Below are 144179 nucleotides of genomic sequence, written 5' to 3'. Positions count from 1 at the left end.
CGCTCACTGTAACACATCAGTAAGCTAAATGACACACCCACGGGCGCCATGACAGTTCCAAGGATCCATAAGGATCAAAAAGTGGTCAGTGGTCAATTCTTGGAAATCCCCGCCCCTTCTTGAAATAGCTGGAATACTCCTCTCACTCATTAGCCATGAAATTACCCGCCCCTATAAAAACTGACAACCCCCATATCCTGGTGACTTTCTCGCCTTCTGAGATGGCCCACAATCTGTCTGTGGAGTGTGTTTCTCTCTAAATAAATCCACTTTTACCTATCGCTTTTTCTCTCACTGAATTCTTTCTGCGATGAGACATCAAGAACTTGAGCTTCATTAAGTCCTGAAACCAGGTGTGTGATCTCAGTTGAAAGACTGTGGGTTTTGGCTGGGTTTGAGTCCCAGCCACATGGGTTCAAGTCCCAATCTGGGTTTTGGCCAGGTTTGAACCCCAGCATGTAGGTTCAAGTCCCAATCTGAGGTGCACGGTTTCAGTTTAAAGGTGCTTTATTTGTTACCAATTACTCAGATTTTACTATATTTTCCTTGGGGTGGGGGGAATCTTCCTTTTTTGGCTTTTTGAAAATAACGTAGATTTCTTCATTTGTCAAAAGTATTAATGACCAGTCCAACAGCTTTTCTTTAGCCCTAAGACTAGAAGAATAGTGATTAACTCCCATCTACTGTTTAGTAGTTTCATTCCCTGCATTCATAAAATTTCCGTTATATTCTTTTTTTTGTTTTGTTTTGTTTTGTTTTGTTTTTAATTTTTATTTATTATTTATTTATCTATTCATGGCTGTGTTGGGTCTTTGTTTCTGTGCGAGGGCTTTCTCTAGTTGCGGCAAGCGGGGGCCACTCTTCATCGCGGTGCGTGGGCCTCTCACTATCGCAGCCTCTCTCGTTGCGGAGCACAGGCTCCAGACGCGCATGCTCAGTAATTGTGGCTCACGGGCCTAGTTGCTCCGCAGCATGTGGGATCCTCCCAGACCAGGGCTCGAACCCGTGTCCCCTGCATTGGCAGGCAGATTCTCAACCACTGCGCCACCAGGGAAGCCCTCCGTTATATTCTTGCTGGAACTGTTCAGATTCTGTCTAAAACCAAAGGCTCTAGTAATACTGACAGTTTTGTTTGTTTGTTTTTTGTTTTTGTTTTTTTTGGCCGCACCTAGGCCCTTGGCAGTGAAATCTATCATAAGTATCAATGTTCTACACATTTTTACTCTCTTTACAATGGCAACAGTGCTTTACAGAGATATGTGCTGCTGTTAATCAAGGCCCAGAAAGGCTGGCCGTTTTTTTCCCATGTTATGGACAAGGAAATTAGCACCTTCTGAAATCAACACAACAGCACAGGCCCATTTCTAAAAGTTGAAAAGCCACCTAACAGAAAAAGATACTTCATGTTTTACTGCATGGAACAAATATACAGAAATGTAACACTTCTACGAAGTCAAATTATTGTTTCTAAATTTAAGGTTTATACCTTTCGGCATCAGACTAGGGGGCACTATCCATCCCAAGATAATGCAAATATTCAACTAGTTTTTTTTGGTATTTATTGTATTATTACAAGTGTTTCGACATTTCATTTTGCTCCTCTATATTTTTGTATTTTAACTTGAAAGATAATTAAAAATGAATAAGAAAAATAAAAATACATATAGGAGGTACACCGTGTCAAATAAATAATAAAGTAGACTATAAGGGCAGAAAGAGGGAAAAAAGGATGAAAACTAAAGGGTGCTAGATACAAAGTCCTTGCAATCTTGAGAAGATAAATATTTAGTGTTTTCCAGTAATGCAGATTTGTTTTAGGCATTATTATCTTAAAATAAGGCTTCTGAAGGAGGTAGGATTGATATAGGTCTTAGAGAATGGAAGTAATGTAAGTTAAGAGGAGAGGAAAAGGAGAGCAGAAAGATCAGGGGAAGGAAAAATGCAACAAAGAATTGAGATTATCTTAAGAGGGAAATAAGTCAGTTTGTCTCAAGTATAATAGTTAGGCAAGGAGAAAACTAGGGTCATAGGGTCCACATTAGAACTTGGAATTAGGATTTAAGGACTTTTACACTTTAATCTGCAAAACTCAGAGACAAATTGAAGAACTGACTAGAGTTTTAACTTGCATTTGCCAAGGAGGCACCTAATCAAGAAAATAAGATGCATTTGCGTAGAAAACCACAAGGTCAGGCGATAACTCAGATTGTTACATGGTAGTGGACAATTCTGATTGGGTAACATTTGGCTCCATTTTGATAAAAAAAGGAACAAAATGTTTCTGTCTTTTGAATAAAAAACAACTTTATGGCTTATCTTGGAATTCAAGGCTTTTAGAATATTCCTGTTTTTCATGGCTTATCTTAAGGTGCAAGGCTTTCAGGAATGTCAGCCTTTTCCAGGCTGTGGTACAGGATGGGCTTGATTAGCTGTTATGGTGGACAGGGTTAGACAAGATATCAGTTTTCTTTCTCATGTTGTTTAGACTAGAGTGTAGAACCTCAAACGCCCATAGGCTTTAGCAAGACCACCAGGTAGAGCGGTGCTGACTGTACACGTTGTGCACAACTCTAGGGAGTGCTATGCGCACAGTCCCCCTGGAGTTATACAGTGCAGTCTGCTCAGCCATACTTGGAAACCTGGAGGCCAGGGAGGTAACACAAATCAGTGAAGCATCTAAAGGAGTCCAACTAATTAAAAAACAATGTTCAGAACACTGATCACAGAACACAGAGCACAATTTGCAGACTATGTCCAGCCTTGGAGCTCCAGTTTGGGACCTCTGCTACAGAATGTAGAGTCAGTCAATATTTTTGAGCAGGGTAATGATACATTAAAGAGGTTTATAAAATAGATTATAAAGAAAAGAGACTAGAAAGAAGGAGACCAGTCAAAAACCTACTTCAGTGATTTAGTGTTGAGGAAACAGGGACCACCTGGGCCAGGGCCATGGTAATAGGAATAGAAAGGAAAGAATTACTAGGATAGAATTCAGATTTGATTCAGAATCAAGTCAATTCAGATGATTTCCCATAAGAAAAAAAGAGAAGTGGTTCAGAGTAGTGCAAGGTTTTGAACTTGAGTCCTTAGAAATATACTTGGAGGGAAAATATTTAACTTTGAAACAAATTCAGATATTTTCTTAAAAGGTTTTTAGATTTTAGATCTAAAATAAATTAAATTTTACAAAAAAAAATTGAGTTTTGAAAGATTATGTAGGACTTCCCTGTTGGCACAGTGGTTAAGAATACGCCTGCCAGGGCTTCCCTGGTGGTGCAGTGGTTAAGAATCTGCCTGTCAATGCAGGGGACACGGGTTTGAGCCCTGGTCCGAGAAGATCCCACATGCCGCGGGGCAACTAAGCCTGTGCACCGCAACTACTGAGCCTGCGTTCTAGACCCTGCGAGCCACAACTACTGAGCCCATGTGCCACAATTACTGAAGCCCGCGCACCTAGAGCCCATGCTCTGCAACAAGAGAGACCACCACAGTGAGAAGCGCCATGCACCACAACGAAGATTAGCCCCCGCTTGCTGCAACTAGAGAAAGCCCGTGTGCAGCAATGAAGACCCAACGCAGCCAAAAATAAATAAATAATTAATTTAAAAAAATTATGTAATGTTATGGTACTGCTTACAATTAAATATGTGGAGGGAATTCCCTGGCGGTCCAGTGGTTAGGACTCTGCCCTGTCACTGCCGAGGGCCAGGGTTCAGTACCTGGTCCAGGAACTAAAATTCCTCAAGCTGAGCGGTGCTGCCAAAAAAAAAAAAAAAAAAAAGTGGAGAAAAAAAAAAAAGCAGATGAGGGCTTCCCTGGTGGCGCAGTGGTTAAGAATACACCTGCCAGTGCAGGGAACACGGGTTCAAGCCCTGGTCCGGGAAGATACCACATGCCGCGGAGCAACTAAGCCCGTGCACCACAACTACTGAGCCTGCACTCTAGAGCCCGCGAGCCACAACTACTGAAGCCCACGCGCCTGGAGCCCATGCTCTGCAACAAGAGAAGCCACCGCAATGAGAAGCCCGCGCACCGCAACGAAGAGTAGCCTCCCTTCCACGCAACTAGAGAAAGCCCACGCGCAGCAACAAAGACCCAACACAGCCAAAGATAAATAAAGTTCATAAAAAAAAAAAAAAAGCAGATGAGAGGGAGAAGGAAATTGGAAAAACTATGCAGAAATGTTAACGGGGACTATCTATGCAAAATGTGATTACAAGTTATAATAATTCTCTTCTTTATGCATATATGGAGTGTCCAAAATTTCTACAATGAATGTGTTATATTTATAATCAGAAAAAATATTTGTAAATATCCTAAGGGATTTGCCTTTCACATAGTCCATAAATTAAATCTCCACTATTTGTTTTGGTGGCAACCATTTGCAATAGCAAATGCTAATAGGTCAGCTTTTTGGTGCTGGGAAAATAGGTCCTATTCTAGGGTGCTAGATACAAAGTCCTTGCAATCTCAAGGAGATAAATATTTAATGTTTTGCTGTAATGTAGATTTGCATTAGGCATTACCTTCTGATTCAAAAATTAATTTCAAATGTGTTAATATTTTCAAAGACATAGTTTTTCTTTTTTTCAGCATTAGCTATTAGCTATTAGCCTTTCTCAAGCTGTATTCAAGACTTAAAGCCTATCATAGCTTTTGCCAAGAACATAAAGATTCAAGGTAATAAGGAATGATAATAGTATCAAAAATAAAAATAATAATATGTTTATAATACTGTAAAGTTTTTAAAAAATGGCTTCACATATATTTGATGTGAGGCTCATATGACCTTTAAGAAAAAAATCAGGATGTGGTAATAGCAGGGTTTTTTTATCTCTGTTTTGTGGAAGAGACATTGAGACCCAGGTAAAGACTCTTGTTCAGTATCACTACTAAATAGTAAAACCAGAATTCAGGGAATTCCCCAGTGGTCCAGTGGTTAGGACTCTGCAATTTCACTGCTGAGAGCTTGGGTTCAATCCCTGGTTAGGGAACTAAGATCCTGCAAGCTGTGTAGCTTGGCCAAAAAAAAAAAAAAAAAACAATTAAAATCAAGGTCTTCCATTTTCAAGCACTGTAACTTTTCCTACAGATTATGAATGGGAAACCATGAAAACCATGCCTTGCCCACTGGGTTAGACGTTTCTCTGAAATGACAGTGGAGCCTGTTAATCTTGCCCCCTTTGCCCAGCCCCATGACCTGGTCAAGCTCCAGGCTCTCACAATGGTCCAGCCTGTTCCAACCTAGCGAAATCCAAAATACAATAAAGGAAAATAGAAATTGGTTAAAAACTCTTTCATTAAGGAAAAAACCCACTTTCTTTAAAATTTTTAAGGCATATTTGTCATTTTAAAAATTTTACAATGGTTTGTACATAAGTCCTTACTAAAATGAATAAAAGAGTAAAGGTCTGAGATAAATAGTGGAAATGATTGAAAAATTTGCAAGTTTAGTACTGTAGTAAGTCACATCCACCAGCAAAATAATTTTTTATGCTTGACTCTTTTACTTATCATAAATGGTTAAAAGGGGAGGACAACTCTCTTGGATAATCTGAAGCAGAACTTCAAGAATCAGTTTCAGTTCCACCTGGTTATACCCTCAAAATTAGTTTTCCCTTCATACCTTTTTTATATGATCCCTTTTGGCAGTCACACCCTCTTGCTGGAAGAGTTTCTCATTGTTCTGTGATCAAGGGTATTCATTTGTCTTAACTGGTACTCTACTGTTCGTCATGCAAACATGATTTTTGCTTTGAACACAATTTTGATTTGATACATTCTTAGATTGTTCTTCACGCATGTGTGGGTTTTTAGTATATATCATTTTTCTCTGCCTGGATAATTCTCACGTATGCTATCTGGTTATTTGTTCGTGCTTTTATGCTAACACCCATACTGCTTTGTTCAGTAAAGGCTTATTGCTGGATAATTTGAATATAGTAGCAAACAGTTCACCTATCAATCACTCTACTAACCACTTTAAAAGCAAAATTGCTTTCTCTAAAGTTTATAATAATGTCACATAACACATCTTTATCAAATGAATGATTAAATGGATATCAGCTAAGAGAAGAAGTATTATGGCCAACTTTGAGTGGGATGTTACAAAACGTAGGAGATTCTAATGTTTTAAATATTTTTTGAAGAGCAATAAAAATGGTTTAAGTCTAGTCATAGGTTAGAATTTGAAACATTTTAAGAAATCATGCCTAAGCAATAAAGGGTGAGCAGGAGGCTCGCCCTAATAATTAGTTTCTGCAGAGAATGGTAAAAGTAAGAGCTGCGCCCAACTTCATGTCAATTCCTATGTGCCAGCACCTCCTTCAGATGCTTCCTGGTGGCTGTCCCAAGACTCCAAGAACCTTGCTGCGTTCTGTCCTCCTAGACAAAATCGCTCAACTAAGACCAAGTTCTCCCTGGAATGCTCAGGGTTTCCTACGTAAACTTCTCCTCAATCACGGTCATGAGACCAAATTCTAAGAGTTATGTCCCACAGTGTGTTGTTAGCATAGACACTGAGTCCACATCCTGCAGCTGTTACCACTACAGCTACTCCTGCTGTCCCTACATTTCTATCTATAAATGTGCTGCACACAAGGGTTCATCATGCTCAATATTACCGTAATGCCCAATCGCAGGGTACCAGGGAGCAGCCCGCTGTTCATAGGCATACAAGATCAGATATTTTAACATTTCCATGTTGGTATGTGCCCTTCCTCAAGAGCAAAACCAGATGTCAGGTGGACAGGTGTTTTCTCTTATTCAAGACTTGATCCTTATTTTTGCCAGTGTAATCACTGGCATTGAGACTGAGCAGTCAGAACTTCTTATGCTGCCCTCTCCAGAGCCTCCATTCTAAGAATGATGAAACCATCTCTGTACTTCAAGCCCATCTAGTCAAAAAGACTGCCCAGAAGCCAGTCAGCAGTGCTACTGCAGTCCTGAGGGTTAAAACTGATCGGGGGAGGGACTTCCCTGGTGGCGCAGTGGTTAAGAATCTGTCTGCCAATTCAAGGGACATGGGTTCTAGCCCTGGTCCGGAAAGATCCCACATGCTGCAGAGCAACTAAGCCCGTGCGCCACAACTACTGAGCGTGCACTCTACAGCCCGTGAGCCACAACTACTGAGCCAAAGTGCCACAACTACTGAAGCCCGCGTGCCTAGAGCCCATGCTCCGTGACAAGAGGGGTCACTGCAATGAGAAACCCGCGCACCGCAGCGAAGAGTAGCCCCTGCTCACCGCAACTAGAGAAAGCCCGCGTGCAGCAATGAAGACCCAACGCAGCCAAAAATAAATAAATAAAATAAAAAATTAAAAAAAAACTGATCAGAGGTAACAAGAAGAAACTCATGTTTCATCCAAGAAAAATATCTAAACACTGAAAAACTTCAATAGTGTGTGTGTGGGGGGGTGATTACAAAATAAAATGAAATTTTAAGTAGAAAAAAAATTGGAACACATAGACTGAGAAAATGCCATGTCTAACAAACAGTGCTGGTCCTAGATTATTTATGTAGCTTTTAAAAAGCAGAGAGGAAGGAAGGAAGGAGGGAGGGAAAGGAAAAATATAAAAAGGGAGCCTCTTTATCCAGAAATCAATGAGAAAGGTACAAGCCTTGGTTCTATATACCCTGAAACTACCTTTCCAAGTTAGTTAACGTTCCTTCATAGCATAGTGCTACTTCTTTATTTATCATTGGTATTGCATAAATTTACGGCTGATGTGCTTTATACTGATATATTTGTATTTTTGTTGAGAATGCTTTATAGACTCTTTTGTAACTAAGACATAATTCACATCCTTTACTACATAAATTATTTGTAGCCATATGTAATCTTGATGTTCTGATGATTGACTGGGAAAAAGGCACAAAAAATTTCAAATAGTATCTCTGGTGCCAGGACAAACCAGGAGCATTCTGATCCTAACAGTTGTTCAAAGACTGAATAGTACTGACTTCCACAGCATACCAGAAGCCCACAGTAAGAAGATAAGCTACCAGATATGACCTTCACGTTTGACATCATCAAATTAGGAGGAAGAATTTCAGCAGCAAAGTAAATTACAACCTCACTCCATTGATCTACCCAGTTAACACTGCATATTACAGAGTGGTGCATATGTGCAAAAGGAACCACTTCGAGTATCACAAACACTACAGGATGCAGATAATGGTAAGGAGACTCTGATTAATGTTGTAAATTTGGGATGGCTTTAATTATATAAGTTATTTCATAAAGTTCTTCTTACGAGCAGGGCTTAAGAAATCATGATACCGACGTGAATCACAAGATCAATAAAACCTTCCAAGATTCTGCAAACCTCGCACCTCTGTCTCCTTGACATTCTCCTGTTACACTTGAGGCAGGCTGTTGAGATTGAGGGGGAGGCTGAATGGACAGCTTGAAGAAAATTGTAAATGTTTGTTAAAACCTGATTGAGGGAATTTTGGAGAAGCAGATGGCTCAGAACAAATAAAAAGATTGCTAAGCTCTGTTGGAGGTTCACCTGAGTTTAGAGGTCACAGATTTATTGTGGTGTTTGCATGCCAGACCCCTTAAGTTTGTTTTCACATTTAATCCTCATGACATCCATATATGTAAATATAATTTTCTTGATTATACAGAATTTACGTTACTAATATAAGCTTCCACTGCTAGTTAGTTAGGGTTTTATGGTTGTAGACAACAGAAAATTACTCTGGCTAATATAAGATAAAAGGAATTTCTTTTAAAGGATGTGTGCAAGCTGACAAAACAAAGAGGAGGCTAGTGAACCAATATGTAAAGGATGAAACTAAAGCATTTTCACAGGTCTCACTAGTAGAAATGGATAGACTGATTCTTTAGGTCATAGCTGCCTGTGTAAATCACTTAATGTCTTTGGATCACTCCACTCCAGAGTCCAATTCCAGAGAGAGAGAGAGAGACTGTTTGCCCTAGCAAAGGTCATATGCTTACTTAGCAGGGTGCCTCCAAGATTGGAACACAGTGTTGGAGAGTTAATTCACCAAAGGAGAATTGGGATGCTGTCACCAAAAGAAAAGGGGCTGCGATCTCTTACCATACTAAGATATTACATAGTTATTGACTAAATTCCCAAGCTGTACATTTTATCCCTGTGACTCATTTATTTTGTAATTGGAAGTTTGTAACTCTTAATCTCCTTCATCTATTTCTCTTCTCCTACACCATACCCTTGCCCTCTGGCGTCCACCTCTTTCTTCTCTGTTCTATGATTCTGTTTCTGTTTTGTTACGTTATGATAATTTTGAAATGTATAGAAATATTGAATCACTATGTTGTACAATAGGAACTAACATAGTGTTGTAGGTTAATTACACTTTGAAAACAAACAAAAAACCAAACAAACTCATAGAAAAAGAGATCAGATCTGTTACCAGAGGTAGGGGGTGGGGGAGGGGGAATTGAATGAAGGTGGTCAAAAGGTAAAAACTTCCAGTTATAATATACATAAGCACTAGGGGTGTAATGTACAACATGATAAATACAATTAACATTGCTGTATGTTATACACAAAAGCTGTTAGGACACACACCTGTGGTCCATTCATCTGTGACAAAGGAGGCAAGAATATACAATGGAGGAAAGACAGTCTCTTCAATAAGTGGTGCTAGGAAAACTGGACAGCTACATGTAAAAGAATAAAATTAGAACATTCTCTAACACCATACACAAAAATAAACTCAAAATGGATCAAAGACCTAAATGTAAGGCTGGACACTATAAAACTCTTAGAGGAAAACATAGAACACTCTTTGACATAAATTGCAGCAGTAACTTCTTTGATCCACCTCCTAGAGTAATGAAAATAAAAATAAAAATAAACAAATGGGACCTAACTAAACTTAAAATCTTCTTCACATGGGGCTTCCCTGGTGGCGCAGTGGTTGAGAATACGCCTGCCGATGCAGGGGACACGGGTTCGAGCCCTGGTCTGGGAAGATCCCACATGCCGCGGAGCAACTAGGCCCGTGCGCCACAACTACTGAGCCTGCGCGTCTGGAGCCCGTGCTCCGCAACAAGAGAGGCCGCGATAGTGAGAGGCCCGCGCACCGCGATGAAGAGTGGCCCCCGCTCGCCACAACTAGAGAAAGCCCTCGCACAGAAACGAAGACCCAACACACCCAAAAATCAATCAATTAATAAATAAATTTATAAAAAAAAAAAAAAAAAAATCTTCTTCACAGCAAAGGAAACCATAAATAAAATGAAAAGACAACCCAGAGAATGGGAAAAAATATTTGCAAACAAAGCGACTGACAGGGATTAATCTCCAAAATATACAAACAACTAATGCAGCTCTATATCAAAAAATAAGCCAAACAATCCAATCAAAAAATGGGCAGAAGATCTAAATAGACATTTCTCCAAAGACATACCAATGGCCAACAAACACATGAAAAGATGCTCAACATCACTAACTATTAGAGAAATTCAAATCAAAACTACTGTGAGATATCACCTCACACTGGTCAGAATGGCTGTCATCAAAAAATCTACAAACAGTAAATACTGGAGAGGGCATGGAGAAAAGGGAACCTTCTTGCACTGTTGCTGGGAGTGTAATTTGATACAGCCACTATGGAAAACAGTATGGAGGTTCCTTAAAAAGCTAAAAATAGAACTACCATATGACTCAGCAATCCCACTCCTGGGCATATACCTGGAGATTCAAAAAATATATGCACCCCAATGTTCATTGCAGCACTATTTACAATAACCAAGACATGGAAGCAAGCTAAATGTCCATTGACAGAAGAATGGATAAAGAAGATGTGGTACATATATACAATGGAATATTACTCAGCCATAAAAAAGAATGAAATAATGCCCTATGCAGCCACATGGATGGACCTAGAGATTATCATACTAAGTGAAGTAAGTCAGACAGAGAAAGACAAATATACGATATCACTCATATATGGAATCTAATTTTTAAAAAATGACAAAAATGAACTATTTACAAAATAGAAACAGACTTACAGATATCGAAAACAAACTTATGGTTACCAAAGGGGAAACGTCGGGGGCAGGGAGGGAATAAATCAGGAGCTTGCGATTAACATACACACACGGACTTCCCTGGTGGCGCAGTGGTTAAGAATCCGCCTGCCAATGCAGGGGACACGGGTTCGAACCCTGATCCGGGAAGATTCCACATGCCGCGGAGCAACTAAGCCCGTGCGCCACGACTACTGAGCCTGTGCTCTAGAGCCGCGAGCCGCAACTACTAAGCCCGCGTGCCACAACTACTGAAGCCCGCGCGCCTAGAGCCTGTGCTCTGCAACGAGAAGCCACGACAATGAGAAGCCCACGCACTACAACGAAGAGTAGCCCCCGCTCGCCACAACTAGAGAAAGCCCGCGTGCAGCAACGAAGACCCAACACAGCCATAAAAAATAAATTTAAAAAAAAAAAAAAAAAAAAAAAAACATACACACACTACTATATGCAAGATAGATAACCAACAAGGACCCACTGTATTGCACAGAGAACTCTACTCAATATTCTGTGATAAACTCTATGAGGAAAGAATCTGAAAAAGAATGAATATATGCATATGTATAACTGAATCACTTTGCTGTACACCTGAAACTAACACAACATTGTAAATCAACAATACTCCAATAAAATTAAAAAAAGAAAGAAAGAACGTTGTTAGGAGAGTACATTCTAAGACTTCTCATCACGAGGAAAAAGTTTTTTTTCTATTTCTTTAACTTTGTATGAAATGATTGATGTACTTAGTGTGGTAATCATTTCATGATGTATATAAGTCATATCATTATGCTGTACACCTTAAATTTACAGAGTGCTGTATGCCAATTATATCTCAACAGAACTGGAAGAAAAGAAACAAAGAAAAGGGGTTGGATGATGGTGAGCAAAAGTTAGTAAATGTCCACGGCAGATAAAATAGCAAAATTAAGATGTGAATTTGTCAGATGTAAAACCTAATGTTGTATGTTCTTTACCAAGTTGCTTCCTGATAGGAATGGAGAAGGTAGATTGCCATTGTGAGGTTAGAGCACAAGTGAAACAGAAGAGTAAGAATGTGCAAACTTTGAGAATGCAGGAAATGATGATGGCTGATGGGGTCTCTGAGTGAGGGAAGAGAGTGAGGCCAGGAGGGGACTGGAAAACCAGGAGAAGTGGAGGGACAAGGCAGTAAGACATGCGAAGTGAGGACATTTCTGAGAATGTTCTGAAATGATGCCAGAAATTCTATTATGTAAACCAAGCTAGAGATGTCCTGAGAAGTTGAGTATGTCATGAAGGGTCATCAAAGAACAAATACATTTCTCATTGTGTTTTAGTTTCTGATATGATCAAAAGCACACTAGTTATTTGGTTTATTGAAAAGTTCAGCAGGAGGGAGACAGTTAATGGCCATAGACATCTTAAAAATAAAAGCTGCCCCAGAAATATTAAATATTATGGCTTTGTGTTAAACAAAAAATGAAAACTATATTGATCATGATATATATATATATATATATATATATATACATTTATTTATTTATTTATTTATTTATTGACTGTGTTGGGTCTTTGTTGCTGTGCACAGGCTTTCTCTAGCTGTGGCGAGCGGGGGCTACTCTTCGTTGCGGTGCATGGGCTTCTCATTGCAGTGGCTTCTCTTGTTGCGGAGCACGGGCTCTAGGCGTGTGGGCTTCAGTAGTTGTGGCATGTGGGCTCAGTAGTTGTGGCTCACGGGCTCTAGAGCACAGGCTCAGTAGTTGTGGCACGTGGGCCTAGTTGCCCTGCGACATGTGGGATCTTCCTGGACCAGGGCTCAAACCAGTGTCCCCTGCATTGGCAGGAGGATTCTTAACAGCTGCACCACGAGGGAAGTCCTTGATCATGATATTTAAAAAGTAAAGAATGTCTGAAGAATATTTTATGAATGAACTTATTTTTCTACCCACCCCCTTTCCCAAAGAACTGTGCTATGATTCTAGGTAATCCTCTCAAACAACAGAAGTGTTAACAGAAACCTAGAGGCAATAGGTTTTAGGTGCCTAAAGGTAGTCTTACTGGTTGGGAAAAAAAAATGTAAAAAGGTGTCTTCATTTGCTTTGTATGAAAGAAAGGAAAATACATCAGTGGAAACCTGCCATTTATGAAAAGAGCGGAGAATACTTAAAATGAACCTTCCTAGAGAGTAGAGAAACGGCTGTGGCTATAAAAAGGCAACATGAAGGATCCTTGTGGGGATGGAAACACTGAATCTTGCCTGTATCAATGTCAATATCCTGGTTGTGATATTGTGCTATTGTTTTGCAAGATATTCTTATTGGGGAAAACTAGATAAAGACTATATGGGTTCTTCTCTCTGTATTATTTCTTATAACTGCATGTGAATCTATAATTATCTCAAAAGAAAAAGTTTAATTAAAAAGGAAAACTACACACACACACACACACACACACACAGAGTGAACTTTCTCTCTGGCTGCACATTTGTTGCCTGGGTGACTTCAAATTGCCAGGAGGGCTGAGAATCACTCAGCCTCTCCCCACCACTCCTTTACTCCTCTCCAGGGGAATAGGAACAACTAGTTGGGCACATGAGTTGGGGAGAACAAGCAACTCGGCCCTTCCTCCCCACTTTCTAGACCTATGTCTTGGAGACAGTGGGTCTGCTCTCCTAACATGAGCCTCTATTGTTCTACCGAGAAGCCTGTGTTTTTCAACTGTGCCAGTGAGTAGTGCATAAGTCTGGGGAAAGTGTGAGTGTGCCCACTTGGCCACGTCTTACAGTCAGCTTTATTAAGACGATATTTTGACCTTCATCTGTCTGACTCATATCTCAATTGATTCTGAATTCAGGAGGAAGAATGGGACAATATTTATTAGGTACCTGGTGCTTGCAAGGAAAGTTTTTTTCAGCTGGTCTGAATTCTTAGATCAGACCCAGCGACCCTGTGGATATAACCTTAGATTTGCCTTCTTGCCACTCTGCTCTCCAGAATGTCGTGATGTAAGATAACTGTGGAATGTTAGTGGGTCAGATTACACCTGGTTTACAGAAGCACTCACTGTGAAATTTCTGACTGATGGGTTGCAGCTGCACTGGGAGGCATGTGCCTTGGCACTCACTCCTAGAGAGACCATGCAGCAAGCATAGGACACACACAGGCAGGTGAGAGGAAGGGTGGCTGCCCTAAGGTGAAGTTGCCTGCACCGGGCTCTCCCTCATTCTTGGGACTGAGCCCTGAGGTGTGGAGGAGAGTAGAAGCTGCACCTAACCTGTTGCCAGATGTCAGAAGGCCTCTGCTATTTGGCTTTGCGCATTGTTACTGTGTATCTTTCAAAGCTAAGTAAACTGGTGTAGGTGTGGGGAACATGTCTTGATCTGTGAGTCTTTTTATCAATTTTGAACATAGGACCAACCAGTATTGAGTAACACTTGTAGCAAATAGTCCATGAAAATTCCAATACCTGCTACCTGCTCTTCAACAACGAGATAAAGTTCTTTTTTAAGTTCACTTGGTTGTTGCAGTCCTTCTGTAGGTTAGCACATATATCACTCATTTCAACCTTTATTTCAATTTTCCTCCTTTTTTTTTAGAGAAGCAGGAAAATAAAAAACTCACCTTCTCAGATTTCCTTTCCGTTAGAGGTGATCACATGATTCAGTTCTGGCTAATACGATATAAACTGAATTTTTCTGGTACTGCCCCTTCTACTTCATTATTCTTCCCCGGAATACATGTGTGATGCTTGAGGCTTGGCAATCATTGCTAAGTATGGTAAAGTGCAAGACAAAAGGGGATGGTTTCCTTGATGGCATTATTGAGCTACCATACCAGTCTTGGACCTCCCCTTTCCCAGACTTCCTGGTACATGAGACAAAGAGATCCTTTACTGTTTTAAGCAGTCAAGTGCAGTCTTAACTGATATATTCATCAGTTCCATGTGTCGTAGGCAAAATAGCGGTCCCCCAAAATGTCTATGTCCTAATCTCTTGAATTTATGAATATATCACCTTACATGGCAAAAGGGACTTTGCAGCCAGGATTAAGGAGCACCAGGTGAGAAAAGTATCCTGGATTCTCTGGGTGGACCCAATATGATCATAAAATTCCTTATAAGTGAAAGAGAGATGTGACAACAGAAACAAGGTCAGAGGAATGCTATGTTGCTGGCTTTATAGGAGGAAGGGAGCCATAAGCCAAGGAATGTGGTCATCCCCTAGAAGCTGAAAAAAGAAAGGAAATATTTATTTTTCCCCAGAGCCTCCAGAAGAAACTCAGCCTTTCCAAAACCCTGATCTTAGCCTAGTAAGGCCTGTGTCAGACTTCTAACCTTTTATTTTTGGCTGCGTTGGGTCTTCGTTGCTGCACGGGCTTTCTCTAGTTGCAGTGAGCGGGGGCTACTCTTCATTGCGGTGCACAGGCTTCTCATTACGGTGGCTTCTCTTGTTGCAGAGCATGGGCTCTAGGTGTGAGGGCTTCAGTAGTTGCAGCACGCGGGCCCAGTAGCTGTGGTGTGTAGGCTCAGTAGTTGTGGCGCACGGACATGTCCTCATTTAATTTTTTCCTGTATAAACTTTTTTTTTTTTTTGGCTGCATCAGGTCTTGGTTCCAGCATGCAGGATCTTTTTGTTACTATGAGCGGGCTTCTCTCTAGTCGTGACGCACAGGCTCCAGAGTGCACGGGCTCAGTAGTTGCGGCACACAGGCTTAGTTGCCCTGCAGCATGTGGGATCTTAGTTCCCCAACCAGGGATCGAACCCACGTACCCTGCATTGGAAGGCAGATTCTTAACCACTGGACCACCAGGGAAGTCCCTGTGTATAAACTTTAGAATTAGTCTGTCTCTTAAAATTTTTTTCTTAAAATAGGGGTGGGTTTTATAGATTAATTTAGAAAGAATTTTAAGTTTTATGATGTGAAGTTATCCTATCCTATGCCTTTGCATTTATTCAAATATTCTTTTGTTTCCCTTGGTAGTTAGTTAAAAGTTTTCTTTGTTTATTGCACATTTTCTGTTAGATTATTCCCAGGAATTCAATCTTACTTTTGCTATTGTAAGTAGAGCTTTTTGAACGGCTTGTTGTTTATATGTATGAAAATGAGTGATTTCTGAATATTAATTTCATACTAACCCACCTCAATTGTCTGATGATCTGTAAGATTTTGTGTTTTCCTCTTAGATTTTCTGGGTATATAATCATATCATCTGCAAATAATTTATAAATTTACCACTTCCTTTCCCTCAAAATTATTTTTTTCCTTTTTTGAAAAGTTGGCTACCATACAATAACTTAAAGCTTGGCAATGTTTTCGAGATATAATTAAAATACAATAAAATTTATGATTTTAAAGTGTGTAAGTTAGTGATTTTTAGGATATGCACAAAGTTATACAACTATCACCACTATCTAATTCCAGAAGATTTTGTCACCCCAAAATAAACCCCATAGCCATTAACAGGCATTTCCCATTCCTCCCTCCCGCTGACCTCTGGCAACCACTAATCTACTTTCTGTCTCTATGAATTTGCCTATTCTGGACATTTCATATAAATGGAATCATAAAATATGTGCCTGTTTGGCTTCTTTTACTTAGCATAATATTTTCAAGACTCATCCACATTAGCAAGGTTCATTACTTTTTTTTTTTAATTTTTATTTTTGGCTGCACTGGGTCTTTGTTGCTGCGTGCAGGACTTCTCTAGTTGCAGCGAGCTGGGACTACTCTTCATTGTGGTGGGTAGGCTTCTCATTGCAGTGGCTTCTCTTGTTGTGGAGCATGGGCTTTAGGTGTGCGGGCTTCAGTAGTTGCAGCATGTGGGCTCAGTAGTTGTGGCTCATGGGCTCTAGAGTGCAGGCTCAGTAGTCGTGGCACACGGGTTTAGTTGCTCTGCAGCATGTGGGATCTTCCTGGGCCAAGGATCAAACCCGTGTCCCCTGCTTTGGCAGGTGAATTCTTAACCACTGCACCACCAGGGAAGTCCCAGTTTCATTATTTTTATGGCTAAATAACACTCCATTTTTTGGATATGCCACTTTTTTATCCATTCATCAGTTGATAGACGTTTGGGTTGTTTCCACTTTTTGACTGCTATGGATAATGCTGCTGTGAACATTTGTGTACAAGAGCTTGTATGACTATATGTCTTCATTTCCCTAAGGTACGTACCTAGAAGAATTCCTTGGTTATGTAATAACACAAGGTTTTACTTTTTAAGGAACTGCTAAACTATTTTCTATAGGTGCTGAACCATTTTTCATTCCCACCACAATGTATGAGGGTTCCTATTTCTCCACCTCTTTGCCAACACTTGTTATTGTCCTTTTTTAAAATGACTATAGCCATCATTGTGGGTGTGAGGTGGTATCTCATTTTATTTTATTTTATAAATTTATTTATTTATTTAATTATTTTTGGCTACATTGGGTCTTTGTTGCTGCGCATGGGCTTTCTCTAGTTGCGGCAAGTGGGTGCTGTTCTTTCTTGTGGTGTGCAGGCGGCTTCTCTTGTTGTGGAGCACAAGCTCTAGGCACACGGGCTTCAGTAGTTGTGGCACACAGGCTCGGTAGTTTTGGCTCATGGGCTCTAGAGCACAAGCTCAGTAGTTGTGGCACATGGGCTTAGTTGCTCTGCGGCATATGGCATCTTCCCAGACCAGGGCTCAAACCCGTGTCCCCTGTGTTGGCAGGAGGATTCTTAACCACTGTGCCAACAGGGAAGCCCCCTCATTTTAGTTTTGATTTGCATCTCCCTGATGATTAGTGGTGATGAGCATATCTTCATGTGCTTATTGCCCCTTTGTATTTGGAGAAATGCCTATTCAAATACTTTGCCCATTTTTTAAGTTGCGTTGTCCTTTATTGTTAGGTTGTTAGAGTTCTTTATATATTCAAGATACTTATCCCTTACCAGACATATGACTTGGAAATACTTTATCCCATTCCGTAGGTTGTCTTTTCAGTTTCTGGATAGTGACCTTTGAAGCACAAAAAATTTTAATTTTAATGAAGTCCAGTCTATCTTTTTTGTGTGTGTGTGGCTTGTGCTCCTGGTGTCATATCTAAGAAACCATTGCTTAAAGCAAGGTCACAGAGATTTATATCTATGTTTTCTTATAAGAGTTTTATATATATATATATTTTTTTTTTTTTGACTGTCCCTTTGGCTTGGAGGATCTTAGTTCCTTGACCCAGGCCCATAGCAGTGAAAGTGCCAAGTCCTAACCACTGGACCACCAGGGAATTCCCAAGAGTTTTACCTCATATTTAGGTCTTGATCCATTTTGAGTTAATTTTTGTATATAACGTGTGGTACTTGGGTTCCAAATCGTTCTTTTGTTTGTAGATAATCCAGTTGTCCCAGAACTGTTTGCTAAAGACTATTCTTTCCCCTATTGAATTGTCTTGACACTTTTATCGAAAATGAATTTATCATAAGTGTGTGGGTTATTTCTCAATTCATTCCATTTATGCCAGTACCACACAGTTTGATTACAGCAGCTTTGAAATAAGCTTTGAAATGTGGAACTGTGAGTCCTCCAACTTTTAACTTCTTTTCCAAGATTGTTTTGGTCATTCAGGGCCCCCTGCAGTTCTATTCAAATTTAAGGGCCAGATTTTCCATTTCTGCAAAAAAGACTATTGGAATTTTCGTAGATTAATTTGGGTGAATATCATCAATATTAGGTCTTCCAATCCATGAACACAGATATCTTTTCAATTTCAAGTTTTCTTTAATTTCTTTCAGTGGTGTTTTGTTTTTTGAGTATAAGCCATACACTTTTTTTTGGTTAAATTTAAGTATCTTATTCTTTTTTATGTTATTGTAAATGAAATTGTTTCCTTAATTTCATTTTTGGATTGTTATTACTAGTGTATGGAAATACAACTATTTTAGGGACTTCCCTGGTGGCACAGTGGTTAAGAATCCTCCTGCCAGTGCAGGGGACACGGGTTTGAGCCCTGGTCCAGGAAGATCCCACATGTCGTGGAGCAACTAAGCCCATGTGCCACAATTACTGAGCCTGCACTCTAGAGCCCGTGAGCCACAACCACTGAGCTCACACGCCTAGAGCCCCTGCTCCACAACGAGAGAAGCCACTGCAATGAGAAGACTGTGCACCACAACGAAGAGTTGTCCCTGCTCACTGCTACTAGAGAAAGCCCGCACGCAGCAACGAAGACCCAATGCAGCCAAAAATAAATAAAGTAATAAAAAAAAGAATTAAAAAAAAAAGAAATACAACTATTTTTGTATATTGATATTATATCTCCACAACATTGCTAAACTCATTTATTAGCCCTAATGGATTTCTAAATTTTTCAGAATTTTCTTTAAATAAGATTGTTATCTGCAAAAAGAGATAATTTTACTAGTTCTTTTCCAATCCAGATGTCATTTATTTCATTTTCTTGCCTAATTGCCCTGGCTAGAACCTTCAGTGCAATGCTGAATAGAAGTGAAAAGAGCAGGTGTCCTTGTGTCCAGTATTGTTATACTTCTAATTTTTCTTCAAATTATAAAGATAATCACATTAGCTAGAAAATGTTAGTGGAAATAGTAGTCATCATTTTTTAAAACTTTTGTTAATGAGAGTGGCTCTAATATTTTCCTATTGAACATAAGCTGGCTTGGGGGTTAAAATAGATTCATGTTAAGGAAGTGGTCTATATTGTTATTCTTCTTTTTCTAAAACATCTTTATTGGAGTATAATTGCTTTACAATGGTGTGTTAGTTTCTGCTTTATAACAAAGTGAATCAGCTATACATATACATATATCCCCATATCTCCTCCCTCTTGCATCTCCCTCCCACCCTCCGTATCCCACCCCCCTAGGTGGGCACAAAGCATGGAGCTGATCTCCCTGTGCTATGTGGCTGCTTCCCACTAGCTATCTATTTTACATTTGGTAGTGTATATATGTCCATGCCACTCTCTCACTTCGTCCCAGCTTACCCTTCCCCCTCCCCGTGTCCTCAAGTCCATCTTCTACGTCTGCATCTTTATTCCTGTCCTGCCTCTAGGTTCTTCAGAACCTTTTTTTTTTTTTTCAGATTCCATATATATGTGTTAGCATATAGTATTTGTTTTTCTCTTTCTGACTTACTTCACTCTGTATGACAGACTCTAGGTCCATCCACCTCACTGGACAGCTACATGTAAAAGAATGAAATTAGAACACTCCTTAACACCATACACAAAAATAAACTCAAAATGGATTAAAGACCTAAATGTAAGGGCTGACACTATAAAACTCTTAGAGGAAAACATAGGCAGAACACTCTATGACATAAATCACAGCAAGGTCCTTTTTGACCCCTCTCCTAGAGAAATGGAAATAAAAACAAAAATAAACAAATGGGACCTAATGAAACTTCAAAGCTTTTGCACAGCAAAGGAAACCATAAACAAGACGAAAAGACAGCCCTCAGAATGGGAGAAAATATTTGCAAATGAAGCAACTGACAAAGGATTAATCTCCAAAATATACAAGCAGCTCATGCAGCTCAATATCAAAAAAACAAACAACCCAATCCAAAAATGGGCAGAAGACCTAAATAGACATTTCTCCAAAAAAGATATACAGATTGCCAGCAAACACATGAAAGGATGCTCAACATCACTAATCATTAGAAAAATGCAAACCAAAACTACAATGATGTATCACCTCACAGCAGTCAGAATGGCCATCATCAAAAAATCTACAAACAATAAATGCTGGAGAGGGTGTGGAGAAAAGGGAACCCTCTTGCACTGTTGGTGGGAATGTAAATTGATACAGCCACTATGGAGAACAGTATGGAGGTTCCTTAAAAACTAAAAATAGAACTACCATATGACCCACCAATCCCACTACTGGGCATATACCCTGAGAAAACCATAATTAAGAAAGAGTCATGTACTGCAATGTTCACTGCAGCTCTATTTACAATAACCAGGACATGGAAGCAAGTTAAGTGTCCATTGACAGATGAATGGATAAAGAAGATGTGGCACGTATATACAGTGGAATATTACTCAGCCATATTCTTATTCTTTTAATGACATTTTTTATTCAAAAGTAGATGTTAAATGTTTTTATCAAATTCTTTTCAAAGTCTGTAGAACTGATCTTTCTCAGATCTATTCATAAAATATATGTCCTAATATTTAATCATCCTTGTACTCCTGAAATAAACCCAATTTTGTCATGTTATTTCTTTAAGATATTGCAGGATTCCCTTTCCTAATATTTTATTTAGTATTATTTCATCAGTATTTACAAGTGAGATTAATGACCAGGTTTTTTTCCCTATAGTCTTTGTCAGATTTAGTATTGAAATTATTCTTGCTTTGTATAAAGAATTTGGAAGGTTTCTTTCTTTATATGATGGGATAGCTTAAATAATCTTGGCATTATGTGTTCCTGAAAGGTGCAGCATAACCACCTATGAAAAGCACCTGGTGCTTTTTTTGTGCTTTCTTTTATGGTGATTAATTCATTTAGACTTTCTTTTGAGATCAGTTTTGGTAAATGATAGGTCCTTTAAAAAGAATCCATTTTGGGACTTCCCTGGTGGCCCAGAGGCTAAAACTCCATGCTCCCAATGCCAGGGGCCTGGGTTCGATCCTTAAGTCAGGAAACTAGATCCCACATGCCGCAACTAAGAGTTTGCATGCCGCAACTAAAGATCCCGCATACCTCAACTAAAGATCCTGTGTGCCACAACTAAGACCTGGAGCAACCAAATAAATAAATGAAATAAATAAATATTAATTCATTAATTAATTAAAAAATAAAAAATATCCATTTTATCTAGAATTTCCAAATTTTTGCACCAAGTATATTTTTGCTTTTTTTCTTAACTTAGCCAAAAGTTTACTTTTTCAAGCAACCAGCTCTTGGGTTATTTAATTCTACCATTTTTGTTTGTTTGCTTTCTAATTAAGTAATTTCTACTTTTATCTTTTTAATCTCCTCTTTCTGTTTTCTTAATTTTTCTGATCTTTGTTCAACTTCATTTGGATACCTCATTTGTTTTCATTCTTTCTTATTAGTTGATATAGTGAAATTTTCTAGATGCTGTGTGATTTATTCACCTGTGAATAAGACCTAGTTTGGAATATTTGTAGAGCAAGATTCTAGGATATGTTTGTGTCAGCATAACTTGGAATATATGCAATTTATATCTGCTTAAAAACCAAAATCATTTAAGAAGGCACTGACAGCCAGTGAAAAGGCTGGTCAAACTTAGCTTGATATAACTTTAGTCTGTTAAAGGAAGGTTAGGCCCTGAACTTTATGCAAACTTTCTACACTGTAATTTGTTTGCTCTATCTAAGACCCAAACTCCACCCCATGTGCCTAACCACTGACTAATATTTCCTGCCTTGATCTTCCTGTTTTTGCAATATTTGACATAGTTCATTAAGTTCAGGACTTTCCTTACCAATTTTAATACACCACTTCTTCTTTCCACAGCCACCTGTCCCATGGTCTCTTCATATAAAGCTATGCTTGGGCACTCCTTCTCAGAGATGTTTCTGACTTCAGTTTTGAGTATCTCCCTATTGCAATAGTCTCCCTTAACGAAATGTTGCTTTGCAGGCTCACAGTTTTGCCTTGATACCAGAAGAGTTTGAAAGACACTTTGATTCCTAGAATTACATTGACTTTTCTCTAAGTTGAAGTATAGTTGGTTTACTATATTATTTATATTAGTTTCAGGTGTACAGCATAGTGATTCAGTATTTTTCCAGATTATACTCCATTAAAAGTTATTACAAGATAATGGCTCTAATTCCCTGTGCTATTCTTGTTCCTTACCATTTTATACATAGTAGTTTGTATCTCTTAATCCCATTCCCCTAATTTGCCCCTCTCCACTTCCTTCTCCCCTTTGGTAACCACTAGTTTGTTTTCTATATCTGTGAGTCTGTTTCCATTTTGCATATACATTCATTTGTATTATTTTTTTAGATTCCACACATAAGTGATATCACATAGTATATGTCTTTCTCTGTCTGAGTTATTTCACTTAGCATAATACCCTCCAATTCCATCCATATTGCAAATGGCAAAATTTCATTCTTTTTTATGGCTGAGTAATATTCCATTGTATACATATATACATAGCATGTCTTCTTAATCCAATAGTCTATTGATGGGCATTTGGTTTGCTTCCATATCTTGGCTATTATAAATAGTGCTGCTATGAACATTGAGGTGCATATATCTTTTCAAATTAGTGATTTTGTATATTTGCTGGATCATATAGTGGTTCTATTTTTAGGTTGTTTTTTCTTTTTTTTGGCTGCACCATGTGGCTTGTGGGATCCTAGTTCCCCAACCACAGATTGAACCTGGGCCCCAGCAATGAAAGTGCTGAGTCCTAACCACTGGACTGCCAGGGAATTCCCTATTTTTAGTTTTTTGAGGAACCTCCATACTGTTTTCCATAGAGGCTGCACCAATTTCATTCCTAGCAGGTACAACGGTTTCCTTTTCTCCATATCCTCTCCAACATTTGTTATTTGTAGACTTTTTGACAGGTGTGAAGTATTACCTCATCATTGTTTTGACTTGCATTTCTCTAATAATTAGTGGATTGAGCATCTTTTCATGTGCCTCCTGACCATCTGTCTGTCTTCTTTGGAAAAATATTTATTCAGTTCTTCTGCTCACTTTTTGATTGTGTTGTTTGGTTTTTTGATATTGAGTAGTATGAGCTGTTTATGTATTTTGAATATTAACCCCTTATCAGTCATATCATTTGCAAATATTTTCTCCCACTCCATAGGTTGTCTTTTTGTTATGTCAATGGTTTCCTTTGCTGTTGCATAAGCTTTTAAATTAATTAGGTCCCATTTGTTTATTTTTGCTTTTATTTCTTTTGCCTTAGGAGACAGATCCTCCATTGATTCTTGGATTATAATTTTGCTGCTGGTGATTTTTGCATTAACTAGTATGTTTATATATGTAGTAGGTTTTTGGAATCCCCTAGTACAATCCCTAGCTATTCTGAACAAATCCAGGTCAATATATCTGCTAGTATGGCATACTATAAAAGTACTTAAAGTATGTTTCCTCTCACATATGTTTTGATATGTAATGTTTTCATTGTCACTATTTTCTAAATAGTTGTAATTCTATGAGGATTTTTCTCTTGGGCTCAAGAACTGTTTAACCTAAGATATTTTACTTCCAGATGGATGGAGGATTTTGTTTTCTTGTTACGCCTTCTAGTTTTATTGCATTGCTACTAGAGAAAGTTGTCTGTACTGTTTTATCTTTTTTAGAATTTATTGAGGTTTCCTTTTTAATTGGGAATATAAATAGGAGGTATATTCTCTATTTTCAGAATCACAGAATTTGATATCTATCAATTAATTTTACCTTATTAATTATGTTATTTAAGCCCACTATATCCTTCTTTTTTTTTTAATATGCTTTGTCTGTCATGGACTGAGGGGATGAATTAAAGTATCTTGCCACTAATGTGTTTCTGTTCATTTCTCTGTGTAGACTTTAACTTTTACTTTAAGGGGTATGTTTAAATTGATGCTATGTTATTTGTACATAGATATCTGTAAACACTCTCTCTCTAAATTGGGCCCTTTAGCATATGAAGTGCCCTTCTTCTTATTTAATGCTTTTTGTCCCAAACTCAGCCATATTTGAAATGAAGAGCATGACCACTTTTTTTTGCATTAGCCTATTCAGGTTTGCCCACTTATCATTTTTTTCTTTTCATTTTCTATTCTTTTGATGGTTTTAAGTTTCTCATTCTTTACAGTGTTGAATTATTTTTGTTTTGTATCTAAATTTGACTTTTCCCCTTTTACTGGATGAGTTTAACTCATTTATAATTATCATAATTATTGATATGAAAGATATATTTAGTCATGGTTATGTCATGTTATTTTGTGTTATGATTCATGTTTTCAAGGTTAAAAAGTAATTTCCTGTGTGAGATTTTGCATGGTTTTATGTTCAGTCTTCTGATGATTATGAATGTTTGTATTTTTATGTAATGTTTAATCTTCTTTCTTTAGACATTATAAATGCCCTATTCTGAACAATAATTAAATTAGTAGCTTTCCTCTTCCTTCTCCCCTTTCTCTCCACAACTTCCCAATTTTAGTTAATTATATTATCTTTCTTAATATTATCTTTCTGTTTAATAACAATTATCCCCACATTTGTTTTAGTTTTAGTCTTATTTATCTGCAGTCCTTATGCTATCTACCTTATACTTTCTAGTCATCTCTTTGATAAAATGTGTCCACTGGCAGATTATTCAAATGAGTTCATGGAAACAATACCCCTAAAATCTTGTGTTTTCAAAATTGTTTGCCTTTATACCTAAGCAACAGTTTGACTGGGTATAGAATTCCTGGGTCACACCTCTTTCCTTGAGGATTTTGTCTGTATTGCTATATCTACAATGTCTTCTAGGAGTGAATATTGTGATGAAATACAAAGTCAGCCTAAGTTTTCCTAATTATAAGTAATTTATTTTCTTTAACTTTCAAAGAATACTTTATTTTTGAAATCTAATAATGTTATGAGGACATATATTGGTGTTGACCATGTGGGATCATTTTTTAAATTAATATTTGTCCTTTTACATTTTCAGACTCAAGTCTCCTTTCATTTCTGCAGTTTTTTCTTGAATTATTTTTTTCCTATTCCATTATTTTTTTCTTCTTTGCTTTCAAGATCTGGATTTATGTTTCTCATCAGTTCTGGAAAGTTCACAGTCATTATCTCTTTATATATTACTTCTATTCCTTTCTCATTTTTCTTTCTATTTGGAACTCTAACAATTGTTAGATCATATCATTCTATCTTCCATGTCCTTTAATCTTTCTTTCATATTTTCCTTTTTTGTTGTTGTTTCTCTTTCCTGCAGTTCTTCAGATATATCTTTTGGTTCACAAATTCTCACTTGAGTTATCTAATCTAGTAAATCTCTCCACTGAGGGTTTTTTTTTTTTTTCTGCCAACAATTATATTTTTTATTTCTGATTTCTTTTGAATTGTTTCCAAAATATTTCTGTTTATTCCTGAGTGTTTTCAGTTGAATGTTCACTTTTTAAATTGCATGCTTTATTTAACACACTTCCCATATATGTGTTTTATGTTATATGTATGTAATTATAACTCCAATACTTGAAATCTTTGGGAAATTTAAATCTGTTGTTTCTTGTTTCTGCTGACTCTCACTCATGGTTATTGCCTTCTTGTGTGTTTGGTAGTCCTGTTTGTGAGTTCATTGCTTGATCATAATATGTGGGAGTCTCTGAACCAAACTTGGAGAGCTCTCCTTCAGACAAGGTTTGTTTCTGTTTCTGTCAGTAACCAAGACCACTCAATCCTTCTTGGAGTTTGGGCTTAGAGTGTTCCAGGTTCAGTTTGCCCATACAGCTGCCATTCCAAGGTTTGATACCCACTACAATTGTATTGCTATAGGAATACTTCCTCAGGCCAACACTGTACTTTCTGGCTTCCTGCCCACCCAGGCAGCTTCCTGCTACTCTGGCTCTCTACTGTTTTTCAAGCCATCAGGAATTTGGATTATGACCCAGCATTCTGTGTGTGAGTTTGTTTGACCTTGACTTCTCCCCAGCCAATGGAGATAGGCCATTACAGGGATGTTTGCAATGTAAAGTCTCTCTTCTCCCTGACTGTCACAGATGCAGACTGTTTTCTGCAAAAACAACTTGTCCGTGTGATACGTATGTTGCTACACTTTCTCTGCTTCTTGGAACTGTATGGGGTCTAGAGAAGCTCCTCCAAACAGCCTGTGAATCTCATTCCTGCCTCTGAAATGAAAGATTTAGGCTCTAACAAGAGATTTAAGTTATGTCCTTACCCTTCATGCAGTATATTTAGCTACTTAATCCTAACCCTGACCCATATCCAATCCCAAACCCTAAATCTAGCAAGATCTTTCTAAAATATGCACTCTTAACATCCTCCCATACTCAGCCCTTCTACTTTTTGTAATTTAGGGATTTGTCTCATAGTTTCTTCTGCTCATTCTTGTCACTTCTGAGTGATACTCCCCCCAAAAGGAAAAATTCTAACTTTACACCGCTGTCTTCAAATCTTAAGTCCCACTATATCTTTTGTGATAATTTCATTTTTGAAGGTACAAGATGCACTTTAAAAACTGTGTTTGGCAGTTTGTCTCCACTAACATTCAATTACCAGGTGCAACTCATCTTGGTTTAAAATATTTTCACAAGACTTTAACTGTTCGTGTGATTACTGTTGTGTGGACTTCAGTGTTTAAAAAAAAATGTTATCAAGGATTTTGAAAGTGTTTTACTAAAGCAAAAGCATCATGATAAAAATAGTAATGTAAACATTAAAGTTCAGAATGTCATAAATGTAAAAAAATGAACAGGACTTCCATTTTTAGGTAAATCAAGAGGCAAATATAATAATTTCATACAAACAAGTGAAAAAGAAAAAATATAAACACAAGTATGAGAGTGGATATCTAAAAACTCACAATCCAGCTATTTTTTTCCTCACTGTATTATCTTCTGAGAAAGTTGGTCAAATTTTGGCATGAAGTTAATGCTTTCATCTCAATTTCTAACAAAACACTGTGGCTTCTGGTAACCCAATTAAATTTTTCATTACTAAAACAAAAAATATGGTACAAAATTAAATAATTATTTTGCTAAAGTCAGAAAGAGGTCCAAACTGCAGATATTTTATACAAAGTTGCACTCCTTATACACTAAAACAGGTAGTTCTTACTGTTCTTGAAAGGTTTGTAAAAATCAGCTGCAAAGTTATTGAAAATACACTCAGAGAGAAAGCAAAACAAGCTATTGGCAAAATGCCATTGTCGTATTATTTATCATTGTGTAATGTCAATGCCATACAATGTGAAAGAGGAATTATCGTCCTGTGTGTATCCTACCAAGTATTGTTTAGAGCTGGATGAAGCCACTAACCACTAGAAAATGAATCAGTTCTTGGCATATATGTGGTATATGAAGGAGAAGTGCTAAAGTAATTTTTGTTCTGCTCATTACTAAAATCCATTGCTTCAGGAGAAAATATTTTTATTTAGATTATCAGTATTTTGTAGGCTATAACATAGACTGGAGTAGTATGCTGGATTCAGTTCTGATGCTACACCAGCTAAATACATGTAACAATGCAAGGTGCACTTTAATGCCAATACATGCGTTGCTTTATAAAGAAGAACAGGTGGTCAATAATATGCCTACAGATCTTATTTAAAAGAAACTGTAAAAAACGTGAATAAACCAAAGGTTGGCCACTTGTCCAACTCCCCAGTGTGTCATGTAAAGCCAGTCAGGCTTTTATCTGCATCACCAATGAAATATCTCTTATCAAAGTCGCCAAACATTTTTATCTTGTCAAATCTAATGATTAGTTCTCTGTCCAAATCATAGTTAATCTCTTAGCAATATTTGACCATTCTTTTTTCTTTGAAACATTTTTCTCTCTATGCCACATTTTTTTCTCTAAGCCACAGTCTCCAAAATTCTTCATCACTGGCTGTTCCTTCTTAGTCTCCTTTCTAGTACCTACCTCTTTCTCTGCCTATCCTCTAAATATTAGCACACTCTAGAGCTGGGTTCATGATACTCTCCTCTTCTTTGTCTATACTCTTTCTCTATGTAATCTCAACCAGTCCCATGGCTTTAGGACAACAATACGGTATAGATTCCTATAGCCCTGCTTCCCTCACTAAACTCCAGATTCATTTATCCAATTGTTTGTCTTTTTTTTTTTTTTTAAGAGCTTTTATTTATTTACTTATTTGGCCACATCATGTGGCATGCAGAATCTTAGTTCCCCGACCAGAGATCGAACCCATGCCCCCCTGCAGTGGAAGCATGGAGTCTTAACCACTGGACGGCCAGGGAAGTCCCTCCAATTGCTTTTTTGACTTCTCTGCTTGGGTATTGAAAAAGCTACTCAAAATTAACATATCCTAAAGATAATTTTGTTTCTCCCCCCCAAACCTTGCTCTTTCTGCATTCATTGCTGTCTCAGTTATGGCACCACCATCCACCCTTTTGCTTCATCCAAAAACCCATGAGACATTCCAAATGGTGTTCCTGATTTGTCTCTTGTTCCACTACAACTTGCTCTCCACACACAGTATCCAAAGTGATCATTTCTTATTTATACTTTTAAATCTATGAAATATAGCCTACATACAGAAGAGTATATACAATACGTTATAAAGTAAATGTCCATGTATCTACACACAGCTTTAGAAATTGAACACTATATTCAAAAGAATTATGTTGAACTCTCTACCTCCCACTATATACAAAAATTAACTTAAGATGTACCAAAGATCTGAATGTATGAGCTAAAACTGTAAAACTCTTTGAAGAAAATATAGGGATAAATCTTTGTGTCTGTGGATTAAAATATGACACCCAAAGTATTAGCAACCAAAGGAAAAATATATATAAATTGAACTTCATCATAATTAAAAACTTTTGTGCTTCATAGAAATGGAACTTCTATGCTTCATAAGGCTACTTCCTACTCATATCTCCTCCCTCTTGTTGAGATAACCACAGTACTTATTTATTTGTGTTTTGGATCATTCTGTTGCTTTACTTCAGTTTTACTATATATATATGTACAATATAGTTTAGTTTTATCAATCTTGAAATTACATAAATGGAATCCAACTGTATATGTTCTTTTGTGACTTGCTTCTTTTTTCTCAATATTATGTTCGTAAGCTCCATCCATCCTGATGGATATAGCTGTAGCTCTGTATAAAATTTTATAATATAACATACCATAATTAATACCATTAGATTATACTAGTCATGGACTTTGGGATGTTTTCAGTTATTAACAGTGCTACAATGAACATTCTGATACATGTCTCCTGGTACTTATGTGCAAGTTTCTCTAAGATCTTTATCTACGAGACTGTAGATATTGCACTGTCTAATAAACATGAAGGTATGCATCCTCATTTTTCCAAAATAGTTACACCAATTTAATACTCTGACAACTAGTAGAGGGTGAGTTTGCATTGATATTGTCAATGTTTTGGTAATGTCACATTTTTTCCCACTTTTACCAAGCTAGTGGCTTTTACAGGTATGTTATTGCAATTTTTGGGGGGGGGGGTGGCTAATAAAGAGCTGGCCTTTATTTGCCTCAGAGATCTCCAGGCATAAGTCTCCTCACATAAATTAGGTCTGAACCATTGGACCAAAGGTTAAGGTAAGAGGGGGCTTATAATTAGACACAGAACGGGCCAAGCATCTGAGTAACTGAATGTGCGTGTTTCTGAAAGAAGCAGTCTCCAAACTAACCAGAAATGACTATCAAGTCTTCTCTTGTTTGGAGTTTTTGCCTTACTATTTCTCTCTTCCTTTGTTATAGACAATCAGTAGCTTAATGCGCAGGGAGAATTGCAGGCATGGAAGCTTTGTATGCTTTTATGACGGAGCCCAGAGCTCTACTGGGAGTCTATTTGAGCTGATTCCAGAGCAACTAGCTGAATGGAGCAGATTTGATTGTTATAATGAGTAGAGCAGAACTATCCAGAAAACTGTCCTTTACATCACATCTCCCCCTTTGGAGTTTTCTCAGTGTTAGTGGAGGTTGTTGTCTTTGAGACTCAGCTTCTTGAAATCTTGAAGAGCATACATCCCACCCCGGATTTGATAGACTCTTCTCCTTTACCCTGCTCCAGTATTGAGCTCTAGGCCCTGGGCAAGATCTCAGAAGGAGAAGAGCTGACCATGTCCTATATCGACTTCCTTAACGTCAGCTAAGAATGCAAGAAGCAACTGAAGAAGCAGTACTACTTTGACTGCACGTGTGAGCGCTGCCAGAAAGGGCTGAAGGACAACCTCTTCCTGGGTGTGAAAGACGACCCGAAGGTACAGGCAGCCCCACTACTGGGGTGCTTCTGGACATCTTCCCCAAGAGCCAGGCAAAGGCAGATTCCACAGCTAACCAAGGTACCGCCGCCCTTATGGGTGGTGGACAGAGCACTGCAGATGGGTCCCAGCTAGCGTCCTGGTACCACTGCTTGCCAGGTGTTTGAGTTTGGGGAAGTTACTCTGTTTTCTCATTTGTAGAATAGGAATGATGGCCCCCACTACAAGGGGTTGTTATGAGGATTAAACAAGATGATATATGTAAAAGGAGTGGCATAGAGAGTAGACACTCAGTAAATTTAAGTTCCTCTTCTTGCCCCTTTGCAGGTTAAGTGATGCTGAGAATTTCATATAAAGAGACAAGATGGGCAAAGAGATTTGTTGTCTGGTTATCACAAAGATAGTCCTAGTCCCGTGGAAATGGGCAATGTGGAGATCGGGCAATGTTTAGATTGCTTAATATGCTTAACTCCTGAGTAGCTGTTGCTTAATTGATGGTGAGGCCACTGAGCATTGGAAGTCTTACCAAGGGGGATGTCAGGGGCTCTGCTGAGTTGGGAGAGAGCTAGGCTGCCAGGTGTCAGATTAGTCGATTAAAGCAGCAAGGCTTTAATCACTTCCTATGATGGTAAAGCAGGAGGCTGAGACTAGAGCAGGTGCCAACTACCCGTGGTCCATTTTTCCCCCATGGGAAGGCACACAGGTAGAGGGTCAGATGGATCAGCACAGATGTGAGGGTCAGCTCACTGCGGAGGGACCCAGAACAAAAGGCTCCAGTAGTTTTAGGGACCCTGAGGAGCATGTGTTGGGGAGGAAGGTGGGGGAAGGGTGAGGAGTGGAAAAGTACTGGGTACAGAGTCAGAGTGGGGAAAAGTGTCTTCAAATCTCTCCCAACCCTCCCTTCACAATAAGCAGGCCTTAGTAGAGCCTCCTGAAAAAGACCTCAAGACCTCAGATAATCAACTATATTTCAATTTAAAAAAGAGAGAGAGAGAGAGAGAGACTTAGGAATGAAGGCACCTGGGCCAGGAATGCAAATATGCAAAGAGCATGACCTGCCAGGGGGACCTGAGTCCTTGGCTGCATCTCCCTTCACAGACTGCGGTGCACTGGCCCTGCACCAAATCCCTTGTGGGGAGGGCAGCTTTCCCCCCACCCATGAGGCCTGCCAGGTAGAGCCTTTGTAATTGCCTATGGCCAGGTCTGAAAAATCACACATAGGTTTTTAACCGGGAGCCATTCTCCTCGGGGAGGCTAGCCCTGCACTTCTATATAATTCACAGTTCACCAGAGCATTTAAGATACAAATATACTTCTGAATTAACTTCTGCATCCTAAGTGTGGGCAGAAACTTGTCTCTGGTTAGAGCAAAGGCTACAAGCAAAACTGACTTCTAGGTTCAGATGGTGGGACCCCTCTCAATAACTTCATTACCCAGTAGTGTCAGTGCTACTGTCCAGATAACTAACTCTATTCCCCCACTTGATTCACCTCTCTTTCATTTTCTGGCTATTCGAGGCTTCTTTTGCCACTAACTTATTTTTATTCTTAATATATAATATTTTTTACCCTTTGGCCAAGCAGTTCTAAGAATTTACCCTGCAGATATACTTGCATATGTGCACAAAGATATATGTATAAAGAGAGTACATTATGGCATTGTAGGGAACAACAAAATATTGAAAAAAAAACTAAATAACCACCAATAGGGAAATATTTAAGTTAAGAAAATAAACTAATGAGGTAGATCTTTGTGTAGAGACATGGAATGAGCTCTATTTCTTTTTTTCCATTTATATTATTTTTTTAAATTGAAGTATAGTTGATTTACAGTGTTGTGTTAGTTTCTGGTATACAGCAAAGTGACTCAGTTATAAGTAAATATATATATTCTTCTTCATATTCTTTTCTATGATGATTTATTACAGAATATTGAATATAGTTCCCTGTGCTATACAGTAGGACCTTGTTGTTTATCATTCTACATGTAATAATTTGCATCTGCTAGTCTCAAACTCCCAATACCTCCTTCCCCCTTGGCAACCATAAGTCTCTTCTCTATGTCTGTGAGTCTGTTTCTGTTTTGTAGATAAGTTCATTTGTGTCATATTTTAGATTCCACATATAAGTGGTATCATACCGTATTTGTCTTTCTCTTTCTGACTTACTTTGCTTAGTATGATAATCTCTAGGTCCATCCATGTAGCTGCAAATGGCATTATTTCATTCTTTTTTATGGCTAATATTCCATTGTATATATGTACCACATCTTCTTTATCCATTCCTCTGTCAATGGACATTTAGATTGTTTCCATGTCTTGGCTAATATAAATAGTTGAGTTCTATTTATTAAGGGAAAAGAGTTAAGGGGCTGAACATTGACATATGAATACGTTTCCTAGGGCTGCCATAACACAGTACCCCAAACTGAGTGGCTTACAATAGAAATGTATTGTTTTTCAGTTCTGGAGGCTAAAATCTGAAATCAAGGTCTTGGCAGGGCTGGTTCCTTTTGAGGGCTGTGAAAGAAGGATCTGTTCTAGGCCTCTTTCTTTGGCTTGTAGCTGGCCCTGGGCCTTTTCACATGGTCTTCCCCTCATGTGTGTAGCTTTCTCTTCACCTGGCATTCTTTTTTTTTTTTTTAACATCTTTATTGGAGTATAATTGCTTTACAATGGTGTGTTAGTTTCTGCTGTATAACAAAGTGAGTCAGCTATACACATACGTATATCCTGATATCCCTTCCCTCTTGCGTCTCCCTCCCACCCTCCTTATCCCACCCCTCTAGGTGGTCACAAAGCACCGAGCTGATCTCCCTGTGCCATGCAGCTGCTTCCCACTAGCTATCTATTTTACATTTGGTAGTGTATATATGTCAATGCTACTCTCTCAGTTCATCCCAGCTTAGCCTTCCCCCTCCCTGTGTCCTCAACTCCATTCTCTACATCTGTGTCTTTATTGCTGTCCTGCCTCTAGGTTCATGAGAACCTTTTTTTTTTTTTAGATTCCATATATATGTGTTAGCATATGGCATTTGTTTTTCTCTTTCTGACTTCACTCTATATGACAGACTCTAGGTCCATCCACCTCACTACAAATAACTCAATTTCGTTTCTTTTTATGGCTGAGTAATATTCCATTGTATATATGTGTCACATCTTCTTTATCCATTCATCTGTCAATCGACACTTAGGTTGCTTCCATGTCCTGTTACTGTAAATAGTGCTGCAGTGAACATTGTGGTACATGACTCTTTTTCAATTACGGTTTTTTCAGGATATATGCCCAGTAGTGGGATTGCTAGGTTGTATGGTAGTTCTATTTTTAGTTTTTTAAGGAACCTCCATACTGTTCTCCATAGTGGCTGTATCAATTTACATTCCCACCAACAGTGCAAGAGTGTTTCCTTTCCTCCACAACTTCTCCAGCATTTATTGTTTCTAGATTTTTTGATGAAGGTCATTCAGACTGGTGTGAGGTGATACCTCATTGTAGTTTTGATTTGCATTTCTCTAACGATTAGTGATGTTGAGCATCCTTCATGTGTTTGTTGGCAATCTGTATATCTTCTTTGGAGAAATGTCTATTTTGGTCTTCTGCCCATTCTTGGATTGGGTTGTTTGTTTTTTTGATATTGAGCTGCATGAGCTGCTTGTATATTTTGGAGATTAATCCTTTGTCCATTGTTTCGTTTGCAAATATTTTCTCCCATCCTGAGGGTTGTCTTTTCATCTTCTTTATGGTTTCCTTTGCTGTGCAAAAGCTTTTAAGTTTCATTAGGTCTCATTTGTTTATTTTTGTTTTTATTTCCATTTCTCTAGGAGGTGGGTCAAAAGGATCTTGCTGTGATTTATGCCAAAGAGTGTTCTTCCTATGTTTTCCTCCAAGAGTTTTATAGTGCCTAGATTTACATTTAGGTTTTTAATCCATTTTGAATTTATTTTTGTGTATAGTGTTAGGGAGTGTTCTAATTTCATTCTTTTACATGTAGCTGTCCAGTTTTCCCAGCACCACTTATTGAAGAGGCTGTCTTGTCTCCATTGTATACTCTTGCCTCCTTTATCAAAGATAAGATGACCATAGGTGCGTGGGTTTATCTCTGGGCTATCTATCCTTTTCCATTGGTCTATATTTCTGTTTTTGTGCCAGTACCATACTGTCTTGATTACTGTAGCTTTGTAGTATAGTCTGAAGTCTGGGAGCCTGATTCCTCCAGCTCCGTTTTTCTTTCTCCAGATTTTTTTGGCTATTCAGGGTCTTTCGTGTTTCCATACAAATTGTGCAATTTTTTCTTCTAGTTCTGTGAAAAATGCCATTGGTAGTTTGATAGGGATTGCATTGAATCTGTAGATTGCTTTGGGTAGAATAGTCTTTTTCACAATGTTGTTTCTTCCAGTCCAAGAACATGGTATTCTTCCAGTCCAAGAACAAACATCTGTTTGTTTCGTCTTTAATTTCTTTCATCAGCGTCTTATAGTTTTCTGCATACAGGTCTTTTGTCTCCTTAGGTAGGTTTATTCCTAGGTATTTTATTCTTTTTGTTGCAGTGGTAAATGGGAGTGTTTCCTTAATTTCTCTTACAGATTTTTCACCATTAGTGTATAGGAATGCAAGAGGTTTCTGTGCATTAATTTTGTATTCTGCTACTATACCAGATTCATTGATTAGCTCTAGTAGTTTTCTGGTAGCCTCTTTAGGATTCTCTATGTATAGTATCATGTCATCTGCAAATAGTGACAGTTTTACTTCTTTTCCAATTTTGATTCCTTTTATTTCTTTTTCTTCTCTGATTGCTGTGGCTAAAACTTCCAAAACTATGTTGAATAATAGTGGTAAGAGTGGGCAACCTTGTCTTGTTCCTGATCCTAGAGGAAATGGTTTCAGTTTTTCACCATTGAAAACAATGTTGGCTGTGGGTTTCTCATATATGGCCTTTATTATGTTGAGGTAAGTGTCCTCTATGCCTACTTTCTGGAGAGTTTTTATCACTAATGGGTGTTGAATTTTGTCAAAAGCTTTTTCTGCATCTACTGAGATTATCATATGGTTCTTATCCTTCAATTTGTTAATATGGTGTATCACATTGATTTGTGTATATTGAAGAATCCTTGCATTCCTGGGATAAACCCCACTTGATCATGGTGTATGATTCTTTTAATGTGCTGTTGGATTCTGTTTGTTAGTATTTTGTTGAGGATTTTTGCATCTATGTTCATCAGAGATATTGGCCTGTAGTTTTCTTTTTTTGTAGTATCTTTGTCTGGTTTGGGTATCAGGGTGATGGTGGCCTCATAGAATGAATTTGGGAGTGTTCCTTCCTCTGCAATATTTTGGAAGAGTTTGAGAATGATGGGTGTTAGCTCTTCTCTAAATATTTGATAGAATTCACCTGTGACACCATCTGGTCCTGGACTTTTGTTTGTTGGAAGATTTTTAATCACAGTTTCAATTTCATTACTTGTGATTGGTCTGTTCATATTTTCTATTTCTTCCAGGTTCAGTCTTGGAAGGTTATACCTTTCTAAGAATTTGTCCATTTCTTCCAGGTTGTCCATTTTATTGGCATATAGTTGCTTGTAGTAATCTCTCATGATCCTTTGTATTTCTGCAGTGTCAGTTGTTACTTCTCCTTTTTCATTTCCAATTCTATTGATTTGAGTCTTCTCCCTTTTTTTCTTGGTGAGTCTGGCTAATTGTTTATCAATTTTGTTTATCTTCTCAAAGAACCAGCATTTAGTTTTATTGATCTTTGTTATTGTTTCCTTCATTTCTTTTTCATTTATTTCTGATCTGATCTTTATGATTTCTTTCCTTCTGCTAACTTTGGGGTTTTCTTGTTCTTCTTTCTCTAATTGCTTTAGGTATAAGTTTAGGTTGTTTATTTGAGTTTTTTCTTGTTTCTTGAGGTAGGATTGTATTGCTATAAACCTCCCTCTTAGAACTGCTTTCGCTGCATCCCATAGGTCTTGGGTCATCATGTTTTCATTGTCATTTGTTTCTAGGTATTTTTTGATTTCCTCTTTGATTTCTTCAGTGATCTCCTTGTTTTTTAGTAGCATATTGTTTAGCCTCCATGTGTTTGTATTTTTAACAGTTTTTTTTTCCTGTAATTGATATCTAGTCTCATAGCATTGTGGTCGGAAAAATACTTGAGATGATTTCAAGTTTCTTGAATTTACCAGGGCTTGATTTGTGACCCAAGATATGATCTATCCTGGAGAATGTTCCATGAACACTTGAGAAGAAAGTGTATTCTGTTGTTTTTGGATGGAATGTCCTATAAATATCAATTAAGTCCATCTTGTTTAATGTGTCATTTAAAGCTTGTGTTTCCTTATTTATTTTCATCTTGGATGATCTGTCCATTGGTGAAAGTTGGGTGTTAAAGTCCCCTACTATGATTGTGTTACTGTCGATTTCCCCTTTTATGGCTGTTAGCAATTGCCTTATGTATTGAGGTGCTCCTATGTTGGGTGCATAAATATTTACCATTGTTATATCTTATTCTTGGATTGATCCCTTGATCATTATTAGTGTCCTTCTTTATCTCTTGTAATAGTCTTTATTTTAAAGTCTATTTTGTCTGATATGAGAATTGCTACTCCAGCTTTTTTCTGATTTCTATTTGCATGGAATATCTTTTTCCATCCCCTCACTATCAGTCTGTATGTGTCCCTAGGTCTGAAGTGGGTCTCTTGTAGACAGCATATGTACGGGTCTTATTTAATTAATTTATTTATTTTTGGCTGTGTTCGGTGTTTGTTGCTGTGCACAGGCTTTCTCTAGTTGCAGCGAGTGGTGGCTACTCTTTGTTGTGGTGCGTGAGCTTCTCATTGTGGTGGCTTCTCTTGTTGTGGAACACGGGCTCTAGGCGTGCGGGCTTCACTAGTTGTGGCACACGGGTTTAGTTGCTCCACAGCATGTGGGATCTTCCCGGACCAGGGCCGAACCTGTGTCCCCTGCGTTGGCAGGCAGACTCTTAACCACTGTGCCACCAGGGAGTCCCCATGTCTTGTTTTTGTATCCATTCAGCCAGTCTATGTCTTTTGGTTGGAACATTTAATCCATTTACATTTAAGGTAATTATCGATATGTATGTTCCTATTACCATTTTCTTAATTGTTTTGGGTTTGTTATTGTAGGTCTTTTCCTTCTCTTGTGTTTCCTGCCTAGAGAAGTTCCTCTAGCATTCGTTGTATAGCTGGTTTGGTGGTGCTGAATTCTCTTAACTTTTGCTTCTCTGTAAAGGTTTTAATTTCTCTGTGGAATCTGAATGAGATCCTTACTGGGTAGAGTAATCTTGGTTGTAGGTTTTTCCCTTTCATCACTTTAAATATGCCCTGCCACTCTCTTCTGGCTCTCAGAGTTTCTGCTGAAAAATCAGCTGTTAACCTTGTGGATATTCTGTTGTATGTTATTTGTTGCTTTTCCCTTCCTGCTTTTAATATTTTTTCTTTGTATTTAATTTTTGATAGTTTGATTAATATGTGTATTGGCGTGTTTCTCTTTGGGTTTATCCTATATGGTACTCTCTGTGTCACTTGAGTGACTATTTCCTTTCCCATGTTAGGGAAGTTTTCGATTATAATGTCTTCAAATATTTTCTCAGACCCTTTCTTTTTCTCTTCTTCTTCTGGGACCCCTATAATTCGAATGTTGGTATGTTTAATGTTGTTCCAGAGGTCTCTGATACTGTCCTCAATTCTTTTCATTCTTCTTTCTTTATTCTGTTCCCTGGCATTTATTTCCACCATTTTATCTTCCAGCTCACTTATCCGTTTTTCTGCCTCAGTTATTCTGTTATTGATTCCTTCTAGAGTATTTTTAATTTGAGTAATTGTGTTGTTCATCACTGTTTGTTTGCTCTTTAGTTCTTCTAGATCCTTCTTAAATGTTTCTTGTATTTTCTTCTTTCTGTTTCCGAGATTTTGGATCATCTTTACTATCATTACTCTGAATTCATTTTCAGGTAGTTTGCCTATTTTGTCTTCATTTATTTGGTTTGTAGGTTTTTACCTTGCTTCTTCGTCAGTAAGATATTTTTTGTCATTTCTTTTATTTATTTATTTATTTTTGATGGGTGGTGCTGTATTCCTGTCTTACTGGTTGTTTGGCCTGAGTCGTCCAGCCCTGGAGTTTGCAGGCAGTTAGATAGAGCTGGGTCTTGGTGCTGAGATGAGGACCTCTGGGAGGCCTCACTCTGATTAATATTCCCTGGGGTTTGAGGTTCTCTGTTAGTCCAGTGGTTTGGATTTGGAGGTCCCACCACAGGAGCTCAGGCCTTACCTCCAGCCTGGGAACCAAGATCCCACAAGCTTTGTGGCATGGTAAAAAAATAAAAAAATAAAAAGGGCTTCCCTGGTGGCTCAGTGGTTAAAAATCCACCTGCCAATGAAGGGGACACAGGTTCGAGCCCTGGTCAGGGAAGATCCCACATGCCATGGAGTAACTAAGCCTGTGTGCCACAATTACTGAGCCTGTGCTCTAGAGTCTGTGAGCCACAACTACTGAGCCCACGTGCCACAATTACTGAAGCCCACGTGCCACAACTACTGAAGCCCACGTGCCTAGAGCCTGTGCTCCACAACAAGAGAAGCCACCTCAATGAGAAGCCTGTGCACTGCAATGAAGAGTAGCCCCTGCTCACTGCAACTAGAGGAAGCCTATGCACAGCAACAAAGACCCAATGCAGCCAAAAATAGATAAGTAAATAAATTTTAAAAATTATTTGAATAAAAATGGTTAAGATGGTCAATTTAATGTTATAAAAAAAGGAAGAAAGAAAGAAAAAAAGGAGCAGTACAATATCAAATAACAAAATTAAATTAGAAAGGTAAAAAAATTTTTGGAAAAATAAAAGCATAATTGAAACAAGTGCAACAAGGTAAAATAAAACCACAGCAGAAAAAAGAAAAAAAAAGGGTGGGGGGCAACAAGCCAAAAGGAGAGATCACTAACAAAGTATAAACAATAAAATAAAATTAGAAAAATAAAAGCTTCCTTTGGAAAAATAGAAATATAAAAGAATCAACAACAATGAATCAACAAGGTAAAACAGAACCCCGATCTAACAGAGGAAGAAAGAAGAAAAAAAAAAAGCCTTGGCTATAGGGGCGGAGTTTAGTTGGGTGGTGGAACTTAGGCAGGGGCGGGGTTTAGGTGGGGCGGGACCTAGGCGGGTGGGGGGGTGATGTTTGAGCGTGGGGCGGGGCCTAGGCAGGGCAACGTTCAAGCATGGGGTGGGGCCTCTGCTTAGGACCTGTGCAGAAGGGGAGAGGCAGCATGTGGAAAGGAGGGCTTCTGGAGTGTGGAGTTCCGGAGTTTGGAGGTAGGGCCCTGCGTGAGGGTGTGTGGGTGGGGTTTAGGCCCAGCTCTGTTGGAGGGGCTCTCCGAGTGTAGAGGTAGAGCCCTGGGTGGGGGTGTATGGGGGGGCTTGGGCTCTGTGCGGCAGAAGGGAGGCTCTGAGGGCAGAGGATTAGGCCTGGGAGCTCAACAGGCTCCCCGGTGCCTAAGTGGACAGGGAAGGCGCTGGCCCCGCTCTGTTCTGTTCCTTCGCACCCCTCCCCCACCGTCTCCCCCAGGGTCTCCCCCTTCCCCACTGGACCTCTAACCGTGGGTGGATCCCTCTGGGTGTAGGAACTCCTCCCCTCCCCCAGCTGCCCCTCAGGGGTGCCGTCCCAGAGGCCCAGCCTTTACTTTTTTTTTTTTTTAATTTTATTTATTTATTTATTTATTTTTGGCTGTGTTGGGTCTTCGTTTCTGCGCGAGGGCTTTCTCTAGTTGTGGCAAGCGGGGGCCACTCTTCATCGCGGTGCGCAGGCCTCTCACTGTCGTGGCCTCTCGTTGCGGAGCACAGGCTCCAGACGCGCAGGCTCAGTAGTTGTGGCTCATGGGCCCAGTTGCTCCACGGCATGTGGGATCTTCCCAGACCAGGCCTCGAACCCGTGTCCCCTGCATCGGCAGGCGGATTCTCAACCACTGCGCCACCAGGGAAGCCCAGGCCCAGCCTTTACTTTTGCTCCCCCTTCCCTCCCTCAGGACCCACCTGGCTGGAGGGGGCCTAGGTGGGCAGAGGATCAGGCCCAGGATCTCAGCAGGTTTCTGGGGATCCAAGTGGTCAGGGGAAACCTGACCACGCTCCCTTTTGATCCTCTGTCCTCCCAATGGTTCCCCATTTTCCCGCCTTCTGGGGTGGGATCCCTTCCCCTCCCCAAGCTGCCCCTCAGGGGTGCCAGTCCCGTCCCACCTCCAGTTCTCCTCCCCTTTCACTCCCCCCACACCTCACATCCTACCCGGTCGCTGGGGTTTCCTCCCGTCCCCTTAGGTGTCTATGGTCCCCCACAGGTGCCTGATAGATGCCCTAGTTGTGAGGAGATGCTAATTCCATGTCCTCCTACTACACCATCTTGACTCTGCCCCCATTATTGCAGTTTTAATACGTATTTCCCTGGTTAATTAATAAGATTGAACATTTTCATGTCTTTATTGACTATCTGCATTTCCTCTTCTGGAGAACTGCTTACTCAAGTACTTTGCAAATTTTCTAATTGTGTTCTTTTTCTTTTATCATACTGATTTGTAGGAGTACTTTTAATACTCTAGGTACTAGTCTTCTTCAGTTATTTGTTTTGCAGATACTCTTCCCAAATTTATGGCTCCAAATTGATCTGTTACAAATGCCTATCAGATCTAGTCATATCCTTGTAAAGTATATAATTTAATAGATTTTAACATATTCAGAGTTGTGCAAGCATCACCGCAGTCAATTTTGGAACATCTTTATCCCCCTCAAAAGAAACCCTGTACCCATAAGCAGAGCATTTGCTCTTTACACGTGAATGCTAGTCTCCAGGTTTCATAAGACTGACAACTTCTTGACAAGTCTCAAGTAAAACATTACCATCTCTAGGGAGACCAACTTACTGCCCCTTTTAATTATTCCCTGACTCTCTGTGGATGACAGGGTTTGTTGCTTACACTAATTCCCTGTGCCCTCCTCTTCTCTTTTAACAGAACCCTGATTTTGTTCAAGTGGCCATATGCTACAGGGGCAGTCAGGCCCATCCCCAACCCAAGAGATAAAGCACGACTGATCTAAGCCAAAGGTGATGTCTCATTTCCCTTGGCAATAATTAGTTTAGTCATGGTATGTGCTATAATACAAGGGTACTGCTGGGGGTTCTTCTAGGCAAATATTTTGTGCTCTTAGAAAGGGAGATGTGAGAAAACACAGTTCCATTTTCCCTGCCTCCAGACACCTTAGCTTGAGAATATATTGCTTAGACCCACAGAACCATCTTACAAGCATGAGAGGAAAACTCAAGAGAATCACAGAGATGCTGAGCTGGAGTCACAATGCCATTGAGCCACTGAGTAACCAGCCCTGGAACCATCCTCCTTTGACTTTTCATGTGAGATAAAAACCTTAAAGTTAAAGCATTTTGCATTGGGTTTTCAGCCACATCTATCCTACCTCATAATCTGTTGCATCGCCCTCTTTTGTTTTCCTCTTAGCACTTAGTTTCTGTAATATTTTGTTTATTGCTTGTCTCCATCAATTAGAATGAAAGCTCCTTGAGATCAGGGTCCTTCTCTTGTTTGCCACTGTACCTGAAGCATCTTAGGTAGTACCTGGTATCTAGTCAATAACCAGTAATTATTAGTTGAAAATGAATGAATGAACAACACCTTTATTTCTCTCTTTCCCTTACTTCCAGTCCTTCAGCAACTCTATTGGTTCAATCTTCAAAATATAACCAACTTTGACTACTCTGACCATCCCTGGGGCTGTCATCAGTGCATGTCCAGGTGGGAAGTGTTGTCTCACCCTCCTGTTCACCTGGTAAACTCCCCACTCTTCCTATTTTCACTGAGTCTACTTTTGCCAAGGTACATGCAGGGCATTGGGCTGCCTGTATGAACCCACAGTCTAGTGGGGGAAGTGGGAGAGGGGTACTGACACAGATCTTTTCTGTGTGAGATATGAGGAATGCAGAGGTGGGTATGGTGTTCTGGGCGGGTGGAGAACTGCAGTCCCCACTCCAGTTGCACAGAAGACTAGGCAAGAAGAAAGGAGCCCCTCCTCTGTGCTCTGTGTGGGGGTAGGGGTGGGGCTTAGGATTAGGGTCAGGAACATTTCTGTTTCCTTTGTGTATATGAGGAGAGGCCAGGCAAACCCTTGCACCTGTTCTTCCCCTCAAATAATATTCAAGACAAAAATAATCCCTCAGTCCAGAGTGAGTATATCTTGTCATACAAATAATTAAGTGGGAAGGCCCAACCAGCTCCATTTGACAGACAGAAAAACTGAGATTCATCAAGAGGCCATTTCCCCAGGGTTGTGCATCTCTTCTGCAGTAAGGCCACAAGCAGACCATAGGCCTTTTCATTCAAGAGCAATTCACATTACAGCTCGCTGAGCACCCAGCCCAGAGGCTCCCCAGAGCAGGGGCTCAACACCTAGGTGTTTCTGACCCTTTCTGGACTCTTCTGAGAGGCCCTCCTGTTAGAGATGGGGAACCTGAGAGGAAAAGTGACTTGGCAAGGAATAAAAGAGCAGACAGGCTGACCTGCCCCAGGATCTCTGATTCTAATCATAAGAGTGGCCAATATTTATGGAGTACTCCTGGGTGGTAAATCCTATTCCAAGCGCATTACACATGATATCTTTTTTCATCCAACAGCAACCCCGCAAATTTATACACCTCAAGCTCACAATCCCTAATCTGTAATTCGGAAACAAAAAACCTCTGAAAACCAACAGACTTTTCCTATATTTGCTGCCCAAACTCTTCTGGTGGCAAGATTTGTCTCAAACAGATGTGAGGCTATTTCAATTATTTATAATTTTTTATATCTTTTATTTATTAATTTTAAAGATCAGGGAAAAGCATGAATAGCCATACCTTTATTCGTTTTCTATTGCTGTGTAATGATATTACTACAAAGTTAGTGATTTAAACCAACACATGTTAACTGTCTCTAAGTTTCTGTTGGTCAGGAGTCTGAGTGTGGCTTAGCTGGGTCCTCTGCTTAGGGTCTCACCAGGCTTCAATCAAGGTGCCAGCTGGGACTGCAGTCTCTTCTGAATTCAGACGGGGAAGGATCCACTTCCAAGCTCACTTGTGTTACTGGCAGAATGCATACCTTGAGTTAAGTTAGTAGAACTGAGGGCTTCAGTTCAGGTGTTTTTGTTTTTGTTTTTGTTTTTTTCTGCCTGTCAGCCAGAGATTGCCTACATCCTGATTGTGTGGGGTCCCCTAATGTCATCACATGCTTCCTCAAAGCCGGGAAGAAGTGGGGCGAGGGGAGGCGGAGACTGAGACTCCAGCAAGATGAGTGCTGCAATCCTACATAACATAATCACATAATCACATATGTCTAATCATATACATCCTATTACCTTTGCCTTATTCTTTCAGTCAGAAGAAAGTTACAGGTCCTGTCCAACACTTGAAGGGACAAGATCACATACCACCAGGAGGTGGGGATTGTGGGGCCATCTTAAGAGTCTGTCCACCATAATTTTGATATCTTTCAATGCAGAAACGTTAATGTTTTGATTATGCCCTAGACCCCCATGGGGGTGTCTCATAATATCTGGTATATGTACCATGACATCTTTCTAAAATCCTGAAAGTTTTGAATTCTGAGACATACTTGTCCTCATGGGTTTTAGGTATGGTACTATATTACTATTGCCATTTTACAAGTGAAGAAATTGAATTACTTAGGAGTCAAGTGACTCAGTCTAAGGAAAACTCACTTCTGTGTTTTTCTCCTCTACTCTCAATACTATGGTACTCCAAGGACAAAGAACAAGATAAACTCAAAGGCCAACATCGCAGGGACAGAGAGTTACCAGACTCTTATCACTCTGTCACATAGTGACCATTACAATATCCCTGAGCCCTCCCAAGCAGCATGCCCTGCTCCTTTCCCATCCCATATAAGGAAAGGTATTTGTCCTGTTCTTCTCCCGCTCTGCACACTGGAAGTATGCATACCATGCCCAATCAGCAGGTGAGTCGCATGTTCCTTTGTTCCCTGGCTATAAAAACAGACCAGTAACCGTTGCTTGGGGTCGGCTCTCCTGGATTATCAGGAAGTCGGCCCGCTGTTCTGGCAGTGACCCTTCCCTTTAATAAATTCTATCTTCTTTATATTCTGCCTTGTGTCTGGAAATTCTTTTCCAACCCACATTTGGACCATGACAAATACTACACTACTACACTACTTCACTTCTGACCCCAGCTGTGTAGGTTTTCCACACATCAAGCAGTTCTGCAATTCCAGCTGGGTGTCCTATAATTAAACTGAATTCTGACACTATTTACCTGGAGACAGCATCAGATCCCATAGGTTAAGGATTCAGTCCCACAAGACTGCCTTCCCACCAGATGCCAATTGCAAGTCCAGGTTGTCACCTGGGCTTCTGACCTTCTAGCTATAAATTGGAGGTTCCCCTCCCTGGGTTCAATTATACTTGCTAAAGTGGCTCATAGAACTCTGGAAAATATTTTACGTACTACCTGTTTATTATGAAAGGATATAACTCAGGAACAGCCAATGGAAGAGATATATAGAGCAAGTTTTAGGGGAAGAGGCATTGATCTTCCATGCTCTCTCTGGATGTGCCACCCTCCCCAAATCTCCATGTGTTCACCAACCTGGAAGCTTTCTGAACCTCTTCCTTTGGATCTGTATGAACGCTTCACTACACAAGCACAATTGATTAAATCATTGGTCATTGGTGATTGATTCAGTCCCAGGCCACTCTCCCCTCCCCAGAGGTTGGGGGGGCAGGGGCTGAAAGTTCCAACCATCTAATCACTAGCTGGTTCCCTTGGCAACCAGCCCCCATCCTTAGGAGCTTTCCAAAAGTCAACTCATTAACATAAACTCAGGTGTAGTTGAAACGGGCTTTTTATCAATAACAATGTTACCGAACTCAGGTCCCTGTGCCTAACTCACAGTGAGGCCAAACAATACTGAAGTTCGGAGTTTGGAGCAGAGAAAGGTTTATTGCAGGGCCATGCAAGGAGATGGGTGGCTCACGCCTTAAAAAGCCCAAACTCCCCGAAGGCTTTCAGCAAAGCCCTTCTAAAGGCAAGTTGAGAGAGGGCCATGGTTAGTTGTTGCAAACTTCTTGGTGTTGGACCCTTTGTTCTTGAAACTGCCCATGTTGGTCAGGTCACCATGTTCCTGTAAACCTCGAACAAGACAGATGTTATTCTCTGTTCAGGTCAAGTCACAGGTTATCCTGTACATTTCAAGCTATAGGCAACATTGTTTTACAAAAGGTGCAGAGCCAGCATGACTAAGCACAGGCAACAGAGCACAAAGGTTAAAGTAAGGTTAAAGCAAAAGGAACAGATCTAATATGGTGTCAGTTTAAAGTAAGGTTAAAGCAAAAGGAACAGATCTAATATGGTGTCAGTTTAAAGTAAGGTTAAAGCAAAAGGAACAGATCTAATATGGTGTCAGATTTGTTCTTCCCTATTAGAACAAGATGTTCCTCTGAAGCTGTTTCAGGAACAAAGACCAAATACTATAACAAAAGATGCTTCCCTTGCTCTTATTGCTTAGGAAAGTACAAGGGTTTTAGGAGCTCTTTGCCAGAAACAGGACAAAGAACAAATATATATTTCTTGTTATAAATCACAATATCACACTAATCTTGGGCCAAAATAAGGGTTCAGACTCTGAGGTCAGAGCCCAGCCATGCAGGTTCCATGTTTCTGAGATTTAGGGGTCTATGATGAAGAGATTACAAGTGTTATCACTGCCATGACAGCAACCCAGGGTCAAAGGCTTCAGAGCCCCAGGCACTGAGGTCCTGTAGATACACAGGCTTCCTGATGCCATTGTAATAAGGAAGAACAAATCTGACTCCATATTAGATCTGTTCCATTTTACTTTAAACTTTGTGCTTTGTTGCCTGTGCTTAGTCATGCTCGCTCTGCACCTTTTGTAAAAGAATGTTGCCTATAGCCTGAAATATACAGGATAGCTTATTCTCAAGGCTCTGACTTTTAAGAGTTCATTCATATAGAGATAAAAAGTTGCAGAACAGAGATTAACATTTATCTCGTTGGAGGTTTACAGGAACATCATGACTTGCCCTACGTGGACAGCTGCCAGAACAAAGGCTCCAACACAAAGAAGTCTGCAACAACTAACCATGCCCCTCCCTCGCCTGGCCTTTAAATAGGCTTTGCTGAAAGCCTTTGGGGAGTTCAAGGTTTTTCTAATGCATGAGCTGCCGGTCTCCTTGTGTGGCCTTGCAATAAACTTTTCTCTGCTCTAAACTCTGTCATTTCAGTATTATTTGGCCTCACTGTGTGTCAGGCACATGGACTTGTGTTCGGTAACACCATCACCACTACCACCATCTCCAGCAGCACCACTGACACCACCACCACCACCACTGTTCTTTTTCCCTGGACGGCACCTTCCACCTGCTTGTAAGGGTGTTGAGGATTCTAGGTGGGGGCTCTGGAGAGGTGTAGCCTTTGGGGAAACCACCACCAGGCTCAGCTCTGTTCAAGACATGCTGTGATTCACTCCCCACAGCTTCCTCCATTCTTCACACTGCAGCCCAAATGGTAACAATACCCTTCTTTAAACCTTTAGTGGTTTTCATTGCATCTTTTTTCTTGGACAGTTTTTAGTTGTACCTTTATTCACCTTAGTTCATTAAAAATGTACTTGTTTTAAAGATCCTATAGGGACTTCCCTGGTGGTGCAGTGGTTAAGAATCCACCTGCCAATGCAGGGGACACGGGTTCGAGCCCTTGTCCAGGAATATCCCACATGCCGTGGAGCAACTAAGCCCGTGCGCCACAACTACTGAGCCTGGGCTCTAGAGCCCACGAGCCACAACTACTGAGCCCACGTGCCACAACTACTGAAACCCCCGCACCTAGAACCTGTGCTCTGCAACAAGAGAAGCCACCACAATGAGAAGACTGCGCACTGCAACAAAGCGTAACCCCCGCTCGCCACAACTAGAGAAAGCCTGCACGCAGCAATGAAGACCCAATGCAGCCAAAAATAAATAAATAAATAAATAATAAAGATCCTATAAATAGTGTCTACCCACTAATGTGGGGTATAAGTCACCCCTCTCAGCATGGTATTTTTGTCTTTAGAAAGCAGAATTCTTATAGGAATCTTATTGATCACACAGTGGTTACAAGAATGTCAGATATAATGATGTATACAATCTAAACAGGACAGGCTGATTAAAAATGTACATAATGCAAAAATATACTTATTAAAAGTTAGCCATGGGGGCTTCCCTTGTGGCGCAGTGGATAAGACTCTGCACTCCCAATGCAGGGGGCCCGGGTTCGATCCCTGGTCAGGGAACTAGATCCCACATGCATGCCGTAACTAAGAGTTCGCATGCCACAACTAAGGAGCCCGTGTGCCACAACTAAGACCCAGCACAACCAAATAAATAAATATATATGTATATATTAAAAAAAAATTAGCCATGAGGACAGATTAATGCAGTGGGAAGAGTAGTTGATTGGGGTTGATGGTCCATATACAGTGATACTGCTTTTTCTTCCTCCATTATAGTAAAAAACTGCCACTAATAGATACAGGTATTCCACACACATCTAACTACACAAGGGTAAGTGGTGACCTGCTACGTGTATATTCTAAGGTGGGTCTGTGATCCTTCTGTGATAAGTCTCACAAAAATAGTACATAGTGAACCCCATGCAGGTAGTAGGAAACACTGGTTATTTATTCTAGTTAGACTTTGAAAATGTTTAACTTTTGACATTAATATCTGTAAAGAACATGTTTCCTTTTGCTGTTTTCAAAATTAACAGGCACATAGAGTGGAGGAATTTTGACGGTTGCTTTTCCTAATAGTGATAACTGAAATACTCTTTTTAAATTTGTTTGAATTTATTTATTTATTTATTTTTCACTGCATTGGGTCTTCACTGCTGCACACAGGCTTTCTGTAGTTGCAGCAAGCAGGGGCTTCTCTTTGTTGCAGTGCACGTGCTTCTCATTGTGGTGGCTTCTCTTATTGTGGAGCATGGGCTCTAGGCGCAGGGGTTTCAGTAGTTGTGGCACATGGGCTCAGTAGTTGTGGCACATGGGCTTAGTTGCTCTGCAGCATGTGGGATCTTCCCAGACCAGGGCTCAAACCCGTGTCCCCTGATTTGGCAGGCAGATTCTTAACCACTACGCCGCCAGGGAAGTCCCTAAAATACTCTTTAAAATACTTTTTAATAACATATTTCAGTCATATACAACATAAAACATGGATCATCTACAGCTTTAAGCTGAAAGGTAGAGGACATGCATCTGAATTTTAATGCTTTTACTTTCAGTATTCTGCAGTTTTCTACCTTTGCCCTGAAGAATGAAACTGATGTAACTGCTTGTTTATTTTCCATTTCATTTTGAATAACATTCAAATTCAGTTCTTTGGTCATCAAGGTTTTACCTGGTCTGGCTTCTGACTTTTCCAATCTTATCTCCTACTATTCCCCGCTCCACACTGACCTCTTTCAGTCCTTCAAACTTTACTAAGTGCATTTTTTGCGTCAGAGTGTCAACCAAAAAAATAATGCAGGAGGCTGCAAATAAGAAAGGAGTTTATTTGGGGTCTTAAGAACTGCAATTCGAGAGACACAGATTCAGGTGAACCTAAAGGAGAGTTCTGAGGAAGAGAAAGAGTCAGGAGCTTATAAAGACAAAAAGACAAGGCTGTTAAAAGTTGCCTGGCAAGAACTGTGATTGACTCTGATATGAGTCAGAAATTATTTGTCCTTAGGAATTACAAGTTGTTTTAGGGTAGAGGTCCAGTAATTAGATAGACTATCACGAGTTATTTTAGGGTCCAATAAGTATCTTGGGTTTCTGGCAGGTGTTCTGGATTACTTCATCAGGTCAAAAGGTCAGATTCCATCCAGGCTGAGATGTGCATAAACCATACTTCCTTAATGGTCTCCTGGCTCCATTTTAGAGAGCTCTCTTAGCAATGCTGACTCCATTTTTATTTTCCTTTCACGAGAGTCTTTCTCTTCCCTCTGTCCCCAGATCTCTGCATGGTTAGCTCCTTTTTATAGTTCAGGTCTGAAGTATAAAACAATTAAATAGGGAAACAATTAGATTGGGGTTGGCTTTAATGCCATGGCATCCTATGTAAGCAAACCAAAATCTAAGCCTGTAAACGCCTCAAAGTTATGATATCAAAACACTTAACCAATCACAAAGAGCCAACTAAGCTTTAAGCTATAGCCAACCAAATAATTTCCTTCTTTGCTTTTTCTGTGTAAGTCTTTCCTCCCAAATCCTATTAGCAGAGCACTCCTAACCACTTCTAGTTTGGCACTACCCAATTCTAAGCAGTTTTGCTCAAATAAACTCTCAAAATTTTTAATAAGCTTCAGGTTATCTTTTAATAGGTTTCAGCAAAAATGTCACAGCCTCAGAGATGCCTCCCTTGACCATCCGAGCAAAAGTAATCCTTCTCTCATCTCTCTGCCTCTCCCGACACCCTCTCTCTCCCTGATCCTATCTTGTTCTTTATAGTCCTTATCTTATCTCCACATATTGTTTGTTTGTGTGCTTGTTTTCTATCTCTCACACTAAAATCTATACTCCAAGAGGACATGTTTGTTTACTGATACATGCTCCCTGGCACATAGTAGGTATTAAATATCTGTTTGAATGAATGTAATTAATGGATTTTAAAAGTATGACTGTCTGACAGAAGTACCAAGCATTTGCTCCCATTTAAATGAACAATAAATGTGAGTTGGGAATCATATAATTTTGTAAAAATAAAAATAACTGGTGACGCTAACTAGAAAAAGACAAGGTTATCTTTGCAGTGGGTCAGCATCCTGATGAAGGACAACAATTGCCATCCCTCTCATTGTTACAAAACTGATCATTATTATGTTGGCTTTACTAAGCTATTATTCTTAATTTTTAAAATGTTAATGATATTTAATTACTTTATCTAAAAATCAGTGGTCTGTTTATGAACTGGTTACTTTCCACTCTATCCTTCTCTACTCTGGGCTCTAACAAGCTGACCTTTATAGATTGCATAAACTAGGATCCCTTGACCTCTGATTTCTGGTTGGGTTGAGGACATGACCGCATCAGCAGATCAAAAGGAGAGATAGAGAATGGGTTAGAGTATTTATTCTTCCAGCTCCCTCCTGGCTGGGTTGCCACAGGCTGTTTTCCCTTTCTGACCCAAAGGCCATAGCTCCTTTTAGGTGGGTATGGCCATTCTCTCCAGGTTTTGGTGACTTTCCCTCCCTGCCCTTTCAGGACTAGGAGAGGTAAGGGCTTCCTGCTATTGCTAGTCCTAAGGTATTGAAACATTATTACCCCTGCTTTCCCTTAACTGTGCGCAAACCTTTGTAAGCAGCCCCTTTATTAACACCTCCTTGCTTATCCTGTTTGAATTTGCCCAGCTGTTTCCTGCCTTGGATCTGGAGTCACACACTGTATGCCTCAAACTCATGAGAATTTGAAAGACATGGATCTATAGCCTAGAAACAAATTAAATCTAGGTCGAGCTAATGGAAAATTTTAACAGTGCACAAGAACTCATGATCATGGGCACTATTGTTTCCAATTTGGAGTAAGACATAAGATGAGATATAAAAAGAAATTAAATAAAAAGAACACATGTTATTTTCACATTACCTTGAATTAAGGACACTCCTACTGGGAAATAACCTGCACATGGTAGGATAATAAAGTAGTGACTCATTTGGCTTATCTTTATTCTATTTGCCCTTAGCCCCCTTCAAAGTTATAACCTAAAGATCAGGTTTTAAAAAGGTACCAGACAAGGGATTGGCTACTTTTACTCCCATCTTTGCCATTTTCCTGCTCGGAAATCATAGATGTGGTCAAGATAGCAGAGTAGGGAGACCCTGAGCTCACCTCCTCCCATGGGCATACAAAAATTAAAACTATTTATAGAGCAACTATCTATGAGAATGACCTGAAGACTAGCAGAAATGATTTTCCACAACTAAAATATAAACAAGCAACTACAGTGAGATGGGTAGGAGGAGTGGAGACACAGTATAGTCCAGACTCATACCCCTAGGTAGGCAACTCACAAACAGGAGGATAATCACAATTTCAGAGATTCTCCCCAGGGAGTGAGGGGTCTGAGTTCCACATTAGGCTTCCCAGGCCAGGGGTCTTATACCAGGAAGATGAGCCCCCAGAACATGTGGCTTTGAAGTCCAGTGGGGCTTGCTTATGGAAGAGCCAGAGGGCTGTAGGAAACAGAGACTACACTCTTAAAGGGAGGATGCAAAATATCACATGCTCTAATATCTAGCACAGAGGCAGTAATTTGAAAGGAGCCTGGGTCAGACCCACTTGCTGATCTTGGAGAGCCTCTGGGAGAGGCAGGAGGCAACTGGGAATCACCCCTGGAGACAGAAACTGGTGGAAGCCATTCTTCTAAGTTCATTCTACCATGAAGACAATGGTGTTGACAAGCACCAATTTAGAACCTTCCCTCTAGCCTATTAGCACCAGGGGTTACCTGCCCACCAGTGGGAAGGCATCAGTCAGTCCTGGACCCCCTCACCCCAAGACCCAGCCTCTCTCATCAGTGGGCCAAGGGCACTCCCATAAGACTGTCAGCTGACTTTTCAAGCAGAAACTTTGCTGGCCAGAAGGGAGTAGCATGATATTCAAAGTGAATTAAAGGAAAAAAACCTATAACCAAGAATACTCTACCTGGCAAGGCTATCATTCAGATTTGAAGGAGAGATAAAGAGTTTACAGACAAGCAAAAGCTAAAAGTTCAGCATCAATAAATTGGCTTTATAAGAAATGCTAAAGGGACTTCTCTAAGCAGAAAATAAAAGACCACAGCAAGACATGTGAAAACTACAAAAAGGAAAAATCTCATTGGTAAAGGCAAACATACAGTAAAGTTAACAGATCAACCACTTGTAAAGCTGGTAGGAAGGTTAAAAAACAAAAGTAGTAAAAGCATCTATACCCGCACTAAGTATTTAAGGGATATACAAAACAAAAAGATGTAAAATATGATGTCAAAAGTATTAAACGTTGGTTGAAAAGACAAAAGAAAAAGAAAAAAGGAAGGAAAAAAGAAAAAGAAAAAAAGAAGAAAAAAAGTTAAACATTGGGGGCAGAGTAAAACTGCAAGGTTGTTAGAATGCATTCAAACTTGAGATCATCAACTTAAAATAATCAAGTATATGTATATAGGTAATTATATATAAACCTCATGGTAACCAAAAACCAAAAACCTACAATAGATACACACTCATGAAAAGAGAAAAGAATCCAAACATAACACTAAGGATAATCATCAAATCACAAAGGAAGAGTGCAAAAGAAGAAAGGGAAAAAAAAGAACTATAAAAACAACCAGAAAACAAGAAACAAAATGGCAATGAGTACATACCTATCAATAATTACTTTAAATGTTAATGGACTAAATGCTCCAACCAAAAGACATAGAGTGCCTGAATGGATACAATACCAAGACCTATATATATGCTACTGTCAAGAGACTCACTTCAGATCTAAATATACACACAGACTGACAGTGAGGGAATGGAAAAGATATTCCATGCAAATGGAAATGAAAAGAAGGCCTGGGTTAAAAATACTTATATCAGACAAAATAGACTTTAAAAAAAGACTGTAGGACTTCCCTGGTGGCACAGTGGTTAAGAATCCACCTACCAATGCAGGGGACAAGGGTTCAATCCCGGTTTAGGATGCCACGGAGCAACTAAGCCCATGCGCCACAACTACTGAACCTGTGCTGTAGAGCCCACAAGCCACAACTACTGAGCCTGCGCACCACAACTACTGAAGCCCATGTGCCTAGAGCCCGTGTTCCACAACAAGAGAAGCCGCTGCAAAGAGAAGCCCGTGCACCGCAACAAAGAGTAGCCCCTGCTTGCGGCAACTAGAGAAAGCCCGCGCACAGCAACAAAGATCCAATGCAGCCAAAAATAATGTTTATAATAAATAAATAAATAAATTTATTTATTTTTTAAAAAAAGACTAACAAGAGACAAAGAAGGATATTACATAATGATAAAGCAATCAATCCAGCAATAAATATAACTTATTATATTTATAATAATTGTAAATATTTTTGCACCCAACATAGGAGCACCTAAATACATAAAGCAAATATTAACAAACATAAAGGGAGAACTTGACAATAACACAATAGTAAGGGACTTTATTATTTTTCTTCCAATTTTATTGAGATATAATTGACATACAGCACGTATAAGTTTAAGGTATACAGCAAAACAATTTGACTTACATCATGAAATGATTACCACAAAAAGTTTAGTGAACATCCATCATCTCATGAGATATGAAACTAAACAGAAAAAATGTTTTTCCTTGTGATGAAAAATATCTTAGAATTTACTCACTTAGCTTTCTTTTTCTCTTTTTCTGCAAAATGCTTTACTGTTTTCATTTGGTCCAAGGCTTGGGAGAGGGTTCCAGGGTGGTTAAAAAGCTGCCTAGAGGCTGCAGAGAGGGGCTTCAGGTAGAAGCCCTGACACCAGAGGGGCTCCTCAAATGTTTCTGGGCTTCAGAGGCTCCTAGTCATGCTTGCGGTTAAGCTTTTTAAGACTTTCGAAGAGATACTCACCCAGCCCAGCCTGGGGACCAGCCAGCCTGCAGATGTTGGTCAGGTGGTTGCCCAATTTCTAGATGAGTTTCACCTCCTCATCTAGGAAGTGACTCTTCAGGAAGTCACAGAGGTAGGGGTCTGCACGGGCAGAACCCAGGGCATGCAGATCCAAAAGGGCCTGGTTCAGGTTGTTTGCCATGAGTATAGCAGCTTCCATAACATCCTGGGTTTTACCCCTCTCATCTTGAGGTGGCTTCTGCACATCCTGGAAGAGGGCGTGGCTGCCAGGATAGTTTTGCATTTTCAAGAGACGGTCCCTCAGTGCCCTTGCGATTCTCCTTGGCCAGTTCGTGGAAATAGTGGCCCACGACCTCCAGGGCCACATAGTCATGGAGGAAATAGAAGCCCAGAGAGAGGTAGGTGTGAGAGGCCCACACATGCATGTTAATTCTGACGAATCTGGGAGGTCATGTTTGTAAGGAGTTGAGGTCAAAAAATGGTGTTGGCTGGTGCCAGTGGCTGATTCTGAAGGTTGCAACTGGAAAAAAGGTTGGAGGATGGTCGCAGAGGCTGGAGCAAGGGGGCGTCCCTGGGTCTGTTCAGTCCAGACACTGTTGAAGCAAGAGACAGATCCATGGGACCCCAAGCGCACTGCGACTTAACTTTCATATATAATATTCAGCAGTGATAATTATATTTATCAAGTTGTACATTACACCCCTAGTACTTATTTATCTCATAACTGGAAGACTGCCTTCATCCACTTTCCCCTCCACACTCACTGCCTCTGGTAACCACAAATCTGATCTCTTTTTCTATGAGTTTGCTTGTTTATGAAATATAATTGACCCAAAATGATATGTTAGTTGCTGTTACACAACATAGTGATTAGATATTTCTATACATTTCAAAATGATCGCTATGATAAATATAGATACCATCTGTCACCATACAAAGATATTACACAATTATTGACTATATTCCCCACAGTGTACGACTCATACCCATGACTCATTTATTTTATAACCAGAAACTTGCACCTCTTAATCTCCCTCACCTATTTCTCTCTTCTCCTCCCCACAAGTCCTCCCCTCTGGCAACCACCTGTTTGTTCTCTGTATCTATGACTCTGTTTCTGTTTTGTTATGTTTGCTCACTTGTTTTGGTTTTCAGGTTCCATATGTAAGTGAAATTATATAGTATTTGTCTTTCTCTGCCTGATTTAATTAATTTCACTTAGCACAATATCCTCTAAGTCCATCTATGTTGCAAATTACAAGATTTCATTATTTTTTATACCACATCTTCTTTATCCATTCATCTATTGATAAGCACCTAGGTTGCTTCCATATCCTGGCTATTGTAAATAACACTGCAGTGAACATAGTGGTGTATACTTTTTTGAATTAGTGTTTTTGTTTTCTATGGATAAATATCCAGGAGTGGAATTGTTGGATCATACGCTAATTCTATTTTTAATTCTTTGAGGAATCTCCATACTGTTTTCCATAGTGGCTGCACTAATCTACATTCCCAACAGCACTGCGTGAGGGTTCCCTTTTCTCCACATCCTCGCCAACACTTGTTACTTGTCTTTTTGATAATAGCCATTCTGACATGTGTCAGGTGATAGCTCACTGTGATTTTGATTTGTATTTCCCTCATGATTAGTGATGTTGAGCATCTTTTCATGTATCTGTTGGCTATCTGTGTGTCTTCTTTGGATAAATATCTATTCAGGTCCTCTGCTCATTTTTTAATCTGACTGTTTTTTTTGTTGTTGAGTTGTATGAGTTCTTTGGATATTTTGGATATTAACCCCTTATCAGATATACTGTTTGCAAATATCTTTATATTCAGTAGATGGTCTTTTTGTTTTGTTGATAGTTTCCTTTGCTGTGAAAAGCTTTTTAGCTTGATGTATATAGTCCCACTTGTTTATTTTGCTTTTGTTTCCCTTGCCTGAGGAGACATACCCCCCCCCAAATATTGCTAACACCAATGTCAAAGAGCATACTGCCTATGTTTTCTTCCAGGATTATTATGGTTTAGGACTACATTTAAGTCTTTAATCCATTTTGAGTTATTCAAATATATGGTGTGAGAAAGCAGTCCAGTTTGATTCTTTTGCACGTAGCTCATGACTACATGCTTAAGAATCCAGCTGTACAGCCTGATTGCTTGGCTTCAAATACCAGCTTTATCACTGATAAGCCATGTGGACTTGTGCATGTTTCTTAATCTCTTTCGACCTCTGTTTCCTCATTTGGAAAATGGGTGATAATGATAACAATACCTACCAATCAGGGTTACTTTGAGGATTATATGAGTTAGAACTTGTAAAATGCTTACTGTGTGCAAGGAATTATTGTAACCACTCAATAAATATTCATAGTTGTCATCGATACTGTTAAAATTTTCCAGAGATAATTTACTGATCAAGTAGGCTTTTATTCAGCAATCCATAAATGGGGCAGCATCTAACCTAGCAGACAGAAAGGAGCTCAAAAGAGCCATACAAGGCAAGAAATGTTTACAGACCAAAGCAAGGAGGTATAAGGAAGTGAAACTGGGCATTTGCTGATTGGTTTTAACCAATGGCAGTGTTACTTCCATTATATGGAGCAAAGGGAAATCTTGGAGCCAGGTCAGGTTAACTTCTACTGAGCAGGCAAGTGTTGACTGGTTGGCCTAGGTCTTCCGTTGGGAGAGCAGAGGATAGAAACTAAGTTAAACCCTGGTTTGCAAACGTGGGAGCTTTACATAAATGATTCTATCTTGGGCCTAACTTGGTCACTTTAACAATAGCCAACTGAAATGACTTGGGGTTAGTAATAGATGATGATGTACATGTTATACTGAATTGAAAATTAATATTAGAGGAGCAATTGCTGTTTTTTTTTAAATTAATTAATTAATTAATTTATGGCTGTGGTGGGTCTTCGTTGCTGCGTGTGGGCTTTCTCTAGTTGCGGTGAGTGGGAGCTACCCTTCATTGTGGTGCGTGGGCTTCTCCTTACAGTGGCTTCTCTTGTTGCAGAGCACAGGCTCTAGGCATGCAGGCTTCAGTAGTTGTGGCACATGGGCTCAGTAGTTGTGGCTCACGGGCTCTAGAGCACAGGCTCAGTAGCTGTGGCGCATGGGCTTAGTTGCTCCGCGGCATGTGGGATCTTCCTGGACCAGGGCTCGAACCCATGTCCCCTGCCTTGGCAGGCGGATTCTTAACCACTGCGCCACCAGGGAAGTCCACAATTGCTGTTTTGAATCCAGATATAATCAGTATGGCTTAAGAGTGAAGAACCTAACTCATGGCCTATTCTTATATTTTGAGATATGACATGTAAAGATGATTTAAACAATTTACTGCCATCTGCTTGTGTGCATACATGTTCTTATTATTGACCCAATATTCACTTATATATAGCATAAGAGATATACTTAATCATTTTATATATATACTTATTATATATTTGTATACACACACTAGGAATGAATAACATGATTTAAGGAAAGTAATATTGTTTATTATTCTTATATAACCTACCCAGAGGAACAAACTATAATAAGGTTTTCTTTATATGGTATCTAGGGAAGGAAATGGAGAGGGTTCTGAGCTACAGGTAACTACAGTAAAGTGGACACGGCAAGCAAAGAGGCGAGAAAGGAAAAATGACGTCTTACCCTTTGCCCAGCTTGTCCACAAATCACTGACCACGCACCAGAAAAGACTTCCATTCCTAATAACCTTGCATTCCAAGATAAACAATGAATAATAGGAACCTCCTAAAAGCCTTGACTAACAGGAAATCCTAAAAGCTTTGCCTCCTGAGATAAGCCACAAAAACAAGAACATCCTGTTTTCCTTACCAAAGGACAGGAACATCTTGTTCTTATCCAATCTGAATTGTCAACTGCGGTATCTGAACTATAAATATCTGCCATATCATCTGAGCTACAATTTCCTCTTATTCTATTTGATGAGCCACTATTTCTGAAGGCCCAGTTCCCTTGCACTGCTAGTAAAAATGTTTCCCTGTGTTCACATTCGTCTCTGAATTTTATTTTGACAGAGTTCTTGAATAGTCAGCAGTCGTAACTGATTCTCTTGGGAAGTCCTGAGGTCGGATGCACCAAGAGCCAGCTTCATGGGCGGGCCACTTGTGCAGCTGCACAGGCCCCACCCCTGGTTTAATGCTCTGCTATCACCGTCTTGAAATTCTTAATCACTTTTATATTGCTGGTCCTGGATGTACCATAAACCTCTCTCCTGAGCGCCCGAAGAGAGTAGAAAGAGCATGGTCTTTAGAGTCTGACACACCTTTTTATTTGGGAAAGTTCTCACTTTATAAAATAGCATGATACCTCAGACTGATGATTACGTGAACTCATGTAAGTATTTATCATGTTTGACATCTGGGTAAATAGGTCCATAAATAATAGTTCTGAATTGCCCCATTTTACCTTCTTTGAAGTAGAGCTATATAGCCTTATACAATCTACTTTTCTTCTCAGCATGAGTCTACATAGAAGCAGCAATTCATTTGAACAAGTATTTATTTGAGTGAGAGTTGGGCTACAGTACTCAAAACTTCAAGTTGCGAGCTTTTAAAGATACAAACGTTCGTTCACACGTCCAATCACGCAAGTTAGTTCACGCGTCTGGCGTACATTGTCACATGCGTGCATCCTCTACAACTGGTTGTGGTTTTGTGTACTTTACTGTACAGTACTGTATAGCGTACAGTAGTACAGTATCTTTATTTCAAGCCCACGATGTCTGGAAGCAAGAGTAAAAGCAGCAGTGATATAACTGGTACTACTGTACTTTTCAAGGTACCGTACGGTAAGATTAAAAATGTTTTATTTTTTGTGTTTGTTTGTTTTTTATGTATTATTTGTGCAAAAAGTATTATAAACCTATTACAATACAGTACTATATAGCTGATTGTGTTAGTTGGGTACCTAGGCTAACTGTTGGACTTACAAATTGGACTTACGAACACACTCTTGGAATGGAACTCATTCATATGTAGGGGATTTACTGTACTTACGTGTTCATTCCCTCACCTCCCATTCATTCCTCTCATTACAATCAGGCTACATCCTCCACCACCACCTCAGTGACCCTCAGTGACCTCCTTGCTGCTAAATCATCTTCAAGTGTTATCTTAGTTGACCTCTCTGTAGCATGTGACAATTTTGATGATGTTTATCTTCTGTAGCACCCCACTATTTTTTCCCTTCCTCTTTGGCTATTCCTTCTCAGTGTCAATTGCCAGCCAATTGCTATTCCTCAGCTATCTCTCCAAGGACTGATTGTTCTCACTCTATATACACCTGTTGAGTGAGCTCATCTATTCCTATACCTTCAATTTCTGTCTATATGCTGGTGACTCCTGCCATGAATATGTAACTGTTAGGCTGTTTGAGGCAGCAAGAAGCAGAAAACTCAAGTTTTCTTGAGTTTCTCAATTTTATCAACAACAAAGGGGATTAACTGAATTATATAACAGAAAGTAGTGTTGAAATAAATTTCTAGGTCCAAGATGAGGCTGCTCCTGACCAGGATGCCATGTCAACAAACCCAAACTGAGATAATTTTCATGTTCCTATAAATGCTCTGCTTGATCAGAAGCACAGTATACTCAGTCAGCCAATCCCCAACTGCCAAGAAACTGTGATGATTTCCTTATTTTCAGATATGCAACCCCAGCCAATCAACTTAAGCCAAATACTCTTTCCTTATTCCCTGATTGATTGACCTGCTAGCCTTATAAGGAAATCCCTGACCTCCTAGCCAATCATGCCATTTCCTCATTGCTGCTTCAAACACTGTGTAAAATGCACTGTTGCCCAAACATCCCTCAGGAAGAGTGCTCCACTGTTTGTGAAGTACTGTATTCCCCCAATCCATAGATTGTTTCCCCTTGAATAAAGGATATCAAACTCCTTGCGAAATTGTTTTATTTTTGTCATCTGATAGTAAAGAGGAGGGGTGGTGTTCATGCATGTTTCATTCAGGTCTCTGGCTGTTTTCCTGTGATTCTCTTACTCTGTTTTCCTGTTTAACTTCATTCAAAATGACAGTGATGAGAGAACAGAGTGTTGCTTCACAAAGCATCATACAAATAAATTTGAGGAAACTTCTTACCCAGAAATCTCCAGAAAAACTTTTCCTGCTTCTTATTGGCCACGAATGAGTCACATGCCCACGTGCCCATTCTTGAACCCATCTTGGTGGCTGAGGGAATATTGTGGTTTCTTGATTAATCTAGGCCTGCTAACCTTTGAATCAATTACTATAGTAATCACTGATTAGCCTTAATCTGGACCCACCACTGAAGATGAAGTCAGTCCCCAAACCACATCGCTGCCAAAAGATAAGGTAGGAATGAGATGGGTACGTTAGGGCAACCACAACATACATCAGACCTATATTATTCAGTGGCAAGAAACTCAAATTCTTGACATAGTTATGCTAAGTACCTGAGAGGCTAGTTTGTAAATTGTAGGCCCTAAAATCTGCAGGAAATCATTGTAAAAACACTTCTAAGAATTGTGGTATCATGAGGGTTTACACATCTTTGACCTTTAAAATAATTGGCTAGAAATAACTAGGACTTTGTTATCTTACCTTTTTATATAATTGACATTTTCTTAAAAAGAAAAAAAAATTAAAAAGCAGCTGTGACATTTTCTTTTGACTATCTAGAAGAATGCAGGCACCCAAAGTTTAACACCTCATAATACTGGGGCAGTGACCTGCACTTTTCTGGTGTTGAAGAATCAAGTAATCAGCAGGAAGACCTAGATGGATAGGTGTGTAGCATTCAAGCTGGGCAGCACTCAACAAACAGATAGGAAGGACCATGAAGTCTGCCCTTAACTGATCTGACAAGGTCTTGCAAGGTCCAAATGACTCCCAGAGCAGCAGATGATTGTTCCCCCAAAGTACTGAATTCATAAGTAAATACATGTACTATTGCTGCTATTCAATCTCACCTTTAAAAGCAAACCAGCATAATTTCCAGATCTATAGCCCCAAGGCTATATCTTCCATAGATACTGCAAAATTCATATGTCCAAAACTTAATCTCCCCTTCTCTTCAAAAAACCCCTGTAATCCTCTCAGCGCATTAAAATGGCATCACCATATGTCACCCAATTCTCCAAACCCAAAGCCTAGAAATTAGCCTTGACTCTTCTCTTTTCCCTCAACTCCAACCAATCTCTAAATCCTATTGGCTCTATTTCCATTACCTCTTGAATCTGTCTATCCAGTCTGCTGCTATTACTTTAGTTTAGGCTATTAGCAAAAGACAGCTTTCTGGTCTCCAAGTCTACATCTGTGACCGCTACAATTCGTTTACTACTTAACAGCTAGAGTTCTTTCAAAAACTCATCCTTCCTATGCATGTACTGTCCTTGCTTAAAACCTATCTATGACTCTGCACAAAGTACTTCAGACAAAGCCTAAACTGTTTAACGTAACACATGCCATCATATCCCCATTTTAGCTTTCTAGATCAGAAGGCAAACCACCACAGCCACCCAACCCAGGCCACTGCCTGTTTTTGTACAGTTTTCAATGTAAGGTTTTTACATTTTTAAATGGTTGAAAAAAATCAGAAGATGAATGATATTTCATAACACTGACAACTACATGAAATTCAAACCTCAGTGTCCACAAAGTTTTATTGGAACACACCTCCCCCACCCCCACCATTCATATGGTCTATGGCTGCTTTTGAGCTACAAGACCTTTCATCCTAAGGTCAAGGATGAAAACCAGTCCTCCTAAAACCGAGTTTTCCTGCCAAGTTTATGATTAAGCTCTCTTGCCCAGAACTTATTCCCTTTCTTGTCCCGCCCCTGTTCCCCTCAGGATTGAGGAGTATCAAAGAAAAGTGCGACTGAAACAAAGCAGGACCCTGCGAGGCCTTCCTGGGTATAAACTCCTCATATTCCCCTGCTTCTTGCTTGGCCTTCCATGAGTTCCAGAGCAGACTCAAGCAGTTAATGATCAGAACAATAGCCACAGGACTCCTAGCTCTCCTGAAGGGATATAGATAACAATCTGATGCATATCTTTGAGTTGTTCTGCAGAAACTAAGATCCCCAACCAGGTAGAGGATGTTGAACACACGCTGACCACAAGCACACAGACCCCCAGACTGGATGGAACCAGAAGGTTGATAATTAATATTCCCCAAACATCACCCTGTTACCTCACTACCAACCAATCAGAAAAATGTCCGTGAGCTGGTCATGCACCCTGCCACCCTTGCCTGTAGTGTTGCTGCCTTTAAAAACTCTTGCCTGAAAGCCATCAGGTGAGTTCCGGTCTTTTGAGCATCAGCTGCCGGTTCTTCTTGCTTGGCGCCCTGTACTTTCCCTCACCACAACCCAGTTGTCAGTAGATCAGCTTGGCTTCAGGTAGGACACGCAGAGCCCAGTTCGGTTCAGCAACAAGGGATGTCCAACAAAACCTAAAATATTTATTTTCTGCCCCCTTATAGAAAAAGTTTGCCTGTTCCCTCCTCTACACGCACCTCACCACTCTCCATTGTAGCCATCCTGAACTATTTGCAGTCCCTAACAGACCACATTTTTCTCTCGACCTGCTCCCCCCACCCTTCCATGGGTGCTCCGGTAGAACTAACTCCATCTTAGCATTTAACAGTTGTTCTGATTGTCTTTTTACTTGTCTGGTTCAAGTGTTCACCACTGAATCCTCAGCACCCAGAACAATCCCTGCCCTCCTTCAGTGCTTGGTAAATGCGTGCTGATTGAATAAGCAGCATCCTGAAGAGATGAACAAGACTGGGTTCCAACTTTCAAAAGCTTACAAAAGGAAGACATATAAACAACAAATTAATCTACAAGGAAGAATGAAAAAGCACCAAAAAGTAGCAAGTACTCTGCAGCATAACCAAGGAGAGAGAATTCCACCTGGGGAAACGTCCCTCTTCTTTAGAAACCTTTTTGATTTGAACACAAGCCCCTGTCTCCATGATGAAATTCTTACTGAGCTTTTTTGTAGGCACGTAGTGTCCTCATCTGTGAAATAAGGCTAAATAATTCCGACTTCACAGGATTAAAAGAACATGGTTAGTTACTGAAAGCACGCAGCTCAGTGCGTGCTTTCTTACAGAAAGTGCTCGGTAAACGGCAGTCACTCTCGGATCCGCTAAAACTCTGTTTGACGGTCATGGAGTCTGTATCCAAAGGGGTCCCCGGTGTGCATCGCCAGATGCTCGGCCCAGCATCAAACGCACCCCTGTAGTAAGAGCAGCGACCTCGCAGCCACGCGCGGCTCCAGGGGTACCGGGCTAGGTCGCGCGCCGGGCTGGCCGACTCGGGAAACCGCTGGAGCCGGCCCGCGGGGCTGCAGAACGACAACTGCCGCATCGCTTCTCTGAGCGTAAGGCTCCTTTCCCTTTTATCCCGCCGCCGCTCCGGCGCAGCGCGCCGGACTCCGCCCCAAAGGGGCTCGGCAGTCCTCAGCGCGCCCGCGCCTGGTCACCGGAAGAGGCGGGCGACGTCACGAGGGCGTACGCGTCTCGCGCGGGGCAGGAGTTGACAGACGGTCTCTGGCTGGATTTCGGCGGCCCCGGGACCGCGGAAGAGGCTTCCGAGGGCGGCCGCGATGCCGAGCCAGCAGCGAGTCAGTCAGCTCCTGGATCTGTGAGTCCGCCCCGGCCCGCCTCCCTGTCGCCCCGCCCCGGCGCCGCCCGCGCCCGCCGCCCCGCGCGGCTCCCCTTCCCCGCCCCCTTCTTGCCTCCCACCGAGGAGGCCCCGCGGGTGTTTCCAGACCTGGGTCTCTGATTTTGTCTTCTCCTCGCTGAGGACCGTCGTGCCAGGGGGGCTGCCCGGCAGGCTTGCCCCTCTGGCCCCCGATAGATGTCCTGTCATTCAGCCTTGACAGCTCCACGCCCGGGCGGTTCCTGGCAGCGGCCTGAAAAGGGAGCTGAAAGCCTTGGTAAAACAAAACAAAACAAAACAAAACAAAACACTAGATGGGGCTCTCAAAAGCCTTCAGCAAAGTTCCACCTAGTTACTGTAACAGGGATAAATATTGATTCTTTGACACATCGCTCAAATCCTTGATTGTGCTTGCTGGGTTCAGCTCCTGGTTTTGCTATTATCCTCCAGTTGTGTGACTATGGGAGAGTAACTTCACCTCTCTGGGCCCTAGTTCTTGATCTACAAAATTAGTATAATAACAGTACCTATCTCATGGCGTTGTAGTGAGCAATAAGCTTAACATATTTAAATCCTTAGAAGGCTACCTAGTATTAAAAGAAATTTCAGAGAGCTTTACTTGATATGAATATTTTATTGAGGGAGAAACCAGAAGCACAGAGGCATGTAGTTACAGGATGGCTTATAAAGTGAGCATGAGGAAGTTGTTTAACCTTTACAATGGTTATTACATTGGGAGTTCACAGACAGCAGGGGATTGGTTAAAAGTGATTATCTTATGCTATTTTAAGAAGACGATTTAAGTTGATTATTAGAGGCATTTACAAGAAATAACCTGTTAAGTGTCACTTATGTTCATGATATAAACTAGATTTGGTTTCGCTTATGCGGTCTAACTGGCTTGGTCAGCTTGGGGGATTTTCAAACCTGGTCTCCATTTATTTTATTTAAAAACTCCCCGACTTTTGGTCTTTCTGTCGGCAAGCTGAGAGTGTGAACCAATATGGTGTTACTCTCACTACCCCTTTGATGTAGTCCTTGGGATGGATGGTCATGTAATTGCTGTTACCGGCAGTTACATAGTCACCCTGGACACGGTCAGTGGGATCATTGAGTTCTTCCAGTTGTCTAATCCTGATGGATAACATTTGATGTGTGAGTAGTCGCTGAAAGACATTTAAACTCTTGAGAGGATACAAGGCACTAGGGAGGTTAATATAATGACTATGAGGAGAATAATAGCCAAGGATTGAAAGATTCTCCAGAGCAGAGAGTCCCAGGAGCCATGATTTAACCAACTAAATAAGGGAAGAAGCGTTGCCTATTTGATTAAAGATTGGCATCTGATCTTTAAGATCTTTTTGATATATTAACATAGAAACAACATTTTTTTTTACCAGTTACAGTAAATGCACTTCTGTCTTGGGTGGTTAGGGTGTCTAAGGCTATGCAGTTGTCTAAAATAACTCTGGCTAAAGAATTTACAGATTCTTGCTGTAACTGTAGAGATTTTGCAGAGGATAAGGTCTCTCCCAGTGAGGTTTAAGTGCAGTCTTTTGTTGGTATCTTTTCCAATAAACTGAGTCTCTAGGTTCTAATATATGGGGCACATTGTCTTCTTTTGGAAGCAGATCACAGAAAGCTTTATGGACCTGTGGAAATAAGCCTTTCAATATTGCATTAGTGCCTTATAGTACTGAACTATGTCATGATTACTTAGGATGGGATAAACATGAGGATGTCTTATTTTAGGAGGTGGTGTTATAGGTAAGCTTCGATCTAAGTAGGCTTCTATATGGTGTGAGCAATCAAGTATTCAGTAAGAAGCATTTCTATGGAAACAAAAGAAAGGCAAAGATTAAAGATTAGTTGGAACAAATTATAAATGCAGTTGTTGAGTCTAGAGAGCAGCCAGTCGAGAAAATTTTTGGAGTTGAGCTCGGATTTTTAGATGAAGGTGGAATGAAGGTGGCAGTTTCAAACTGATAGATTTTCCTGGTTTGCAGTTTGAATGTCTTTGATGATGTCATCAGATGTTCTGCTGAGCTCTGAGTGGCCTACATAGAAGTAGGTATGAAGGTTGTCTTGTCTATACATGATCTGTTGTGACTTCTCTGAAGTCTATATCAAGACTGATAGCTTTTGCTTGTAGGGTTTGAGGAAAAGGACAGTTTTAGTTTTTACTTCAAGTCAGAAGGGTGGGAGAAAATTGAAAATATTAGTTTGGAGAGTCGTAGCCAGATATTGGAGAAAACTAGAAGAGTTCAGGACCCAGTCCAGTTTACAGTTAGATACAAAACCTCAAAGACAATAAACAGGACTCGAATTTGATTATGAATATGCCAAAATTTTCTGTTTAAACATAATTTTTCTCTCTGTAGTCACCTCATTTTTACCAAAGATAATCATAAGTAATTTGTTTGTAAAATAAGTCTAGTCTCTTTAAACTTGGCTTGTTATTTACATAAGTGCAACAAGAATAGTGATTTTTATGCACATTCTCAAATACGATACTCCAGTCAAAGCTTTGGTAATATCCAAGGGGCTTTATTGGCTCCATAAAGTCAACTTTAGATCCTTAAAACTGTCTTTATAAGTAAACTCAGGTTAGATCTTTAAAAGCCTCTTTATGCTAAGAAGGCAAGCCAAGGACTTGTCCAGTTGTGTCCTGTTACAAAGAGAACAGATTCTTATTGAATTTATGCAAATATCTATATTGCCATGAAAATAAGAATACTCATTAAGGGTTGTTCTTTTTTTTTTTTTTTTTTTTAAATTTGTTTGTTTTAATTCCGAAGGGATCAGGTAAGGAGAAAAAGTAAATGTTTCATTTTTGCTTACAAAAGTATACTTTACCAAATTGTTTTAAGTTTAGATAGCTTAGAAGGAGAGGGAAAAAAGGGTTCTTTAAATCTGGAAGACAAGCATTGAAGAACTGACAGTGTTTCAAACAAAGTCATAAAAGTTATAATTATTTTCATCAGTTCATTTGGTCCCATGTAATTAATCCTTGTTTTGCTTGATCTTGGGTTAGCAGTTTTATGAATTAAGCAGTTTCTCCATTAGAGTTCTAGATACTCTTACTCAGTTTAGTGGTATGAGCTTCAAGTTATCAGAAGCCTGTATTCCAGAGTACTTGTCAGGGTCCTTTCCATGAATCTCCATAAAGACAAAGCATTTTGGCTTGTAGTTGATTGTAAATGCTTTACTGTGAAGCAAAACTTCGTTACCTATTCAGCCAAAGTGACAAAAGATTTCAAAAGCGAATACAGAAAGTTACATAGTTAACTATGTAACTTTCTTTGTAACTTTTGTAAAGTTACAAAGTTACAAAACAAAACCAAAAAAACCTTATCTCTTGTAATGTTGTAAAGATTCAGTTTTCCTAAGTAGTTAAGGACCTGATAAAGATAACATGAAGCACAGGAAATTATTTTGCTAAGACACAGAATCTTTAGTTCCTAGACAGTTTACACAAAAGGTAAAGAAAAACCTTTTATAAAACAGTAAGTCTCCTACATACAAACAAGTTCTGTTCTGAGAACGCGTTTGTAAGACCAATTTGTTCATAAGTCCAACAAAGTTAGCCTAGGTACCCAACTAACACAATTGGCTGTATACTGCTGCTTTTACGCTTACTTCCGGACATCCTGGGCTTGAAATAAAGATACTGTACTACTGTACTCTATACAGTACTGTACAGTAAAATACGCAAAAACACAACCCTTGTAGAGGATGCACACATGTGACTATGTATGCCAGACACGTGAACTAACTTATGTGATTGGACATGCGCATGCACGTTTGCATCTTTGAAAGTTCACAACTTGAGGGTTCATATGTAGGGGACTTACTGTATCTTATTAAGAGCAGACCAATAATTTAAGAAACTTTGTGCTTTTAACACAGAGGGGAAAAACGTTCTAGTTTGTTTCAGTTTATTACTGAGCTCATTTTTTTAAAACCCTTATAAATAAATCCATTTAATTTTAGCTAACTTTGACCTTCCAACATAAAATTTCTAAACAAGCACTTTCTATATCCATTTAGAGTTTGTGTTATTTCTTTCCTCTTTCTCATTCTGGAACGAACAGTAATTTTACTTTACAAAATTACTGTACAAAATTACTCTCTTTTTTCCATAACAAAAATACAACCTATATTCTTTGCATGCTCTTCTTGTAAAAATACATCCCATTTTCTTCTCATACTTTGTATACAAAGTTGTTTTCTTTCATTCTTGTTTCTAGTATTTTATTTTTATATATTGATTATAAATTTTAACCTTTATTAACGTTTATTTTCCAGTGAAAACTAGGAAGCATGAAGTTGTGAACTGTCATAATAGCAGCATCCTATAGTAGATTAGCAAATTCATGAATACATAATTACAAAAAATTATATTTTTTAGAGACGTTTTCTCACAGTACAATTTTTTCTTACAGTTTTGTGGAGATATAATTGACATACAGCACTGTGTAAGTCTGAAATGTACAGCATAATGACTTACATACACAATAAGTTTAGTGAACATCTATTGTCTTATACAGATACAAAATTAAAGAAATAGAAAAAAGAGTTTTTTTCTCATGATAACTCTTAGAAATTATTCTCATAACAGCTTTCATATGTAACATACAGCAGGGTTAATTATATTTATCATGTTGTGCATTATATCCCTAGTACTTATTTATCTTATAACTGGAAGTTTGTAGCTTTTGACTGCCTTCATCCAACCCCTCCTGCCTCTGGTAACCACAAATCTGATCTCTTTTTCTGTGAATTTGTTTGCTGTTTGTTTTTGAAGTATAATTAACCTACAACACTATGTTAGTTACTGTTACACAACATAGTGATTCAGTATTTCTATACATTTCAAAATGATAACCATGATAAATCTAGTTACAGTGTCACCATACAAAGATATTATATAGTTGTTGACTATATTCGCCACACTGTACATTTCATACCCATGACTCATTTATTTTGCAGCTGGAAGTTTTGTACCTCTTAATCTTCCTCACCTATTTTTTTTCTGCCCCCCATCCCCTCCCTTCTGGCAACCAGCTCTTTGTTCTCTGTATCTATAACTATTTCTGTTTTGTTTGTTCAGTTTTGTTTTTTAGATTCCACATGTAAGTGAAATCATACTGTATTTGTCTTTCTCTGTCTGACTTACTTCACTTAGGATAATGCCCTGTAGGTCCATCCATATTGTCGCAAATGGCTAGATTTCATTCTTTTTAATGGCTGAGTAATATTCCATTTTAAAATATATATCACGTCTTCTTTATCCATTCATATGTTGATGGGTGCTTAGGTCACATCCATGTCTTGGCTATTGTAAGTAATGCTGCAGTACCAACATAGGGGTGCATATATCTTTTTGAATTAGTGTTTCTGTTTTCTGTGGATAAATACCCAGCAGTGGAATTGCTGGATCATATGGTAGTTCTATTTTTAATTTCTTAAGGAATCTCCATACTGTTTTGCATAGTGGCTGCACCAATTTACATTCTCACCAACAGTGCACAAGGGTTCCCTTTTCTCCACATCCTTGCCTACACTTGTTATTTGTTGTTTTTTTGATAATAGCCATTCTGATAGGTGTGAAGTGATATCCTTCTGGTTTTGGTTTGCATTTCCCTGATGATTAGTGATATTGAACATCTTTTCATGTATCTGTTGGCTGTCTGTGTGTCTTCTTTGGAAAAATATCTATTCAGTTCCACTGCTCATTTTTTAATCGAGTTGTTTGTTTTTTTTAATGTTGAATTGTATGAGTTCTTTGTATATTTTGGATATTAACCCCTTATCAGATATACTGTTTGCAAATATCTTTGTATTCAGTAGATGGCCTTTTTGTTTTGTTGATCATTTCCCTTGCTGTGCAAAACCTTTTTAGTTTGATGTATATAGTCCCACTTGTTTATTTTTGCTTTTGTTTCCTTTGCCTGAGGAGACGTACCCCAAAATATTGCTAAGACCAATGTCAAAGAGCATACTGCCTATATTTTCTTCCAGGAATTTTATGGTTTCAGGTCTTACGTTAAAGTCTCTAATCCTTTTTTTTTTTTTTTTTGCTGTGTTGGGTCTTTGTTGCTGTGCGCGGGCTTTCTCTAGTTGCGGTGAGTGGGGGCTACTCTTCGTTGTGGTATGCAGGCTTCTCATTGCGGTGGCTTCTCTTGTTGTGGAGCACGGGCTCTAGGCGCACGGGCTTCAGTTGTTGTGGCATGCATGCTCAGTAGTTATGGCTCGCAGGCTCTGGAGCGCAGGCTCAGTAGTTGTGGCGCACAGGCTTAGTTGCTCCACAGCATGTGGGATCTTCCTGGACCAGGGCTCAAACCTGTGTCCCCTGTATTGGCAGGCAGATTCTTAACCACTGTGCTACCAGGGAAGCCCCTCTAATTCATTTTGAGTTTATTTTTATATATGGCGTGAGAAAATGTTCTAATTTCATTCCTTTACATGTAGCTTCCAGTTTTCCCAGGAACACGTACTAGAGAGACTGTCTTTTCCACATTGTATATTCTTGCCTCCTTTGTCATAGATTAATTGACCAGAAATGTATATTTCTGGGCTCTCTATTCTGTTCCATTAATCTATGCTTCTGTTTTTGTGCCAGTATCATACTCTTCTGATTTCTGTAGCTTTGTAGTATAGTTTGAAATCAGGAAGCATGATACCTCCATCTGTGACCTTCTTACTCAGGATTATTTTGGCTATTGGAGGGTCTTTTATGTTTCCATACAAAATTTTAGATTATATTTTCTAGTTCTGTGAAGAATGCCATTGGTATTTTGATAGGGATTGCACTGAATCTGTAGATTGCCTTGAGTAGTAAGGTCATTTTAACATTTTTAATTCTTTCAATTCATGAACACAGTGTATCTTTCCATCTATTTGTGTCGTCTTCAATTTCTTTCATCAGTGCCTTATAGTTTTCTGAGTACAGATCTTTTACCCCCTTAGTTATATTTATTCCTAGGTATTTTATTCTTTTTGATGCAGTTGTAAATGGGATTGTTTTCTTAATTTCTCTGTCTGATAGTTCATTGTTAGTATACAGAAATGCAACAGATTTCTGTATATTTATTTGTATCTTGCAACTTTACTGAATTCATTGATGAATAATGGTAGGATTTTGGACAGTGTCTTTTGGGTTTTCTATGTGTAGTATCATGTCATCTGCAAACAGTGATGGTTTTACTTCTTCCTTTCTGATTTGGATTCCTTTTATTTCTTTTTCTTGTCTGATTGCTGTGGCTAGGAATTCCAATACTATGTTGAATAGAAGTGGTGAGAGTGAGCATCCTTGTCTTGTTTCTTATCTTAGAGGAGATGCCTTCAGCTTTTCACTGTTGAGTATGATGTTAGATGTGGGCTTGTCATATATGGCCTTTATTATGTTGAGGTATATTTCCTCTGTACCCACTTTGTTGAGAGTTTTTTATCATAATGATTGTTGGATTTTGTCAAAAGCTTTTTCTGCATCTATTGAGATGATATGATTTTCTTCTTCAATTTGTTAATGTGGTGTATCACATTAATTGCTTTGTGGATATTGAAACATTCAAGGATGAGATTGGTTCAATCTCATCCCTGGGTTAAATCCCTATTGATCATAGTGTGTGACCCTTTTCATGTATTGTTGAATTCAGCTTGCTAATATTTTGTTGAGGATTTTTGTGTTTATGTTCATCAGTGATATTGGCCTGTAATTTTCTTTTTTTGTGATATCTTTGTCTGGTTTGAGTATCAGAGTGATGCTGGCCTCACAGAATGAGTTTGGAAGCATTCCTCCTTCTGCAGTTTTTTGGAATAATTTGAGAAGGACAGGTGTTAACTTTTTTCAAAATGTTTCATAGACTTCACCTGTAAAGCCATCTGGTCCTGAACTTTTGGGAGGTTTTTAAATTACTGATTCAACTTCATTCACATTCATAATTGACCTGTTCATATTTTCAATAGTACAGTTTTTTAATCTAGCAAAAGACATGTTTATTATAACTCCAAGTAGCTTTTATCTGTAAAAATTAAGAAGCCAAAAACTTATGATAAATTTATGTTTAGCAATTAATGTTTCAGTATATTATCTTATTTGGAAATGATCTAGATATGATATAATAGATAATGAATATCCATCATTTAAGTTAACTTAGTATAAACTTTTGTCTTACATCTATTTAATTTACTTGTTTTTAGTAAGTATGCTTGGATTAAACATTAAACAGCTAATCATCTTATATTGTTTTTCTTGCTGCCAAATTTTGTAATGTAGAGATAGCACGAGCTTATTTTACTAGTAAACCTGGGTAGAAATGTTTGTATATTTGCATTATATTTAATGATGACAACCCTGAGGACAAGCCTATTTTATTAAACCAATACATTTCAATTAGCTTTTATTTACCAAAAATCATTCCAGATCACACAAACTTGAAAAGCATTTGGATTGGTTTCTATACTTCTGAGAGTTTTAAGAGCACTTAATTTATATAAGTGCTTATTTTCCTTTAAGCAGATTAAATAGAGCTCTTTAAAAAATATCACAGACCATACATGAATTCGTATATACATAAATATATAGACAGACACAAACAGATTGTATAATTTTCATTTTTAAATTTTAACCATGTGTCAGGCACAGTAATATAAAACTCAAAAGAATAGCTGGATCCAAATTATTTCTGGCAGATGGAATAAATTAAGGTTACCTGCTTATGGCTAGAGCTTTTTACCAAAATTTTTTTTATTTGTGTGCTGTAAGGATTCTTTTAGAGAAGCTATTTTTGGAGTTATTTTGTCTTTTAGAAGCTTTTGCCTACCATTGTCTCTGAGAAGTTTGGAATATTCTCTTTTTAAGGGTGTCCCTAAGGTGGACTATCTTATCTAAATTAAAGTTTCCATAAAGTGGCTACTGCAATTCCAGTCGTCCTTCATAAAGTTCACCCATTTTTCCAAAAGGCACAAGATCCTGGTCTGTGATTTTTGACCAGGTGGAACCCATCTTCACCTTAGATTCTCTAGGACATCTTAACTCTGAGGGGTCCTGTTTTGTTTTGTTTTTTTTTTAAAGTTTGCAGGAAAGTAGTCATCCTGAAACACTTTTTTTTAAGTACATTTTTTTAAATTAATTTATTTATTTATTTATTTTTGGCTGTGTTGGGTCTTCGCTTCTGTGCGAGGGCTTTCTCTCGTTGTGGCAACTGGGGGCCACTCTTCATCGCGGTGCGCGGGCCTCTCACTATCGTGGCCTGTCTTGTTACGGAGCACAGGCTCCAGACGCGCAGGCTCAGTAGTTGTGGCTCATGGGCTTAGTTGCTCTGCGGCATGTGGGATCTTCCCAGACCAGGGCTCGAACCCGTGTCCCCTGCATTGGCAGGCGGATTCTCAACCACTGTGCCACCAGGGAAGCCCCGAGGGGTCCTGTTTTTGAACAGCTGTTCTGAAACACAGGGAATTACACTGCCCCCTCTTTTTCAATAGAATAGGGTGACTTATCAAAAAGTTTCAACAATAGTTGCGCAATAAAATTGGAGAGCTCAACACGAAAGGGAGTGAAGCTTGGATTCAAGAGAGGTTTACTGTGAAACTTCTTGGTCAGTGAGAAAACAGTGAGCATAATGGGCTCCATGAGTACTGGCACTTGTTTACTCACCAGACTCTTGACTAATCAGGGATCTTCTGTAGGTCCCACTTCTGACACCAAAAACCATCAAGAGAAAATTCAGAGAGATTTATTTGATATGAATATTTTATTGAATGAGAAATAAGCTATTCGTGAACAGAGAGACTTCAAACTGAAAGTGGTTAGAAGCTCAGAGGCATGTAGTTATAGGATGGTTTATAAAGTGAGAATGAGGAAGTTGTTTAACATTTACGATGATTGGTTGTTACAGTGGGAGTTTACAGATGACAGGAGACTGGTTAAAAGTGTTTTTTATCTTATACTATTTTAGAAGATGATTTAAGTTCTGCTTATTGTTATCAGAGGCATATACAAGAAATAATCTTTTACCTTTTGCTTATGTTCATGAAATAAGCTATCAATAGATTAAGTTTAACTTATGCAGCCTAACTGGTTTTGTTTGCTTGGAGGATTTTCAAGCTTGGTCTCCATTTTATTTTACTTTAACACTAGCAAATAATAAACACCACTAAATGTTAGTTATTGTTATTATTGGTTATTTCACACCAGAAATTGTGCTGAAAATTACAGTTATAATGGCAATTGCTTCTCTCCAGGAGCTTTCAGTCCATTATTATTCCCATGTAAAAAAGTTAAGGCTAAGGAGAACAATCACTATAATCTACTGAATGCCTTCTAAAACAGTAGGATTTGACATTTGCGTTATATCTCATAAACTTCTGGCCCTTGGTCCACAGTCAGTTTTCATAAAAGGGAAATCTGTTGATTCTCCTTTGTGTAGACTCAGACTTGTGTAGAGTCCTGAGAAAAGTATCTTGCTTTAGTTCTTGGTGAAACTTTTACACCTCATCCAAACAGAATATCCTTTCTGTCAGTAAAGACAGAGTAGGTTAAGGGTGCAAGTTAGGAAAACAGACTACATAGGTTCTATACATACACCTAACATTTACTAGTTATACAATCTTGAGCAAATGTTATAACTTATCTGGGATTCAGTTTTCTCATCTGTAAATGGAAGATGATGATATTATTACCTACCTTACTGAACTGCTGTGAAGATTAAAAGCCAGTACATGTAAATTCCATAAAACAGTGCTTGGCACATAGTAAGTATTCATTTACGTTAGTTATTAATGTTATATCATACCTACCATGGAAAGCACTGTAACAAGGAATATGTTACCTAATACCTGACCTTTTTTCTAAGACCTAGCTTAATTCCTGCTCTTAGTTCCAATCTCTATTCTAAGGCTCCTTGAGGGTTCCATGCAAATGATCCTATGAACTCTTGGGACCAGAATCAAGTCTTTTGTCTCTTTGTACCCACAGTTCCTTATTTTTAGGAGTTACTATTCAGTTAAGCATGTATTTAAAGAGGACATGTGGCCTATGAAGCACTATGCTGATGATTGTTGGAAATAACTAGCATAAAAGAGGTGTAGTCTTATGGGACTAGCACAAGACAAGTATATGAATAAATATAATCTAGGTATAATAATACCACAAAAGCTGGATTTACAAATGGGAGGAAATGCATTCAAGAGGGAGTACAGGAATTTCCCTGGTGGCTCAGTGGTTGAGAATCCGTCTACCAATGCAGGGGACACGAGTTTGATCCCTGGTCCGGGAGGGTCCCACATGCTGCGGAGTAACTAAGCCTATGCGCCACAACTACTGAGCCTGTGCTCTAGAGCCCACAAGCCACAACTACTGAGCCTGCATGCCACGACTACTGAAGCCTATGCACCTAGAGCCCGTGCTCCGCAACAAGAGAAGCCACCGCAATGAGAAGCCTGCGCACCGCAACGAAGAGTAGCCCCTGCTCGCCGCAACTAGAGAAAGCCCACATGCAGCAACGAAGACCCAATGCAGCCAAAAATTAATTAATTAATTAATTAATTTTTTAAAAAAGGAGTATAATAATAAGAGCAAAGCCTTGATGAACAGGAAAGTTAGGAATATATGAGAAGACCAGAAAATAGTATTTCTATTTGGCTGGAGAATACAATATGAATAGTGTAATAATAAGACATAAAGCCAGATAATTAGGAGCAGAACCTTGGCCACCAAAATGAAATAAGAGTGTTTAATTCTGTAACATGGGAAGCTATCAAAGGTTTTGGAACTGCTGGGGGCAGAGGGAGAGTTGAATTTAGGGAGCAATTAAGAATAAGAAGACAGGAAACTTTTAAAATTTTGGAAAGGAGTAAGGAGAGCCCAAACTAGGAGACATATGTGAAGATGTTCTTGCAGAATTCATTCTGGTAAAAGAGAATTGGAATGTCCATCACTGGGAGAGGTGCCATGGAATGTTATGCAGCTATTAGAAAAGTAAAGAGTATATGTGTATATATTCACATGGATGGAACTTGAAAACATAGTGCTTAGTGAAAAAAAGAGGAAACAAATATATTAAGAAAAATTATCCAAAAACTGGAATTAAAGCAAAAAGATGACCATATGACCTTCATTGTCATACTAGAGTGTTGTCTCCCATGTAAAGGTACACATTTGCCTTTAGGATAATATTTTCTAACCTTTTTTGGGATGAGATAGTCAGACTGACAGTTGTTCAGCAGGCTATTTCTGGGTTACCTTGGGTTTCCGTTACTTTGGTAACAAGGTAAGGAGCTTGATCCAGAATATCAGTCAACTGTTTTACTAAGTGCACTGTTAAGTACACAGGAATGGGACTTCTCCGTGATGGAAAACTGCTTGGTTTACATCCTTGCATAAGTTCCTAACCTCTTCACGGGACCAGCACTTTGAGTAGCACTGCCTTGGAGAATCCTTTGAATCTGTGATATGGTGAACAATTTTGAATTAGGGGAGCAAGGAAAGGCAAAAATTAAAAATTACTGTAAAGTTTTTAGCTTCGTTGACCAGGAGAATGGTGATATCATTAGATAATTGTGGAGGAGTAAGTATCTTTTTAGGAAGATTAATCAGAACATCCAGTTGAAATAGGCAGTTAGAAATATAATTTAAAACATTTTTAATTCAGTTTATTTAAACTAAAAAAACCCCAACAATTAACCCATTTCTCCCACCCCCCACCTCTGAGAACCACCAATCTGTTTTCGGTAGCTATGAACTTTTGTTTGGGGGTTTTTTGTTCTTAGACTTCACATATAAGAGAAGTCATATGGTATCTGTCTTTCTCTGTCTGACTTATTTCACTTAGCATAATGCTCTCTAGGTCCATCCATGTTGTTGCAAATGGCAAGATTTCATTCTTTTTTATGGCTGAATAATATTCCACTGTATATATACCACATCTTCTTTATACATTCATCCACTGATGGACACTTTTTGTTATTTCCATATTTTGGCTATTGTAAATAACGTTGCAGTGAACATGGGAGTGCAGATACCTTTTCAAATTAGTATTTTCATATTCTTTGGATAAATACCCAGAAGTAGAATTGCTGAATCATATGGTAGTTCTATTTTTAATTTTTTGAGGAACCTTTATACTGTTTTCCATAGCACCTACACCAATTTACATTCCCACCAACAGTGCACGAGGATTCCCATTTCTCCACATCCTTGCCAACACTTGTTATTTGTTTTCTTTTTGATAATAGCCATTCTGACAGGTGTGAGGTGATATCTCATTGTGATTTTGATTTGTATTTTTCTGATGATTAGTGATATTGAGCATCTTTTCATGTATTGGTCATCTGTGTGTCTTCCTCGGAAAAATATAATTTTTAATTTGAAAGAGATATCAAGGAGTAAGTCTAAGATTAGGAGTAAACTCCTTAGAGATAGTAGGTGAAGCCATGGTTAAGTTTAAGGAAGAGGATATAGAGAGAAGAAAAGGAGACCAAAGACCAAATTTTATGCAACACTTACATTAGAAGCAGACCAATTTGCCCGAAGTCATTTCTTTGTTAGATTAATTTACTGTATAATTGATTGGCTAAATATTAATAAGTTGTTTCTTTTAACTATAAAATTTAGAGCAATTCATACTGGGTGAGATATCTATCTCTCCTCCCACACCCACACCCTTTTTTTTACAGCTTTTGAAGATTTGTTTAGTTTTAGCTGACCACTTTTCATTTTTGTCTTGAGAACTGAGACCACCTGTGTTAACCTTTGGGATTGAGAACTAAGATTGCTTATGTCAATATAACTTTTTGCTCCTGGAAATTTTTGCAGTTTCTCTAAGTAAACATTTGGTTATTAGGATAAACATTTTGATTGTTAGGGCGAACATTATATCTATCAGGATAGATTATTCATGAGGCTTACTTCAAGACCCCATGTCCATCATTCTTAAACCATTACATCACAAATTTTGCCTAATCCTATCCCATTCCCCATCTTGGAGGGGGAGAACCCTCTTAAACTACTTGAGCTTTCATCCCCAAATCCTGAATGTACTCTTCCCTACCTTTCCCCTATTAAGACACTATCAAAACCCTGTTAAACCCTCACTGCAGCGAATTTAATAAACTTGCTTTGTTTGACCAACAGGCTTTTTGGATGGTCTTTGTGAGCCATTTAATAGTTCTCATAGCAGCATATTAAGAAATATTTAATTTGTTTCTGTCCCGGCTCTCTGCTAGTGCTGCTGTAGGGAACTGGAACAGAAAGAGGAAACCCTTTATTCTGTGGAACACATGGCACAGCCTGAGCTCAGAGAAGAGACCAAGAACAAAATGGAAAAGACTGAGAGGAAGAGGGAGGGGGGAGAAAAAAGGGTGTTATCATGGAAAGCAGAAAACATTTAAAATATAGCTGAAATCTGTATAAAGGAAAATATAAGAGGAGTGATTGTGGAATTTGAGTTTTCTCTTTTTCAAGCTAAAATGCTTTTAGCTTGGTCTTGTTTCACGAATGCTGGTAGAAGACTAAAGGCTTGGGTCTTCGGTCAGAGACCCTAAGGACTTTATTATTCATTGCACAACAAGCAGCATGAGCATTAGCATGTTTATGTCACTTCCCCTTGACCTCCAAGACACACGCCAGCAACACAGAAGGCCAAGCTGGATACCTACACAAAGGGCAGGTTGTGTTACAGGAGACAGACTCTGAATTTGGGGACTCTGCATTTTATAGCAAGCAGTAAGCAACCTCTTTGTTCTGGAGGGAGACATTATCTCACAGTGTTGCTCATTGTAAACACAACCCTGAGAGTGGCCCAGATAGAGTGTCAGGGCCTTGTAATCTTGTCATTCCCAGCAAGAATGATAAGACCATGAAAAACCTGTAGAGAACTGCCTTTCCCAACATTTCACCTTTTGGCCCTACCACCTTGGCTTCTGACAAATTATCACATGAGTATGACGCTTCTTCACCACACTGATTCATTTAATCAGCGGAGGCTAGGACCAAATGTATTCTATTTGTGTCATACAGCAATCAACTAAGACTATTAATATTGCTCCCAAAAGGAGGATGAGGCCAACTGGCAATATTGACTTCAGCTATGACTCCAGAGTCCCAGACTCAGGCAACTGTGACTAAATCCCAGGGGAGACCAGTAGGTCTTATTTCAGACATCCAAGATGTAGTGTAAGCCCAGTATATTCTCCATTATGACCTGCCCAAGGAAATTTAAGTTTACCTGTTAATCTTTGGTGCTGTTATCTGTAATTACAGGGACAATAGATGGGCCAAAAAAAGAAACCCAACTGAGAGATATTCTGTGGCCTCTTCTCTATATACAAGCATATAAAACAAAGAGACACAGGTCACTCTAGTTTGGATTTATTGTTAAACTTGATTTGGATCACCATGACATTGTTTTGCCTATATCACATGGGAAAATGTCACTGAGTAGTTGCAGCCTTGATTGTTAACACATAGCTCAAGATCACTTGGACATCAAGGAAAACATGCATTTGTATTTGTCATATTGAAACAAGTTGTGCTGGTCCATGTTTTTATACCCTTATGAAGAGAGGCTAGGCAAAGCAGAATAGTTCAGCACCTTCCATATTTACATGAATTATTTGGTTATCATAACACAAAGACAATGATGAGAAATCCAGCAGTAGGTCAGATTGTCAACTGCAGCGGCTGCTTGCCTCAGGTGGACCATATAATTGTTTTGCCAAGGTGCAGTGCTGGATCTAGAGGAGGAAGGGAGCATTAATTCCTCCCCTTTCTTAAGTACTTCCCAGGGTCTAAAGTGTTCCTCCCCAGGTTCTAGAGTTATTGCCGTCCCTTATGATCATGAAATTGGTGTGCCTCATACCAATGCAAATGATTTCACTTTTTTCCTATCACCTGCTACTCACAGTGGTCAAGTGCAGGAGGGACAAGGGGATTTTTATTTTTGTTTTTTTTTTAATGTATTTATTTGTTACTTTTTTAAAACATCTTTATTGGAGTATAATTGCTTTTCAATGTTCTGTTAGTTTCTGCTGTATAACAAAGTGAAAGAGCTATATGTATACATATATCCCCATACCCCTCCCTCTTGCATCTCCCTCCCACCCTCCCTATCCCACCCCTCTAGGTGGTCACAAAGCACCGAGCTGATCTCCCCCCCGTGTGATGCAGCTGCTTCCCACTAACTATCTGTTTTACATTTGGTAGTGTATATATGTCACTGCTACTCTCTCACTTTGTCCCAGCTTACCCTTCCCCCTCTCCATGTCCTCAAGTCCATTCTCTACATCTGCTTTATTCCTGTCCTGCCCCTAGGTTCTTCAGAACCTTTTTTTTTTTTTACATTCCATGTATATGTGTTAGCATATGGTATTTGTCTTACTCTTTCTGACTTACTTCACTCTGTATGACAGACTCTAGGTCCATCCACCTCACTACAAATAACTCAGTTTCATTTCTTTTCATGGCTGAGTAATATTCCATTGTATATATGTGCCACATCTTCTTTATCTATTCATCTGTCAGTGGACACTTAGGTTGCTTCCATGTCCTGGCTATTGTAAATAGTGCTGCAATGAACATTGTGGTACATGAGTCTTCAATTATGGTTTTCTCAGGGTATATGCCCAGTAGTGGGATTGCTGGGTCATATGGTAGTTCTATTTTTAGTTTTTTAAGGAACCTCCATACTGTTCTCCATAGTGGCTGTATCAATTTACATTCCCACCAACAGTGCAAGAGGGTTTGCTTTTCTCCACACCCTCTCCAGCATTTATTGTTCGCAGATTTTTTGATGACAACCATTCTACCTGTATGAGGTGATACCTCATAGTAGTTTTGATTTACATTTCTCTAATGATTAGTGATTTTGAGCATCCTTTCATGTGTTTGTTGGCAATATGTATATCTTCATTGGAGAAATGTCTATTTAGATCTTTTGCCCATTTTTGGATTGGGTTGTTTGTTTTTTTGATATTGAGCTGCATGAGCTGCTTGTATATTTTGGAGATTAATCCTTTGTCCATTGCTTCGTTTGCAAATATTTTCTCCCATTCTGAGGGTTGTCTTTTCGTCTTTTTTATGGTTTCCTTTGCTGTGCAAAAGCTTTTAAGTTTCATTTGGTCTCATTTGTTTATTTTTGGTTTTATTTCCATTTCCTTAGGCGGTGGGTCAAAAAGGATCTTGCTGTGACTTATGTCAAAGAGTGTTCTTCCTATGTTTTCCACTGAGAGTTTTATAGTGTCTGGCCTTACATTTAGGTCTTTAATCCATTTTGAGTTTATTTTTGTGTATGGTGTTAGAAAGTGTTCTAATTTCATTCTTTCACATGTAGCTGTTCAGTTTTCCCAGCACCACTTATTGAAGAGGCTGTCTTTTCTCCATTGTATATTCTTGCCTCCTTTATCAGAGATAAGGTGACCATATGTGCATGGGTTTATCTCTGGGCTTTCTATCCTGTTCCATTGATCTATATTTCTGTTTTTGTTGCAGTACCATACTGTCTTGATTACTGTAGCTTTGCAGTATAGTCTGAAGTCAGGGATCCAGATTCCTCCAGCTGCATTTTTCTTTCTCAAGATTTTTTTGGCTATTTGGGGTCATTTGTGTTCCCAAACACACTGTGAAATTTTTTGTTATAGTTCCGTGAAAAATGTCATTGGTAGTTTGATAGGGATTGCATTGAATCTGTAGATTTCTTTGGGTAGTGTAGTCATTTTCACAATGTTGATTCTTCCAATCCAAGAACATGGTATATCTCTCCATCGGTTTGTATCATCTTTAATTTCTTTCATCAATATCTTATAGTTTTCTGCATACAGGTCTTTTGTCTCCTGAGGTAGGTTTATTCCTAGGTATTTTATTGTTTTTGTTGCAGTGGTAAATGGGAGTGGTTCCTTAATTTCTCTTTCAGATTTTTCATCATTAGTGTATAGGAATGCAAGAGATTTCTATGCATTAATTTTGTATCCTGCTACTTTACCAAATTCGTTGATTAATTCTAGTAGTTTTCTGGTAGCATCTTTAGGATTGTCTATGTATAGTATCATGTTATCTGCAAACACTGACAGATTTACTTCTTCTTTTCTGATTTGGATTCCTTTTATTTCTTTTTCTTCTCTGATTGCTGTGGCTAAAACTTCCAAAACTATGTTGAATAATAGTGGTGAGAGTGGACAACCTTATCTTGTTCCTGATTTTAGAGGAAATGGTTTAAGTTTTTCACCATTGAGAACGATGTGGGCTGTAGGTTTGTCATATATGGCCTTTATTATGTTGAGGTAAGTGCCCTCTATGCCCACTTTCTGGAGAGTTTTTATCATAAATCGGTGTTGAATTTTGTAAAAAGCTTTTTCTGCATCTATTGAGTTTATCATATGGTTTTTATCCTTTAGTTTGTTAATATGATGTATCACATTGATTGACGTGCGTATATTGAGGAATCCTTGCATTCCTGGGATAAACCCGACTTGATCATGGTGTATGATCCTTTTAATGTGCTGTTGGATTCTCTTTGCTAGTATTTTGTTGAGGATTTTTGCATCTATATTCATCAGTGATATTGGTCTGTAGTTTTCTTTTTTTGTGACATCTTTGTCTGGTTTTGGTATCAGGGTGATGGTGGCTTGTAGAATGAGTTTGAGAGTGTTCCTCCCTCTGCTGTATTTTGGAAGAGTTTGAGAAGCATAGGTGTTAGCTCTTCTCTAAATGTTTGATAGAATTCGCTTGTGAAGCCATGTGGTCCTGGGCTTTTGTTTGTTGGAAGATTTTTTTTTTTTAAGACATCAGTTTTTTTGTTTTTATTTATTTATTTATTTTTATTTATGGCTGTGTTGGGTCTTCGTTTCTGTGCGAGGGCTTTCTCTAGTTGCGGCAAGCGGGGGCCACTCTTCATCGCGGTGCGCGGGCCTCTCACTATCACAGCCTCTCTTGTCGCGGAGCACAGGCTCCAGATGCGCAGGCTCAGCAGTTGTGGCTCACGGGCCCAGTCGCTCTGTGGCATGTGGGATCCTCCCAGACCAGGGCTCTAACCCGTGTGCCCTGCATTGGCAGGCAGATTCTCAACCACTGCGCCACCAGGGAAGCCCTGTTGGAAGATTTTTAATCACAGTTTCAATTTCATTGCTTGTGATTGGTCTGTTTATACTTTCTATTTCTTCCTGGTTCCATCTTGGAAGGTTGTGCTTTTCTAAGAATTTGTCCCTTTCTTCCAGGTTGTCCATTTTATTGGCATTTAGTTGCTTGTAGTAATCCCTCATGATTCTTTGGATTTCTACAGTGCCAGTTGTTACTTCTCCTTTTTCATTTCTAATTTTGTTGATTTGAGTCTTCTCCCTTTTTTTATTGGTGAGTCCGGCTAATGGCTTATCAATTTTGTTTATCTTCTCAAAGAACCAGCTTTTCATTTTATTGATCTTTACTATTGTTTTCTTCATTTCTTTTTCATTTATTTCTGATCTGATCTTTTTGATTTCTTTCCTTCTGCTAACTTCAGGGTTTTTTTGTTTTTCTTTCTCTAATTGCTTTAGGTGTAAGGTTAGGTTGTTTATTTGAGATTTTTCTTGTTTCTCGAGGTAGGATTGTATTGCTATAAACTTCCCTCGTAGAACTGCTTTCACTGCATCCTGTAGATTTTGGGTAATCGTGTTTTCATTGTCATTTGTTTCTAGGTATTTTTTGATTTCCTATTTGATTTCTTCAGTGATATCTTGGTTATTTAGTAGCATATTGTTTAGCCTACATGTGTTTGTATTTTTTACAGTTTTGTTCTTGTAATTGATATCTAGTCTCATAGCGTTGTGGTCGGAAAGATACTTGATACAATTTCAAGTTTATTAAATTTACCAAGGCTTGATTTGTGACCCAAGATATGATCTATCCTGGAGAATGTTCCATGAGCTCTTGAGAAGAAAGTGTGTTCTGTTGTTTTTGGATGGAATGTCCTATAAATATCAGTTAAGTCCATCTTGTTTAATGTGTCATTTAAAGCTTGTGTTTCCTTATTTATTTTCATTTTGGATGATCTGTCCATTGGTGAAAGTGGGGTGTTAAAGTCCCCTACTATGATTGTGTTACTGTCGATGTCCCCTTTTATGGCTGTTAGCATTTGCCTTATGTATTGAGGTGCTCCTATGTTGGGTGCATAAATATTTACAATTGTTATATCTTCTTCTTGGATTGATCCTTGATCATTATGTAGTGTCCTTCTTTGTCTCTTGTAATAGTCTTTAAGTCTATTTTGCCTGATATGAGAATTGCTACTCCAGCTCTCTTTTGATTTCCATTTGCATGGACTATCTTTTTCCATCCCCTCACTTTCAGTCTGTATGTGTCCCTAGGTCTGAAGTCAGTCTCTTGTAGACAGCATATATATGGGTCTTGTTTTTGTATCCATTCAGCCAGTCTGTGTCTTTTGATTGGAGCATTTAATCCATTTACATTTAAGGTAGTTGTCAATATGTATGTTCCTATTATCATTTTCTTAATTGTTTTTGGTTTGTTTTTGTATGTCTTTTTCTTCTCTTGTGTTTCCTGCCTAGAGAAGTTCCCTTAGCGTTTGTTGTAAAGCTGGTTTGGTGGTGCTGAATGCTCTTAACTTTTGCTTGTCTATAAAGATTTTAATTTCTCTGTCGAGTCTGAATGAGATCCTTGCTGGGTAGAGTAATCTTGGTTGTAGGTATTTCCCTTTCATCACTTTAAATATGTCCTGCTACTCCCGTCTGTCTTGCAGAGTTTCTGCTGAAAGATTAGCTGTTAACCTTATGGGGGTTCCCTTGTATGTTATTTGTTGCTTTATCCTGCTGCTTTTAATATTTTTTCTTTGTATTTAATTTTTGATAGTTTGATTAATATGTGTCTTGGCGTGTTTCTCCTTGGATTTATCCTGTATGGGACTCTCTGCGCTTCCTGGGCTTGACTATTTCCATTCCCATGTTAGGGAAGTTTTCAACTATAATGTCTTCAAATGTTTTCTCAGACCCTTTCTTTTTCTCTTCATCTTCTGGGACCCCTATAATATGAATGTTGGTGCGTTTAATGTTGTCCCAGAGGTCTCTGAGACTGTCCTCAATTCTTTTCATTCTTTTTTCTTTATTCTGCTCTGTGGTAGTTATTTCCACTATTTTATCTTCCAGGTCACTTATCCGTTCTTCTGCCTCAGTTATTCTGTTATTGATTCCTTCTAGAGAGTTTTTAATTTCATTTATTGTGTTGTTCATCATTGTGTTTTTACTCTTTAGTTCTTCTAGGTCCTTGTTAAACGTTTCCTCTTTTTTTCTCCATTCTATTTCCAAGATTTTGGATTATCTTTACTATCATTACTCAGAATTCTTTTTCAGGTCGACTGCCTATTTCCTGTTCATTTGTTTGTTCTGGTGGGTTTTTACCTTGCTCCTTCATCTTTGCATATTTCTCTGTCTTCTCATTTTGTTTAACTTACTGTGTTTGGCATGTCCTTTTCACAGCCTGCGGGTTCCTAATTTCCATTGTTTTTGGTGTCTGCCCCAAGTGGGTAAGGTTGGTTCAGTGGCTTGTGTAGGCTTCCTGGTGGAGGGGACTGGTGCCTGTGTTCTGGTGGGTGGGGCTGGATCTTGTCTTTCTGGTGGGCAGGGCTGAGTCCAGTGGTGTGTTTTGGGGTGTCTGTGAACTTAGTATGATTTGGGGCAGCCTCTGTACTAATGGGTGGGGTTGTGTTCCTGTCATGCTAGTTGTTTGGCATGGGGCGTCCAGCTCTGGAGCTTGCTGGCCGTTGGGGGGAGCTGGGTCTTAGCATTGAGATGGAGATCTCTTGGAGAACTCTCACCAATTGATATTACGTGGGGCCGGGAGGTCTCTGGTGGTCCAATGTCCTGAACTCAGCTCTTCCACCTCAGAGGCTCAGGCCTGACACCAGGTCGGAGCACCAAGACCCTGTCAGCCAAGTGGCTCAGGTGAAAAGGGAGAAAAAAAAGAAAGAAAATAAATAAAAAATAAGTAAAATAAAACTATTAAAATTAAAAAAAATTTTTTAATTATTAAAATAAAAAGTAATTAAAAAAAAGAGAGCAATAAAACCAATAAACAAATCCACCAGTGATAACAAGTGCTAAAAACCATACTACGATAACATAAAAATCAGAAAGAAATCAGTTGCAGGCAGCAAACCCCAAGTCTACAGTTGCTCCCAAAGTCCACCGCCTCAATTTTGGGTTGATTTGTTGTCTATTCAGGTATTCCAAAGATGCAGAGTACCTCAAGTTGATTGTGGGGATTTAATCTGCTGCTCCTGAGGCTGCACAGAGAAATTTCCCTTTCTCTTCTTTGTTTGCATAGCTCCTGGGGTTCAGCTTTGGTTTTGGCCCCACCTCTGCCTTTAGGTTGCCCTCAGGCTTCTGTTCCTGCCCAGACAAGATGTGGTTAAAGCAGAGGCTGATTATGGGCTCTGGCTCACTCATGCCAGGAGGAGGGAGGGGTACAGTAGTTATAATTGGAATGCGGGGTGAGCCAGCGGTGGCAGAGGCCGGCGTGACATTGCAACAGCCTGAGGCGCACCGTGTGTGTTCTCCCAGGGAAGTTGTCCCTGGATCATGGGACCCTGGTAGTGGCGGGCTGCACAGGCCCCCGGGGTGGGTATGGATAGTGACCTGTGCTTGCACACAGGATCCTTGGTGGCTGCAGCAGCAGCGTTAGTGTTTCATGCCCATCTCTGGTGTCTGAGCTGATAGCCGCGGCTCGCGCAAGTTTCTGGAGCTCGTTTAGGCGGTGCTCTGCCTTCTGTGGGCAGACAGGTAAGGAATCCCCTCTCCTCGTGCACCCCAAAGCAATGGTCTCTTGCCTCTTAGGCAGGTCCACACTTTTTCCCTGACTCCCTCCTGGCTAGCTGTGGCTCATTAGCCCCCTTCAGGCTGTGTTCATGCAGCCAACCCCAGTCCTCTCCCTGGGATATGAACTCCGAAGCCCAAGCCTCAGCTCCCAGCGCCCACCCACCCCAGCAGGCGAGCAGACAACCCTCTCAGGCTGGTGAGTGCTGGTCGGCACTGATCCTCTGTGCGGGAATGTCTCTGCTTTGCTCTCTGCACCCTTGTTGCTGTGCTCTCCTTCATGGCTCCAAAGCTTCCCCCCCACCCACCCCCCATCTCCGCCAGTGAAGGGGCTTCCTAGTATGTGGGAACTTTTCTTCCTTCACAGCTCCCTCCCAGAGGTGCAGGTTCCGTCCCTATTCTTTAATATCTGTTTTTTCTTTTTTCTTTTGCTCTACCCAGGTACGTGGGTATTTTCTTGCTTTTGGTGAAGTCTGAGGTCTTCTGCCAGCATTCAGTAGGTGTTCTGTAGGAGTTGTTCCACATGTAGATGTATTTTTGATGTATTTGTGGGGAGGAAGGTGATCGCCATGTCTTACTCCTCTGCCATCTTGAAGGTCCCCCTAATTTATTTTTTTGGGGGCCACGCTGTGCAACATGCAAGATCTTAGTTCCCTGACCAGCGATTGAACCTAGGCCCCCTGCATTGGGAGTGCAGAGTCTTAACCACTGGACCACCAGGGTAGTCCGACAAGGATATTTTTCCAAAATTTATAGGGATCCATCATATTTCCCACCTTCATGGGCATGGGCTACTGTAGGGGAACTTGGTGAGCAGTTTACTCAACCAGATGGTCATTATCTTCATAGGATAGAGGTTGGGAAACTTTTTCTGTAAAGGGCCGAAGAGAAATATTTTCAGTTTTGTAGGCTTCTGTCACAATTACTCAACTCTGCCTTTGTAGAGCAAAAGCAGCCATAGACAATACATAATAAAGAAACAGTCATGACTGTGATTCAGTAAAACTTTATTTAAAAAAGCAGGCAGCAGACCAGGCTTAGCCCATGGGTTATAGTTTGCTGACTCTGATCTAGAACCAGTTCAATCCAAAAGGAGAATCCAGGTGACTAAACCAAGATTAAGTTTGAATTCTGTAAGCTCCTTTTTGGCCAGGCTGCCACCCAGCTGTACCAACCAGGCTGGCTTGGGGTAACTGTTAGGGAAAAGAAAGATGCATCATGCTCAGGAAATGTCAGAGTAGAATTCTAAAATTTCAGAATAGGTCAAGATAACCCCCCACCCCTTTTATCCTGATCATTATCTAGAAGGTGGCCAAGGGGATGTGAACTCTTTCAGTGGATGCTTGCATTTAATTAAGATGTGTGGACCAGGAGAAAGTGAAGGAGGTAGAGTCAGAAATCTCTTTAGTTGACTTTTAAAAAAATCCATTTATGTCTTGTTGGAACCAGCAGCTTGAGGATGATAAGGGATATGAAATGTCCATTGAATGCCTTGACTATTGGTCCAGTGTTGAGTGAACCTTTGCAATAAGAGACATCATACTGTCCAAATGAATATGGCCTGAAAGGCCAAAAACATAACACATTTTATGTTATGGCCAATGTGGCTTGAGTTGGTTGATCAGACTGGAACAGTGACACCATAACCTGAAAACATATCAACAACAGTAAGGCATCAATGGAGGACCCAAGGCAAGTGGTCAAAGGCTCAATATAGTTAGCTTGTCAGAAGTTAGAGGGGACAACACTCCATGTATTGTGGCCTATTTCACTAGAAAACAAACAGGCAAACTTTTTTTTAAAATTTATTTTATTTATTTATTTTTGGCTGTGTTGGGTCTTCATTGCTGTGCGCGGGCTTTCTCTAGTTGCAGCAAGCGGGGGCTACTCTTCGTTGAGGTGCAGAGGCTTCTCATTGTGGTGGCTTTTCTTGTTGTGGAGCACAGGCTCTAGGCGCATGGGCTTCAGTAGTTGTGGCATGTGGGTTCAGTAGTTGTGGGTCATGGGCCCTAGAGCGCAGGCTCAGTAGTTGTGGCACACGGGCTTAGTTGCTCTGCAGCATGTGGGATCTTCCCGGACCAGGGCTTGAACCCATCCCCTGCATTGGCAGGCAGATTCTTAACCACCACACCACCAGGGAAGCCCAACAGGTAGACTTTTGAAAGGAGGCACAAGACTGGCATGCAGTGGTAGCTTTAACATCAGACACAGATAATCCTTACTTTCCTCGGCCATGATGGTGGATGTGTTGCCATGTCAGTGTGATGATAGATTCCCAGTAGCAATGACAGGGATCTGGGTGGGGCATACTTAATTAACAGCATGAACCCAGCCCATTCTATTAGGGAATGAGCCATTGCCATGTATATCAGCTACAATTTGTTTCTACAATTCACAGTCCTAAAGAAGATTTGATCTTTAATCTACCAATCTGTGGTCTTCCAAGTGGCAGACCAGGTGACTAGGCAATTGGCAATAGTCCAAGAGTCAGTAAAAATATAAGCCTTAATCTTAATAGTATTACCATTATCTAAGGTAGATATTGGCAAACTTCTGTAAGTCTAGACAATGAATATTTTCAGACTTGCAGGCCATACGGTCTCAGCTCTGCCATTATAGTGTGTAAAAGCAGCCATAGACAGTACATAAATGAACAGACATGGCTGTGTTCCAAGAAAACTTTATACACAAAAGCAGATAACAGGCCAGATTTGGCCCATTGGCCATAGTTTTCTGACCCCTGGTCTAAGACAGTGATAACAGCTTTTATTGTATTTACCCAGAAACTGCCTTTGAGGGGACCCAGATGTTGGACTTAGCAAAGACTTAAAGAAACTACTATAAACATGTTCAAGGAACTAAAGGATACCATACTTACAGAAGTCAAAGGAGAAACAGCTTGGCAGTTCCTCAAAAAGTTAAACATAGAATTACCATATTACCCAGCAATTCCACTCCTAGGTATGTACCCAACAGAATTGAAACTAGGTACTCAAACAAATAGTTGTACACAAATGTTCATAGCAACACTGTTCACAACAGCCAAAATGTAGAAGCAACCAAAATGTCCATCACCAATGAATCAATAAACAAAATGTGGTATATCCATACAATGAAATATCATTCAGCCATAAAAAGGAATAAAGTGCTGATACATGAGCATGGATGAACCTCAGAAACATTATGCTAAGTGGAAGAAGCCAGACACAAAAGTTCACATTTATATGAATTAATTTATATGAAATACTTGAAACAGAAAATTCCATAGTGAAAGAAAGCATATTGGTAGTTGCCAGGTACTGGGGAAAAAGAGGAATGGAAATTGACTCCTTAATAAGTGTAAGTTTTCTTTTGGGCTAATGAAAATGTTTTAAAGGTAGATAGAGGTGGTGGTTACACAACATGAATATACAAAATGCCACTGAATTGTACACTTTAAATGATCAATTTTATATTATGTGAATTTCACCTCAATTTCAAAAAAAGGAAAAAAAAAGAAGTAAAGAAAGGTATGATGACAATGTCTCATACAGTAGATACAATAGAGAATATTTATATAGAGATAGAAATTATATATAAAAAAGAACGAAATGGAAATTCTGGAATTGAAAAAGTACAATAACTGAAATTTTAAAATCACTAGAGGGACTCAGTAGTAGATTTGAACTGGCAGAAGAAAGAATTATGAACTTGAAGATAAATAATAGTATGCAATCTGAAGAATGGAAAGAAAATAGGATGAAGAAAATGGAACAGAACCTCAGAGAAGTATGGGATAAGCATGTCAACATACATGTGATGGGAATACCAGAACAAAAGGAGAGAAAGGAGCAGAAAAAAATTCTTGAAGAAATAATAGCTAAAAGCCAGATTTAATGAGAAATATTAATCTACACATCCAATAAACTCAGTGAATTGAAATTAACTCAATGAATTTGTAGGATAAATACAAAGAGATCTAAACACAAATATCATAGTAAAAATGCTGAGGCCAAAGACCAGAAGAAAATCCTGTAAGCAGCAAGAGAAAAACTACTCATGTATAAAGGAAGCCTAATTAGATTAACAGTGGACTTCTTATCAGAAACAATGGAGGCAGAAGGTAATGGGATGACATATTTAAAGTGCTGAAAGAAAAACCTCAACTAAGAATCCTATAAATAGCAAAACCCAACTTAAAAGTGGAAGCAGGATCTAAGCAGATGGTTCTATAAAGGAGATATACAGATGGCCGACAAGCACATGCAAAGATGCTCAATATCATCAGCCAGCAGTGAAATGCAAATCAAAACCACAATGAGCTATTACTTCATAGCCACTGGGATGGCTATATTAAAAAAAGATAGATTAGGGACTTCCCTGGCAGTCCAGTGGTTAAGACTCCACACTCCCAATGTAGGGGGCCCGGGTTCAATCCCTGTTCAAGGAACTAGATCCCACGTGCATGCCGCCACTAAGAGTCCGCATGCCACAACTAAGAGCCTGCATCCCATGATGAAGATCCTACGTGTCACAACTAAGACCTGGTGCAGCCAAAAAAATAAATAAATAAAATTTTTTTTTAAAAAAAAGACAGATTAAAGAAAAAAGATAACATCAAATATTGAAAAGGATGTTGAGAAATTGGAACCCTCACACACTGCTGGTAGGAACATAAAATGGTGTAGCCACTTTGGAAGATAGTTCAGTAGTTCCTCAAATGTTTACACATAGAGTTACCATATGACCCAACAGTTTTATGTGACCCAGCAACTGAGCTCTTAGATATGTCCCCAAAAGAAATGAAAACATATGTCCATCCAAAAACTCATACACAAATGTTTATAGCAGCATTATCCATAATAGCCCCAAAGCAGAGACAACCCAAGTACCCATAAGCTGATGCATGGATAAACGAAAGGTGGTATATACATATAAAGGAGTATTATTTGACAGTAAAAAGGAATGAAGTGCTGATACATGTTACAACGTAGATGAACTTGAAAATGTTATGCTAAGTGAAGGAAGCCAGTAATAAAATACCACATATTTTATGATTCCATTTATATGAAATGTGCAGATACGCTAATCTAGAGATACAGAAAATAGCACCCTGTCTCGATGTGTCCTCACATGGTAGAAGGGGCTAGGGATTTCTGTGGAGCTTCTGGTAGTTCCCTAGGTTGTGGAAGATGGGCAGAATTGACAGTTGACTGCTAATGGGTACAAGATTTCTTTTTAGTGTATTGAAAATCTTCTGGAATTAGATAATGATGATGGATGCACAACTCTGTGGATTCACTAAAAACCACTGTTATATCAGTTATATCTTAATAAAGCAGTTACTCCCCAAATGATCCTTTTTAGTTAAGCTTTTAACTTTTAGAATAAATGACATAAATTTATGTTGATGGTAGAGCATCTGATTTCAATATCATAACAGAGTTGAGGATAATGAGAGCTGAGAGAGTCTAAACTCATTACCCTTCTTATTTCTTGTAGTCCATCCAGTATGAATTACTTAAAATGTGTAAACAACCTAAATAATACATAGTTTTGGAAAACGGGAGTGAAACCCATGGAGATGTGCCACCCAGCTCACCCTTCAGGGGAGGACTTTCTGCCCTCCTGTGGGAGGAGGGTGAGCAGATAGCTTCCATTACTCAGCTCCATCAGAATCTACCTCTGTTGCAGAGCCACCTAGCCTGAGGTCACACTCTTCCAAGAGCAGCCCACCTCAATGTCAAGGATATAAAGTCCCAGCCAAAAATAGAATTCCTGTTTAAAAACTAGTATCTTGTGCATTTATTATGCACAGGTGTATGGTTTGAATTTTCACTGTTAATATCCTCAAGATGGATAGATAATAGTTAACTATGCTTTGGAATTTGTGAATACTTACGAGGTCTGCTATGATCTGAATGTTTTTGTACCTCTAAAATTCATATGTTGCAATCCTGCCCCTAAAGGTATGCTGTTAGTAGCTGGGGCCTTTGGGAGGTGTTTAAATCATGAAGGTGGAGCCTTATGAATGGGATTAGTGCCTTTACAAAAGAATCTCCAGAGAAATCCCTAGCTCCTTCCACCATGTGAGGACACATAGAGAAGGTCCCAGCTGTGAATCAGGAAGAGAGCCCTTACCTAACCATGCTGGCACTTTGATCTTGGACTTCCAGCATCCAGAACTGTAAAAATTAAAGTTCTTTTGTTTTTAAGCTACCCAGTCTATGGTATTTTGTTATTGCAGTTCAACAAGATAAAGACAGGGTCCTTAAGCAGAGGAAAACTGAAACCTTCGCTATGGGGTTTGCGTTCACAACGCAAAGAACACAGGACTCTCATGCAAAACTACTTGTGCAAAGAAGCGTTAACAGTCAAAATTTGCAAAGTATCTAAAGAAAAAAATAGCATGAAAGAAACTCAACAGAAAATAGGAGAATTGACACTTTAAGAACTAGACAATAGAATTTTGAAAAATATTTTAAAACAAAGATATTGGAAATGTTCAAAAACAAAGGAACAGTTATCCTTAAGGGAAGGAGATAGATAAAATAATGGACAGATTTTTTAAAACTTAAAAGCCCTAAGAAAGAAAAATGTAGTCATTGAAATAACCACCTAAATTCCTTTGCATGTTTCATAATGGATGATAGACTGGATTTTGACCAAATCCTGTCTTAAAATAAGACCTACTAGTTTCCCCCCTCCATTCCATACTTTTTCACAGTTAGCTGAGTCTGGGACCCTGCAGGCACTTTTTTTTTTTTTTAACTTCTTTATTAGAGTATAATTGCTTTACAATGGTGTGTTAGTTTCTGCTTTATAACAAAGTGAATCAGCTATACATATACACATATCCCCATATCCCCTCCCTCTTGCGTCTCCCTCCCAACCTCCCTATCCCACCCCTCTAGGTGGTCAAAAGCACCGAACTGATCTCCCTGTGCCATGTGGCTGCTTCCCACTAGCTATTTTACATTTGGTAGTGTATATATGTCCATGCCACTCTCTCACTTCGTCGCAGCTTACCCTTTCCCCTCCCTGTGTCCTCAAGTCCATTCTCTACATCTGCGTCTTTATTCCTGTCTTGCCCCTAGGTTCTTCAGAACCTTTTTTTTTTTTGAATTCCCCATATATGTGTTAGCATACGGTATTTGTTTTTCTCTTTCTGACTTACTTCACTCTGTATGGCAGACAGAGTCCATCCACCTCACTACAAATAACTCAATTTCGTTTCTTTTTATGGCTGCCTGCAGGCACTTTTGAGGTCATCATTACCGCAGGTTGGCCTTATCCTGCTACTTGGAGTACTATTGATAGTAGCTTTAATTAAATGCTTTAAGTGACAAATTGAACAGATTTGGTTTTAGCCTCTGTTGGTCAAATTAATTAAAATGGCTGACAGAGTGGCATACTTACATGAATATTTGAATTCAGCCAAGAACATGTTGGGGTAGATTGTTGGGAGAGGCAGTGCTGTGGACTTGCACATTCTTGCCGGGTATACCAAGAATGCAGGGCCTTGATTACCTAGGACATTTCTCAAGGTTGTGCTTGTAGCAAACAGACTTGAGGGATGAAGTATTTTCTCCTTCCAAAAAGGGCAGGCTTGCTTCAGTTTGATATAAAAATGGTGAATTCCCCCAAGCTCAGTGTTCCTCTCCTGTAATACAACCCACTGCATGGGCAAACATCTATCTGGACCTACCTACATTATATCTGCAGGACTTGGAGGGCATGGGGAACCAACAGAAACATGAAGCTCTGGCTACTGCTCTTATCATGAGTAATAAAGTCCTTTTTCTCTGACCCAGGGATCTCATGTCTTCTGCTAGCATTCATGAAATGGTAATAAAGTTAACTCATAAACTAGTAAGTAGGGTAAACTCTCAGACTCTGCACAGTTCTTGACAGTTGCAAAAATCAATTACAAGAGGGTTTTTAAGTCAAAAAGTGAAAGGCAAAACAATGAATGAATTTTTTCTAGAAGAAAGCATAGGAGACTATTTTTATGAATGTAGAACAGTGAAAGAGTTCATAAACAGAACACAAAAAATACTTGCTATAAAGAAAACACATAGTGGACCTCATTAAATGTACTTCTCTACAACATAAAACATGATTAAGAGAATGAAAAGGCAAACCACAGAATGGGAGTCTATAATTGCAACATATATAATCAACAGAAGGCTCATGTCTGTAATATAAGAGGAACTCCTACATACCACTAAGTAAAACAGTCAACCCAAAAGAAAACTGGACATGATACTTGAACAGAAACTCCAAGAGACTATCCAAATGTATCAATACAATAAAGGAATGAAAATGTGCTCAAATTAAAAATCTGGGATTGCAATTTAAAGCCACAATGCATTGTTACTATACCCTCACTATACTGGCAAAAATTAAAGAGACTGACAATGCCAAGTGTTGACAAGGATCTGGATTCCAGGAACTTTCATTGACTGATGGTAGGATTTTGAATCAGTACAAACACTTTGGAAAACTGTTGGGCATTAAGCTAAACATATGCGTACCATATGAGTCAGCAGTTCCACTCCCAGGTATATACTTGATTGAAACATAGGCACATGTGTACCAAGAGACATGTCCCAAAATATTCATATTAATATTCCTAATAGTAAAAACTTATAAACCACCACACTGTACATCAACAGTCGAATAGATAAATAAATTGTTTGTACAGTGGAATATTATGCAGCAGTGAAAATGGGCATGAACAAACTATACCTATCTACAACAATGCAGATGAATCTTGCAAAGATGTTAGCAAAAGAAGCCAAAGAAAGATGGTGGAGCAATAGTAAAACCAGACTGAATGGTTTTACTGAAGTGAAAAACATCAATATAGATAGAGACATTACTTAAGGGTAAAAGGAATGTTCCACGAGAAGATAAAATGATCATGAATTTGCAACCAACACCATAGTCTTATAAAAAGGAAAACTGTCACAATTACAAGGACAATTGTCAAATTTAGTCATGGTAGGAAACTTAATACACAATATTTTATAAGTACAGAAAGAATACTATATGCTCTTTATGCATATATACTTTAGTATTAAAAGTATAATAAAATCATGGACAGAAACTATTTTTAAAACTTCATGGTAGTAGTTGTTTCTGCAAAGGGAGATAAAGAGAGTCAACCTGAATAGGTGGACAGAGGCTTTAATTTTGTCTGAAATGTTATATAATGGATTTAATCTTATTAGTATTAATATAATTATATTATTAATAATTATATTATTAATAATATTATTAATATAATGTTTTGAAATGGATTAAAGACCTAAACATAAGGCTGGATACTATAAAACTCTTAGAGGAAAACATAGGCAGAACACTCGTTGACATAAATCACAACAAGATCTTTTTCGATCCACCTCCTAGATTAATGAAAATAAAAACAAAAATAAATGATTGGGACCTAATTAAACTTAGAAGCTTTTTCACAGCAAAGGAAACCATCAACAAAATGAAAAGACAACCCTCAGAATGGGAGAAAATATTTGCAAACAAAGCAACCAACAAGGGATTAATCTCCAAAATATACAAACACTCATGCAGCTCAATATCAAAAAACCAACCCAATCAAAAAATTGGCAGAAGATCTACATAGACATTTCTCCAAAGAAGACAAACAGGTGGCCAAAAAGCACATGAAACAATGCTCAGCATCACTAATTATTAGAGAAATGCAAATCAAAACTACAATGAGGTATCACCTCATACCAGTCAGAATGGCCATCATCAAAAAAAATCTACAAACAGGGACTTCCCTGGTGGTCCAGTGGTGAAGAATCTGCCTTACAATGCAGGGGACATGGGTTCGATCACTGGTCAGGGAACTAAGATCCCACATGCCACGGGGCAACTAAGCTTGCGCGCCTCAACTAGAGAGCCCGCGTGCCGCAAACTACAGAGCCCACATGCCCTGGAGCCAGTGCACCACAACTAGAGAAGAGAAAACGCACATGCCACAACTAGAGAGAAGCCTGGGCGCTGCAACGAAAGATCCTACATGCCTCAATGAAGATCTTGCGCACTGCAACTAAGACCTGATCAGCCAAAAATAAATTTAAAAAAAAAAATCTACAAAAAGTAAATGCTGGAGATGGTGTGGAGAAAAGGGAACCCTCTTACAATGTTGGTGGCAATGTAAATTGGTACAACCTCTATGGAGAACAGTATGGAGGTTCCTTATAAAACTAAAAATAGAACTACCATACAACCCAGCAATCCCACGCCTGGGCATATATCCAGAGAAAACCATAATTCAAAAAGATACATACACCCCAATGTTCATTGCAGCACTATTTACAATAGCCAGGACATGGCAACAACCTGAATGTCCATCGACAGAGGAATGGATAAAGAAGATGTGGTACATATATACAATGGAATATTACTCAGCCATAAAAAAGAACGAAATAATGCCATTTGCAGCAACATGGATGAACCTAGAGATTGTCATACTAAATGAAGTAAGTCAGACAGAGAAAGACAAATATATCACTTATATGTGGAATCTAAAAATAGGGTACAAATGAACTTATCTACAAGACAAAAATAGAGTTACAGTCATAGAAAACAAACTTATGGTTACCAGGGGGTAGGGAGAGATAAATTGGGAGGTTTGGATTGACATATACACACGACTGTATATAAAACAGATAACTAATAAGGACCTACTGTATAGCACAGGGAACTCTACTCAATACTCTGTAATGGCCTATGTGGGAAAAGAATCTAAAAAAGAGTGGATATATGTATATGTATAACTGATACACTTTGCTGTACACCTGAAACTAACACAACATTCTAAATCAGTTATACTCCAATAAAAATTTTTTAAAAAAAGAACAACAACTTCATGGTAGTAGTTGTTTCTGCAAAGGGAGATAAAGTAAACCTGAATAGGCAGACAAAGGAGGCTTTAATTTTATCTGAAGTGTTTTATATCTTATGAAAGATATCTGACACAAAATGATAAAATAAATTTTAAAATTCTTGGTTTTGGGTACATGATTTATATCATTCTATTTTATTTTTCTGTATTTTTGAAAATTTTCATTATAAAACGGTAATGTACATAAACTAGCAAAAACTTGTAGAAATAAAAAGAAAAGTTGATTTCAAAATACAAGTATTGCACACTAAGAATTCTATGGATTTAGTAGAAAAAATAAGAACATAGAAGAATTAAATGATACTCATCAATAAATAATCATATACACATAATATATTTGTGTATACATACGCGGAGAGAGATATTTAGACACACATATATAATACACAGAAAGAGAACATTACATCTCTCAGAGAATATACATTCTCTGAATATTTATAGAGCATATACAAAATCAGTCATGTATTTGGCCACAAAAATACCTCTTACAAATTTAAGTAAAAAACAGCAAAATAGACAAAGGATATGAATAGACAATCCTGAGAAAAGAATATCTAGATAGCCAGCATGTTTATGAAAAGATATTAAATTTACTAGTAATTAAAGAAATACGAATTAAAGTAATGAGATACCACTTTTCACCCATGAGATCTTCCAACATTTAAGAGTAAGTCGATCTTAAAAACAGTGCTAAGGGATTTCCCTGGTGGGGCAGTGGTTAAGAATCCACCTGCCAATGCAGGGGACATGGGTTCGAGCTCTGGTCTGGGAAGATCCCACATGCCACGGAGCAGCTAAGCCTGTGAGTCACAACTACTGAAGCCCATGCACCTAGAGCCCGTGCTTTGCAACAAGAGAAGCCACCACAATAAGAAGCCCTCGCACCACAACGAAGAGTAGCCCCCACTCGCCGCAGCTAGAGAAAGCCCACGCATAGCAACGAAGACACAATGCAGCCAAAAATAAATAAATAAGTAACAAAAAACCAAAACAAAACAAAAAAAACAGTGCTGAGTGAAAGACTAAGCAAATCTATGACAAATACCACATACATAAATTAGAAATACATCCATATAACAATCATGTTAAGAGGGCACATAAAACAAAAGGTTACATATTAGACATTAGAATGGTTTCCTGGAGTGGTGGAGGATGAGATTGGGAAATGGACATAATGGAAAAATAAATAAAATGAACAATAATACCTACTGCTTAAGGATGTAGAGGAAAGGGAACCCTCCAACACTGCTGATGGAAATATGAAGAAAACAATCTGACACCATATGTTAACATATCCTAGAAACAGTGGAATTCTCATCAATAGGGGATGACTAAAGTCATCCACACTGTGAAATATTATATCGGCATTAAAGGAGCGTTAAAACCACACTTGATGCTTTAAAGAATTTCCTAAGGTATTATTGAATGAAAGAGGGTGTAGAAAAGTGAGTATACAGTGATGCCATTCTAGGAAACAGTGATCTCTCCCCACCCCCAATCTAACCCTTTCAATGTATGTTTGAGTACATACATACACGTGTGAGTAAACGTGTGTGTGTACAAGCACAGAGAAAAAATAAGAGGGAACATACACAGAATAGGGTGAGGAACTAAATAGTGGAAGGGGGAAGGAAAGGAGAGGGAAAGGCAGAGGCAACCAAAAGAAGAAAAAATAAAGATTGCACTAAAAAATTCAAGTGTATGATCATATTTATTCATGAATGTAAAAGTGTATATATGAGGGAGTATTTGTAGGCAGAAATTAAATAAGGTTTGTATTTATTTGTTTAACATATGAGTGTCTCAGATAGTTGGAATCTCAGGCCACATATGAGGTATGTTGGTCATGTAGGTCTCGGTTGTTGCCTGCTTTGATAACTCTGTGCATATGCAATACTGGCACTAAGTTTATTATCTCTGTGATTTGTACTATTTGTGGAATCTTTGTGGTTACAGTTCTTTCTTGAGTGATTCTAATATCTGCATAATTTTTAAGAAAAATAGTGAAAGCAAGATTGTTGGATTAACAAATAAAATTTGTCAATTCGTAGGCCCTAGTTTAATGTTTACTTAGAAATATGTGACTAAAAACTTGGTGGAAACTGTGTCTTAGGAATTGGAGAGACTGACTTAAGAAAAATATCTTGTCATCAGAATGCATTTTAGTAAATGAGGTATGCTGAGAAAAAGTCATAGAGGAAAAGAAACTTGCCCATAACTGAGGACAGACTAGGCTTTTGCATCTTACCAAGCTTAAGTTGTAAATATTCATATAAAATGTACACCCTGTTTATGAAAGGACTAAGTACTAACAAATAACATTTGGAGGTTCCTTAAAAAACTAAAAATAGAACTACCATATGACCCAGCAATCCTACTACTGGGCATATACCCTGAGAAAATTATAATTCAAAAAGAGACATGTACCACAATATTCATTGCAGCACTATTTACAATAGCCAGGACATGGAACCAACCTAAATGTCCATTGACAGATGAATGGATAAAGAAGATGTGGCACATATACACAATGGAATATTACTCAGCCATGAAAAGAAACGAAATTGAGTTATTTGTAGTGAGGTGGATGGACCTAGAGTCTGTCATACAGAGTGAAGTCAGTCAGAAAGAGAAAAACAGATAACATGCTAACGCATATATATGGAATCTAAAAAAAAAAAAAAATGGTACTGATGAACCTAGTTGCAGGGCAGGAATAAAGATGTAGACATAGAGAGTGGACTTGAGGACACAGGATGGGAGGGGGAAGCTGGGATGAAGTGAGAGTAGCATCGACATATATACACTACCAAATGTAAAACAGTTAGCTAGTGGGAAGCAGCAGCATAGCACAGGGCAATCAGCTCCATGCTTTGCAATGACCTAGAGGGGTGGGATAGGGAGGATCGGAGGGAGGCTCAAGAGGGAGGGGATATGGGGATATATGTATGCATATGGCTGATTCACTTTGGTGTACAACAGAAACTAACACAGTATTGTGAAGCAATTATACTCCAATAAAGATCTATTTAAAAAAAAAACAACAAATATTAGGAATCAGTACCTGTACAGTGTAATTTACTATATTGTATTTGTATTTCAGATGCCTTTGGTGCTTCATGAAGAATATTTCTAGATACATCACAGACATCAAGCCTTTGCCACCCAACATAAAAGATAGACTGATCAAAATAATGAGCGTACAGGGGCAGATAACAGATTCAAATATAAGTGAGGTAAGAGCATATACAAAGAGCATGTATAGCCTGTAAAGCGGGCTATTATATTTTACTGTTTAGCTGTGGTTTCAGATTTTTGGAACAGTGGTTTATAGTAGGATTAATAATAATTTTAAAATATAATAAAGTGTTGGGGTTCTTTTTTTCTCCAGATAACCAGAATGTCCATGTGTAATAGTTTCTAAAAAATCTTCTCCCACTATTCTTTCAGGTGTTTCTCTTGTCTTCATGGTGCCAGCATCCATGAACTCCATATTTTCAAGAAGTTTAAGCTTTTTGATTGAGTACACCTTAATAAAGCTGGAAAAAAATTAAAACTCAGGGTGAATAAACAAACGACAAAAAAAAAAGACCCACAGTAAGAAATATGTATGTTACATTGTGATGCTAGCACACAAGCCACACCTATGTGTAACAGTACTCTGTACAGTACACTTGGATATTTTCTATTTTATTCTAGTACGTCTTATTCCATTTAAAAAATGATCGTAGGGACTTCCCTGGTGGCGCAGTGGTTAAGAATCTGCCTGCCAATGCGGGGGACACGGGTTCGAGCCCTGGCCTGGGAAGATCCCACATGCTGCGGAGCAGCTAAGCCTCTGCTCCACAACTGCTGAGCAACCGCCGCTCTCTACAACTAGAGAAAGCCCGCACACAGCAACGAAGACCCAGTGCAGCCAAAAATAAATAAATAAAAATAAATTTATTAAAAAAAAAAAATGATCGTAGCCTATTGATTTTGTCCATTCATGGTTAGCAGTCAGTTAAAAATCACTCTTCTAAATTCTTCTCATTCTTCTTGGGTACCTCACTCCAGCTAATTTATACTTATTCCCCTTCGCTAACTAAGCTAAAATTAACTATTCTGTAAGGGAATAAGTATAGTAAAGGCCTCCAACCTGAATTAAAATTCCAGCCGTGCTACTCCTTCTGACATTGAACCACAGTTGTCTTAACTATAAAATGGGTTTGCAGCTATCATCACTCACTGCCTACAGAGACTGGAACTACTTATTGCTGACTTTACTACATATTCTGCCCAAAGCCTGGGATCAAAAGGAAGCAAGCTCTGATGGTAGCACTCCCCATATGTCTACAGTGGTGACTTCACATTGGAATTATGCTTCAGTGTGCCATAGTGTTTCCTCTACATTAACCTGATGTGCCTTTAATGCTTTATTTTCTTCCTGATAGCTTGCATTTGAACACAGACATTTTAGTGTTGTAGTCTGCTTTGCTCTTTGGAGGTAGAATCCAGTTCTTATTGTTGATGGTTCTGTGGATGTATATAATGTATGTGTGGCTCACAGATGAAACATTATGACGCTACAGAAAACGTGGTTTTCTTCACTTCCCCACATCCCTTTAACCTGTATTTCAGTGACTTAAATTTTTGTTTTATGACAATCCTGAACATTCATTTAAACCTAATTTTACCTGAATAAAAAAGGGCTAAGGGGGTAAATGAGATAGAAAAATCAAAAGCATTATTTCCCTTGGTGTTTCCGTCTAATCCCCATCCTTATGAAAGTCCTGCTTATGAAATTATTTAAAAGACCAGATCTAACATTTTTTTTAAAGTTGCACACATCTGGGGATGGCTTTTTTTGAAAAATTTACTAAATCTTTTTATAGTCTCTGGGCGGAGAAGGCCTTTTTAAACATGACACCAAGTTAGAAAACAAGAAGAAAAAGATTGATAGATTTAAATATATAAAAATATAAACTTCTTTATGGCAAGAAGAAAAAAATAAAGTAACAAACTAGGAAAAATATTTGCAATATGTATGAAATTCTATTTTTTTTTTTATCTTGCCAATGTAAAGCATGCCTGCAAACCACTAAGAAAAATCAAAACAAACAAATAATAAAACAGAAGAATCAGGAAATACTCCAAGGAAAAAATATAAATCACCAATAATACGTAAAAGGATATTTAACCTTGTTAGTAATCAAAGTCACAGTTTGTCTTTCAGTTTAGCAGAGACTTAAAAAATAGTAATACCTGGTGCTGGCAATAGTGTGGGGAGCAATCACTTTTATCCCCTGCTGTGACAGTGTAAATTCATTTAAAAAAACCTTTTAGGAGGACAGTTTGGCATTCTATCAAAAGTCCTAAAAATTTGCTTACCATTGACTCAAAAATTTCACTTCTGTTATTTTTTTCCAGCTTTATTGAGATATAAGTGACATATAACCTGGTGTAAGTTTAAGGTGTACAACACACGTGATGACTTGATACACTTAGATATTGTGAAATGGTTACCACGGTAGGTTAGTTAACATCTCCATCACCTCACATAATTACCATTTACTGGTGTTAATCTCAAGAAAATAATAATTTAAAAAGCACGCAAGAATGCTCACCATAACATTTTCGTAATAATAAAATAGCTAACAGTTATATATAGCATATATTGTAAGCAAGGCACCTTTATTTCTCACAAATATTATCCTCATCTTAATGAGGATGGTGAGGCACAAAAAGAAAGCAGAGCTTGACCACAATCACAGGGCTGGAACTCAGGCAGCCTGCCTCCAGAGTGCATGCTCTTATACACTGTACTATATTGCCTCTTAAAATCAGTCTGAATGTTCAACTTAAGTGTTTGCCAGTGTAGGATGCATTTAATAAGTTACGGCGCATGCATAAAATAAAATAGTATGCAACCACAATTAATTATTTTTATAAAAAGTGCCCATTTATAAATATATGTGATCTGATCCCATTTTTCTTCAAATGTTTTTTTAAAAACTCAAAAAACATCAAAACTAATATTATGTTTGTCACTGGGTGTTGATATTATGGGTAATTTTAGCTGTAACTAGTTAAACGCATGGCCTTCGGAATTAGGAAGACCTGGCTTCCAGTCCTAGCTCTGCTCCTTTTTTAGCTGTGTACTTTGTGTTGCTACTTAAGCTCTGGGTGCCTCAATTTCCTCTTTTATAAAATAGCAATGACCAGTCTCTTAGGGTAGTGTGTGTGTGTATGTGTGTGTGTATGTATATGTGTATGTAAGAGAGAGAGAGAGAGAGAATATTAAATGACATATTTTATATAACACACTTAGTACCCTTCCTGGTAAGTGCTCAATAAATAGAAATAGTTATTTGTATCATTTCTATAATTTTGCTGTGCTGTCTGAATGTTTTACAATAACAGTACATTACTTTCATGTTCAGAAAAGTATAAGCCATTTCTATTTTCATAAAAATAAAGCAAAAGAGAAGGAAAATACCCCCAGAGAAAGAGCTCAGAATGCTTTGAAATTGATCTGCTATTTGTTGCCCTCAAGTAAACATTCAGTAATACTGGGTTTGTTTGTACAAGCTCCCAAAAATAAAAATGAAGGAGGTAAATATTCTAGATAAGCATTTGGTATATAAGTGCTTAAAGACTCATACTTGCTGAGCAAAGAGACACATAGCTAGAATCTCTAATAATAGGAACCACTGGAAGAGGATAAGCTCCCCCTACCACCTTGGTTCTGCTTGCAGCTCTAGTGGGTCCTTACTCTGTACCAGCTGTCTCAACAGTGCTCTGTGTCCCAGTAAGACTTTGGGGACACTAGAAGCTGCACCTCCAGTTGGAAGTAGGTTGGTTTTTTCCTGCTTTATGTATCTGTCTTCACACAGATATGTTTCTGTATTCTTTACTGTATTTTCCACCTGCTGTTTGTCTGTTATGACCATCAAAACACTGAATATGGAATAAACATTTATATTTATAGGAAATATTAATTTCTCAAAATCATGTATTTATTATAGATTTTACATCCTGAAGTCCAAACTCTAGATCTACGAAGCTGTGATATTTCAGATACTGCTCTCCTGCACCTATGTAACTGCAGAAAATTGAAGAAATTAATTTTAAATTCCTCAAAAGAAAACAGAATTTCCATAACTTCAAAAGGTTTGTTTATTGGTTGAGTACTGTTCACCATCTGGCATAATTTTGGAGCAGAGAAGGGGAAAATATGTTAAAAGAGAGTATAAAGATGTCAAAGAAATAGGAACTATATTTATCAATAAAATATTCAAGCTAAGCTAAAGAATCCGAATTAGAATTCTTGCTTATAATCAGTGCTGAAAGTTGGGAAATACACTAAGTCACTACCTTGAAGTTTAAACATATTTAAAATAAACATGGATAGATACCTCTATATTTTAAATATTTTGCCTAGTATAGTGAAACAAGAAATGACCAGTTCATACTTTGTTAAGGCTTTCTTGTAATATTACAACAGAAAGTTAAATCATCATCAGATTAAATTTACTAGGCTCTCTCCTATCAGCCTGTTCAATGCATAGTTTTGTAGCCAGAGCATAAGCTGCCCCATTTTGAACAGCACAAAACTAATCATATATTTTCCACTTCTGCTGCCATAAAACTATTTTAGACAATGACTGATTGACTAGGAAAGAACTAATCCTGCTTGCTTAATTCCAGATACTAACTTCAAGGACATGGGCCCGGAAGATGGCAACAATTTACAGTATAAGCCAGTCACATAGCAAAACCACAAAGCTCCCAGTTCCCTGAAAGATATAAAGGTCTAACACACACTCCTAAGTTGTTTTTACAGGAAGCATACCCCCACGAGATGAAAACTGCTGACCATCAGCACGTAGACCCCAGACTGGTTGAAACCAGAAGATTGGTGTTGCTTGAAACTTCACCTTGATGCCAACCAATCTGAAAATTGTGTACAAACTGCTCATGTACCCTGCAGCTCCCTCCCTCACACTGCCTATAAAACCTTTGTCTCTAAACCGCCAACTTGGAGATGGTCTTAGGACAGTAGTCCACCAGCTTCCCAGGTTGCTGGCCTCCTGAATAAAGCAAACTTTTCCTTTTCCACCAACACTTGTCTCTGGAGTATTGGCCTTTTGAGCAGCAAGCAACAGAACTTGGTACCGGCCTTGTCCAGTTACAGTTTTTTATAGCCAGACAAACTGCGTTTTTCAGTGTGACTGTTACATAAATTAATGGATTTTTTTTCAATACAGGATTTTTATCTTTTTCTTCAGTATAGGAAAGAAGGAGTTATTTGGCTACATAGGTTTCTGAAAAATCTTGTGGGTAGTTAGCTCTATTTTACAATCAGCTTGGTTAGAAAGTTAGGATATTCATAATACTGCAAAGAAGCATAAGTTTTAAAATGTTCACACAAATATTGATTCACTAAAAAGAACTTTCATGCTGGACACTAATGAATAAAATAAGACTTCTTTCTTAAGATATGGAAAACAATAAAAATGACCTACACACGAATTTACCATCTTCCCTTTTGTGTATTTTGCCCATGAAATTGTCTTTTAACAGTGCAATAATGTTTGTTCATGACTGAAGGGCCCAGGATTCCTGAAGTACGTTTCTATTTATGTGGCACATTATCACGTACCTGTCACCAAAGTGCTTTTACATCAGTTGAATTGGATTTAAGGGCTTCTCTTTTCTTGACCCTTGATAAAATGTAAGATTGGTCCAGGCTAACAAAGAAGGAGCATGGTGGTAGCAAAGGGCAGAATCAGAGGGAAGAGAGAACAAAGAGATACAGGTATGATTCGTAAGGATAAGCATGAAAACTATTACTTAAGACACTTGGGCCATTTAACTTTTGATTTCAGAGTCCATGAGAAAATTAACTTTATTTAAAACTTTTAACAAAAAGGAGAATCATCTACTATTTAATTACCTATTTTGGTTCTGAATGACTTTTGGCTATTTCCTAAAAGCAAGTCTAATCATAAACAAAAAAGTCTTGTCATTAATTGCAGATATTCTGAAGAATATACTACAGATTATGTAGAGAATTCTTGAAACATTCCAAAAGAGTTTTAAATAATGACAACAACATCACTGGAAATAAAGTATATCCCCACATGCACTACTTTGAAAAAGGCTAACATGCACTTGGATGTATCAGTAGTGGTGATTGCTGAAATGAAAATCAGTCACATTTCTTATGTATAAACATATATAGCTCATTGATACAGAATTATGTTTTCCCTCAGGAATAAAAGCTGTGGCTTCATCTTGTTTTTACCTGCACGAAGCTTCTTTGAAAAGATGCTGCAATCTCACTGATGAAGGAGTCCTTGCTCTTGCACTCAATTGCCGGCTGCTAAAGATCATTGATTTAGGTGGCTGCTTAGGTATTACTGATGTGTCCTTGCAGGCATTAGGAGAAAACTGCCCATTTTTGCAGTGTGTTGATTTTTCAGCTACTCAGGTAAATGAAATACAGACTTGAAATGTAGAGACTGTATGTATTTGCCCAGAGTATTTCCATAACTCATCAGAACATAATTCTTTTTGTTGTTGCTAAAATTTTTTTTATTTATTTGTTTATTTATGTATTTATGTATTTATCTATTTTTGGCTGTGTGGAGTCTGCGCGCGGGCTTTCTCTAGTTGCGGAGAGTGGGGGCTACTCTTCATTGCGGTGCGCGGGCTTCTCATTGCGGTGGCTTCTCTTGTTGTGGAGCACGGGCTCTAAGGTGCGCGGGCTTCACTAGTTGTGGTGTGCGGGCTTCAGTAGTTGTGTCTCGCGGCCTCTAGAGCACAGGCTCAGTAGTTGTGGCACACGGGCTCAGTTGCTCCACAACATGTGGGATCTTCCCGGACCAGGGCTCGAACCCATGTCCCCTGCATTGGCAGGTGGATTCTTAACCACCGCGCCACCAGGGAAGTCCACTAAAATTGTTGGCTTCATGCTTTGGTAGTTAAATAATTGCAGTATAATTTGGCACAACCCCCCTCAATTATTTTCAGTAAGGGTGGAAGTTATGTGTGGCTAAGACACGTTTGCCAAACAGGAGGAAATAAAACGATATCTAAATAATTAATAATTTTTATAAAAGTTTGCTTCCATCATCTCCATTTACGTGCTATGTTCCTTTTTTCCTTTGCTCAGGTATCTGACAGCGGTGTGGTTGCACTTGTTAGTGGACCTTGTGCCAAGAAATTAGAGGTAATTTTAAAATATCTGTAAAGATGATGATTACCTGAATTCATATTATCCTCAGAAATTCTTTTTTAAACCTAGAAGACAACCAGTGCCTTATTCTCAATTAGGTATTTCCATGGACTTTTTTTTTTTTTTTTTGCCTCCACCTCTTTATTCCCAGAGTGAAGAAAAACTGGTTAAAGTTAGGAGATAAAGTTTGCTTTATAATAAAACCCATTTTACTTCCAATAAAAGTTCTTATTCTCCAGAAATTTTAGCTTCTAATACATTTAAAGATAGTCTTATTATGGATGAAAATACTGAAAATTTATCAATGTAAAATGACATTCTTTAGAATTTTCATGTCTGACTGATATTTTTACCAGGACTACTTATTCTCTTGCCAGTGTATTTTTCTTTACATCATATTTATTCTCTTGCCATCATCTTTTTCTCAATCCATGAAGGGATCCAGAATATACCACTGTGGCATAAAAATTATTTTGATCTGAAGATGTCTGAGAAACAAGGGTTAAAAAAAAAAAAAAAGACTTTGTCTTAAACCCCACCTTCCCCCATCTGCCTAAAAGCAGACCCTTCCAAAACAATTCAACTGCCTCAAACCCCGTTTAAGGTAGACTTCCCATACATGGGGAAGTCAGATGAGAAATTGCATTAAATAAACATTGTCACAAGATTATCGTTAAGTCCCATCTAGTCTCCTAAAGGTCACTGTGTCTTCCCTAAAAAGTCACCTGTTCTTCTATGAGTATCCTTTCTCCCCCTCCCCTTCCCCTATTAAGATGGTATATAAACTCTAAATTCTAGCCATTTCTTTGAGCCACTTTCTTTGTGAACTTGTGAATAAACTTCGTCTTTTCTCTTGCTAATCTTATTGTCAGTTTAATTCGAAGGCTTCCAAAGACAAACATAAGAGGATAGAGAAAAGGTTTTTCCTCTCCAGAAGCCACATTGTGCAGCTGTTTAAAAAGATCTTAAATTAGTGTTCGGCCTTTGTATTCAATGACTGATGTGACACCTCTAACCTATTCCTAAATATTAAGAAGCCTTTTGTCCCAAGATGTTGTTTTTTTCCTTTTTCAGTTTACAGTGTTTTATTTTGTTTTTACTCATATTTAATATAGCTGTGCTTTTCAACAATAAGTCACATCAACTCCTTTTTGGAAGTAAGCTGGCTATAAATGAATTATAAAAGTTAGTAATTACTATTATAATAGAATGGTGGTGCCATGTTTTTGCCAAAATATTTCTGCTTGATTTAATGCTCAAAGAGTTTTTTTGGTGATATTTATATATTTGCATCCTGCTTGTATGTATGTATGTATGTGTATGTGTGTATATAAAATAGCATATATATTTTTACAAATCTTTTAATTAAGCAATTCCTTTCTTTAAAATATGAAGTTCCAAATTCCAAATTGCATTCTAACTATAGGGACAACAACTGCCCTAATTTTTACTGTTTTAAATACTAACATTTGTTGAGCACTTACTACATTCTAGCCTCCATGCTACTGCCTTATATTCATTAGGTTATTCAGTTTTTACATTATCCTATAATCACCATCATTTTTTTTTTAACATCTTTATTGGAGTATAGTTGCTTTACAATGGTGTGTTAGTCACCATCATTTTTAACAAAGTTCTCAAACAGTTAACCTAGTTTATCACTTCCTAATAAAACCACCAGGAAATTAGTTGTTATGCAGTGGTAGGAAATATACCTACATACTTACTTCAGCTTTATAAAATTAGGAGCACCAACCTAAGCAGACTTAGGAAAAAATCCAGTAACCAATGTGTTGGTCATTGTAGTGTCATTGAATTTTTCACTTTTTCAGTTTTCCAAAGCTTATTTCTGTAAGTGCCAAAACATTTTAATGGAAATCTTTCTGAAATTTGTTAGAACTTAATTCCTTCCTTAAAGGAATATATTTTAACCTTTGGCTCATAGCATCTTTCTGACCACAATTTCTGACTGAAACTGAAATACAAAAGTCTTCATCTTTTTAACTGATTCTTCTCTTTTGGGTAACATGTATGCCTGCTATTTATTAGATACCCTGTTTTAATCTGTTGCTTTTAATTTGTTCAATTCTGGAAAATTAAATTACCAATGTTGCTAAATAGTTTATAATTTGAAAATAAATTTGATTAAAAGTCTAAGGACCTCTCCTAAAGATTGACATTTAGTACAAACGTATGCTACAGCATTTGTTGAATGTCAGGATTGCCTCTGAAATCTCTGTTGATCTGAGTTCTCAGTGAGCATGGACCATTTTGTTCATCACTTTGTCATCATTTTATCCCCAGGTTTGACTGCAGTTCCAGACATATGGTAGCAGCTAATAAATGTTATCATATTCTTAACTTCATATTACAGTCATTTTATAGTTTTCTGTAGTCTTCATGATTAAAAGTTTAATTTGCTGTATAAAATTATTCATTTATTAAACAAATATTTATTGAGTATCTGCTATGTTCTAGGTACTGGCATATCAGAGAACAAAATCTGTCCATGTTATGTATCACTTTCCTTTAATCATTTTTCTAATGTTGGTAATTCAGATTATTTACAGCTTTTAGCTACTGGAAATATTCATATGTTGGGACATATCACTTTTTTCTTCCATTGCTATAATGAACTCTCCAAAATGAAACAAGTGGATCAATAGGTATGAATCCTTTTTTTAATGGTCCCAAATTCATATTGCTAAATTGTTTCCCATAAAGGTTGTGATGTGAATTCACAGTTTTTTCTAGGACCCCAATTTGCCAGAGTTGAATATTTTCTTTTTTTTAATGCCTTAATATATTTTAAATGAAACCTGACTTGAACACTGTTCCTTCCATATGTTGTTCTCAGTTGTATTTCATTGTCTGTAGCCTTTGCCAATTCATATCACAGGATGCCTTTGCCAATGTATAAGATACAATGCTTTCTGCCTCAATTTTTATGAGTTTTCAATATATTCAAGTTTCCTTTATTTCTAAGATATGATTAATTATAATATGTACACCAACATAGTATTTCTTTTCTCCTGAAAAGTTGATATTACCATAAGTATACATATCAATTACCACATGAATCTTATTTCCAGAATTGTTAAATTTTTTTAATGTGGGCAAATATACATAAAAATTGCTATTTTAACCATTTTTAGTGTACAATTCAGTGGAATTAAGTACATTCACATCATTGTGCAGCCATCACCATTAACTATCTCCAGAACTTTTTCATCATCCCAAATTGAAACTCTTTACCCTTTAAACAATAACTCCCCATTATCTTCTCCCTCAGCCTCTGGCAACCTCTGTTCTATCTTCTGTCTTTATGAATTTGCCCATTATAATCACATTTTTTTTTAACCCATTCATCCATTGATTCGTTTCTACCTTTTGGCCATTGTGAATACTGCTGCTATGAACATAGGTGTACAGATATCTGTTTGGGTCCCTGCTTTCAATTCTTTTGGGTATATCCCTAGAAGTGAAATAGCTAGATCATATGCTAATTCTATATATAATTGTTTGAGAAACTGCCATACTGTTTCCATAGCAACTGTACCCTTTTACATTCTCACCAGCAATGCAAAAGGGTTCTGAATTAGAACATTAAACAAAAGATAGATGTTTCAAATATATGAAAAAGTATAGAAAGTAATGTAACAGAGACCTGTGGACCAACCACTTGAATTTTAACATTTTCTGCATTTGTTCCAGTTCTTTTTTAAAAAATTATTATATGTTATATCTAAAGCTCCCTCCCCTCATTTATTCCCCCTTTCTTCCTTCAGAGGTAACCACTCTTCTGTGTATCTTTCCTTGCATATTTGGATACTTCATCTCTCTCTCTATGCATATGTGTGTGTGTGTGTATATATATCCATAAATAAGATATTGTATTGTTTTATATGTTTTTAAATAGTACATAATAGTTTCATAGTGTGTGTGTTGTTTTACAATTTGCTTTTTTATTCAAAATTATGTTTTAAAATTTTTTCAAGCTTTATTGAGGTTTAATTTACATACAATAAAACTCACCTATTTTAAGTGTACAGTGTGATGAATTTTGGTAATTGTTATACAGCCTTGTAACCACAACCACAGTTAAGTATAGAATATTTCCATCACCCTAAGAGGTTTTCTCCCATCCCTTTGCAGTCAGTGCCCTGCTGTGGCCCTCTCCCAAGCAACCACTGATTTTGTCAGTATAGTTTTGCCTTTTCTATACTTTTATATGAATGGAATCATGCAGTAAATTGTCTTTTGGTTTTTTACTTTTTTCTTTTACTTCTTTCACTTGGCATAATGTTTTTGAGATTCACCCATGTTGTTGCACGTGTTAATATTTCATTCCTTTTTTTTTTGCTGAGTAGTATTCCATAGTCTGGAATATGACACAGTTTGTTCATACATTCACCATTTGATGGACATTCAGGTTGTTCCAATTTTGGACTATTATAAATACTGCTATGTACATTTGCATACAAGTCTTTGTGTAGACATATGGTTTCATTTTGGGGGGGTAAATACCTAGAATGAAATTGCTGGGTCATATAGTTGAGTACATGTTTAGCTTTATAAGATGCTGCCATACTGTTTTCTAAAGTGTCTGAACTAACATTATGTTTAAGATTTATGTCTGTTAATACAAATAGATATTTTTCATTGTAACTGTTTTATCTTATTACAATATATTAATGGGCCACCATTTATTTACCCAGTCTCCACTTCTTTACTATTACAGATAATATTGCAATTGGCATATTTATAAGTTGTTTCCTTACTCACATGTACAAGAGTTTCTCTCTATATAGTGGACATCTGCAGTTGGAATTGCTGGGTTCTGGGGGATACTTACTGTCAGTTTTAATAGATACTGCCAAATTGCCTTATAAAGTGGTTGGGCATTTAATCTTAAAGCTGCTATACCTTCCAAATTACTACAGACTTTCACTGGTCCTTTCTATAGAGTTTTTCTTGCAAGTAGATATTTGGGTTTTTTGTTATCAGAGTACAGTATTTCCCAAGCTTTTTCACACTGTTATTATTGTCCTATTTTTTCTTTTGATTATACTTTCTTTATTTTTAAATAGGAGATTCATATGGGATATTGTGTGAATCTGACTGATGAGGCTGTAGAAGCTGTCCTTACTTGCTGTCCTCAGATATGTATATTACTCTTCCATGGATGCCCCCTGGTAACAGGTTAGTATGAGGCTGCTTGGGTTCAAATCTTGGTTTCACCTTTTAATAACGATGTGACCTTGAGTAAATTACTTAACCCTTTCCATTATTCAGTTTCCTCACATTAAGTGCGTATAATGACAGTATCTACCTCATAAACTTGGTCATGATGATTATCTGACAACACTTCATATGGTGCCTAGCACATAGTGAGGGCTCAGTAAATGTTAAGTCATGATGATGATGGTGATGGTGGTGATGGCAAATGCTCACTAAATGTTAACCGCCTTGAGGATGATGATGGTGGCAGTGGTAGTGGTCATGATATTAAACATTATGCTTTATGAAGTCAAGTTTATAATATTACATCTTTCAAATATGCTAAATGACCTGTTAACTGTAATCTCATCAAGCTGTAGCCATTGAGATTCAGAATCATTTGGCTAATGTGGTACTTCACTAAAGTAGTCACAGCCCTTTTGGCTTGTATAAGAGCCATGATACCCCTTTCACATCACCCCTACAGTGGGTCCCATACCACAGTATAACCAGGATCTTACGTGTGAGTCAGTACTTATGCCCAGCCCTTCCAGCTCATTTTCCTAATTACAGTCTAATAGTTACTATCCTAGAAGTCCTTTTGACATCTTCTGGTTTTTCTTGTGTTTGGACTGCCAATCTAAACTAAGCCTGTAATGGGTTATATTTGGTTATCAGTGACATCTATAATGAAGACTAAATCTTATTTTAGGCAGACATTTCTCAGAACGCTAAAATCAAAAGTGACGTTAGAAACTGTTACCAGTGGGTACCTCTAGGGAAGGTTGTGGAGGAACAAGACTAGGAAAAAGCTTTCACCATATACCCGTTTGTCCTTTTGAATTTTGTATCATGTGAATGATTTTACCTATTAAAAATTAGTGATCATAATTTTAAGAAAATAACTTAGAACCAGAAAAATTCATGTGACTGAGTACAGGGAATTGGTACATGTGAACACTATTCTGGGGGTTATGAGAAGGCAGGCAGAGGCTCTCTGGCCATCAAACAAGGCAGAAAATTATATTCTAACAAGTAGGCTATTATTGTAAGGTGGAGGAGACCACAATATATGAAGTGTAATAACAGCAATTTTTGATAATTTCAGAATACCAACTAAAAGTATGTAAATCTACTCACTGAGCTATATGTACATTTAATCAATACACTGAACAAGAAAGTGGTACTCATAAAGTGACTCCATTTTCCTCACACTATTTTAATTACAATTTTGCTCTAAAGGGCCTAATTTTTCCCAAAGCCAAATGAAAATCTCCGACATGTGCCACTGACTTTTCTTATCATTCTCAGACAGTTAAAAGTCTGGTCATTTCATATCACTGAAACCCTCTCATTTCAGTAATTAAAACGTCTTAGACCCATGTAATACTCCAAACAAGTTCAAATTAAAGCTTTTTGCTCCTCCAGTCAGCTCAAGTTTGCTGTGGGTGGAAAGGCTGCTGCGGGTTAGGGGACGCTGTTAGTTTCTCTGTTTTACCACCTCGCGCTTCTCTTCCCCCTTTCCCAGCTGGCCCACCATGGTTTCTGACCCCACCAGTGTCAGTACAGGGTGGGGCTGCAGTGAGCAGAAGGGAAGGGAAGGGAAAGAAAAGTCTAACTTGACTACCGCCACTGTGATCTAGTGGCAGCACTGAGGGCTCTGCGGGTGAGCTGATCCCGATCCGTACTCTCTCAGAAGTGGGGCACTTTGGATCTTCTTCAGGGTCCACTTTCCACCACTCGCCTCATCACTGCATATATCTCCTATATCTACAGTTCTCTTGATTCAAGCAAATGTGTCTCTTCTGGCTAGTAGCTAGCATTTTCTTCCTCTGCGCCCAGGCAGCTGGCAGTACACCTTCAGTCTCTTTCTGTTGAGGCTTCCTAGACCATCCAAGTTGCTTTCATGAGCAAACTACAAGGCAACCCATGCCAGCCCACATCTGTCCACAGGAAACACAATACTTTAGACAGTAAGAGTGCAGGTATTTCCCAACGTCAGTTCTCTCTTTAGCCACATGGACTCTTACCATAGCCTTTTGCTTTTTAGTTTTCTTAGGTCTGATATTAGTGTAATGTGTCTCCCAAGCTCCAAGGGACGAATCAGATTCTCCAACTGATCTCCTTAGAGCCCCCTCTCACTAGGCTTGAAGGCAAGAGTAAGCACCTGCAACCCTCTTTCTACAACTCGAATCATAACTGTCTTCAAAGAAATCCTTTCTTCAATTTCCAGTTTTCCATCACTTCCCACTTTAACACTTTTATATCTTTGAATGGATGAGGCACCATGGATTCCAAAATGAGTTTTCAGCCAATCATTTGCAAGTCATGTACAAGTGGTCTGGTGTCTCATTTTGGAATGAGAGAGTAGCTGGTACCTCTAGTCCTGGAACCTTAGCTAAAATAGTTAATGTTTTAATGTTCTGTTATGCTTGTCTCAGGATAACTTGGCTACATAACATTTTATGAACTCAGCCTTTGCTAATTTGTATCTTGATTATCTTTCTGGTTACAATTTGGAAAGAGTTAATTTGGCATTTTCCCTCTACTTTTAATAGAAGTGAAGACAAACTATACACACAGTCAACCAGAAAAACTTATCCTTAGGCAAACTGCTTAAAGCAATCATCAAAGACCCTACAGGTAATGAAATCTTTAGAAGGTACACCAAAAACTTAAAATTTGAGTACAACAAGGCCAATAATAAAATGCTTAAAGGTGCCTGTATCAATATAGAAATGACTAACAGATATGAATTTTGAAGTCTGGAAAATATGTTGCAGTGATTAGTTTGATTTTTAAAGCAGAAGCCTTTTGAGATAAATTATATAATTACTGAGATCACTGGAAACCAAAGATGTATTATCAGTTGGTGAATTCAAGAGAAATGCCTACCTGGTATGATTATAGATACTAAGAAAGCTTAATCCCACTAAATCTTTCCCTACCCACATAATGGCTCAGAATACTGAATTTACCAACTATCTTGCTGCTGAGCAACAGCTACATAACCCCCCTCCTCAGCTCAGTCTTCTGGGAATTCCCTTACCTTACTCCCTTTCTGTGTAAGTGGAAGTTCTTCTGTTGTGAGGGACTCCCCTTCCATGCAAACCTATCAAAGTGCTGCCCAATTAAAGCTCGTTGTGTGCTACTGCCACCTTGTGGTCGTATCTTTTTCCTAGCTCTGCCCCACAATCCCTTGATCTCACTAACTACAGTTATATGGTATGGTGTTCTAACATGGTATGGTGTTCTAGAAGACATCAAGGGATAAAGCATAAAACAAAATATGTTTATATGTCCAAATGTTTGGGAAATGCAACATACCACTATAATGAATATTAATTTCTCAAAGGCTCTGAGAAATACTATTGCTAAGAAACTTAACTTTTTTTATCTAAGTGCCAGGGAGTTAGACGTTTTCCTCTACCCTTTTAGGTTCTTCCGGCTGGTCTAAGAATTAAATTGATAGGAGGCAGATTAAGAGGCAAAAATCAAACAAAGTTTAATAACATGTATACGTGGAAGAGACCCAGGAGAACTGAGTAACTCACCAAAATGGCTGAAACCCTCACCTTAAATAACATTTTCAGCAGCTAAAGAGGATGTTGGGGGTAGAGGTTTGGGACTTCAAAGGGGAGGAAGGCAATTCACATGAAAGATGAAAAAGCAAATGTTTGGTAAACAAATATTTGTTGGGCCATGCAGAGCAATTGTGCCATAAAGGTACTCTCATCTCTAGGCCCTGCTGAGTTCCCACCACCACACCTAGCCCATATTCTTTGCAGACAACCTCTGGCGATAACTTGATCTATACTTCTTTTAGGCAGTAAGGGGGAAGGTCAAAATTTCTTCTTGAGTCTTTCGGGCCTTGATTGTTATCAGCTTGAAATAATCCTCATGCCAGAGAGACATTTTGGGGTGGCACGTGTTGTTCCCCCACCCAAGCATTTCCCACATATTTTTTAACACAGAATAATTCATATATTATTATTTTGATCCCTCCTTTCACAGAAGAGGAAAGTGAGAAACTGAAATGTTATTTGTCCATTGTGACATAGTTTTTAATAACAGTGCTAAGATTAAACAAAAATCTCAAGACAAAGTGAAATGAGCACCAATCCCTAGTCTCCTACCATCTCTCCAAAACATTGAATAACTTAACTTCTATGGACCTCAACTTTTCCTTACATATAATTGCCAGTCATAAAATTGGGTGATCTGATAATAATATAAGAGTTCGCATACAATGGCTTTTACCAATAAAGGTTCTTAAAGAGAAAAAAAGCTGAAGTTTTTCAACTACGCAGATCATCTCTACTCTTCCCGCTTTCCCGTCAGCACGTACCATTGTATATTTTTGCTGCCATCATTGAATGAAAATAAAGTGGGCTAATATATTCACCTTATATTTATTTGTTAATTTCTCTTTTTTCCAGAGAAGACAAATGCTTTTTTTTTTTTGCCTGATAAATAAATGTTCTTTCTTCTTTCATGACACCTTATGTTTCCTCTTACGTATTCATGTGATTGCTCACATCTGACTAGATAAGATAATAACGATACATATTCTATAAAAAGAATGTACGTATATCATATGTTTGTGCAATTCTAGTGTTATGTTATCTTCAAAGCAACCTGACCCCCAAATTGGCAGTGTCAACTGTAGTTACCCATCAGATTCCCTGAATTAATAGGTTTATCTTCTCCACTGTATTTCTAAGTTTTTATAAAATTTCTTAACATTACAATCAGACTGTAAGCAAAGCTCCACATTATAAATTAAGTCTTGAAACTGTTAGAAGCACTCTGATTTTATTTCTGCAGAAGAGACAAAAAAACTAAGCTGCTATTTAAAATACTGTAAATCATAGACATTATGGAAGCAGAAAAGAATTTTTAAATGTATTAAAGTATTTTAATTTCAATTATGTCTGCAATGATTTTCAGTAATTTCAACTCACACAGTTTTGTTAATCTCCTACAGTGGACATGCATTTCAGTTTCTATCATTATCTAGATGTGTTTCACAGTAATCACAGGCATCTAAGTTTAGGTTTCAGAAGGGCAATAAAGCAATTAGCACTAGAGTCTTTATGTTTACATTGAAAGGCAGGAAAACCCAACAGGACATCTGCCACTTTGATTGAATCGACTCAAATTTTAGTGATATCAGAGGATTTGTTTCAGCTTGATTACTTTATAAGCAAGTTCTTTACTTCGATTCCTGGATAATAAATATGTCAAGATATACCACAAAGAGCCAAGTGGTTTGCTTCAGAGTTTCCCTGTAATTAAAGCTGATTCCTTGCTTCAAGGACAACTACTTCTTAAATTTCATATATTTTATTTTCTAAATCCTATATTATTCTCTTTCCTTATCACTATTTATTCATCCATTACTAATCCAGAATTACGAAACTTCTTTATGCCATACACTGTAGTGAAGCATTAGAACCTTGATCATTGTTTGTAAAAATGTGTCCAGCCTCACTTTTTTCACTGTGTATTCTATAAAAATGTCTAAATTACATTTTCCTTGATCATTTGAAAAACTTAGTTTGTTAATTTATATTTCCCATAGTTTCTTCTTTTTCTTGGGGCTCCAAAACCTCCCGTTATGAATCTCTTTCAAAAAGTGGTCTCCAACTACATTAGTCAGAGATTTTTAGAAAGATGGTAAAAGGTTCCTTAGAAGTCATCTACACAACTCCCTTGTTTTAAAGATAAGGGAACAGAGATACAATGAATTTAGGTGGCTTGCCCCAAATCTTAGAAATAGTTAATAGTAGAACTGGAAGTAAAAACCTAAATCACCTAATCCACAGTTTCTACTTCTTTCCCCAGTAGAGCAATTTCCTAAGCCTTTGGTGTCAAGTGGTTTCACTGTTAATAGAAAAGGGAAGGAAGTAGGAGAGCAACATCAAGCATCAGTAGTGCGATTGGTATAAACGACCTTTAGAGTCTTTTTCAGTCCTGAGAGTCTGTGTTTTGGTGAGTGGCAGAATAAGCCACCCCAAAATATGCCTCTTTGGCATAAAGATTATTTTAAGCTAATTTTTCTTGAGAAACAGCAGACACTGGAGGAGCTCTGAAAGCAGTAGAAGTTACCCTTTTGTAAGGAAAGTTTACATTTATAAAGGAAATCTCCATTTGTAAAGTGTCTCCCTCTCTGTACTAAGAAGGGAAGGGTGACTAAATCAGAATCATATTCAGTGGAGAAGGCACTGACTTAAATCTGTATAGTGAATCTTACTGTTACCGAACCGAAATCAGGTCTTGCTCCACGTGCAGCAAAGCCAATCTACTGACACCGGGTTGTGGTGCAGGGTGCAAGCAAGGAGAAAGGACAGCTGATGCTCAAAAGACTGGAACTCCCTGATGGCTTTCAGTCAGGGGTTTTGAAGACAACGTTAGGGATGAGGGTCACAGGGTGTGCGATCAACTCGTGGACATTTTTCTGATTGGTTGGTGGTGAAATAACAGGGTGATGTTCTGGGAATCTTAATCATCAGTCTCCTGGTTCCAGCCAGTCTGGCTGGGGTCTGTGTGCTGGTGGTCAGCATGTAGTCAACATCCTTCACCTGGTGGGGTGGGGGGGGGGGCGGTCCTAGTTTCTGCAGAACAACTCAAAGATATGTCAGATTGTTATCTCTATCCCTTCAGGAGGAACTAGGCGTCCTGTGACTCTATTGTTCAAGCTATTATTACTTTTCTTGCTTGCCTGCTTTCTTTGTTTCTGCATTTTCTACTTCTCTAATCATTAACTGTTTGAGTCTGCTCTTTGGAACTTGGGGAAGGCCTAGGAGAGGAAAGCTTTTTCTGCAAACAGGAAGTGGGAGACATGGAGGGGCTTGTACCCAGGAGGGTCCTGCCTGGTTTCATTACCCTTGTTTACTATGCTTTTCCTGGTAACTTCCCATAACCGGTCTCCCAACAACCCCAAAATCTTTCTTTTGTCTTTAGCTGAAGATGGTACTTAAGGTGGTGGCTTGGGCCGTCTCAGGGAGTTTACTCATTTTTCCCGGGTATCTCCCATGTATACATGAAGTATACTTGTTGATAAACTTCTGTTTGTTTTTCTCTTGTTAATCTGTCTTTGGTCACAGGGGATCTCAGCCAAGAACTCAGAAGGGTAAAGAAAATTCTTTTTCCTCCTCCACAGTTTCTACAGAGTATTCTGGCAAGAGATCATGAAATACTTAGAGACCCCCCAGTTTCTCCCTACAGCGTAATAAACTTACAGGCATCAAATATTCCTACTACTGACTCACTGCTCTAAATACTCTATACTTTTTATGGGGAAAAGAAAAGCTGCCTGAGGAGAATTTGAGTAATGTAATACTGCCCTCTAGCATCCAGTTTTTAAAATTACATAAAAATATACTGTATGCTTACAACTAGAGGGAAAAATGTTTTTCTATTTATGTGCAATAATAAATTCCTACAGAAGAGTCACAAATATAGTCAGAAAACAAATATTTACATATCATATTTGATAATATATTCATAACTAGTAAAAATGCCAAAATAGTCTTAGAACCACCAGCTAAAGTGAAATCGGGAAGTACACGTTTCCAATTTTGTTCTTTTTCAAAACTGTGTTGGCTCTTCTGGGTCCCTTGAATTCCTATGTAAATATTAGGATCGTTTTGTCAATTTCTTTTTAAAAAGTTTGTTGGGATTTTGCTAGGGATTGCATTGAATCTGTAGATCAGTTTGGGGAGTACTGCCATCTTAATACTAAGTCTTCTGATCTATGAACATGGACATCTTTCCATTTATTAGATCTTCTTTGATTTCTTTCAACAATGTTTTGTAGTTTTCAGAGTATAAGTTTTTCACTTCTTTTGTTAAACGTATTCCTAAGTATTTTATTCTTTTTGATGGTAATGTGGATGAAATTATTTTCTTAATTTCATTTTGTAACGGAAACCAGGTTTGGCTGCTTGCCACTCATATGCCAGTAATTCAAGAGGCAAGTGTCAGTAGAAAAGAAAGGTGCTTTGGGACTTCCCTGGTGGCGCAGTGGTTAAGAATCCACCTGCCAATGCAGGGGACATGGGTTCGAGCCCTGGTTTGGGAAGATCCCACATGCCGCGGAGCAACTAAGCCCTTGCGCCACAACTACTGAGCCTGTGCTCTAGGGCCCGCGAGCCACAACTGCTGAAGCCCGTGCACCTAGAGCCTGTGCTCTGCAACAAAGAGAAGCCACCTCAATGAAAAGCCTGCACACCACAAGGAAGAGTAGCCCCCTCTCACCGCAACTAGAGAAAGCCCGCGTGCAGCAATGAAGACTCAACGCAGCCAAAAATAAATAATAGAAAAAATAAAAAGATATCACCATTAAAAAAAGAAAAAAAAAAAAAAGAAAAGAAAAGCTGCTTTAATCAGAAAAGCCAGGGGAATTCCCTGGCAGTCCAGTGGTTAGGACTCTGTGCTTTCACTGCCAAGCACCCCGGTTCAATCCCTGCTCGGGGAACTAAGATTATGCAAGCCACACGGTGTGACCAAAAATAAGAAGAAGAAGAAGAAAGAAAAAGAAAAGCTGGCAATCTGGGGAGATGGTAAACTCGTGTCCAGAGGCCAACTCCAAAGATTCTGCTCAGCCATGAGAGTTTTTAAATGGAAAAATGGGGGAAAGAATCTCATTGAATCATTGAGGCATGAGGTTGGGTTTTGCATCATTCTCCATTGAGTGCAGACTGGCTGACTCTTTCTTCAGAGAGAAGAAAACCTTGCCTGCGTGGTCTGCCTGCAGGATTGCTAAGGGAGCTGTTGGGGGTAAAAAGCAAGTCATTTTTTTAACTGCTTAATTCTTCATTCTTACTTCTTTTTATCTAGGAAAAGAATCAACAGGTTAGACAAGGCATGGTGTGCATTCAGGAGAGCATAAGTCAGGAGTTAGTTTCAATTGCTTAGTGATCTCATTCCTATAATTAGGTTCTTTTAAGGTTAGAGGGGAACACAAATGGGCAAACAGGAAAAGGGCAAAGAGCTGCTTTTAATTTTTGGATTGTTCATTGTGTAGAAATAAATTGATTTTTGTATATTGATCTTGTGCCCTGCAATCTTGCTGAACTCATTTATTAGTTCTAATTTTTAGTGGATTCCTTAGTACCATATTACCTAACTACAAATAGTTTTACTTTTTCCTTTCCAACATGAATGCCTTTTCTTTTTCTTCCCTAATTTCCATGGCTGGAACCTCCAGTGCAGTGTTGCATAGAAGTGGCAAAAGGAGAAATCCTTATCTTTGTTCCTGATTGTAGGGGGAAAATATTTAGTTTCTCACCATTAAGGATGATGTTAGTGGTGGGTTTTTCATAGATGCCCTTTATCAGGTTGAGGAAGTTCCTTTCTGTTTCTGGTTTGTTGAATGTTTTTATCATGAATGTCGGATTTTATCAAATGCCTTTTCTGTGTCTATTGAAATGATTATGTCGTTTTTGTCCTTTATTCTATTAATATGGGTGCCACAGGCAGAAAAATGCCCCCACTCAAAGATGTCCATGTTCTAATGCTCAGAACCTACAAGTATATTGACCTTAAAATAGGGAGATTATCCTGGATTACCCAGGTGGGCCCAATGTAATCATAAGGGTCTTTAAAAGTAGAAGAGGGAGACAGAAGAAGGAGAACCATAGAGATGGCAGCATAAGAAAGACTTTGTCCAATGTTGCTCACTTTGAATATGGAGGAATACAAGGAATGTGGTGGCCTTTAGAAGCTGGAAGAGTCAGGGAGGTGGATTCTCCCCTAGAGCCTCCAAAAAGAATGCTAACCTCCTAATACCTGCTTTTAGCCCAGTAAGACCCATTTTGAAATTCTGACCTTCAAAACTGTACAATAATAAATTTGTGTTGTTTTAAGCCATTAAGGTTGTGGTTATTTGTTACAGCAGCAAGAGGAAACAAATACAGTGTACTACATTAATTAACTTCCGGATGTTTAACCTTGCATTCCTGGGATAAATCCCAGTTGATCATGGCATATAACCCTTTCTGTGTTGCTAGATTTGGTTTGCTTGTGTTTTATTGAGGATTTTTGAGTACATATTCATAAGAAATATTGGTCTGTTGTTTTCTGTGTATGTGATGTTTTTGTCTGGCTTTGGTGTCAAGGTAATACTGTCCTCATAGAATAAGTTGGAAAGTGTTCCTCCCTCTTCTATTAGTATAACCACTACAGCTTTGTTACAGTTGCTGTCTACATGATACATCTTTATCCATCCTTTTACTTTCAACCTGTTTGAAACCTGTCCTTAATCTAGATCTCCTGTAATAACAGACTTCCTCTATAATAACTGATATTTTTTATGACAATGAAAACTGCATTTGTTATATTTTTAGCTGCTTTTAAAAAAATTAGCTGCTGAAGTAAACCTTTGTTTTCACAACTATAACTTCTTGTTTCCAAACACTCTCTAGTTCTCTTTCTTGCACTAAATCTTTAATGTTTTGGCTTATTTTTGTTTTACTTAAAATAAAACTTAGTAACCATATGTTGGGCCTGCTTTTTTTCCTAGTGGTCTATGAAATCTTTAAGTCTGAGAACGACTAAACTAAGAAATTTCCCAAGACTAGGTTAGAGATATGTTATACATACAACATAGGTTGTATCTATGGAACAAGTTTATTAAACTCCTGAATAATTTTTAAAGTAATAAAATTTTAGCAGTGTTTTTGCATTAAAGCATTAAAAGCATTAAAAGATATTGTAAAACTGACTTTGCAAAAGATATGTAAACCATATTAAAATCACTGCTATATACTGTGAATAATTGAAAACCATCTAAATGTCTAGTCATACAGATTGGTTAAATTACAAGGAATTCATGTAATAGTTATCTATTTAAAATCATGTTTTATAAATATTATATGACATGGAAAAATGTTCAACTACAGGTCAAGTTGTCCTGTTCTAGTAACTACTCTGTCCCCTAACCTTTATGGGCATGTTGCCCCCTCCCAAGGTGTTTTACCATACCTGTTGGCTTTCTTTAATCATGCTTGCTTTAATCACTCCTTTATAGTTAAAACCTCTTCAAGCACCCTAGTTTAGTGTGTCATCTACTTCCTGCCAGGACCCTGAGAAACTTTAACCCTATTACTCTCTGGTTGGTGAAATTAAGATGAAATTACAGAGAAAACAGTAAATACCTGTTTTTTAGAAGTATTACTATGATATGTTTACTGCAGCCAATAATAGTGATGGTTACCACTAATTAAATGTATTTTTAGCTTATAGTATGCTTTATATATCATCTCATTTAATCCTTTAAATAACCCTATGAGATATAATAGTTATCATCATCCCCAGTTTATACATGAGGACACATTCAATATCTTTGATTACTATGAATTAATATATTGTCATTGTTTTCTTTTGTAGATCATTCACGAGAAGTCTTGGAGCAATTAGTAGGCCCAAACAAACTAAAGCAAGTGACGTGGACTGTATATTGATGCTTATTGAAGCTTATCAAAGCTATGATCTTCATACTACTTTCCCAGGAAACAATGATCTAGAGATTGGCTTTCCAATAATATGATTTATGCTTTGAAGTTAACCAGGCTCTTAAACATTTTAATAGTGCTATTATTTCTAAGTTTGTTTGAGGAGTGATTGTTCTTGAAATGGCAATCCTAGCATGCCCTCTGATGTATTTGGGGAGGGTATTGTGTTTGTTTCCTTAATAGCAAAGTTTTAAATTACCTGTTTGCCTGGAAATTTCCTTCTCCTACCTAGATATTTGAGCTGCTGTAAGAGAAATTTACCAATATGGATAAATACTAGGAGAATTCTAAGTAAAGATATTTCTAAAAGCATAATTACCTTCCTAGCTATTTTTTGGCTGCTACCTTCCAAATTATTTAAATGTCCACTGGCCAAAAAGCAAAGCTGAACATCAGGCCTGTAACTTCTTCACAGAATTTATTATTTCAATGAAACAAAGAAATATAATAGTTTAATGTCATAATCCAGGACATCATATAACTTAGCCATTCAGCATATGAATGTTACTGAGTATGGCTACTTTTCCCAAATACATGCTATTCATCTACAAACTTTCATCCTTAAAAACTGCAGTCAAGAATGTGTAAGAATGAGTAAACACAAAATGTCATCACAGAAGTTGTATTCTGAAGCTCTACTGGTTTCACATTGTGAAATAAACACACAGGTCTTAGTTTTCAAATGAAATGTATTACTCTCTATAATCACAAAATTCTCTGAAGTGTACTGTGCTTAAACTACCCCAAAATTCAGCATATTCCCTGTGCCATGAGCCTGTCTCAGTGGGACTTTCTTAAAGATTTCCTATTTTTACTGTGATGTAGTGAATAACAGGGAAAGTGTGGTATGGTAGATTTGTTGTATATGTTTAGAGGGAAGGGTTTACATATTCAACTCTACTTCTTGTCCTTACTATTAACTACTTTATAAATGTGATATGTTTATAGCATAGATACATATATTGCCACTGCAAAGGTGGTACATATGTATATATGTGTAAAATGGGTAAGGCCTGTTCCATCTATGAAATTTTTCTAAAGACAAATTCAGTAAGATTTAATATTGAACACCTAACCAAGTCAGTAGCTTTTTCTGCTTTTGGGAAAACTAGTTTCAAGATCTAAGGTATCAGATTTTTAGAGTCTGTAAAGGATTTATCATCCTAAAGCAGTTGGCAGCTTGATCTTTTTTTTCATACTGCTAGTTATCTTAGCTGTTTCTCAGCACTCTGTTTAAAATTTGGGTCTCCCGTCCCTATCCTGCCTATCCCTGTCACCCTTACCTGTCACTCTAAACTCTGTTTTTCCCCTTTCCATCTGTCACCATCTGACATCTGTTTTATTTTTTATTTATTATCTGTCTCCCCACCCTAGTATATAAGCTTCATGAAGACAGAAATTATTTCTCTTTTTTTCACTGCTGTACCTCCAATGCCTAGAACAGTGTCTGGTACATAATAAGCACCCAAATATCTGTTGAATGAATAGACAAGAAAATAAATAAAAGTAATAGCCGTACTTCGAGTTTCTGGTCTGCGACATGTACAGAGATTGGAAGTCATCACTCCTGTCCTCACAAGATAAAAGCTGAACAAACTGAAAATCATGAAGCAGTACAGTGTTTGTTATTTCAAAGTGGACTTGTATTAGTTGTAAATATACACTGCAAACTCTAGGGCAACTGCTAAAAAAATTTTTTTAATAAATATAACTGACATCCTAAGGGAGGAGAGAAGATGGAATCACATAAAATCCTCAATTAAAACCAGAAAAGGGGGAATTCCCTGGTGGTCCAGTGGTTAAGGACTCTGTGCTCGCACCACCAAGGGCCCGGGGTTTGATTCCTAGTCAGGGAACTAAGATCCCACAAGCCGTGAGATGCAGCACACACAAAAAAGATAAAACCAGAAAAGGCAGAAAAAGTAGAACACAAAAAAGAACAAAGGCAACAGTTATAAATATGGTAGAAATTAATCCAACTATATCAATAATCTCTTTAAACGTGAACAGTCTTAATACAAACGTTTGTTATGCTATGAAGTCATTTCAAGGATCACTGTTATATATATGGGCGATTTAAAAATATTTTAAGTAATATTTGGACGTCTCAAAGACCTTCTTGTACCTTCCTCATAAATAATTAAGAAAGGATAACAGAAACAGTGTTGTAGATATTTATTTTGTAATTAATTAATTAATTAATTTATTTATTTTTTGGCTGTGTTGGGTCTTAGTTGCGGCGCTCAGGCTTTTCATTGTGGCGCTTGGGCTTCTCTCTTGTTGTGATGCGTGGGCTTAGTTGCCCTGCGGCATATGGCATCCTAGTTCCCCAACCAGGGATTGGAAGGCAGATTGTCAACCACTGGACCACCGGGGAAGTCCCATGTAGATATTTAAAATTAAATCTCCTCTTCGCCTCTTCAAGCTGATTTCCAGCAGTGCTCCAGAGTATAATTTCCTTTAATTTTCTTTCTTATCTTGCTGAGAAGGACAATACCCAGAAGACTATCCTGAATTTTCAAGGAATATGTCAACAAAACTCTTTCCTCTCAAATGCCACCCAGTGCCACTGTAGCCTATAATTTCCATTAATTTTAACCAATGCTGAATCAAAATTTTGAGTTTATAATTAAGCCCCAGTAGACCAATGGAAATTGGATACAACAAGAGTTGATTCATTGGGTTGTAATAAACTCTGACTTCCAGAGTTCAAGAATCACAAGATCCTCTGTGACCCAGCTCCAAAACTCCCACCTAATGATACCGTTTTCCTGCCTAAGCAACAACCTGCCCTTAACTGCTTTCTCTACATTTCTTTTGAAAGACTATAGCTCTGATCATGTCTCCCTGGTATCCTAATCCCACTGGCATGTGTGTATTATTAGAAAGCATATAATGCAAGTGTCATAAACAACTCCTAAGCAGTATATGAGAACACGAGAGTACAGCTGACCCTTGAACAACACGGGTTTGAACCGCACTTATATGTGTTTTTTGTTTGGTTTGTTTCAATAAATACTACAGTACTACGCGATCCATCCCCAGATGCAGAAACTTGGATGTGGACTGTAAAGTTATACATAGATTTTCAACTCCAGGGGGTGGGTGGGGTAGTCAGCACCCCTAACGCCCATGTTGTACAAGGGTCAACGGTACAATCGCAAGGCTGCGTTTTATACCTGTAACATATATCGTGGTCACGTTTTGTTTTAAATTGGAGAATAAGAAACATAGTACGTATAATCGGTACAAAATTACACGACCCAAAAGTAAGAACTAGGTCTCCCTACCACCCTCATCCACCAGCCATCTGGTACCCTCTCAGAAGACAACCACTGTTACCAGTTTCTTACTTATCTTTCCAGGGATATTCTATATCTACTACAAGTAAATATGTATTCTTTACGTATACATTCACATGTAGGTATATACATGCATCTTTTTTACATAAATAGTGTATACTATACACATTCTTCTTCACATTGTTTTTCATTTACGTCCTAATGTTCTTATTGACATATAAGATCCTGACAAGCTGGGGCATGTAGTGGTGGCATAACCAATTTCTAGCTGACCTTAGTAAACCATAAAGAGGCATCATAAGGTATCACAGTACTGAGTATGTAGGAAATTATAAAATCTTTATCTGTGTTTCTTAATTGATGCCCTATTATATACTTATCCTATATTATACACTTTATACTTTCATTTATTATAATAACCCTTTGAGGTGCAGTTTATTAAATTTTATTACTATTTTATAGGTGAAGAAATGAAAGCCCAGAGAGCTTAAGTAGCCCAAAATCCCAACTAGAAAGTGACAGAGTGGCCTCACTCCGAAGCCCATGTACAGTAAGTCCCCTACATATGAATGAGTTCCATTACGAGAGTGGGTTCATAAGTCCAACAAAGTTAGCCTAGGTACCCAACTAACACAATCAACTATATAGTACTCTACTGTAATAGGCTTATAATACTTTTCACACAAATAATCATAAAAAAACAAACACAAAAAATAAAACATTTTTAATCTTACAGTAGAGTACCTTGAAAAGTACGGTAGTACAGCACAACAGCTGGCATACAGGGGCACTGTAACATCTTTGAAAGTTCACAACTTGAAGGTTCGTATGTAGGGGACTTACTGTATTCTGTACCATACCAACTGCATCTCTGATCTTAACAGATAATTTTTTAAAATATAGTGTTCTTCTGTATTTTTTATTTTGTTTAATTCAAAGATACATCATAGTTGTCCTCAACTATAGAAAGAGACTGTGCTAAAATATCTAATTCCTCTCAGCTACTTAAACTACATGTGGATATTGCCTTCTATAATTATATTCTAGCAGTAAAACTAGAAAAAAAATTTCAGATAGAGATTTCTATATTTGGCTTACTGCAGAACAAGTTACATGACAAAGGGTGACAAAACTTTAACCTTCATATTTTGGAAACAAGATTTTCCATTTAACACGAGTTGCCTTCTTTGAACTGGACAGTCTTATAGGGTTAAACACAAACATAGCTATATCCATATCGGAGGTACTTCAACAGCTCAAGGCTGAAAATCCCACACCGTGCTTGTTGTCAGTCCATTGTTCTCCTGCCTAGTAGGCTCTGGAAGTGAATATTCTGCTACTTTGTGCAGTTGATGCTGAATGCTATGTCCACTGAACTGGGGTCGCCCAGGGTCACCAATAAGTACTCGAGTTCTGTAGACCCAAAAGCAATTTTTCAGCCATTGATGTAGACTGTCTGCAAGGTCTTCATCATAAAACATATCTCCAAGCACAACAAGGTCCCACTTATCTTGTTCCAAATCCAGTATGTTTTTGGTTAAAATGGGAAAAGGATTCAGTTGGTTCAACTCACAGTTTAGTGTAATAGCCATTCCTGCAACTTTAAAAAAGCACATAGTGAATTGGTATATGCTAGGTTGTTTTAATTCTCTATTAATTAATTTAAATAATCTAGAAAATCTCCAACAATGTTTTTTTTCCCTTTCTGTTGAAAGTTGTTTTTTAGGTAAAGAAGCCTAAAGTATATGCCAATATAAGCTATTTCCTGCAATTCTCAAATATATGAATATCCTGAAAATAAAACAATACCAAACACCTGGAAATGTTGAGGTTTTAAGGAACATTTGCTGATCTACAAGCCTTGTGCTTGAGCAGGATGACAAGTTGGAACTGAGACCCCATGTACAATAAGGCTCCTCAAGGGCTAGATCCTCAGTGAAAGGGAAGACTAGAAGAAAATCAGATAAAATTAAAACTTACCTGTCTCAACTTGGGTTCGAATGGAATAAAATCTCCCTCAAAGACACAGGCCTATCTTCACATGGGTTTTGGTCAAATAAACACTACCTACATATTTCAGGAAATCCCTAGCCCAGCAATGACCAACAGTAAGTGCTCCCAGGTTGGTATCACTTTGGTATATCTGCCAGACACAAATGGAAGTCCTCCTGTGAAAAATGCACCATCAACTCAGGCCTCACAGGATTCCCACAGATAATGTCCCACTGAGTAAGTTCACAATATCAGATTATAAGATTCACATGGAAATGGGCTAGGCTATGATGGGTTGAGGCATCTGTAGATATTTATCCTGGAAGAAAAAAAGATGAGCTTCAAATATTTTAAAATGTGAAATTCTTACTAGGGTCTATGTCATTGGCCAAGATCCTTAAAGCTCCACTCATCTTAGCAGCGATAGCTGTAGCTCCACATCCACTCCCAATATCTAACACAGATTTTCCTCTGACAACGTCAGGATTATCCAAAAGATACCTAAATTAGAAAGAAAAGGGAAAACATTATCTAAGATAGGAGAAGGTCAATAAGAGGTGTACCAAAATTTTTCTTTGGATTGACTGGACAAAGAAATGGTGAAACTTAGAAGAATCTGGTCCAACATTGGCAAGTTTGGCCTGACTAGAATGAGATAAAATGTCAATCTTAAGAGCTGGGCAGAGGTGGCAGAGAGAGGACCTAGTCATTTTCTTTCTCTTTAGCAGGTGTGAAGAGCAGTTCCATACAACTGACTAATCGTGCTCTTCAAGTCAACTTTTTAGAAGTACTGAGCACTTACTATGACCCAGAAACTACTAAGCACCAAAAACATAGACTGACAAAACACTGCTAAAATCAGGACTCAGTAAGCTAGATGCAAAATTCACAGTCTCCTCTTCATTGTTCAACAGAGAATGGTTTTACCTACTGCTTGAACTGTTTTATAATGACCTCTCTGGTAAGGTACGATCAAAGTCCAGTTCAACCAAAGAATTTGGACCTGGGCTAAGTAGTTACCAAGCAAGTGAAGATGAATGGGAAAACACTGAAATAATAAATGTCAACTGACACTTGACCTTAGTATTGTAATAATAAAGAAGAGCAGAGGGAATTCCCTGGCGGTCCAGTGGATAGCATTCCACGCTTTCACTGCTGAGGGCCTATCAGGGAACTAAGATCCGGCAAGCCAAAAAAAGACTAAGGAACTATGGCAAGGCAAGGATGTAGTACCCTGTCTAAAGGGACAGCTGTTACCCATCTTGAGCTAATTGTTGCCCCATAGAAATGGGGTGTTATCAGAGATTTAAATCCAGTGTTATCAGATATTCTTTTTTTTTTTTTTGGCCTTGCCTCGTGACTTGTGCGGTCTTAGTTCCCCGACCAGGGATTGAACTCAGGCCAGGCAGTGAAAGCGCCAAGTCCTAACCCCTGGACCACCTGGGAATTCCCCAGAGATTCTTTCTTTTTCAAATCAAAATAAATTTTTACATGCAATCCCTCAAGTTTTAAATGTTAGCAACAGATTTTTTTTTTAAGTTTACAAGTAAAGGCCAAAGAAAACACATCTGTGGATCACCTATTTGTGACCTCTGATTCAGACAGTCTCTTAAGGAATTTGATTGCACTTATATTTGGAGTTGATAACAACTTGTATAGATATCACTTAAAATGTATTTTTTTAAATGATGTAAGTAAATAAAGCTTGAAAATTTGGCAACACAACAGCCAGAATATTGGACTTGTTAGATATTAGAAAGCTTTCCAGAACTTAGGATTCTCCAGAAAGCTCTATGTTTGCATTTATTTATTTTGCATTTAAAACTATATACAACCTGAATTCTGCTAGACCATACCATTCCTGTGAAAGAGAAGTCCTTATCCTTTTCCCTTCAGTTTTGTAACCTCAAGGTATAAAAAGATTAAATCATTTGCCAGTCTAAGAGCAAAGACTAGATTAAAATGCTGTTAAGTTCTTGCCTTTGTTTCAGCGGCTGTTTTAATAAAAAGCACTGTGTGAATGTGTGAGAATATGTCCTAAAGAAGACCTTTGCAGTATGGGGAGTTGGAAAGGGGGAACCTTAAAAATGCAAAGGCAGTGCCGCAACTAAGAGCCCGCATGCCACAACTAAGACCCAACACAGACAAATAAAGAAATAAATAAATATTTTTTAAAAAATCATTTTAATGCACGTGCAACTCCAGAGTTCACCTGAGTAATGTCCCAATCACTCACATCCCTCGTTCTTTGGGAGCTTGGGAAGAGGCAATGATGGAGGAAGTGTGAGGTTTAAGGAGCAACATTTACAGGATTAAACCAGGCGACCTGAAGGACTGAGGCTTTAAGCTCCACTGAGGAACTCTGCACCGGCCATGCATCATATCATGAACCATGAACCTGAGAACAGTGTGAGATTTCTGGATCATTACCAGCTATCTAGGGTCTTGACAGCTGACTTAGGATTTCTCTTGGGGAGAGAGCTATATATCGGGAAACACCTTGATCAGCTTGGAGCAGAAGGTAAAGCTATGCAACAAAGCAACCCAACATTATTCCTAAACTGCTCTAAATTAAGAAAAGAATTTGGGGTTTTACTCTGTTTTTTTGTGAGGAGCAGGGAGAATGAGGAGTTGGAAGGGGCTGAAAAGAGTAAGGATATGAGGAGCCCTAAAGGCTCCCGCTTCACTTACGGCCATACCTAGACAAGGCTTGGCCTCCTGGCCAGTAGATTGCCCAGTAAGGATCACTGTGGGGCCACAGGTCAGCTCTCTCCCACCAGAACTTGCATCTGGGGGTCAAAAGCCGCAACTGGATTTCAGGGGTGAGGCTACCACGGCTGGTGACTTCAGTGTTCTCCTCCAGGAAAGCTTTCATCTCAGGGTCCAAAAAGCTTCCAGTTCCCCTCCAGGGGCAGTGGCCCCAGGGAAGCAAGGGAAAACCACTGCTTCTCACAGCCTTCCGAAGGACACTACAGCGGTTCATGGCAAATGATGTAAACGCTCTCCAACCTGGGCGCAAGGCCATAGGTCCCAAAGCACAGGTTTGTTGGTGCTTCTCTTGATAACAGCTGCTCCTCCTGGGGAAAGAATAAGGGTCTGGCTGCCAAACTGATCTCAACTGGAATCTCTGGACCTCTAAAAACATAAATGATACTGAAAACTCCAAGGCTCACCAACACTTCCAAATCCTATTGCATAGTAAGAAAATGTTAGTGTTAGCTCTGTAGCAGATGATGCACAAGTGCAAGTTCATTTTAGGTGAAAGCGTTGGTGCATTAATTTAGGAAAATCCAATCTTCTAAAAGATGCCTTTCCACAACAGAATCCTTTTTAATAACTTATAACAACAAATACACAAGCATCTGATTTTCAGAGAATCCTCAGGAACACGCCTTTTATATAAAATAAGGTATACCTTTAAAGTTCTTTCATTCATTTAATAAATCACTTCCCTTTAAGCAGGCACTGTGCTTAGCAACTGTGAACAAAATAAAGTCCCCACCTTCAGGAAGCTTAGATTCTAGTGATGGAATAGAGCAATTATCAGGGCAAACACAGTTCTTGCCTTTATGAAGTCTAGCCAAGATTGTGCAGATTACCAAATTGTAACTGTGGTTAGAGATATACAAATTATACTGACTGGCTCAATAAAGATAGTCCTAGCATAAAACATCAATGTAATCAAGATTCAGGTGTTTTCCTAAAAACAAACAAAAACAAAACAAAACAAACAAAAAACTATGGATTTAATTGTAATAAAAGAATATCAACTCCCAAATCTCTTTCTGTAAATACCTCTGATGAGTCATCTTTACCAAACCTGGACTTAATAGAAAGACACCTTGATAAAAATAAGAATGAGGAAGAGCAGTTTAAGCATGAATTATACACCCAGTTGTTTGGGACCTCTGATCTGTTCTGCATAAATATATAAATAGTCTTATGTCCACCCAAGTATTTAGAGTAGGGGCCCCAAACTCAAATGCCTACCCAGGGCCAGACTGGTGATAAATGTGTGATGCAGGCTGGTTGTTAGATCACAGAAGGGCTGTGGCAAACTGGAAACTATTTCAAAACAGTCCAAAGGAGGCAGCCAGGGGACACGTGGCCAGATCTTTCAATTTCTCAAAACAATCCAGCTATTTACCCATAAACTCCCACTTTTAAACGTGGGCAATTAGTTAAAATACCAAGACACGAGGAGGGGCAAAATGTCTGTCTGTGAACCAAGGATAGACCTTAAGTGGGTGTGCCAGCCCACGTTTATCCCTTTTAATCTCAGGGTCTCTAACAACCTGACCTCATTGGATTAATTGTGTAGGGAAGGATTGGGTCAGCCCTTGAATCGCACGAGCCTAAGGTTTGAAAAGAAAGCAGAGCAAATACAAGATGATTGATTTTCGACACCCTGTCATGCAGACCGATGATGCCCCGCCCACGCCAGCCCCAATGAAGCATCCGTTATGAATACATGATTATGCGGTGGACACTTGGTACATGGATTAACTGGTAAGGAAAGAAAACAGGTTTATTTAAAGGGGCAAGTTCCAAAGTGTTAGCACGTAACTTCCCTCGAAGGAGGACGGGAGTCAGTCTTAAAGGGGCAGGCACAGTCCTCCTTTTCTCCTTACCTGGCTGTGCTAACACCGTCCTGGGAAGCTAAGCACAGGGCAGGTCGGTCACTCGCCTTTGCGCCTCTTTTAGCGCCTTCTTTACAACTGCACGCTGGGTCCCACCTCCCACCCCAGAGCCGGCCCCCAACACCCAGCGCCCCCACCCCCGCCCTGCGTCCCCACCCCGCCCTCCTGCTCCGCCCTCCTTCCCGGCAGCACTTTCTCTCCCTTACCTGGGCTTCTTAAAGGGACAGGAAGTGCGAAACCAGCGGGCGCCCTGACCTCACTTGGGAAATAAGGGAATGTCAAATACTGATTTATAAAAAGTCCACTCTGAAGCCGTGGAGCATCTGCTTCGTGTCAGTCACACTTCTAGGCACTGGGCATAGAGCGGTGAGCAAAATAGACACAGCACAAATCCTAATGACGCTTATATTCAACTGGGATTAAATCATAATATGTCCTCCCTTTTATAATAATTTTCATACACGTACAATCCTTTTTGTTTTTTCAACTGTAACTTCTCATTTCAATAACACTCACTGATTCTCTTGCTAGTAATAATTTTTAATAGATGTTCAAGATCAATTTGTCTAGGGACTTCTCTGGCAGTCCAGTGGTTAAGACTACACGCCTGCACTGCAGGGGGCGCGGTTGCCTTCTCGGTCAGAGAACTAAGGTCCCGCATGCCACCTCCCCCCCCCAACCCCGTTTGAAAAATCAATTTGTCTAAGGTTTTTTTTTTTAATGGATGAGCAATCAAACCACATTATTTATTTTTGGCTGCCTTGGGTCTTGTTGCTGCGCATGGGCTTTCTCTAGTTGCGGCGAGCGGGGGCTACTCTTTGTTGCGGTGAGCGGGCTTCTCATTGCGGTGGCTTCTCTTGTTGCAGAGCAGGGGCTCTAGGCACGGGGCGCTTCAGTAGTTGTGGCTCGCAGGCTCAGTAGTTGTGGCGCACACGCTTAGTTGCTCTGCGGCATGTGGGATCTTCCCGGACCAGGGCTTGAACCCGTGTCCCCTGCATTGGCAGGCGGATTCTTAACCACCGCGCCACCAGGGAGGTCAAGCGTTGTTTTTAACCAGCTTCTGAATTCTATCCCAGTGATAGTTTTAAAATCGATCCGCTTCTCTCCATCCCTCCTGCCTCTGCCTTATGATTGCTTGCTTGAATTCCTGCAACTGGTCTCTCTGCAATCCTGCCTTCCTCTATCCCATTCTCTATAGTTCGGCTGAAATGGTTTTTCTGAAACTTTCATTCCATAGTCCAAAAAAAGGCCTTACATTCCTACAAGATAAGATAAACCAGATAAGCCAAGAGAAACAGACTATAAGCCCTGAGAAACAAACCTGGATTTTCTTTTCTATTGTTTGGTGTTTTTATTTTATTTATTTATTTTTGGTCACGCCGCTTTTCATGCGAGATGATCTTAGTTCCCCAACCGGTGCCCCCAGCATTGGGAGCTGCCTGGTCCTAACCACTGGACCGCCAGGGAAGTCCCACCCTTTTGTTCTTTTTAATTGAAAGAACTGTCTCGCTTTTATCAAAATTGACCCAAATGCAACCAAGCAGACCCATCAACTGTCTGATAACAATTGAGCTATCATCTGACTTTGTGATTTTTGCCTTTAAATATCTGCCTACATTTTTGTACACGAGCCAATTCTCTAATAACTGGACACTCTTGCAAGTGCAAGCAAAAAAAAAATGTATCCCCATTCTCAAATTTGTTTTTAAGGGTTTTTTGAACAAGTTATTTAATTATACTTATTAGCTGTATGTCCTTGGGCACATTATTAAACCTTCCTAATGAAGGGGATTAGGATATGCCATTGTGGCACAGGAATTATTTTGAGCGAAAGAGTTTCTGAAATCTCTTACCTGCCTAAAGCTGACTCTCCCAAAAAAACTCAACTGTCATAAAACCCCTCTTCAAGAACAACTTTAATCTTCTTGGACTTGAGAAGTGGACAACACACCCAAACAGACATTGTCTCAAGACTATCATATCTCCTATCTATTCTTCTAAAACACCATTTATCTTTCCAAAAAGTCATTCCCATAAGTGCCCTTTCTCTCCTTCCCCATCACCTATGATGGAATGAAATATATGTTTTTTAAGGCAGGACAAGAAAATTTAAGCATAGCAGATGCCTTCCCGACAGGGCTCTTCCTAATGTGCAATGTGCATCTACATTATACATTAACCAGACCTCCTCAAAGACAGGAATGTCTGCTCAACCATAAAGATCATTTTTTCCCCTTCTTCTGACGCCAGCAATGTAACTCCTTAGAAGATAACATTCTTTTCTTAATCCTGTAAGGGGTCATGGTGACCTGCTGCTCCCTTCCTACATGTAGGTCTGGTCTTTGTATCTCTGGTTAACGTTATGTAAAATGTCAGTGTGTCATTTTGATGAACGATCCTTTGTCTCAAAAATGTATATAAATGTGCTTTCGACTTCTAACTAGGGGAACAGTCCTCAGAGTTTTCTGAAAGACTGTCTCCAGGGTTATAATCCTCAGGTTGGCTTGGAAAAAAACCTCTATTTCTTCCTTAGATTGACTATTAATTAATTTTTCATCAACACCTACTAAGTTAGGTATATAAACACAAAATTTTAACCACCCCCTATGAGTTATTCATCACTGAATTCTCATGTGCCTATGCATTGCCTGTGTAAACTCTTTTTTTTTCTCCTGTTAATCTGTCTTTTGTCAGTTTAACTTGCAGATCCCAGACACTGAACATAAGAGGGTAAAGGAAAGTTGTTCCTCCCCTACACTAAGTACCAGTGTTCTTCTCTGTAAAATAATAATGATGATAATAATAATGTACTGGGAGGATTTAATGGGATAAAAGTAGCTTAGCACAGTTCCTGGCATATCGTAAACGCTGTGATTATCATTATTGCAACTATGGAGTTAGTGTTGGTAAGACGCAAGACTGGAGGCTGAAGATCAGGTTTTCAGCGAAGAGTGAGGGGATCAGATTTGAGTTTTAGAAAACTGTTTTAAGCTGCGGGTATCAAAGAGAGAGGTTGGATTGAAGGAGACATCAGTTGAAGAATGTGGTGGTAACCCAAACAAGCACTGATGAGGGCATGGAAAGAATTGGACATATCTGGACGTGACTCAGGAAAAGCCATTAGCAGGACTTGGAGAGCAATGAAATATGCTTGCTTAACCATAATGATAGACAATCTAAGGGAAAGATATCGTTTTTTCTTTATCATCTTGACCTGAATGACCGTGCTATCTGATCTCATTCTTCCTTGCTTGAAAGCCTCTCTGGCTCCCCATGCCTTCAATATCAGAGCCAAATTCCTGATCACAGCTTCCGAAGCTCTTAGTAATCAGTCCCTACTTACCCATCCTGCCTTGTTTCAGAACCCTCCCCTCCTCTACACTTTGCTTTCTTGTGGCAAGCCCTTGTCCTCTCACTCCATGCCTTGCTTAAGACAAAGTTGCTGGGGCCACCACACATACACCCTCTCCTCACTGACCCTAACCGCCTCCTCATCCTTCAGAACGCAGCTCAGAGTTAAGGCCCTCAGAAATGGCCCCTACACACACACTGATCTTGACATTTTCTTAGCTTCCTATAGATATATCCAGCAAGAGCACCATGCAGAACTGTCACTGCCTGCCTCCTCTACTGGGCTTAGAGGCAGACCATCTCATTCCTCTTTTACCTTCTGCCACAGTTAAGACACTCAATAAATTCTGTTAAATGAAAGAAAACGCAAATAAAGGAGGAAATTAACAAATATTACATATCAGTGTCTCATTTCCAAATGTTATTTTTAACAGCTTTATTGAGGTATAACTTACGTACAATAAACTTCACATATTTAAAGTGTACAATTTGATGTTTTGCTATGTGTATACCCTCGTGAAATTGTCACCAAAATCAAGAGACTGAACATATTCAGTGCCCTGTGTTATCTCTCCCTCCTGTCCTCCACATCCCCTCCATCCCCAGGTAGCCGCTGATCTGCTTTCTGTCACTACAGATTAGTTTGCATTTTCTAGATTTTTATATAAATGCAGTTATACAGTATGTACTCTTTTGTCTTTGCTTTCACTCAGCATGATTATTTTGAGATTCATCTGTTGTTTCATGCATCAATTGTTCACTCCTTTTCATTGCTAGGTAGTTTTCCATTGTATGTATATATAAAATGTGTTTATCCGTTTATCTATTGATGAATATCTGGGGGGGTTGTTTATTTGTTTGCTATTACAAATAAAGCTGCTTTGAATATTTGTGCACATGTCTTTGTATGGACATATGCTTTCTTTTCCATTGGGCAAATACTTAGGAGTGAAATGGCTAGATCACATGGTGGTGTGATTAACTGCAAACCTTCTCCAAAAGGGTTGTCATTTTACATTCCCATCATCAGTGAATGAGAATCCCAGTTCCTTCCATGTGATGAGGAAAACAATTTCATTTTTCTGAGTTGCTGCCTAGTCGTTTTACAGTATAAAAACACCACTCACACCTAGAGTCTGAGCATTTAGAAAAAAACGAGTTGAGGATACCCACAGTTAAGTACCCGCTTTGTGTTTCCCGGGGCACCTTTTAAAATAACCACTTTGGGTTAAGCCTGCTGAAAGTTAGTGACCTCTGCCCAACTACCTCATGAGTAATAGGTGCTTGCTACCCTGCTCTCCATCTCCTGCTCGCCCAGCTCTCCCTTCCCCCAGCTCATTGTACCCTCTTGCTTCTGGGGTCTGTAAGTAATAATAAATCTTGTGATTCTACTTCCTTTGTGTGGGTGTACTGAAATTGCATCTTCAATCAAAATGACCTGTGGGCTTTACTTCCCTAAATGGGAGCTCGGATGCTGAGGCAGCCTGACCCTGGGTAGGTGGCTTGTGCCCCTTCATTCATCAGGTCATAATCTCCATATTCTTAATTCAATACACCAGCTCCGGCTTCTCAACACACTCCACATCCTCACCAACACTTGATAGTGTCTTTCTTTCTAATTATAGCCATCCTAATAGGTATGAAGTGGTATCTCATCATGGTTTTAATTTGCATTTCCTCAACGACTAACAATGTCTGAGCATATTTTTGTGTGTTTGTTTGCCATGCATACATCTTCTATTCCAATTATGTCTCATTTAAGTTCAAATTGTTGCATTATTTTTCTGATTTTTCATAATTTGGGCACATTAAAAATAGGCACTTTGGGGACTTCCCTATTGACACAGTGGTTAAGACTTCAAGCTCCCAATGCAAGGGGCCTGGGTTCGATCCCTGGTTAGGGAACTAGATCCCACATGCATGCTGCAGCTAAGGAGCACGCCTGCTGCAACCAAGATCCAGCGCAACCTAAAATAAATAAATAAAATAAATATTTTTAAAAATATAAATATGGACTTCCCTGGTGGCTCAGTGGTTAAGAATCTGCCTGCCAATGCAGGGGACACAGGTTCGATCCCTGGTCCGGGAAGATCCCACATGCCGAGGAGCAACAAAGCCAGTGAGCCACAACTACTGAAGCCTGCGCTCTAGAGCCTGTGCTCCGCAATAAGACAAGCTACTGCAATGAGTAGCCCCCGCTTGCCGCAACTAGAGAAAGCCCACGAGCAGCAACGAAGACCAAATGCAGCCAAAAATTAAATAAATAAATAGGCACTTTTTATCTATGTTTTTCCTCAGTGCTGGAAGAACAATTCAATAAAGCTAATGGAATGATGAGAGAAAAATAACCTCTCTTGCCATTTTTGGAGAATATTATTTGTAAATATAACACAATTTGAAGATGTTTATAAATATAAATTCTAAATAAATTTGTAAATATATTTCTAATAAAATATATACTAAAATCAGCCTCAAGATGCAAACAACAGATAAATCGTACTCAATCAAGTGTGATTTGCCTCTGCCATCCCAGAATGTGTTTCTCCCCAGACTTTTGCATGAAGTTTTGAGGTTTTGAATTTTCTAGAGCTTCACTTCTTCTTCTCTCCCCCAAACTGCCCTTTCAAGCAGTCTACAGCGCCACGTCTCTGTAAATTCAGAGGCTTCCTCTTCTCAGTTCCTTATCTGCGTTTGCAGCCTTTAGTTGGTCACTAGGCAAGCTTTTGTTTTATTTATTTAATTTTACTTTTTGGCCACGCGTCCCGGCATGTGGGATCTTAGTTTCCCAACCAAGGATCAAACCCACGCCCCCTGCAGTGGCGGCGCGGAGTCTTAACCACCGGACCACCAGAGAAGTCCCTAGGCAAGCTTTTAAACACCGGTCACTAAGTCATGCCTAAAAATCCCGGCATCTGGCCCTTTAAGACCAGTTTGTTGTGGAAAGGATTGCGCGCCCACTGAGAAGTGAAATCCTCAGCCAACTAAAGCTATAGTGCCATCTAGTGGTAATTTAGGTGTGTCTGAGCTAAAATGGTAAAAATAAAAAAATAATAAAGAGCAAAGATTCTCACCCACAATTTGACCACACACTGGTATACTTGTTTAGTTGTAGGATGTGGCAGAAATACTTCTCACTGATAAAAGTTAAGGCCTGGGGCTTCCCTGGTGGCACAGTGGTTAAGAATTTGCCTGCCAATGCAGGGGACACGGGTTCAGTCCCTGGTCCGGGAAGATCCCACATGCCGTGGAGCAACTAAGCCCCGAGCGCCACAACTACTGAGCCTGCGCTCTAGAGCCCGTGAGCCACAACTACTGAAGCTTGTGAGCCTAGAGCCCGTGCTCCACAAGAGAAGCCACCGCATGAGAAGCCCGCGCACCGCAACGAAGAGTAGCCCGCACTCGCCGCAACTAGAGAAAGCCCGCGCGCACCAACGGAGACCCAACACAGCCAAAAATAAATAAAATTGATTCTTTAAAAAAAAAAAGAGAAAAAAAGAGTTAAGGCCTAAAATTTAGGAAAGATTTGGTATCACCCATGACACATTCTCCATCCCTGGCTGTCTCCCTTTCTCTCTCCCTCTCTCTCTCTCTCTCTCTCACACACACACACACACACACACACACACACACACACACTCCACAATTAACCCACCAGGAAATCCGTAGGCTCTACCTTCAAAATATACCCAGAATCTGACCTCTCTTCACCACCTGCAGTGCTTCCCTCTAGTACAAGCCACTATCACCTCTAGCGTGGATTATTGTGATGGTCTCCTAACCAACCCCTTGATTTCCGCCCTTGCTCCCTGTGGTCTATTTGCAACAAAAAAGCCAAAGTGATCCTTTTAAAAGGAAGTTAGGTCCTGTTGATGCTCCACTGGAACCCTCCGACATCACCCCGTTGCCCATTCCCGTCACATCCAGCCCAGCCCCTTCTCTGACTTCCACTCCGACTGCCTTCCCCTTTCGACGACTTTTCAAATACACTCGACCAACTTTTGTTTTGTTTTGGAGTCCTAACCACTGGATGCCAGGGAACTCCCTCTGCCTACAGTCTTGATGCTTTGTAAACACACCTTGCTGTTTCCTGCTTCAGGGTCTTTACACCTGCTCCACCATCAGCCTGGGATGGTCTTATCTTAGACGTGTGCACAACTAACCCCTCATATCCTTGATTTTTGTCAAATGCTTTTTCTGCATCAAAGAGATGGTGGCGTGGTTTTCCCCTTCACTCTGTTAATGTGGTGTATTACACTGATCAAGTTTTGTATTTGAATCATCCTTGCCTTCCAGAGATGAATCCCACTTAGTCATGGTGTATAATCCTTTTAATGTGCTGCTGAATTTGGTTGTCTAGTACTTTGCTGAGGATTTTTACCCCTCATCTCCTCTAAGTCTTTGCTCAAATGCTACAATCTCCATGAGGTCTGACCACCCTATTTAAAATTGAAAACAATTTCCCAGCTTTGTTTTTCTCCATAGACATTCATCACTTATTTTGCTTGTTGAACTCTCACGAGGACAGGGACTTGCCGTGAGGACAGAGATTTGTTTCCTTTTTTCCCTTTTTTCTAATTGAGGTCTAATTCACATACGCTGAAGACACAAATCTCAAGTGAACAGTCTGATGAGAATTTTGATAAATGTAATGCACGTAACCATGTAACCCACACCTATCAAAACATAGAACATTCCCGTTGCCCCAGGAAGCTCCCTTCTGCCCCTTCTCAGTCAATCTACACATCCACCCACTCACTGTGTTGATGTCTATCACCATAGGTTAGCTTGACTTGCTCTAGAGTTTCTTATAAATGGAATTATACAGTTTGTACTCTTTTGTATCTGGCTTCTTTTGCTCAGCATAATGTTTTTGAGATTCAGCCACGTTGTTGCTTGCAGTGGTCCTTCGCTCCTTTTTCTTGTTCAGTAGCATTCCACTGTGTGAACATACTTCAGTTTGTTTACCTCTTTTTCTGCTTATTGACATTTGTGTTGTTTCCAGTTTGAGGCCATTATTGATAAAGCTATAAAGCATCTATGAACATTCTTGTAGAACTCTTCTTGTGGGCATATGTTTTCATGTCTTTTGGGTAAATAACTAGGAGTGGAATTGCTGGACTATAGGGTAGATGTATGTTTAACTTTATAAGAAACTACTGAACAGTTCTCCAAAATGATTATAACATTTTAAGATTCCTACCAGCTGTGTAAAAGCTCCACATCATGGACTGTGGTGTCAGCCATTTCAATTTTAGCCATTCTGCTGGCTGTGGGGTGGGATCTTATTATGGTTTTTAACTTGCATTCTCCTATGACTTATTTCCACATGCTTTTTTTTTTTTTAATAAATTTATTTATTTATTTTGGGGCTGTGTTGGGTTTTCATTGCTATGCGTGGGCTTTCTCTAGTTGTGGCAAGCGGGGGCTACTCTTCGTTGCAGTGCATGGGCTCTAGGCGCACGGGCTTCAGTAGTTGTGGCACGAGGGCTCAGTAGTTGTGGTTCACGGGCTCTAGAGTGCAGGCTCAGCAGTTGTGGCACACGGGTTCCGTTGCTCCGCGGCATGTGGGATCTTCCCAGACCAGGGCTTGTACCCGTGTCCCCTGCGTTGGCAGGTGGATTCTCAACCACTGTGCCACCAGGGAAGTCCCCTCCACATGCTTATTGAAGGCTGGGATTTTGTCCATTTTATTTATTGCTTTATTTCCTGCCCATTAGTGCAAGGTGGAGCCCATATTAGGATATCAATGAATATTTGTTGAATGAATTAATCAATGATTTACTCTAAGAAATAAACAAATTAGATTGGATTCAAGGTTGTTATCCCTTAATAATAACCCAAAGAACATTCTCTCTGACTTGGATTTTGAAATCTTTCTTTAGTGGAAGAGAAAAGATATCCTAGCTTAGTTCACTAGAAATGATATTCAACTCACAGCCCAT

The 144179-nt window shown here is 38.8% G+C and overlaps 2 protein-coding genes across 4 annotated transcripts; one reads left to right on the top strand and one right to left on the bottom strand.

The window, feature by feature from the left end:
- Positions 1 to 64093: 64093 nt before the first annotated feature.
- AMN1 (antagonist of mitotic exit network 1 homolog) lies at positions 64094 to 125936 on the top strand. 3 transcript variants are annotated; one of them, XM_036866573.1, is made up of 8 exons: positions 64094 to 64264; positions 101095 to 101227; positions 104999 to 105143; positions 107249 to 107466; positions 108151 to 108207; positions 113304 to 113415; positions 115992 to 116076; positions 124828 to 125936. In XM_036866573.1, exons 1-7 carry the CDS (start codon positions 64227 to 64229, stop codon positions 116051 to 116053), a joined length of 765 nt encoding a protein of 254 aa, XP_036722468.1. In that variant the 5' UTR covers positions 64094 to 64226; the 3' UTR covers positions 116054 to 116076; positions 124828 to 125936. The 3 variants fall into 3 exon arrangements, with proteins under 3 accessions (XP_036722468.1, XP_036722466.1, XP_036722469.1); XM_036866571.1 differs by lacking the exon at positions 115992 to 116076 and having other exon boundaries at positions 64099 to 64264; XM_036866574.1 differs by lacking the exons at positions 64094 to 64264; positions 115992 to 116076 and adding an exon at positions 64357 to 64559.
- A 3109-nt stretch (positions 125937 to 129045) lies between these two features.
- Positions 129046 to 134970, bottom strand: ETFBKMT (electron transfer flavoprotein subunit beta lysine methyltransferase). The gene is made up of 4 exons (XM_036866350.1): positions 134878 to 134970; positions 132946 to 133323; positions 130617 to 130747; positions 129046 to 129854 (listed from the first exon to the last, which is right to left on the bottom strand). Exons 2-4 carry the CDS (start codon positions 133269 to 133271, stop codon positions 129511 to 129513), a joined length of 801 nt encoding a protein of 266 aa, XP_036722245.1. The 5' UTR covers positions 133272 to 133323; positions 134878 to 134970; the 3' UTR covers positions 129046 to 129510.
- Positions 134971 to 144179: the final 9209 nt, after the last annotated feature.

Source organism: Balaenoptera musculus, chromosome 10 (genome assembly GCF_009873245.2).
Source record: "Balaenoptera musculus isolate JJ_BM4_2016_0621 chromosome 10, mBalMus1.pri.v3, whole genome shotgun sequence".
In the NCBI taxonomy this organism is placed as follows: Eukaryota; Metazoa; Chordata; class Mammalia; order Artiodactyla; family Balaenopteridae; genus Balaenoptera; species Balaenoptera musculus.
This window is presented reverse-complemented; position numbering and strand designations above follow the sequence as displayed.

Excerpts from the sequence above, each read along its gene's own strand:
- AMN1 (XM_036866571.1), top strand. The coding sequence starts at position 64,227 with ATGCCGAGCCAGCAGCGAGTCAGTCAGCTCCTGGATCT. Across the intron at positions 101,228-104,998 it reads CAGATTCAAATATAAGTGAG|ATTTTACATCCTGAAGTCCA; the intron begins GTAAGAGCATAT and ends TATTTATTATAG. Across the intron at positions 105,144-107,248 it reads AATTTCCATAACTTCAAAAG|GAATAAAAGCTGTGGCTTCA; the intron begins GTTTGTTTATTG and ends GTTTTCCCTCAG.
- ETFBKMT (XM_036866350.1), bottom strand. The coding sequence starts at position 133,271 with ATGGCCTTGCGCCCAGGTTGGAGAGCGTTTACATCATTTGCCATGAAC. Across the intron at positions 130,748-132,945 it reads GGAGGCCAAGCCTTGTCTAG|GTATCTTTTGGATAATCCTG; the intron begins GTATGGCCGTAA and ends TTTCTAATTTAG. Across the intron at positions 129,855-130,616 it reads GGCCAATGACATAGACCCTA|TTGCAGGAATGGCTATTACA; the intron begins GTAAGAATTTCA and ends GCTTTTTTAAAG.